The 143,358-nt window shown below is 34.3% G+C and overlaps 2 protein-coding genes across 2 annotated transcripts; one reads left to right on the top strand and one right to left on the bottom strand.

The window, feature by feature from the left end:
• The first annotated feature begins 55,442 nt into the window (after nucleotides 1-55,442).
• Nucleotides 55,443-107,155, top strand: Cndp2 (Cytosolic non-specific dipeptidase 2). The gene is made up of 12 exons (XM_076495580.1): nucleotides 55,443-55,733; nucleotides 58,355-58,478; nucleotides 71,757-71,927; nucleotides 72,560-72,715; nucleotides 81,348-81,502; nucleotides 82,699-82,773; nucleotides 91,332-91,476; nucleotides 97,453-97,555; nucleotides 97,679-97,850; nucleotides 99,887-99,972; nucleotides 105,678-105,844; nucleotides 106,923-107,155. The coding sequence occupies exons 1-12, from the start codon at nucleotides 55,699-55,701 to the stop codon at nucleotides 106,968-106,970; spliced, it is 1,437 nt and encodes a 478-aa protein (XP_076351695.1). The 5' UTR covers nucleotides 55,443-55,698; the 3' UTR covers nucleotides 106,971-107,155.
• Nucleotides 107,156-113,970: 6,815 nt separating this feature from the next.
• On the bottom strand, nucleotides 113,971-116,338 carry LOC143246134 (uncharacterized). Its single transcript, XM_076492347.1, has 3 exons — nucleotides 116,033-116,338; nucleotides 115,124-115,189; nucleotides 113,971-114,042 (listed from the first exon to the last, which is right to left on the bottom strand). The coding sequence occupies exons 1-3, from the start codon at nucleotides 116,232-116,234 to the stop codon at nucleotides 113,972-113,974; spliced, it is 339 nt and encodes a 112-aa protein (XP_076348462.1). The 5' UTR covers nucleotides 116,235-116,338; the 3' UTR covers nucleotide 113,971.
• Nucleotides 116,339-143,358: the final 27,020 nt, after the last annotated feature.

Raw genomic sequence — 143,358 nt, 5'->3', positions numbered from 1 at the left:
AGAACCCAACCACATTTACTTTAGCACACAACTGATTTTAAGTATTGCAGAGTAGAATATCTATTTTTGCTTATGTAATGAATTTGAAATACACGTAGTGTTAGGCAGCAAAGCATATCAGGTAATGTAATGCTGAAAAGGAAGACATAGCTTCACCATGTATTGTACATTTGAAATACACTAATGTTAAACATGTTGTCAGTTACTGCATAACTTCTGTTCACACATTAAAATGGAATTTTTGTACATGTGTGCCCCAAACGTTTGATCTTGATTTCCTCAAAATTACTGTAGTAACCAACCTTTTGGTACAACATACAGAATATAATTAAGCTTTCCAAATATTTTGGACATTAAAACTTTGTAAACTGAGCTTAACATTTCTAATGTAAAACTATATGAATACTTTATTCATGTAGAAAAATTATGTGGAATAGTGATGCATTATTTGGTTAAAACTACATATGAAAAACCAATTTTACAAAATGAATTAACATTATTTTTTTGTTATCCAATATGTATATTTAAAATGAGAAATATCAATAGGAGATGTAGTTTTGTAGGCTTTGTATGCAGAATAATTGTTTATGTTTGTGGTTACTTAGATAAGTACATTTGGAATGCTGTAGATAAGAAAACTGCACATTCTATTAATATTATGTACCATTACAATAGTAAATTATTTTTTAAATTGATTATATGCTTTATAAAAGAAATTTGCTTAATGTGTGGTGTGTTTTTATATTGTTTGTGTTCCTGTTTTGTCTATTTTGTTTTAATAGATTTTCAGAAGTGTTTCAACATATATTATGCAATTTGTTTCATTTATTTTAAAAATTAGTATGCAACCAAATTCCATTCTTAAAGAAATTTTAAATCTAATTTTATGCATATAATTTAAGTGAATGTATTGTTTGTTTAAATTGAGTGGTTTGAAGGTACCTAAGTTTGCCAAGCACATTGCACCAACATTTGTTGCATTCTATAATCATGATTTTATTCTAAAGATGGCTGATGTGAGTATTAAAATAAAGTACAGAGCAATGTTTCTACCTTCTGAGGTCATCTTTGTTAATCTGAAGATGACCTAAGAAGATTGAAACATTGTTCTGTAATCTATTTTAATTAGTTTCAGTATTTGCACTAGCTATCTGTAGAATATGTTTTTACTTCAAGTGGGTTTCTTGTCGTCTTGAAAAATCATTATTGCACAACTGCACATAGTGTTAAACATTTCTTGTTTGCTTTTAATGTTTATGCCCTTCACATAGAAATTATTTTACTAATAAACTTTGTTCATGAACCTGGTTTGAATCCATCTAATATGATAAAATATTCCCTGTAATTTAAGCTGTAGGAGCATTATAAAAATGCTTTCCTGGTTGGTGTGGTGCTACTGACCTTGTTTTCCCTGGTCCATAGTTCAAAATGAGGGGTGTTAGCAGATAGTCTTAGTAGCCTTACCATAAATACTAATAAATATCTGTTATCATTCATAATTCCATTAGAAACGTGTTATCGTTATTATAATAACTGTTTTTGAGCACATTAACATTACAAGTATTTAAAAGTATCACTTTAGCACAATCTTTGTACACAAAAATAAAACATCCCGTGAATTAATAGTGTAATAATACCTTAACTGAAAAAACGTCTGTTTGAACATGAATCTTGTTTTATTTTCACACCATTAAGAAAGTTTTTTTTTTTTTTAAGTATTAGTGAACATTCAAGGTTATTTTTTACATTTTGACTTCCGTTTGGCTTTATCTATTGTTTTGGAATTTCGCACAAAGCTACTCGAGGGCTATCCGTGCTAGCCGTCCCTAATTTAGCAGTGTAAGACTAGAGGGAAGGCAGCTAGTCATCACCACCCACCGCCAACTCTTGGGCTACTCTTTTACCAACGAATAGTGGGATTGACCGTCACATTATACGCCCCCACGGCTGGGAGAGCGAGCATGTTTAGCGCGACGCGGGCGCGAACCCGCGACCCTCGGACTACGAGTCGCACGCCTTACGAGCTTGGCCATGCCAGGTCTGCTTTATCTATTGATGCAGGTTTCTATTTAACAGTCTTCTTAGACAGTTAGTGAATGTGAGCATGTTAGTTTTGTAAAATGTAGTTTGTTATCATGTATTCATATATTAAAAGAAATGTGTAGTTACAAAATTGGTGCTTTCATCAAGACTTGATTTTACTGTAGAAATGTTTTATCTCTAGCATACAACACTGCTGTGTAGTTCGTAGGTTCCGTCATGGTTCAGAGAATCCCCAGTGAAAATACTCTCCCCGGTTATCTCTCTCTGCTTCTGCAACTACAGAAATACGTATCTCTCACTAATACTAAAGAAAATAACAGATACCTTATATCTATAACAACACATTATGGTTAATAATTACAGTTAACTTCATATGCTAAAATCTTAATATTCAGACCAAATATTTTATTCACGTTACCAAAACGTTGTGTTCTGTATAATTGAACTATTTGGATTATACAGAGTGTTCGGAAAGTCACTGTGCACTGTATCGAGATCGTCCGCGCACGCTGAATGACTTGAAAGCAGCGATAACAGCATTCATTCAGTCTTATTTCAAGCCAGCAACTGATAGCGGTGTTTAGAAACAAAACAAGAAGGATCCAAGCCTGTATTGATGCCAACAGGGGTCATTTTCAACATTGTTCATAATTGTCATTCATATTTACCTCCTGTATTCTATATTGAAAAATGACTGTCAATAAATATATAGGTGCACAGTGACTTTCCGAACACCCTGTACAACACTCGTGAATGACTGTATGTAAGTTTCATATACACTTGCAAGACCATTCATTTATTTAAGGAAATTTTACCGAATAACTTGGCACTACTTTACGCGGATTAACACCTTATCGCATATAAAGGCTTGTTTAGAATATAAAAATTGGTAGTTGTAAAAAACTTAATGGATGGTAGTTGGGAGTTATACTAGTTAATTTAGATACTTGTTTGGGACGCTTTATGCTAATATAATTTGTCTACCGGCCAATTAATTAGTGCCTTAGGAACTTCAGGAGGTACGTTTATTTAACTTGCTTACCCTTAACTGGTAGTAGCTTATTATTTTTCTCCTCTTTCTATTTTTTTATTTATTTTTATTTGTCTTTACTTTGAAAAGCAGTCACTTTACCACAACTGTCTGCAGGCAGTAAAGGGTGATACAGATGTGGGACCTTGTTGGCTTAACCACCAACATCTCGCTCTCGTAATTTCAAGTTATATTTCTTTGATTATTTAATTATTCGTTAGACTGGCAAACGGAGGTTAAGATTGATAGACGGTGTATCCCCAACATGAGTCCTCTTCTGCAGTCACCTCCAAAACCTAGGGTACATTTTTATATCCCACAATACAGCTTGTAGTTTATGAATCCTTTCGATTAGTGCAGCGTTTTTTTATTTTTGTTTGAATTTTTTTTGTTTATAAGAAATTATCATTAGTCAGAGGTTTGGATTTGCTGTTTTTCAGCCCAGTTCTTTTGAATGTTCATTGTTAATATTCTATATATAACACTATTGTAAATTGCGGCGTACTCTTAGGCTGCCACCAGTTCGCATGCAAATTACTTTGGTAGTTGTCTAGGTTTAAAGTTATGTCTCAACTACTGTTGTCTGTAACGTGCTCCCTCCCACAAGCTGTCAAATTCAGAGTTTTATATTCGGACATCATAAAGTAAGTAATCAGGGAAAGAATTCAGCTGAACTGCAATACATTTATACGGAGTGGCAATTATATGACTGTTTTTGATGGAGTTACGTAAGCAATGAAATGTACTAAAAAGTTCTCCACATGTGCATATGCATCTTCAAAAGTACCTAAAATTGAGAATGGAATTTAGTGCTAGCAAAGAGGCTTTTTGTTTTGGAAAAGTACTTGAAAATATTACAATAGAATGTATGGTATATCTAATTTTAAAGCTTAGCATGGGCCGGTGGTTAGAGGCGATTGACTTGCATTTTGAGGGTTGTGGGTTTAAACCCCTATCCCACCGAACATGATTGCCCTTTCAGCTGTGGAATATTATAATGCGATGGTAAATCCCATTATTCATTGGCAGAATAGTTGGTTATGGCAAGCTGCCTTGCCTCTACTCTTTCACTGCTAAATTATGAACAGCTATTGCAGGTAGTTCTCCTGTAACTTTGCGTTAAATTAAAAAAACAACAAAAAACTTTAATTCATGTTGTAGAGCTGAATGGAGTAAGTAAAGTTTTTCTTTTCTATTTTTGTCTACATTCATGTGTTGAAAAAATGAATGGGAATTTTATAAAATTTCAGTGGAATCTGATTTTGATGTCGATTTTAGCTTCCAAAAATGCTTTAAAACATTCTGGGAATACCTAGAAAGTGCTTGAAATTGATCTGAGCAATTCATTATGAACCATTGATCTAGCAAGGACTATGTTGTTTGTTACATAGAATTTCTGCCACTCTGCTAAATCAAAAAATTCTCTCAAATTGAACCCGATATGGCCAGGTGGTTAGGGCACTCGACTCGTAATCTAAGAGTCGTGGATTTAAATCCCCTCATAACAAATATGTTCGCCCTTTTAGTCGGGAGAGCGTTATAATATGACAGTCAATTCCACTATTCATTAGTAAAAGAGAAGCTCAAGAGTTCAGTGGATGGTGATGACTAGATGCTTTTCTTCTAGCCTTACACTGCTTAATTAGGGACGGTTAGTGTAGATAACCCTCGTGTAGCTTTGTTGAAATTTAATAAAAAGACAAACAAACAATCTCCCAAATTCTAACACATCACCTACTTGAAGTACATATTCAGTAACCTGGAAAGCAGGTAATGCACAACTCTTTCAGCCACGAGTTTATTGACCAAGCAACTGTCTTAACTGTATGATGAGGTTTAATTTCAGCCATATTGATTGGTCAGTCTCAGCAGCATCTTGGACAACAATCAAATCTTATTCTGGTGTTTCCTCACCTGGTTCATTATGAACAGCCATTAAAATGTGTCCAGCTCTTTCCTCCTCATCCAAATGTTTGTTAAAGTCACGTACAGGTTTTGTAATGTCTGTACTTTCTTAAATGATCAATGAATGACCTAGTTCCACCATGGCTATACTCTTAAAAGTCATTGAAGAAATCTGCCTCCCCTTACAAGGACAAGGACTTTGACAGTGTTATAATAATTGCTCCAATGGCATATTGGCCAAAATCATACTGAGATATCCTACAAGTTTGAGATACAGTGGGGAAGCCATCTTCAGATGTGTAGTAATCTTTGGTACACGATAAAGAAGGAATTACTCTCACCATCTCATTAGTCCTGCTCGATCCTGGTGCTTGCCTGCTGGTAAGACAACTCCTATTGGCAGATGGTGTCTTCCAACTGTACCTCCAGTCTATCTAAACGGTTCTGTTTTGGCTTTGACAAGGGCTAGAATGAGGTTGTTGTAGGTGTACAAAGTTTGGAATTTCTACATAGCTGCCCTCTTCAGTGTCAAAATCTCAATCATCATAAAACTAGGATGACTTTCAGTTTCTTGTGCTTCCTTCATTCTGATTTCGATCTTTGGCAGAGAGGAGAACTCAATCAACTGATCCCGGAACACCAGTCTTCAGTCGCAATAAGAAAGAAGTCAAGTACAGCCATTTCCTTCAGGAACAACTCTCTCTCTCCTGTACATAAGTGAAAGTTGCGGGTTCGAATTTCCGTCACACCAAACATGCTCGCCCTTTTAGCCGTGGGGGCATTATAATGTGACGGTCAATCCACTATTCATTAGCAAAAGAGTAGCTCAAGAGTTGACAGTGGGTGGCGATGACTAGATGCCTTCCCTCTAGTCTTATACTGGTAAATTAGGGATGGCTAGCGTGGATAGCCTTCCTGTAGCTTTAATCGAAATTTAAAAAACAAACGTGCGTAAGCGTTTTGAGTTTTAGAAAATATCATTTCCTCAAATCAAAGCTTTTTAAATGTAAATATACAAGAACTTAAATAAGCATAACACACGTCAGGTAGACAAAATTCTACAATAAATTATGCTGTGGTAACAGTACTAAACTTATATCCTATCTATCTACTATGGTATTTTCAGATAAAACAGATCCTACCATAGAGTAACAAGTTAGGTCCAGACTACAAAATATAAATTCACTGCCCACTAAATACACACCGATCGTAAATGTGAAATTACAATAAGCAATCTTTACTTAGAACAAATACAGTTAAAATGATTAACATATGTGCCACAATGGCCAGTCACCGTAGCTGGAAAGTTAGGTATGAATTGGATTGTAAATTAATTTGATAATATATTTCAGATTTAATACATCGATATCATGTTCCATACTGAATAAATCCCCCATTACCTTCTTAAATTGTTAACGACAGATTTATCTAGAGTGGCTAGTACTACCCACGTGACTAATTATTCTCAATTAAATAGAAAATGGTGTGCGTCTGTTTTCCTGTAGTGAAGTAATTCTTGATGACGACAAACTCACTTAAAATAAAAATGTTTTGTGGCTCATCCGATAAAATTAACGAAGAAATCAACAAAATAAAATAGCACTTCATTAGCATCAACAAATTTCCTCGAAAAACCATGGAAAAAATTATGCGCACACACCTAGACCAACAACAATAAATCCCAAGATACTACAAAATCTTACACTGCTGCATACCATATATTCCCAGCGTCAGCGAAAAATAACTAACATTTGAAAAAACTTATGACAAAACACAACATTCCAGTAAACATCAATTTTATTCAAGAACAAGGTACAAGACTAAAGTCCATTCTATGTAACAACTACACTGACAAACACAACACCAACATAATTTATAAAATACAATGCAACAACTGCCACGACTTCTATATTAGAGAAACAAGTAGAAAAATGGAAACTAGATTGCAAAAACACACCTTTACACATTTTTGAAAACTGCAAATCAAATAAACACAACATAATCATAGAAAACACCCAGATATTAAGTAGGGAAACAAACATAAAGAAACGCAAAATCAAAACCCTACTTATACAGCAACTAAAACCAAAATTAAACCAATATAAAGGAACACCTTTATAGTTTTGCTAATTAAGAATCCCCATGGCCAAGTGGTTCAGGCGTTCGACTCGTAATCCGAGGGTCGTGGGTTCGAATCCCCATCATACCAAACATACTCGCTCTTTCAGCCTTGGGGCGTTATAATTATACGGTCAATCCCACTATTCATTGGTAAAAGAGTACCTCAAGAGTTGGTGGTGACTGGTAATGACTAGCTGCCTTCCCTCTAGTTTTACACTGCTAAATTGGGAACGGCTATCACAGATAGCCCTCGTGTAGCTTTGCGCGAAATTCAAAACAAACTAATTAATAACCTAATATCCACTTACAACGCCCCCTACAATCCCATACCAGTTTATACTCTCGTCCCTAAGATATGTGTCCATTAACAGTCGCATTCAAACTCTCTCTTTCCTAACCTGAAGATAACCTAGGAAGGTCGAAACGTTGTTCTCTGCTTATCAATAAAAGTGATAATACCCATACCGGCAGTTCTGAAATACATTGTGTGTATTTTCATACAACGAAGTCACATGAATCTATCTACTGAGTCCACCGATGGGAATCAAAACCCTGATTTTAGCGTTGTAAATCCGTAAACTTACCACTGTACCAGCGTGGGTCTAAATAGAAAAGAGATCATTTGACTACCAGAAGAGAAAATTCCTAGCTTCACTTTACATCTATGAATGACCTTGAAACAATTTTTTTTTCTTCCGTGAGAAGACAAAAGATTCCAGGGTGAATGGTATAGAAGTACAGGTAGGTAGAACAAAATAAACTTAACAGCATTGTAAACTAAATGTAGCATGGAAACTATGCATCTGCAAAAAATAAATTTTCAAAGTACCTTATGCTATTACAAGGAAATAGAAAATACATTATTTATTTACATACAATGCAGCTTGTGTAATGAAACTAAGTAAATTGATTGTATTGAATATTTATTTGAACCGTTCCAAGAAATTGGAAATCTTTGTTTCTACATAATTTTTTTATTTACAAATACAATGCATCTCTGATCATACTGACAGTGATTTCATAAAAAATGTACAAGGAAAATTGGTTACTACCCTGAAAATTTTTGATGTAAAACAATTATGAAATGATCTTTGGAACACACACCTGAACTCACTCATTAGGTGGAAGACAATTTTGAAGCATAATATTTATTTATTTTACTACAAAGGTTTTGTTAATACTACTTAATTTATTAAAATTTGTGTTAATGTTAATAATATATAAATACAAATAATTTTTAGAAGCATGCTTTGCCTTTCATCGCAGATCCGATATGACCAGGTGGTTTGTGTGTTTTCTTTTAGCAAAGCCACAAAGGCTATCTGCTCAGCCCACCGAGGGGAATCGAACCCCTGATTTTAGCGTTGTAAATCCGGAGACATACCGCTGTACTAGCGGGGGGCGCCAGGTGGTTAGGGAGCTTGATTTGCAATTTGAATCCCCGTACCACTAAATATGTTTGCTTTCTCAGCCGTGGAGGCTTTATAGTGTGATGGTGAATTCCATTATTCGTTGGTAACAAAATAGTCTAAGAGTTAGCAGTTGATGTCGATGACAGCTGTCTTTCTTCTAGTCCTTTACTGCTAAATTAGGGACGGCAAGTGCAAATATCACTCGTGTCGCTGAACGCGATATTCAAAAGAAACCTTTCCACATTATAAAGCAGTTCAATTACTGAACTGAAATTTTTAGAGTTAAAAAGTATTTTTCACTGAAATTCATAATTTCTACAAGGGACAAACTTCAATGAATTAAAGCATGTTTGCAAGGCTCAGCAAGGGAAGAAAGGGAGATAGAAAGAATAGATAGAGAGTGAGAAACTCTTTCTCACATACATACTTTAGTACTATCTTAGACCTAATTAAAAACGCATATTTAGTGGCATCAATTTGTAAATGAAGGTTGTATTGCATCATGTATCGCAGTGCCCAAGAACTGGTTGACCTATGTAAGTTGTAAAACAAGTTGATTTTGACACCAGAATTGACTTTTCAGCTGCGACGAAAGTTTTGTTAAGTGATTTTTTTCCTTGCACAGTTTTGGGATTTTGAATTAAGTTACTGGTGAAAAGTTGCTTCACATATTCATTACTGTACAAAATGTCCAAAGAGGTGACAGAAAATTTAATAATGGTAAAATAATTTGAAGATTCACAATATCAGAAAATCTCGTAAGTTCAAGAATACTTAAAATAAAAGGATAAAAACCCTGTAACCTCTGCGCTTTCGAAAGGTAGACCTACTTCTCTAGGACCAAATTGGGAATAGTGATGTAACTGAATTAATGACCTTCATGATGTTTTGTCAATATTTTCAATGCACTGTTATAACTGTGTCTCATTTCTGGTGCAACACAATCGGAAACGAGCACGTTATATAAAAAAGTGCGAGAGATGGTTTTAGAACTTTCAATAGATTGATCAGATATATCCAATCAACTAAGACGTATCTTTAGCTATGTTTTTAAAGTCAGGCAAGTCCCCTGTGGTTTTCTCACAAGTCTTGCCAGTAATCCTCGACAATTTATCAATTTTTCCACCCCAAATCATAGCTTTTATCGATGTATTTAAGCCCGGAACATCTTTCAACACAATTAAAACTGGGGTATTACGAAGAGGTGACATCTTTCTGTTGCCTTCACCCATAATCAGCTTTAACTATCTATGTAGCCTTGTTCCACCAGTTACGTGCACCACGTCTCGTAGCTCCATAATACCTTTCTCGAAATTCTTAAAATGAGTTTACTTTACAATCGCTACTGAAGAAATCCGTAACTCAAATGAAACAAAATACAAACCAAGCTCCAGGCCGTCTATAGAATTCGCGCAAAAATCACATGTTTCCTGACGTAGTTCGTCAAAACCATCACATCTCAAAACACCGCGGACGTCAACCAACACAACGGAGTGTCACACTACTTCTTTTACTTTACAGTAGAAAAAATACTTAGTAAACGACTCTTCCCTTGTCCCAGACCTTTACGACCTTCACAACCAGTAATCAGCCATAGAAATCAACCTCAGTTTATTCTTTCTCTTCAAGTAGCCAAACAATTTCCAACTATCAAGTCGATCTCAACCCCCGACCAGTACACACAGATAAAAACTCCAAAAATCCAAGACTCATCGACTTTAACCACTGTCTCCACCTACGCCACCCAGTTCACAAAGACAAAACCCTACAAGAGGAAACAAGAACCCAGACTCTCTCACCAGTGCCTCTTGAAGATCAACCGCCTCTCGATCCAGCCGACATTGTAAATTACAACCTTTTCTGTCCTACAAGCTAGACCCTCTTACCACACTCTTTTCGTCAAACTTACGCCTTCAACATTGACACTATTTTTCTAATCTATCATTGCATTACAAACTGTGATACTTCACTATAGAAATTCATATCACACGGTATAACATCACTTTTGTTAGTTTTACTTACTTTAAATTTCTCTGACGTAATTTTTTTCTGTGTTTGCACATATTTATAATGTGCGACAGAAAAATCTAGGAATATCTAACCCTCTTATAACAACCATACCACACATAACGAGAACTTGGAAGTTTTGAGTATGATTACAATATTACAGAAGCCTAGTACAACAATTAAACTATACACACAACCTACAACTTATACATTTACGTAACGAAACTTGACATGACTGCCACATTTAAAATAATTAACTATGAACACTCTTTGTTGTGGAAACTAAATAATTATTAAATAAAAAATCATTAAATAGATAGCGTTATTTGAAAAGGGAGAAAATCGTTAGAAAGTAAAGCTCTTATTGTGGATATTTCAATATACTTAGTGTTAGTATTTTCATCTTTAGAAATTAGAGTTAAATAACAAAAATAATTAGATTTAGTGAGATAGGGGACTAAAAGAGCAGGTTTAAGTTTTTAATTTAGATTTTAGTAGTGTAAAGTTAAATCAGGTTTTACGCGTAATGGTTCTTTAGGCTTAGTTATATTTCAACTTACAGTAAGAATGTAAGACAAATTAATTTTTTATTTAATAAATACAATCGAAAAAATTAGTCAATTGTCAAACTTAGGCTTAACAGTGTTAACAACAATATATTTCTATTTAATCATGTTACAAGTGTTTATTTTAATCCTACGAATAATACACAACACTACAATGGTTAAGACTAGCTTAGGGGTTAAACGTTCCAAGTTTATTAGGTGCGATACTTGCAAATAATTGATTTTATTTGGGAAATCTGGATTACTATACACTTTTAAGTAAGCTAGTAGAACGGCAGTCAGTTCCGTCGATGATGTTTTGATAGGACGTTTATAATGGGGAAATCGTTGCATGATTTGTCATTTTTATCTCGATATATTTCTTTTGTTGTTGAAACTATCAAAACTAAACATTACATCTAAAATCTATCGAAAAATTTCTCTCTCCTGATACCAAATTCAATTTGTTTTAATTGCATACAATTTCTATCGACGTTGGAACAAGCATGAACGCGTTAATGTGTTTCTCGCTCAGATGCGCCGTAACACCATTTTTGTTGTTTTTTTTTAGGCTGATACAGTGCGCAAGAAATTCTTGCATCTCGCAAGATTTTATCTTATCTACTTGAAATAAACTCTGCCAGATAGAGAATTTTCTCAGCTTCGAAATGCCGTGTGCAAAATCTGAATCCATTCACTGGAACCTCCCGTGTCTAGCCGTTAAAAAGTTTGAGAAAATTTATGACGTTTCCATATGACACTGAAAAATTTTGCCAACGGATTCTTGTTGATTGGATGATTTTCTTGAATTTCCAATATTTTTTTTATATTAGTGGATCAACTATGAGAGAGCGAAAGCGCTTAGTGAAAATAGTGCAAAATGTACTTCCTTACTGATTATATCCATGAATAAATATGTGGAATTGGAATAATATTTTGTTTGTCTTTTTTCAAACAGAAATAGAACAAGCTATGAAACTGGTGATAGAATGGTAAATCCTACATATATGGGCCCGGCATGGCCAAGTGTGTTAAGGCGTTCGACTCGTAATCCGAGGGTCACGGGTTCGAATCCCGGTCGCACCAAACATGTTCGCCCTTTCAGCCGTGGGGGCGTTATAATTAAACAGTCAATCCCACTATTCGTTGGTTATAGAGTAGCCCAAGAGTTGGCGATGGGTGGTGATAACAAGTTGTCTTCCCTCTTGTCTTACACTGCTAAATTAGGGACGGCTAGCACAGATAGCCCTCGAGTAGCTTTGTGCGAAAATTCAAAACAAACAAACAAACCTACATATATGATATCAACAATGCTCGTTCACTGAAGTTGTCTAACAAACTTGAAGGTGACCCTCATGACCGCAGCCTCTGAAAACATGTTGTTGTTACTAAAAAACAATTTCATCATAAATAAATGTAAAACATCATTTAATATGGTTATAAAGTGAAATCTGATGTTTTACTCTCTTTTTTTTTTTCACAATTATCACACCGGTGCCACCTGGAAAAACATTAAGTCCAAATTGGCAAATTGAGGTCTCGGCTGACTTTACACATCGATTAAATAATAAATTACTGTTATTTGATCATTATTTCACAGAAAACTAAAAGTTAGAGTGTGAAAAGCCAAAAAAGTAGTTTAAATATATTTAACGATAAAAAAATGATCAGAAACATGTAGAGTCGTTCAATGGGGTGAAAAAGGTCTCCATTATAATCCTCTAAAAGAAAAAAAAATTGACATTCAAATGCTCATAACTTTTGGTATACCCAACATATTTTGAAAAATTAACTACCATCTTTTTCCTCTCACTGAGCTCTATCTAGATAGAAATCAGTTATGAATGAGAAAGTTTGATAAGTAGTGTGACTGTCTTACTAGTAGTGAGGATGTGCAATTTATATGCAGACTTTGTAGGCTGTTCTAACTAAAGCAAATAAATAAAAAGAAGTATCAACTGTGGGACATTACAGTAGGACTTCAAGATGAAGTTTTTACATGCAAGGAAGGCAACAGCCAAGATTAACAATTACATTCTGGAAGTTAGAAAGGATATTATATGTATTAAAAGTAATTAACTTAATTGTAAATACTGTTCTACTGAGCAACAGTTTTAGCCATTGGCTTGTGTAGACCAGGAATTATTGGAGTTATAGAAAGCAAAAGGAATAAAGAAAGTTATGGATTATGAACTTAAAGGGGATATAAGGTTATAGCTGATTCCTTGAGATGACATGTGGGAAGAATAGTTGGTGGGGTAAATAGGAAGAAAATGTTAGTTATTGCTACTCTGAGACACAGGTGGAAGACATCTGACAGAGGAAGAGATATAATGTGGACTGGCAACAATACAGGTTGTGTTGTGCACGTAAGGGCTAACAATATGCGGAAAAGTAAGTCCGAGGAGCTAATTAATAAGTACATGGAAATTATAAAAGCATTTAAGATAAAGGCTCTAAATTAATTGTGTCAAGGATACTGTCCAGAATTAGTTGTGAAGATGATATTTTGAGTAGGACATTAGAGCTAAATGCTCAGGCAGAAATTAATATGTAAGGATGATCAAGTTTTAGCTGTTCAGACTTGTGAGAGGAGGGAACTTTTGGAATGGATGTTTTACACTTAAATAGAAAAGGCTCTGGCATGTTTGCAATGGCTATTAACTCAGATATAATGGAAGTTTTTAAACTAGGACTAAATAGTGGTGAGGACAAAGATAAATGAAACAAAATTGAAATGTATAGGAAAGTTTAGCGTAGAAAATCAGTATAAAAGTAATTATAAGAATAGGCTTGATTTTTACTGTTGTAATTCTAGAAGTATAAGAAACAGAACAGATGACTTTAGGGCACTGACAGGAATAAAATATTTTGATGTAATGGGACTAACAAAAACATGGTTAAAGGTAGATGATTTTGTTCACAGAAATTTGTTTGAGATGCCTGATTATAGGTTATTTAGTAGGGATACAGTAGTAAAAAAAGGGGAAAGAGTGGCTTTATATGTAAAGTATGAATTACATCCTGTTAAAGGTTAAAATTATATGGATAAAATCAAGGAGATTGAATTCATTTGGATTTCTATCAGTAGATATCAAGGAAAAAGTTCTTAGAAGAAATATGTCACAGAGCATCATATAAAACTGATGACATTAGTGAGAAAATGTACAGTGAGATTGAAATTTCAGCAGTTAATCAAGTCATAGTTATGAGTAATTTCAATTTCAGACATATTGATTGGAAAATGCTTAAGTAATTGAGGAGAAAGGTTTCTCTAAACTGTTTAAGATAGATTTTTTCACTAATTTGCCAAGGAAACTACTAGAAATAATGTGCTATATTAGGTTTGGTGTTTTGCTGCTTATGGAAACAGGAAAAATGATATTTTGATTACAACTTTCAAAAAAGCAAATTTTGAAGGTATGCATTATGAATTATCTGTCATGAATTAGGCAGCTTAGTTTTTTGGAGCAAATGTGGAAAATATTTAATAAAAAATGTTCAATTTATAGAACAAATATATTCCTTACAGAAAGAAAAATGTAGCTGCAAATGAAAAACCAGCTTAACTTACAAAAGAGATAAAATTTGAAAAAAAGCTTTAGAAATTTAAGAAATTTAAATATCCTTGTATTATGAAAGCTCAAAAAAGTTGGTCAAACAGGAAATTAGGACATCCAAAAGGATGTATGAAAACAATGTTGCAGAAAAAATAAAAATTAACAATGAGGATTTAAAAAAAATACATTAGGGGTAAACAAAATGTTAGGATAGTGATAGGACCATTGAGGGATGATAAAGGAAGGCTTATATCTGTTGATTATGAAAAGGCTAGGTTATTAAATTTAATTTTTTCTTCAGTTTTTATTAGCGAAGACTTAAGCAGTATTTCTCATCTTGAGGAACTGATAGATGTAAATAGAGTTGAACATGACAACTATATAAATTCTGAGCTTATTAACATAAAATTGGGAATATTAAAGTATCCTAGTCCAGATAATATTTCCTTGAGGGTTTTAAAGGAGATCAGGAATTGGATATGTGAGCCATTTGCCACAACTTTTTTATAAATCCTTTAATAGTGGGCAATAACCAATAGATTGGAAATTAGCTAATGTCATTACTGTCTTCAAGGGAGGTGATAGAGAGGCTACTGAGTGAAGAATTGCAACATCACTTGGGAGTTAAAGACATTTTCATTCTTGCTCAGACAGTGTTCTAAATATTGAATTTCAAAGAAGATAAAATAAAGGAGCAAAGTTTATGACAATAGCTACCAAAACTGCCTTTAAGCTACAACATTCTTTACAAGTAGGCATTGAGCTTGGACAACCAAGCCACACAAGTATCCCAGCATTGCATAACAGCAGAATATATATTCACTAAATGAACAGGCCCTAGTCATTCCATGAGGTTTGTACCTTAGTGAATGCCAATGCTGGAGTTTTCTCCCGAAGGGAATGCAAAAGCCCATGCTTTGAATGTGAACAGCAGTGTCACCTTAAGGTGAAATACCAATATCTTGCCCTTCAGTAAAATAGGCAAAGCAACCAGATTTTCTAAACTGTACCACAGATGCAGAAGGACTGCCACATGAGATTTTGTCCATTTTCATGAATGTCCTCATCAGGATACCATAAGGAAGTGAAAGTCATTTCTGCAGTATAGACTATAAGTTTACTGATATTGAATTCCATTTGTGACAGGTTGCAATACCTAATATCCCAGGAGCTCCAGGAAGACCACAAACAAGTGTGGGTGATTCCTACTATGCAGCAAGGTTAGAGAAGCAGCTAAGATACACACAGCTTATAGCACTTGTATAAGCACTTAGTGTACTGTATTGTAGTTATTGACCAAGGAGACTTGATTCTTGACTTGTGCTGCAGCTAGCTGTACCTATAATTTTGAAACAGTCAATTCTTTATGCTTTGCATAATAGAAGGACTGATAAAGGCCTCCCAAGATGTAATGTAAACTTATGCTAACATATTGTGATAGTTTTTACTTGCTGCATTCAAATAGAGACATCAGCTTTTGGTGTTTGCAATGTATTGACATGAATAGATGAAAAACTTGCAGATAAAAGGTAAACTATGGTAAAGTATTGTTGGTTCTCCTGAAAATATTTCTGAAGCAATTGATGAGGTAATCAAAATGTGCTGGTCATTACTGTTTACCACAAAATGTTGGTCAAAGCTTTCCCATTTATTGATACTCTCTCACAGTTTGTAGCTGATGGGTTGGCAAAGTATGGATAGCCAGATTTGTTGTATCAAAAATGTCACAGTGACCAAAGAACTGATTTCAACAATCAGCTGGTTTCTGAATTGAGTAACATCACAAATGTGATGAAGAGTAATTTATCTTAGGACTCCTATCCAGTAACTTGGTACAAATTATCAAGCAATTATATGCAACATTTTCCTGCTCATAATGACTGTCAAACACTTGAAATATGTCATTTATCTTATTGTGTATCTCAATAAGAGCTCAACTACAATAGCTTATGTTTGATAGAGAAATACTCCTCCACTTAGGTGTGATGTTTGAGTTTCCACAAACTCCACGAAATATGAGGAATGGCTGCTCCCTCCATCCAAAGCACACTAGTATATACAACAGAATTTAGAAAAGACTATGTTATGGTAGAAGCAAACTTATGACAGAACAGCTAAAGAACGTTAGTTCCAGCGTGAAGACTGGATTTGACTTTGGTACATGACAGCAGCATGGAAGCCACTCAACTCTGACCAGAGGAATCCATAATTAATGCTGCAACATTTAGGTCCATTGATATATAGGGTACTGTGGTCACATTGTATATAGAAGTACATGGAATACATTGAAAATCTATGGACATAACTTGTGGTAACAGCTCACATGCATTGGCTTGACCAGAATCAGAGGTAAAAAGTGACAACTCAGAGGATGATGATAATATTACACAGTATTATCAATTTACATTTGAATTTGTTGCCTGACGGGATGCTAGATAGTTTAGTGGAAGGTCTAGTTAGTAATAATGCTCTCCTGATTACTAAGGCTGTGAGGAACTGCCATATCAGCCTTTTAGACAGTTATTGACTGTAAAGCCCTTGATGTTCAAGCAATAAAGTGATGCTCAATGTGCAGTATATGCACCAAATTATGTCATATGGTCGATAAACTGATAACAGAAATGGATTTGCAACCTTTGATTTCTGAGCTAATTCGTTATACACTCCTACAATATGTATGGGCCATGTTTTTCACTGTTTCTCAATTGTCAATAAGCTATAACAGTTGTGAATCAAAATAAACAAAACATTATAAAGCATTCAACATTAAAATGACAGAGAATATATGTTATACATGCACTCTTCACTTTGATTCTACTTTGTTACAGGCTTGTCCTCAAGTTAATAATCAAAATGTAACTTTAAAACCATTAAGTTTATATTTGTAACTAGTTCAAGAAGAATGCTAATTTTCTTTCATCCCTGTAAACCTTTACACATCACCAAAGAAATACAACTCAATAATCAAAATATGTTATTACATAATAACATGTATATTTAAAACTTGTAGATAAGGAACTACCGTATGTACATGAAAAGAAAACCCTCTAACAATTAAAAGCACCTACATTGCAAATATAAAGCCTTCAAAAGAGATTGCATCACACACATACACAAAATACTTTTTGACATAAAAAATTACATATGAAAGCAACTTTAAAGAAGAAAAATAATATTCAAACACTTCTGACTGTTTGATTATTGCATAGACAGAACCTGATTCCATTAGTAAGGAATGAGGGTTGAGACTACACATAAACTGATTCAGGTTAGGTAACACCATCCCTTACCTCAATTTCGACTGTTAGAATCAACTAATGGTCACGTTTAATAATTTTGTTTTTTTGCTGAACAGAAAAAACAAAATATGAGTAAATATTGAATATGCTTAGGGAAGTATTTGCATAAGATTAAGAATATGTGGGAAAATGATGTTCATAGAGATGTAGAGATGTGTCTGGGTATTTCTTAATTGTGAGATTGTTTGATTTTATTGATAAGTTTTCTCTGATATGTCTTCTGTTAATGTCAGGTTAATGTCTTATTATGGTTACAATCTCTTCTTAAAAAACTGATTTATTTCCCACATGTTAATGAGCTTGGATAGGGTTTTTTAGTGATATTTTGATCTAATCTTGAAATTATGACTTGCATCAACTTTGTAAAAAGCAGGATGATAGAGATAGACCAATATTTTATATATATGGGATAGTGCAAGTGATTACATTTCCTTCATTTTGTGACTATTTTTTGTTAATTCATTGAACATCTTTTTTATCTATGATTTTTAATAGTTTGTTTAACTAATGTAGTAGAGAATTGCTTTATGTTAGCAAAGCAGTGAATTTATTGTGAAGCTTCTTCATCAGTGTGTTCTGTGGTATATATGATGAATATTAAGTTTAGGAGGCTTCCTAGAATGGTATCTTCTTGTGGATTATATGATTAGAAAACCAGTTTATATAATTAATTTGCATGCATTTTTTTATGAATTCTAATGGTGAAGTCTTGGGAGTTTGTGTGATTGTAACGTTTAAAATATTTATCATGTTGACATTTTCATTTTCTACTGTGAATTGTATGTCCTTGTGTAGGTTGTTTAAGTGTTGAATAAGTATTTTTTATTCATCTTGACGAGTAAAGCCACAAATTTGTCATCTACATATCTAAGCCAAATTAAGGCTAACATATGGAAGTGATTATCCTATAGGAGAGGTGTAGCAGAGTTAAAAAGGGAATCTGGATTTGGCATATTGTTTGACTAGTTTGAACAGACCAGTATCCCATACTTTATTAGTCTGATTTCTTCATGTTTACATAGAGTTACATAGAGTGTGTTTATAAGCTCTCTCCATATATCACAGATGGTCCTCTTATACACTGGCTTAATATTGAGACCAAAGAGTTGTAGGAGGTTGAGATAACCACTTACTTTATACTGACTGACACAATAAGGGAGAAAGAAATTAATGTACTTATCTAACTGTCCATGAAAAACCAAATAAGGAAATACCAAAGCTGGTTTCCAAATCAATTCAAGTGAGCAAAACAATCATTAAGAAGATGGATAGTAATTTGGTTGAGATGTCAACAAGTGAAAGGAAGTAACTTTCATTGCTCTCTGGGCTATTGGATGCTAATTTATGATAACCACTTTATTACCAACAGCTGAGACAGCCAATGATTGTAAGATCACTGACTGAGAGGAAGTAGCTATCCACTTCATAATCACATATTTAGGATGGTTCCTTGATTATATGATTAATGGGATCTAAGGAACATGATCACCAGTTTTATAAGCTATCAAACAGCATTTCACTAAAGAAGATATCTCTAGAGTATCAGACCTTTGATTTTCTTTATAAACTAGAATGGTTATATAGATGGCAACTCACTGATTGAAAAGACATTGTGACTCTTGCTTTATAAGTCACTGAGTCAACTTTTATGATGCTAATCATTCCCTTAATCTTGCTGAGTGGTGAAAACTCTACATCCAGTTTTCCAAGTTGTGTTCTACAGTATTCTGCCAACACCTCATCTACGAACTGTGCTGTTGTAATGACCAATGAACAAACATCAACCAACTTTGTGAAGTAGTTGATAGTAAAGAGTATGTTATGGTGATCTCTCTCAGTATTTGGAAGTGGATCTGTAATATCCATAGCCATTCTCTCTAGAAGAAACTCAAGAATTATTGGACCTTTTTTTTCCCTTTCATGGCAAACATCTTATAGCAGCAATTAGTGTTGAACACTTCAACTTGAAGAATGGTATCACAAAAGTATTGTTTGTTTGTTTGTTTTGGAATTTCGCACAAAGCTACTCGAGGGCTATCTGTGCTAGCCGTCCCTAATTTAGCAATGTAAGACTAGAGGGAAAGCAGCTAGTCATCATCACCCACCGCCAACTCTTGGGCTACTCTTTTACCAACGAATAGTGGGATTGACTGTCACATTATAACGCCCCCATGGCTGGGAGGGTGAGCATGTTTGGCGTGACTCGGGCGCGAACCCGCGATCCTCAGATTACGAAGTGCACGCCTTAACGCACTAGGCCATGCCGGGCCCATCACAAAAGTAAGAGGTATTTCTGTGGCTTCTAATCTTAAACACAGATACTATATAATGAAAAAAAGAGCTCCTGCAGTTGTAGTCTCAGTGAAATACTATATGTGCTATTTGTATGATAGGAAATACCCACTTAATTAGATCATGCTTGTGTGACATGGCTAGTAAATTCAATATTCAAGAATAGATTATAGCATATTAATACCAATGTTACAAGAATGTAACTTTATTATTGTTTATTGCTTGGCACACAACATGAAAAACATGTAAAATTTTCATGGTGCAGTAAGACTGTGTCCATTCATAGTTTTCTGACACTTGACAGTGTGTGGAAGTTGTAAAACATATTAAAATACAAGCCACAAAATAGCAAGTGCCACTGGTAGACCAGTACTGATGTTTTTAATTCAGGACAAGCAAATGATAAGTCATCATATAATGTATATGCTCCTTACTATTCAGCAAGTTAATGTTCAACCAGCACTAATAGAAGAGTGTAGCATGGATGCACATAACTTGTAGCCCATTTGTGATCACTTACAAATGCAAGAAGGTGTGTTATATCATTGATATAAACCAATGAGACATGGTTCCCACTGCACTGCTACCTTATATTGGAGATCAATTACTCTTCTAAGAGTCAGATCCCATATCTACATCTACTACCTTGTACTCAAAATGTCAGTGGCATCTTCATCAGTCACTGACCAAAAAAATATGCAAGAGAGATGTTTTGACCAACACTGTAAGTCTTTGTGAGATAAGCCAAATGGGCAATGTCTCAAAGGGCAGCAAAGAAATAACTAGACCATTTTCTGAAGCATTTTATGCAAATAACTCCTTGGAATAGCTGGAGTCAGGAACAGGCAGTCCAATGCATTATCCAGCCCTGGTCTCTACCTAGAATTTGAATGATGTACAACATTAATACTGGGTCCCACATAATTATGATAGAATTTCATCAAAATTTCATCTCAATGGGAGAATAAGGTAATACACTAAGCAAAGTACAAAGTTGATAAGAAGACAATCACTGAGAGCATGGCCAGTTATGTGAATGACCTGCACTGTCTATATAGTAAAGTTTACTTTATGGTGGTGTAGGCAACTTGTTAGTATATGGTGGATGATATTGAGGGATTTTCAAAGAGGCCACAAAGGAAACAACTGATAGTTTTGTTTCAGTAAAAAATGAAATGGAAACATCAAGCCAGCTACTAGAAAGTAAGATGAGTATAGTGGCAGCTACTAGGAATACACTTTGAACAGAAAATTCTCATCTGGTATCTACACTGCAGTGAGTTCAAATTGAATCCAAAGATATCCAATCACACCCCATGGAACCACAGTGATTTCTGGTAAATGGGCAGGAATGTCTTGGTCCACTTATTGTTAATCATGCTACAATCTATGATAATGATGCCTTTATTTAAATGTATTCTTGAATGGATGGAACAAAGTGTCTGATTTACTTGTGGTATGTTGAGTCACTGCTTATATTTTGAGAAAAAAAGCAAACTTGAGAAGATTTGGCTAACTGGTTGTTCAGCTATGTAGTAGGAAGTTCCATTAGTAAATAGATTCTGTGGTTAATACTTTGGAGATCTAGGAAAGGCAGTTGTAGGACAAAGATCTAGAATGGACAATTTTTTGCCTTGCAGCAAGGTAAAGCCAAGCCAACAAAAATAAATGAACACAAGAAATATGCACGTAACTTGTGACACATAATAGCAAGTTGGAAATACAGAAAGGTTAGCTGTGCCATTGCTATAAATAATTGACAAACACAGGGACAATGATGACAAACATTCAGATGTTATTATTATTTTCTATTATTCTATTATTATTTCTATTATTTTCTTAATATTGTTTAAGTACAATGTGCAGCTATAATGTACAAAAGTTTAGGCTGTAAGATTATTAGAAGGTGGAAATATCATCTTCTTGGTGTTAATTTTTAAGTTGCACCAAAAACTGCTACTACACTTGTAACTAAAGAAAAAATATCTAAGGGGAGACAATTTAAATGTCATTGGAACTTAATGAGGTTCATTGTCTGAATCACTTTATGTTTCTACAAACCAGTTTGTAATCTTAGCTCTGTTTTCTTTGTACTGTACCCAGGTTCTATCCATGCAACACCCAGAAGGTAGGTAAAAGTTCAAGATCTTGTTGGGGAGTAAGCTGTATCTGTTGTCCAGTAAGAATGACAGAGAGCTATATGGATGAATGTGTTGGTCAAGTGGAGACCAAATGAAACCTGGGATCAGGAAATTCACAGACATTAGGGCAGCCACAGAGTTTTTCCCCCTAGCTATCATACTCTTAAAACTCTTTCACTGCCACACTCAACATTAGTCAATTTTTTTGTAATTGTCGTTATCTACTGTGTTCGACTTTACTCTGCATTGTTAAAAAACGTTTTCATTGGCTCACTGAGTGGCTAAAGTTTCCAGAAACTACTGAATTATGTATCTGAAGTAAGAACTCATTGATTTGTGAAAGATTACTGTAAAGAGCAGTACAAAATGTTGATAAAACTTCAAGTAAAAGATGCTCATATGTTAGGATGTCTGACCTTGAAGATAAAATATTTTTCTCAATCATCCCTTCTGTTGTGGCTATTTATAAGAAATTATAAGCAGTGGATCTGTTTTGTTTTATATTTTACTGCTTTTCTCAGTCACATCTACAGAAAAATAAAAGTATAATACCACAGACACACAAGTCAAATGAAATGGTGACATGTGTACCGAGACGTGGCTAGTTTTGTGTTTTTTCACCTTCTGTTTTCGTATGTTATATTTGGGTTATTGTTTGTTTTAGTTTTATTTGTGTTAGTATTGCATTATTCATGTGTGTTTTGTAATATTTTTATAAGTGTGTTTCTCACTGAAGCTTTTCTGAGCTGTAATTTTTTTGGCTTCAAACAACTTGCTGTAAAAAAAAACCTCCTTTGTGTATGAGTACATGTTTTGAAATTTATCATACCAAGGAAAAGTTCAGAAAGGAATACCACTGTAGCAATGCCACTGTTCATAGATTACATGTAACCTGTAAGAGTATTTGGACATGTATGTATTCCCTTGTGATTTTGTAATAATATAAACAGATCTGAAGCTGAGATTTACTTTGGGTATAAATAGCCAACAAAAGTTTATCAAATATGCCATTTTTAGATCCAAAAATGGAGTTCACAATTATATTCTCCTTACTTCTTCCTTGATCCTATCCTGACATCTAGTGATATTTTTCATGAGATGAATGTACAATCCGAGACAAACACAGAGACAATGATGACAAACATTCAGATGTAATTCAACTATTTTGCAACTATAAATTCAGTATGTGTTCTATTACCTTTTTGAAAAGCTGGGAAAACAATTGGCTGATCGGAGCAGTCTAAAGGCAATAATTTGACCTTTTAGGTCAAATTGCATAAGACTTCGACGTGTATAACATGATTCATAATGTTGTTATGTATACACTATACTACTAGTACAGTAATGTGGCACCGTGGTCATACAAAAATATACTATAAAGAACCGATAAATTAACAAAATCAATTTAGGATTGTCTATAAAAAGTTCATGTGAGCAAGGTTAGTACAGAGTACTAGGCTTAATGTTAGTGTCCTCTGTTGCAATGTATTAGCATTAGGCCTAACGGTAGTGTTGTTATATGGAACTGAGTGACAATAACGTTAGGCCTAAATACTGTAACTAGTTTAGTGTCAGTACATTGGAAACGGTGCTGTAGCCTGGAGTAATGAAGTGGATTATTCCCAATTTAAGGCCATCATTTTGAATTTGCCTTTGCATTCAGGCATGATAAAGTTTTAGACATATGCCTGTATTTGTTGATGTATGATCTGTGGGTTCATCTAAAGTCTCCAGGTCAAAACTGAGCTCAAAGTTGAGGTTTACAACTCATTCTTCAGATATTTGATTAGGATTAAGGTACTTTCAGCATAGGCCTAACCCAGTATTTAGTAATTTAATGTGCAGTACAGTTTACAATTGATTATATGTTATGTATGTGTACCAGTACAAAATGATCACTGTGTATATAGGCTACTACAGTATGTGTTGTTGATCACAAATGTTTTGGTTTTTGGCTCACAATGGATTTGCATATTACCATTGCTTTTTGCATACAGCTGCCCCCCAGTGGCTCAGTGGTATGTCTGCAGATTTACAATGCTAAAAACTGGGTTTCAATACCCATGATGGGCAGAGCACAGATAGCCCATTGTGTAGCTTTGTGCTTAATTCAAAACAACAACAACATACAGCTACCATATCAAAAACTTTAATGATGCTTTTGCAATGAATAAAAACTAATTATCCTAAAATGGATTGAAGCCAGTCTTGAATGGTTTTCAACCAATCAGAATGCAGCAAATCAATAAAGGTATTTATGAATTTGTGTTTATGTGCTGATGGACCTAGGTCCTAGGATAACTTTCTGACAATCTTTGTCTAAATGTAGACCAAGAGTTTATATGTTTGACTGTCATGCCAAAGTTTTTCTTTATGAATTTTAGTGTTTTTCTAATCATTATAACTATATATGATCCATATTCTTTTGTGTGTGTTTTTTTAAATTATTTTTGTTTCTGTATTTTTCAGACTGCAAGATGAAATATGTTCAATTAAGTGGTGCACGAAAGAGAACACTAGCATAAATGAACCAACAAAAGGCTTTGGATTTAGTTGCCATGACTGGAAAGCTGACTAATGTTTTCACTGAACTTACATGACATGATCTTCCAAATCAAAATCCATCTCTGCGATCGGAAGTCACATGTACTGCATTTGACTTTGACAAGATTGAAGTTGAACCAAGCTCCATACCTACAAGTACCACTTTGTCCACTTCAAGGTCAGAACATCATGATGACATTGAGGTGGCCTGTGACAGCTCAACTGTTACAAGTCTCACAACTGATCTCACTTTGTCTGTAAATTCTCCTGATGTCTCTAGTGTTAATGTTGACACAAATTGCTCTACAAGATACTCTGAAGTTGAAATAATTGCTGAAAATGAAAATCTACTGGACTATGGTAAAATGCTTCAGTCTACAAAAGATGAAGAAACTAGAGTAAAAGATCCAGGGTTGTGGCTAAATTTATCTGCTGATTATGTGGCTTATTGGATTGTTTGTAGATCCACTGACTATTAACACCAAAATGGCTCATTTGGCAAATCTTGCCAGACTTTCAGTAGTGGCAAACCAACGAGATACTGTTTGCAAAAACTTTTCTTTGGTGTAAAAGCCAATGATGAGCAATATAAGAGAGAGTGCTTATTGTATTCACCATCAACAGGCTCAGTTTACTGCTTTGTTTGTAAACCTTTTGTCCCTAAATTTTCTTCACATTTTGTTGGAAGAGAAAGGTTTAGTGACTGGTGAAATGCTATTGTAATTGATCATCATGAAAGAAGCACTACTCACCGAGATTATCACCTTGTTAAGCAGACAAGGTTTAGGCTTGTGACAAGAGTTGGAAAAAACAAATTAAACAAGTGTACAATTACTTGGAACATGTCTTGCAGCATGTAATAGCTGTTATTTGTACATTAGCTGAACATGGCCTGGCTTTTTGAGGAACACATGAAAAATTTGGTTCAGTGCAGAATGGGAATGTTTTAGGGCTGCTTGAGCTTGTAAGTCAATTTGATCCGTTTTTAACAAGGCACATTTCAAAATATGGAAATTCTGGAAAAGGAAATCCTTCTTGTCCAAAACCACCTGTGAAGAACTCATTGAACCAATGGCTCAGAAGGTCCATGCATTCATTGTTGATGAAGTAAAGTGTTTTGGTTATTTTAGCTTGTCAGTTGACTCAATGCCAGATCTGCCACATATAGATCAGTTAAGTGTTGTACTTCAATAGTTAAAAGATGGGCAGTCCATTGAACACTTTTTTACCCTTTGTGGAACTAAAAAGCCATACTGATGAGGAAATGGTAAACCAGTTATTGCAGTACTTATGTGAAGTTTGCAAACGTAGTTTTTCAAAATTTATGGGTAAGTCTTATGACAATGCTGCTAACATGTCTGGGCATTATAAGGGGATGCAGTAAAAGATATTAGAAGATAATACATTTGCCATATATGTGCCATGTGCAGCCCATTCACTAAATCTGATAGTGCTGTTGACTGCTGTCAAGTGGCAGTTCATTTTTTCTCTATAATGTATTTGCTCTGTACATTTTTTTCAGTTTCAACCAGCTGGTGGAAAATTCTTAAATCTTGTCATGGAAATGAAAGTGTGTTAAAATTCCTCTCTAATACCAGATGGGAGGCACATGCTACGGCAACAGCAGCAATTTTGAAGTCTTTCTTTAAGAATTTAAAAGCTTTAGAATGTCTAGTTGAAAACCAGTCACAAAAGGGAGACACTAGAAGAGAAGCAGACAATATTGCAAATACGATGCAAGAGCTAGAATTTTTTTTTATGTTGATCATGTGGGATGAAATTTTGCAAAAGTTTCATAAAGCAAGTTAAGTTCTGCAAAATGAGGATGTGAACTTAAAAACACGTGCAGATCTGTACAGGTCATTAGATGACCAACTACATGCTTTAAGGGATGATATTGAAATATTTGAAACAGTTGCAAAGGAAATACTACCAAATGTTCATTACAATGCAACTCAAACTCACAAACATGTCAAAAAGAAGGTACTCAATGACTGAGATACAAAAGTAGATCTGAATGTCAGAGATAAATTTCATATCACCACCTTCTACAGAATTGTTGACAAACTATAAACCCAGATGAGAAGAAGAGGAGAGATGTACAAAGAAATAGCAAACAGATTTTCTTTCCTAAGTGATGTCACTTTATCTACTGAAACTGAAAGGTACTCTCAGTGTTCTCAAAAGCTAATTGATGCTTAACCAGAAGACTTGGACATAAATTCCTCTGCTGAGCTTCAGCAGTTTCACTTATATGTTTGCCATAAGTTCAATGCAACAAAAACTGTAACAGCCAGATTCAGTCATGCTGAACTTTATATGGAGAGTGTGCATTTCCAAACGTAGACATTGCATTGTGTATATTTTAAATATTAATTGCACAGCTGAGCATTCATTTTTTCAACTCAAGCATATTAAAAATCCTAACAGAACGACTGTGCAACAAGACAGGCTGGATGCCTTGTCTCTGCTAAGCATAAAAGCAGATTTGTTATGCCAGATTAGTTTAGAGGACATGATTAAAGACTTTGCAATAAAAAAATCTAGAAGAAAATTTTTTAAAATTTAAATAAATATTAATGTACAAGTAAATAATGTGCTAACAGGGTTTTAAGTTCAAAGTGAGAAATTGTTGACGTCAAAGTGAGGATTTTTTGAATAAAAGGGTTTTAAGTGAATTTTTCATTTTTGTTAACATCAGAGTGTGAATTTTTAATATCAAAGTGAAAATTGCTAACTCAGAGTGAAAACAAATATACAGTAAAAATAATTCTTTTTAAATATCAACAATTAAAGAAGTGATTTCCTTCATCATTTCTAAATAAAAGACCTCAGTCATTGCTTGATTTTGATCCATGCCCAATCTGTTGAATAAATAAAATAAGGTTTTTATTTAATATAGTTGTGGAGTCTGATCTGGAAGAAAACTGAAGAAGGGTTATAAATTTTTAAACTTTTATTTCACTTTCAGCACTTTTTAAGTCAGTTAACCAATGAGGGTGCCAAGGGGATACCATTGTTGGGCTGTCCTTAGGGCATCAGTTGCCCTTAATCCAGTCATGCTTTAAGGATATATCTCATGTAGAGAGTATATAATATAAGTATGTGTAAAGACCATAAAATTCGCACTTTACCAATACATAAAGATATGACTATCTCTACAGAATTTTAAAGTAGGTTATGGTTACAACAAAGTGGTTGTTACCCTTTTCAATATATTGGCTAGCTGAGCTTATATAAACTGGATATTACATTTTTAACCACAGTTTCCCAATTAATTTTTGATCATTTTTCTCGTTTTGTCCTCAACCAGTCAGTATCTTGTTCCTCAATTCTGATTTTTTTCTTTAAACTTTATGATAGAGTACTTATTTGATAGCAATCTGTATGCTCAGGAGTCCTGTGGCAAAGAGGTATACTATTCTGCTTATCCTTGGATGCCTGTAGTGAGCCTAATATCCTCTATGGTAGAGCTTATGGACAATGATGCATTGAACATAGGATAACTAACCATGTCCATTGTGAGGTTGCCCCAGAAGTCTTCTGGGGCCAAGCAGTCTCATTAGTAGCAGTAAGTCCTATGGAGGTCATGCTTCCACTGGATATTATAGCCACAAATGAAATAATGGTAACCACCAACTTGTGATTCCAAAGAAATTAAGCTATTGAGTGGTCTAATAGATGATTGTGCTACTCTTGCTGATGTTAGTGCTGGCATAGAAAAAGTAGGACCTATTTGTAAGATGTCCCATTTAAGGTGCAGCATCATTACATATCTATGTTGCCAGATGTTCTCATACATTCAGTGCCTAAAATTCTTCCTGGAGCATAGATTTTCTCAAGCTTCAAGGAGAATTTGGTAGGTTGGGGAGAAACAGATACTGAAATGATCTCACTTATTGATGAAGTTCAAATATCCAGTCACATGTTACCATTATGGTCACCACCAGCATGGTGATGTAGACTAGCCAGCCAGTTCATGAACTATCATTACTATTGGCTTGCCAGCTTTTGTGGTGTATGAAGAGTCATAGACATCAATGACAGATATGACCATTGTACAAACCATGAAAATAAAGCACCATCAGAAAAATGCCTCATAATCAACCCCAGTAAGAGCCAAGGATGTGATACCCAACAAAAGAATGTAAGGTGTTAACAACCCACCCCATGCTAGAACAAATTCTAGTGCTAGGAAATGGCAGCCAATTGAACTGAAGCTTGTGCCCTATATAACAAACAAGAGGACTGTATATAGAAGAGTAACACATTTTTGTAATGTCTCAAGGAAGTAGTGAGCTATTTGTGATCCAAACTGACTAACACAAAAAGGGTCCTGACAAAACTGAAGACCACATAATTGGAGCTCTATACAAACCCTCTAAGGTGTAAAAAACTTATCCTACACTAGAGCAGATCCTAGTATATAAATGACTTGATTGAGGTATGGGCTCCCTATAACAGAGTAGGTAATCACAATGGATAAATCCAGTGTTTTCTGTTAAGTAAGAAACGTTTGGTTTAAACAGTAAAACACAGGATCTTAAGTTAGTTAGTTAATGTAAAGGCATTTTGGGGGAAGAACATTGGTTAATCAGTTTTGAAGTCCAGTTAAAGTCAGCTGTCCAATATTTTTATGTTTGTGAATAAACAAAACTTGCTTTCATTTTGTATCACACTGCACAACATATGTAGTCTGCTTTTGTAGTTTAACTTATTTAAATTTGGTGTTATTTTATGATTTATTCAGTCAATCGTTATGAAATGCACCTACCTAATACTCTTAGTGTAAAATAGTTTAACTTTACACTAACACAGTTATTACCTTACTTCATAAAATTAGTTCCATCCAGCTTCCATAGTATTTTACACCATATATTATGGTCACTGTAACCATTGCATTTATTATTTTTTACTGTATTCTTCAAAAATTCTATACCTTTGTTTTCTAATTGTTCCTATGTTACTATATATAGATCTCATATTAATTGTTAATTTAAAAAGTGTCTTAACTCAAAATACCTGATACACATGAATGTTGGATAAATTGTCCTGGTAGCTCCACTATCTACTAGAAACACAGTTTTATAAACAAGTGTAATTACATGCCGATGCAATATGATAACAGATCAATGGTTGAATTAAGCACTCACTGTACCTGAGAAGAAAATACATTCCTGTAGTTGTCTTTAACCAACAAGCTTGTTTCTGGTTTGCAAAGAAATGGTGGCTCAAAATTCCACCAAGTCAATAAATTATTACCATAGTTTTTAAAGATCTATTTATCACCTCTGCATTTTTCTACTTATTTATTCATTGTACTTACGATTGCAAGCTAATGATCATAAAATCAACTCGGGCGTTATTATCTCAGACAAGTCAAAGCTTTTGAGCCTGTTGCTTACAAAACTTTCTTCACTTGCTGCAGCATTGAATAAAACAATATTTACATTTTCTATACTTGTTTAGCATAATTAGAATATTCCTGCAGCGAGAAGCCTGGTAATCCACAAGAGAATCTCTAGCTGTGTTGGTGATACAGTTATCACAGCTGAGCTTGATAAACACTATTACTCCATGAATAACCATGTTGGCTGCTTCACAACACCTTCCAGTATTTGTAACAGTAGAAACTGTTTAGAGAACAATAAGCTGCACTAACTACTACTGGTTGATTATTATTTAGTTAAAACATCCAGTTCAACATAATCATGTTGAAATATTTCACTACAGAAATAATTGTTTTGAAGTTAAGCACAAAGCTTCACAGTGAACTATCTGTGCTCTACCCAATATGGGTACAGAAACCTAATTTCTAGTGTTGTAAGTCTGCTGACATGCCACTTTGCCAAATTACTCCTTATATTTTCTCAATAGCTTTTGTAAATATTTGTTGATGAGGGCTATCTCTCATTACAAAGGCAATGCCATTAGAAAGGCTTTCACATGCAATCTCTTCAGGTTATCCATGAATATGACTAATATATAGATCTTGCTTTTAAGTCTTGAACTCGTAGGGTCAATTTTGTAGTAGAATTTAAGAATAACCATAGATAAGTCATTGAGCTTTTTTTTTATTCTTGTTGTCAAAACAAAATTAAACATTACACTAATTGCCCCTAATCAGTGATAACCTACTTCAAATATTTAAACATCTGTTCATTCCTACTTTGCCATTCTCTTAAACAATGTTTAGTTTGCTGCTTCATCTCATTGTGGTTACAACACCATCAGTGCTCAATGCGAACCCTCATATTCTTCAAAAGGTCTGTATTCATATATATCGTGATGAATGTAGTATTCTAGGTTGAAGTTATCTTCAAAATTTCACAAGAAGTATGAGCAAGCATTGTTTCTGTTGTCTTTTGCACTAACTCAGTTGTCAAATGCAGCATCAAAATGTTGTTCAGTGTTCCTTGCTGTCTCATAATTTCCAGAATTATAGGGAGATGCTGTCTGCTTCATACAGCAGTATCACTGCTCTGTCTGACTGATTAAATTTCTCATATGCATTTCATTTCTCTCTTTAATCAGAGACAACCATAATCAGTACCTCATGATGTCTCACCTAGTCTGTGTCAGTCACAAAATGTTTAAGAATCCAAAAAAATAGCTAGTATCAAAATGCTAGTGGAGGAGAATATCTAGTGGTTCAGTAGTCCAACCCAACACACCATTTTGTCTTTGAATTCCTGTAGACGGGCAGCCCCCAGGGTCAAATGGTTGGCCCTCTTAAGCAAGAATCAACTGAGTACCAGTGTTGGATATCCTCAATGGCAGTTGTGGACATAGTGTTTGGGTATTGTGCTCACGAAATCCTGATGTTGCTGCAGTGTTGTTTGGTATTGTAGTACATCCCCTTGTAGGGCTTTATGGTGTGTGGAGTCAACAGGTACTGAAAAGTATTTATTATGGATATTCAAATCCTTAAAAATAACAAAACTGAAAACATATTATTGGGAAACGATCATGCATGGATGACTCTGTTGCACAGTCATTATCACAGTCAGACTCAACAACTCAATTTCTCATATATTATTCATTATTTTAGAAATCCTTAGAGTAGATGTCTCCCTTTATCATTCAAAAATAGAGGGGCTTACTGGCGCCCCATGTCAGCTAGGACGTTGTTCTCTAAAGACTTTGGTGGAAACACCTATGCCATAACACCACAAACTCTTTGAAATTAAAGACCATTGTGGATACACCCATTGAGGTTACTCTCCATGCTACTCTGAATTCCTCAAGAGGAGTTATTGTTGGAAGAGATTTAAAGAACCTTCCCCATTTTGATATCCTCGCTGGTTTTTCCATCCAAGGCACCGTATATCCACTCATAAGAATGGAATAATGCACCTTATATCCACTCATAAGGATGGAATAATGCTTATTTTGAGGTTTACATCACCATTTCCACCTGTCACTAACAAGGCAGGTTACTTGAACTGTAAGAGCCATATATTCCAAACCCTCTTCGATGTTTCCAGTGTTAGCAGTTTGTTCGTTCAAACACAGCTTTTTGTGGCAGGAGAGACGCCTACAAACTAACTCAAAACTCACTGTATTTAACTGTAGTGGTTCAGTTCACACCCCTCTTACCCTATTTCTTGCTTTAAGTGGATGGAAGAGAAAGAGGTCCAATATTTAAAAATGGTGAACAATATTTCCTACCCAGAGGCTTGGAAGTTACTATCCTTCACTCCAACATAAACATGCTGCTGCACTACATTTCACTGCTACAGTGGGAATGCAGACAGATCCTTCCATGCTTCTGACAGAGTCATTCTACAACCATGTGAAGAATCTTCTGCCCTCCTTGGTTAAAAGAGTTGATGAGTCAATGTCTACTCCCATCTCTATTCCCACCACTCCTTCCAGTGACTCTCTTACTTTGGGTCCAACTTTTGGCGTTTTCTCAGGTTTATTTTCTTTTTTGGCCTTGAGATGCAGAACAATTATTTATCCGTGCCCTCATCCACTGGAATCTATTACCACCAACAGAGACCTGCCCACACGACCTAGAGCAGAATCAGTGGAAGTTGACAGACTGCCATCTACTAAAAGAAAACGACATGGTCAAAAACGGAATAGTTATCTCTTCAATTATCCTCCATCTAAGTAAAAATGGTTACTTTGATATAGTGGAACTGTCAAGCTTTCTGTAACGTATATGACATTAAGATTTTGAGTGATTGTTATCATCCTGTGTGTCTTTCATTAAAGGAAACTTTTGAAACCTGCCAATACAGTCATATTTGAGCAGTTGTCTTTGTACAGAAATGACGGATTGTGTGATGGATGACTGTATGGAGGGGTGGCACTACTGGCCAACCATCACGTGTCACTTTGCCCCTTAACACACCTGTGAAAACCATAGCCATCTATGTTTCCTTGGTTTGCACCATCACTGTTTCTTTATTCTTTCTACCTGTATCCTGAAGAGACCTATGATAAATCAGACTTTGATACTTTCACTGAACAGTTGCCATCTCTCTTTTCAAACCTGGGGGTTTCAGTGGACATAATCCCCAATGGATTGATGCTGATATTGGTGATAGGAGTTGTTCTGTAGAGTGTATGCTTTTGTATCACAACCCTTCTCTCTTCAGTACTGGTTCTCTTACTTATTTTTACGCACCTAATCAGGTTTTGCTGCTGTTAATATCTATATGCTCCCATTCACTCTTCTATCACTTCTCTTGGGGAGCTGACAATGACCCGTGGGATTGATAATTTTCTCAGCATTCTAAGGGAGACTGGCCATGGTCAATGCTACCTGACCTGTGTCAGTGGGCTGCATTTTTCAATCTTGCTCTCCAATGGCCAGAAAATTGCTGACATTCAGTGCATTGCCAATACTCTCAGTGAAAGCTTTTCTCGTATATCCAGCATTTCTGTTTTATTTCCCACTTTCTTGGCCATCAAGTCTTGGGCAGAGCAATCACCCCTTTTCACTGGTGGACCTCACACTTGTTCTTCACTGGTCTTTAAGACCTGATAATATTCATTATGTGATGCTGTGTCATCTTTCTCCTGTTTCTGATGCTTTGAGCTGGGTTATTGCACTCTCTTTATCTAAGCTGTGATTGAATCACAAGATTCCTTTAAACTACAGTCCAATTGCTTTGATGATTTGCCTCTGTAAGGTCATAGAGAGGATGGTTAAATTTATAGACAATACCTGGGATCATTGGAAATGCCTCATAACCATTTGCATTCGTTATAGTTTACATTCTAGTAACTTCTAATATATAAAGTGTATCTTTGCAAAATTTGGTAAACATTTAGTAAACATTACAAGGCTTTGACATACGAAAACTTAGATTTTTCAATGAAGTATTTTTATTAATATTTGTTTATGAAATTGTCGATTCGTTTTAACTAGTATCAGTGCAAAGTGATTTTCATTCTGAGATTAAAAATACGTTTCTTTGGCTTAAAAATTTTATATTTCACTTGTATAACCTCTAAAACATCTTAAATGAATTTATAGCTTTTTGTCAGTAAACTTTATATTTTTTCTGTTATTAACTTTATGACTTGATTCTTTGGCCTGTAGCCAACCCGTCAAATATAATAAAGATAATTGTAAAATCAGAAATGAAATCAGCAGCTGTGTCCTTTTTCCTTCATTACTAATAAAGAGGTTTCAAAGTACGTACCCTTAGAGTTTTAACTGTTAAACATATCCCAAAAATTGTCTGTGTTTATTTTACTTTCAACGTTTGAAGGTAAACATACCGTACATAAAGCTGAAATTACTGACCGTCTGAGCCCGTCTTTGAGCAGCACGGCGTAATGCGTACGACGCCCTAGAGAGCAAGAAACCACGTGCAAAATAGAGAAGTGTCATTTATGCGTGCTCTTTCTCCAAAAACACAGTATTAAACTGAGCGGCTTATGTTCCTACAACACTTACAAAAGAAATTGCCAAGGGTAATTAAATTGCAATTAGAATGTGTGAAAACATTTATTATACAGTTCAAAGTTACGCGAGTCCATTAAACATTTTAGCTTTTGAGCCTTGTCGATCAATTTGCATCGAAGGGGTCTCATTAATACTGCTCATCTATTTAATGTCTGTCGTATTTCGCAGCGCATGTGTATAAAATTTACTACTCTCTTGTTTTAAAGTTGCAAAGTTTCGAATGTGGTATGAGTTGGTTTTAAATTTACCTCTGTTTAGACAATAAGAACAACACAAATTTAGTAGGCAAAACTATGTATTGGCCTACAAAAGTATATTATATCGGCTGTTGTACGTCATGTGTATAAATATACATATACGTATTACTGTTTACTCATAAATGTTTAAATTTTAGTCATATTTCTTAAAACATAAAAAGTAAATGAGTAATACATTGAAAAACACTGATTTCGAGTATGTACACGTGTTACAAAATTTTGCACTCCTGCATAAATACTATTACTAAGCCTTGTCCAGACTTGCGGGTGTGGTGTATAGATGTAATAATTTTTGTAGGCTTTAAACATTAACTTCCGAAAAATAAAAATAAAACATTATAGTTTTAATATCCTCAGTCCCTGTAATATTGTAGGGTCTACTTAGTAGTAGGTGGTACTTGTTGAGAACTTTCAAATGATTGGTTTGAAGGACGGGGCCATTCTAGTAGATTTGCTAAACATATTTATATCTCAGCAAATCATAGAGGTGGGATTTTATTTGATATTTAGCTTATCTATATTTCATATTCTAGTTTCTAATTCGTTAGACACTTGCACACGTTGTATCGTGGTCGTAATAAACTAGAAACTTAGCAATAAGACAACTAGGCGTGTTATGTGACACACAATAATCGATACTTGACATTTTTCTCTACATTTCCTTTTAAATTAAAAAATGAAACATATATAATTTAAATAATAAACTACATTTTGATGTTAATCTCATTGACGTAAGTAGTAAAATTCCAAAGATTTACTTTAACCTCCAAGGGTGAGCAGAGGCAAAAAGAGTGTTAATACTCGTCTTGTTTGGTTTCTCGAATAAAACAACCACCTACCATTCACCCAGTGTGGGTTTCAACGACAGTGCTCAACCTTGGACCACCTGATTCGACTAGCAAGGTTGATTAGAGAAGCTTCTCTAAAGTGACATCATCTTGTATCAGTATCCTTCAACCTTTAAAAGCCTTAGACTACTACTTAGAGGTGCAGCATTTTGTAAAACCTCCACTCATTTGGGTTGCATGGCCATTTAACCACTTTTATCAAAATATTGAAAGGTATGGCGATTTCAAGTCTATGCATGCTCGACACTTTTCCATTCATTTCAACAGGAACATGGAATCCCTCAGGGCTACGTTTTGAATGTCACATTTTTGAATGTAAAAATTATTGCCATCACTGGACAACTTCCTCTTATCATTGCAAATGGGCTCAATATTGTTGACTTTCACATCTCGTATCAGTCATTAAGCAGGAAGTTCATTGAGTGGTTGGTTTTGATTGCCATAATTTATTTGTTGATGTGAACTACCTCAAATGGTTTTACGTTTTATTTCTCTAAAACCATTTGCATTCAATTTTGCCGCCAATGGGATAGTCAACCTCATTTCAAGCTATCTGTCATCTGTGTTGTTGTTTCTGTGTTCCCTGATGGAAAGTTCTTGTGACTTATCTTTGACCATAAGGTGACCTTCATTCCGCACATCAATTAGATATGTGTCCTCTGTGTTCTCTCCTCCACCTCTTGGGGAGCAGATTGATGTTCTATACTAAACATTTATTGTGCCGTCATTCAATCCAAACTGGAATATGGGTTTCTGGTCTATGATTTGTCAGAACCTCAGCCTTGAATACATTGGATACCATTTACCATCTGGGCCTTGGCTCTGCACTGGGCTTTCAGCACTTCTTCAGTCCAAAGTTTGTATACCAAATTTCATTAACCTCCTCTACACATTCAACACTTGCAACTTTCTTCACTCTATGCTTCAAAACTGTGATCTTTACCACACTATCCCACCTGGGGTTGTATCTTCCTTCCTCCATGAGCTATGCTTTTTCAAAATAGGTGGTGTGCCATTGTTTCTTTTTGCCTTTGTGTCCAAGCATAGCTGCTTGAATTGGGTTGGCCTTTGAATGACATTGCTCTATCCACTGGTCAGTTCATTCCACCATAGCTTATTACCATCGCTACCTGCGACCTTTCTTTAAGTCAGCTGAGGAAGGCAGATACTCATGATTGGAAGTACAATCTTTTGTTTGTCGAACATCTTTTGAACCACCCATCCATTCCCATTTATACAGATAGTTCTAAATCATATGACTCTGTTGGCTCTGCCATTGTTTTTGTGGTTTGGTGGTTGCATGCAGGATCCCCTCTACAATTTCTGTTTGCACTGCTGGATTGTATGCCATGTCTCTTGCCCTAGATTACGTAAAAGGTATGTATCACACCAATTGTATTATTTATACCAACCCTGTACTGGCTCTGGAATCACTTCACGTTAGTTCTCACCCTCTTCTCCTCAATATTCAAAACTGCCTGGTCCATTTTTCTGGATACCAGGCCAAGTTGATATTCTTGGAATGAGGCTGCTTACACAAAGGCATATGATAGGTTTCTATCTACTTTACAGATATATAGAAATTTTAAAACAATCACTTAATCAGTTTATATGCAGCTTAAACAAAAACATATGTTCCAGAAAGTTATTGAGATTTCTCTATCCTAATTGTTTAGTTTATTCATTTTTTATAGTAGATAATGTCTATTAAACCTGAGAGGAAGTTGCCTCAACACACATATTTGGGTTAAAAGGACCAGTAACTTGTATATCCTTTTCTAGCCACGTTGATGTTTGAATGTTACAGTTAACCAATACTTAGTAAAGATTCGACACAAATATTTCCATCACATTGGTTTAGACCCAATCAGTTGGTTAGCAAGCTGCACCAGACAGAAATGTGACACAACTATATTGGTCTCTAGTAAGTATGCAGTGTTATGCAGGTCTATGCATAGGTTATAGGCTACAAAAAGATCCATCCATGGAATACATACTGTAACTTTCACCCTTGCAGTGTATGCCATCACAAGGGTACATCTCACTGCATAGTCTACTCATGGAATACATATTGCAACTATGTCTGATGTATCTGCGTGGACATTATCCAGAACAGGAAAAGTAAATCATCTGCTTCACTTGTGGAGTATTTGTACAGCAAAGATAGAAAAGCCATCAGCTGAAACTGATGGCTCAGCAGATGTCATCCAACCCAAAATATAAGCAATTTAATATTGATGATATTGACCATTGAATCAAGAAGTCCTAAAGTACCAGCAACAAATGATGGATGCCATGACAAGTGTTCCAATTGTTCATTGCCTTGAATGAGCACAGCAGATAGTTTACCATAGAATCAAGTAGTCAGCCTCGTAGCCAGAGATGGGACAAGCCTGGTATGTATTGATAAGATTATAATAGTAAGAGATTGAGTTCATGTAAGACACAAGAGTCATAAAGAACTTAATGGTCTTTGCAACACTTCAATCCTTTTAAGTGAGACTATCATTATTTTCCTTAAGTATCAAATTGGTTCTGTCAGATAAACTAGAAACTAGATAAAAAGTGAGTCTCTGACGAAGTTCAGGAGGTATCACTCACAAAATGAAAATAATCATTTATGATCACAGATCTGAATTTGGCGTCCTCAGAATGGATGCACTACTGGGAGCAAATCATCACTGTTGTGAGAGAATATTTTATTAAATGGCCAGAATCATATACTGCACCTAATCAAGAAACAACTAGCAAGAAAAGTATTTAATTAATTTGGTTCAATAATGGGAACGGCTATGGAATTGCAACCAGATAAACGACAGCTATGTTATTGATTGGCTCCATCTAGGTACAAAACTACTCAAAGAGTTATCTGTTCTCCGCTTACCACCGGGACCGAAATCCCATTTTTCAGTGTTTTAAGACCGCTGACATACCACTGAGTGATCAGGGACAGACTTTGAGTTACTCTCACTTGTGGTAATGTGTCATATTCCTGGAATCAAACAGATGAGAATAAGAGTTTTATCTATCTTCCAAAGGTATGGTGAAAAGATATAACTGTAGACTTTAAGAAGAAGATCAGAAACCTAGTGTTCAAGACCTTTCATTGCTACTTATGATTCACCAAAAAGCAGTTCGTGAAGCTGTATGCAACACACTATTGCCACTGATATTTGGGAGAGAACTTAAAATACCTTCAGACCTTCTGTACTCGCATCCAGAGAACAGTCACTTGCAGAATCTTACCTAGAATATACGGAGAAATTAATAAAGTTGTTATACATAACTTTACTCAGGAAAGAGTTAAATCAGCCTGTGATAAAATGAAAAGTCATTGTAATAATAATGCTGATAAGAGTGTATTTCATTGAGATGACATAATATGGCTGTACAATTGACATGGCAAAAACAACAATTTCCGTAATTAAGTATATTTTGTGGAGAGACATGCATTCTACTGAAAATAATTTATAATGGTTGTTTGTTTTTGAATTTCGCACAAAACTACTCAAGGGCTATCTGTGCTAGTCGTCCCTAATTTAGCAGTGTAAGATTAGAGGGAAAACAGTTAGTCATCACCACCCACCGCCAACTCTTGGGCTACTCTTTTACCAACGAATAGTGGGATTGACCGAAACATTATAATGCCCTCACGGCTGAAAGGGCAAGCATGTTTGGTGCGATGGGGATGCGAACCCGCGACCCTCAGATTACGAGTCGCACGCCTTAACACGCTTGGTCATGCCGGGCCATAATTTATATTATAGTTCACAGTATGTTAGGTGGTCAAAAACAAAAGCTATCAATTATGATTATCTTTGGAAGAATGTCAGTGATAAAACAACCAGCAAGATAATTTTGGAGAATTTGCCTACAGGGAGTAAACTATATGAAAGCTCATGGTTCCTGTCAAGGTCACTTCTAGATGATCATCATTGATGAGAACATTAGTGAATTTGTTCGATCACTTATCTAGAAATAATAATTTTAGTGATTTGACAAAAGACAAGGGACAAAAGGTCGTTTCAACTGTATACCATAACTATAAGAGAAGAAAACCAGCAAAAACTTTATGAATGGACAGTTTAGTTATTTAAATTACAACTGTTCAATGGGTTTCACAGTCTGCTAGGAGGGCAGTGCTGTAACCTATAATTTGAACATTTGCTTGCTAGAAGGAGCTCATGATTAAGATGACATTAAGAATGTAATGCAGACAACTGTCTAATTGGAAATATGGTTGGCAGAAGAGCTAAGAATTTGAAAAAGGAGGTTTGAAATTTAAGGTAAGTTGAATTCTTATTGGTTAAACTTGTAATAGTCTGGTTATGCAATCTTCTGTCCTAACATTCCTTTGGGAACAAAGAGTGAAAACTATAGCTATGATCAAGTAGCAGTTCTACACGTTTACAGCTACCAACATCTATATAACGAGTAGAAGATGTTCCCCTTTAAACTGTGAATATCCTGGCCCTCCAAGTTTTAGTACGTCTCATATTTGACCTATATCTAGCTGTGATATCCACTATTATCAGTGTTATGACAACAGTTCATAACTAATCTAGAGCCCAGCTGCATTCCTTTCGTTGCAACCTGGTTATTATCGAAATACAACTTTGGGTCCAGCAGGAAAGAATGTAAATTCCAACCCCTACACTAGTATTCAAAATAGATTAGCCACCATACTGGCACTAACCTCAACTTTTTAACCATAGAAATTCATTGGTGTCATCATTTTTTCAGTTTCTTTTCGAATGCATGTTTAGCAAAGCTGAAAGCAACTATAAAGCAATACTTCATAAGTGTTACTTTTGCGTCTAGCTGTACATTTCAGTGTACACTTTCATACATTTCAATTACACTTTGTACTAAAATAATGCTAACAAATATTGGGAAAACTTTGTGCTTCTCAAAGGATTTCAATCTGCATGTTTGAAAATATTAAATTACTGAATATACCAAATTTACTTTTAGTATAATATCAGTTACTATTTATGAATTTTAATTCCTACAGATAATTTCGCCATCTGACAAATATTTCAGTCAATTCCAGTCATAATTTTAGTTCCTATGCCAGTGAATTGGCATGCTGAACTCCGTTTTCTTACAAGTATGTAATATAATCTTATATCTTCTAGAAAAATCCATTATCAGCCGAATATTTCAATATCAAAACTCAAATATTCTACATTCTACTAGGTAAAGTTGTCTTCAAATAATGTTTTACAAGTCAGTAACCACAGTTAACTTCATATCCAAAAGTACTAACATCCATGTAAAAATCCTTTATTTTATTTTGTATGTTGCTTTATAGTTGTATTTTTAGTAACTGGTTAATTTGTTTTATATAACACTCGTGAATGGCTTTTGTAAAGTTCTTTACACGTGTGCAAAATCACACATTTACATTCATACTCATATATTTCCATTCAGGTATATCTCTAATGCACTTTTATCATGGAAATTTACAGAAGTATCACTTCTAGCTAGAGTGCCATAACCTGCTATTATCTAAGGACAGGTAGTTCCTCATGTTTTCGTTGTATCAAAAAATAAATAATCACTAGTGGAACTCAGCTGACCCAAGCTAAACCAGCCTAGGATAAATACAATAATCTACAGTAAGATACATTTTATATCCTAGATTGGCACTAACAATATACAAGCCAATCCACACAACTTTTGAAATATGAAATCTATTTCACTCAAATCCACTACAATCCCATTTACTGTCCTGAAAAATAACACAACTCCTTCACCCTAAATGAGGATTCTAATGACCATCCATAGTATTCCTATTACTCAGTTAAATGTGGTGAGTAACTTTTGCAAAAGATTGGATGACATTTTCACCATATAAGATTGCGCAATAGATATAAAACTAAGAGTCACAATACCCTTTTGATCTTTTCAATCTCGTGATCAGCATACTGCCCTAACTTTGTAGTAATTATACAGCAATCACACGATGCAGTGAATAGATTGTTCAACTAATGGCATTTAATAGCCCAGAAAACAATCAATGCCATTTCATATTAGTTATTAGTATAACGTTCAGTGACTCTCCTGAATGTAAATTAATCAAGTGGGAGTCACACAATATAGTGTATAAACTGTATCGCCTAATTCCAACCACAGTGATCTAGAAGTTATTTTCAGCATCTCATCTAACCATTAGAGTTGTCTGATTCATCTTGTACAGGTGTCTCCTCACCTGACTCGCTTACAACATAGTCAGATAATTTCTTTCAGCAGCTTTATAGTTATTAGCTGAACTGAGAGGATATAAAATAGTAAATTAATTGTCCTCCATCTCATCATTCTCATCCTCTAATACCTTATAAGAGGATTGCAGAAGAAGTTTATCATTTACAGTTTGTTAATGATTTCCACGCACTTAATGCACCATTTGACTTCTGTATATAGTATGCAAATGGACCAGTTTAAACAGAGTGAATCAACTTCTATACCACTGACACATGTTGAAGCCTTCTCCAGACACCATCTTAAACATTCATTGTTTTGTTGTAACATTTCTTTTATCACGTAGCTGCCTTTTTTAGCTGTTGGCATGCAATTCGCGAGAATCAATCAATGCTGATCTAAGCTACTTCACTTATGTATTGTAGACACGTCCAAACTGCTCTAGTGGAAGACCATACATCATGTTCACAGGGGATAATATTTCACAAAATATGACATGTTTGTCGATCAACTCTTCGATTTACACTCTATTGGAAAGTACTTCATCATGCTACACAGCAAGTGTTAATCTCAGTCAATTTAACCAGCATTCACTTAATAAGTTGAATTACCTACTCCGCCAAATCATCAAACTTGAGTGATAAGGCGAAGTTCACATCTTCACCACAACCAACACTTTGCACACCTCATAGAATAGTTGGCTGTTGAAATTAGTTTTATTATTCGTGTAAATAAGTCTCAGCTCACTCAGTGAATTAACTGATAACGAACAGTATTTACCTTGTTCAAGTATCTAGGGTTATTATCTGCTGAAGTTTACCTTGATTAGGTTGGCTTCTCTTCTTGGTGGAATGCTCTATGCAGTGCTGACGCCAACACTTAACATCTTAACTTGAGTGTGGCTAGTGAAATTACTGTAAAACATTAGCAGCAATGCATTGAACACCTTGGTGGCATCCATTTATTGTATTATGCAAAGTCTAAAAAATTTTGAGCTCTTGAGATCACTGGTTACAACACAGATTAAGAATTACATTCTGGTATTTGATAACAATAGTACAGTATGTCTTCATACATTTGAACTTAGTTGTGCAAGGACTGCAGGATATATGCATCAATGCTACATTCTTCAGTCTACAGTATGTCTACAAGTTTGCTAACTGAACACAAATACTTACATAAAAGTAAATATATATTCCTGATAAGGATGACACACGGCAGATTTCAAGTGCAACTCGCTTACAGGTGGCATAAGTAATTTTAAAACACATGAATCATATCAAATGTACTAAACAGTGATAATTATTATAGTGCTTTTATAAGATATGTTTTAATATTTTGATTCAGATGTTTGTTTGTCTAAGAGCGCAATACGCAATATTTATAAATCTCAAAATTTAGTGTGGTATGCAAAAAACGAGTATGATAGAAATGTAACAATCAATAAAGTAATGCGTCAATTATCTCAGTAACAATTAGATATATAGTAACAGTTATTGCATTTGTAATTCAGTTACAATTAAACAGTTAGTGATAGAAGATCTGTGAATGAAATTTTGCATAAGATTTAATGTGTTAGGTACATGTAAGTTTTTTTAAATATTTGCTAAATATTATTTGGATTTAGGCCGACAGATAAATGCAGCCTATGACATGTTATTCAATTATTGGAGAAATAAATTAATCCATTCTCGTTACCTGGACTGGATTTGCATTATCTTTACCAAATAATCTAAACAAACTCCAGAAATGATAAAAGACGTTACGACACTGTTGTCAGACAAGAGATTAGTTTGATGAAAATAAAGCAGCTCTTTGACAAAACTTCAAAATGACAATGAATAGAAAAAGAGGGAGATCACACATTTCTTTGAAGTGATAAAAGTATAGAAAAAATACCAAGAAGATTGTTTTTTTTTTTGGAATTTCGCACAAAGCTACTTGAGGGCTATCTGTGCTAGCCGCCCCTAATTTAGCAGTGTAAGACTAGAGGGAAGGCAGCTAGTCATCACCACCCACCGCCAACTCTTGTGCTACTCTTTTACCAACGAAAAGTGGGATTGACTGTAACATTATAACGCCCCCACGGCTGGGAGGGCGAGCATGTGTAGCGCGACGCGGGCGCGCACCCGCGACCCTCGGATTACGAGACGCGCGCTTTACGCGCTTGGCCATGCCGGGCCATACCAAGAAGAACAGATAGAGAAGATCAAGATATAAAAGCGGAAATTTAATAGAAGAAATAAAAGCAAAAAACAATATTTAACGACAAATTAAGACAAAAATAAATGTGATTGAGGTATTGGAGATATGCAGAAGAACTATGATGATAAGATTGTGAAATACAGGAAAACACCATTAAAGTACTGAAAAGTTGTAATAACAAAATTTAAAAGGTATAGAAATAAACGAAAATACGAATAAGATACAAAAGACTTTAGTAAACAACAGAAAAGCTATACTAAAAAAAATATAGATTAATAGAAATATTATAATAGTAAGTTCAACGAACTATAAAAAGTATCAATGAAAAAAAAAACCTTTGGAAACTGAAGTGGTAAATGCAAGGGTTAAATCAACCACATTTCATTTTGCATCTTGTCAATAATTAAAATCTAAAGCACCATTTACTATAAAATATGGAAAGCAAAAGCATGTTTGGACTAGCCCCGTTATCACTACTTTTATGCCATATATGACTGAAAAACTTTCCTAAAATACATTGCACATGACAAAATTTAGTTCCAGATTTTAGCTGACAATTTCATGACATTTTTTAATTGAAAAATAAATAGAATATGATGTAAAAATATCATAGAAGGTATATCAAGCTCTGTTCAAAATGACTTCCTGAGTAAACACTAAGTTATTGTTCTTGCTTCCCATTAAAAGAACTAGTTTTAACAACATTAAGAAACTTCAAGCTGAAAGCTCTAACAAATATTAAGCATTAGTAGTTACCTTATCCAATAGGCTCATAGTAACATTTCAATAGGAAGTATTCAGATAAAAGTTCAAAGAGGAAAGAAGAAACGTCAGTTGAACCAGTGAAAGATTTATTGTTCTTGTTCTTGCTTCCCATTAAAAGAACTAGTTTTAACAACATTAAGAAACTTCAAGCTGAAAGCTCTAACAAATATTAAGCATTAGTAGTTACCTTATTCAATTGGCTCATAGTAACATTTCAATAGGAAGTATTCAGATAAAAGTTCAAAGAGGAAAGAAGAAACGTCAGTTGAACCAATGAAAGATTTGGAAATGTTTGCTCAATTCAGTTATTTTACCCAGATATTCTTTGTGAAATGATGGATTCGCGTGTGTGTAATCAACTTATATATATATATATAGCTGCCATAACAGACGAGGTAGCAAAGTAGATGTACATCTTTCATCTACTTTGTACGTTTCTGATAGATGATATTTAATGAAGCTATCCAGTTAGTGATAGAACTTTATTATCTTAAAACTGAAAATAACCAACAAAAGGCTCAATATAAAACCTATGGAATAGTCAACTCAAATAGTGTGATATGCTATAATAACTCAGAAAATATTAGTCAGGCCACTAGTTAACAGAATGAAAGAAATAAACCAAAACAAATAGCTATTTTAAAATATTTAATTGCTGCTTATAAATTATTTAACGTTAATACATGAAGTTACAGGCAACACAGCTTCATCGCTATTGACTGAAAGAAAATTTAAAGTGACACTGGGCCTTCTATCTTAATACTCTGAGGTTAGTCACTCAGCAGAGTTTCATACAAAATACACAGAGAGACAAGCGAACACCATTGATGTTATACACAACTTTATCTGTGAAAAATTTAATTAGATAATAATGAAATGAAAAGCTGCTGTGTCGCTAATGTTAGCAACACTGGATTTCGTCGATGTGATATTGTATGACTATACAATTCCTATCACAAGAAATGACTAGAAATTGTTGGAAAAGCTCAAATGTTGTGTTTATACTTGGAAGTATGCTGATGAGAGAAAAGAAAACTGGATAATTCCAGGGGATAATTTACCAGTAGAAAGTCAACCTGCTGAAAAGCCCAGGGTTCTTGTCAAGGCCACTCAGAGGGTTACCAAGAATAGAGCCACCAGCTCGACCACATATCTCGGGAAAAACTCCATCAGGAATAAAACACCACAGGACGATAATGGACAAAAGGTTATCTCATCAGGTTTCCATAACATTTGGAGAAGAAAAACCACTAAGATATGGTGAAGGGACAGTTTAGTGTAGCTGTATTTATTTGTGTGCTGTACTTGTTCAAGGAACTTCATAATGCATGAAAGGCGGAATGTTATAAGATATATTTCTGTACTTTAATTTAAATGTTTGTTCGCTAAAGAGATCATGAGGTAATGCCTATAAATTTTATTAACATTATGATCAAGAAATTTCATATTTTTGTAGAAAAATAATGGGATATAAATATAAGAATCAGTAAGTTAGAATACTAGCCGTTAGAGAATGAGAAATATTACAATTGTGATTCAAATATAATTATATCAATGGGTTTATTACTGAAATTCTACAAAAAAGTTCATAAGCAGGTAAGGTGTATATCAGAGTTCAGTAGCTTTGGTAAGCGTTTTGTTTAAAAATATGCCTACAGCTAAACATAGCCTGTAACGTATGTCATCAAAGAAATCAATTCAAGTGTCATAATTACTTGGATTGGACCAAATATTGCAAAAAAAATCCGCCCTATCAATATAACATGTTGTAACAACACTGCGCTTCATTGACTCTTTTCATCAACATTTTGTCTTGACTTTTAATATTTTGTTCAAATACTTTTCTCATTCAAATATCTATACACTAAACAGGAATGCTATACTGTTCTAATCAATTAAAACATAATCGAAGATTTTCCTTTTGCCCCGGTAGGTTAAAGTGCATATATCACGACGTTTTGGAGCGTTATTTTTAAAATGTTATTAAATAAATAACATAATGCTATTAAATAACATTTTAACTACTTACGTCAAAGAGTTTGACAACAAAATACAGTTTATAATTTAAATTTTAATATTATATGTGTTTTAATTTAAAATAAAATGCAAAGAAAAAATGATAAGTGTCTCTTTTCGGGTGTCATATAACATGTCCAGTTATCTTATTGCTCAGTATCTATTTTATTAAGCCCACCATACGATATGTACAAGTAGCTAACGAATTAGAAACTCGAATTTGAGATATAGACAAGCTAAGTACAAAAAAGAATCGCTCACCTCTATAACTTGCTGATATATCAGTATATTTTAGCAAACCTACTAAAGTGGCTTCGTTTTTCAAATCAGTCATTTGAAAATTCATGACTAGTACCACCTATTACTAAATAGCTCAAGTTTATAACCACTAAAAAGAGGATTTTCTCTTCTAAGTAATTTTGACAGTTCTTTATAAGTGGCTTGAATGTGAAGTTAAGATTTTTTTTACTTTTTTAATTCACAACTGAGCATTCGAGCTAGTATGTCATATGATTTTTTTCCGTCTGCTGCGAAGTTTTTTCAGCCAGCAAAATCTAGACCAGTCTCCCAACCTGTCTTGTAATCCTCGACGGATTACTCCTCATCTTTTCTCCGCTACACATAGTCTCCATGGTCGCCAAATCCAAGCCAGGCGTAAATAGCGACCCTACTAAAATTAGAATCCTTCGTCGAGGCGGAATATTTCTCCAGCCCTCTACCCAAGTTGATCTAATCCGTCTATATGAATCCTGGAACGCCAACATTAAAGTCACGTGTTCCCCCAATAAAAGCTCCACAAACCTCAGTTTTCCTTATGGGAGTCGACCCTTCCATCCAACCAGAAGAAATACAGCAAACCCTTCAGTGATGGGCGTCGACCCTTCCATCCAACCACCTTCTTCGGTCATCGAAATACAGCAAACCCTTGAAAACCACATCAAAATCAAACTGCTCGCAGTCCATAAAATCTACTCAAGAACAACAGGTAGAACCATCCACTTCATCAAAGTTGTAACTTCTTCAAACACCATTGCTGACTATATTATTTCTAACGGTTGTTCTTTTCACTTATTTTATTTTAGAACAGAATGCCTTTACCACCGATCAATCAATACTTCATCGTCAATACCGAGTAAAACTTTCCACCGTATATCCCAAGCCAGTGTTTGTCCTGCCTACGACCGTCACTGAATAACCTTTTAACTAACAAGCCACCCTAATCTCATCCAACAAGAGCACGCAGACAAAAGCAACCACGAAAACTGCACAGGAGACCCAAACCTTCAAATCACAAAGTGCGACGCCTCTACTTCCACTGACAGCCTCCACCTACTATGCCAAGAAACACAAACAAGAATCGCCAAGAAAAACTGAATGATCCAGACAGACGAAGACTTTATAAGACTAACTCGATTCGTCACTAAACTGCCACCACCCGAAACCCAACCATCCAAGTCCGTCACCTATGTACATGTCAATTCTACTTCTATCCAGCTTCTTTTAGATCAGGGCAATTTTATTCGGTGCTCTCGCCGTGAAAGTGTATTTTCTCGGGGTACTCCCCCCCCGCCCCAGCAAAATTTCTAAGAGAGGATCTACAGATTCCAGCCCTGAAAATAACCATACTAAATTAATTTAAATTTAAACAATATAAGCTTAAACGCTAATTTGTAATACATTTATCTCTAAATTTATCTCCTGACCTTCCCAACCGTCTTCGGAGGTTTCACTGACTTTCTTCTTTTTGTTAATAAGCCTTAATCAGTGAAAATTGTATCATCATTGAATCATGAGAGATCAGCTAAACTCAAAAGTCACGCGTCCTATAATCTTTAGTCACGTGTAAGGTGAAGAGAAACTGACGTTTCTAAGGCTCCTCGTTATTTTTCATTCCTCTTCGAGGAACGAGAGCATAATTTAACATAAATTACTGCCATGCTTATTGGTAGTAAAAAGTTTTGCCAAAAGCATAGAAGTGTAATCGATAAGTGGGTGCTCTGAATAGGAATGGGATTTTTTAAACCCACGTATACCTTATTTAAACACCCTCCTAAATTACAGGGATTTTGATGATGCTAATACAGTAATTTTACACATATATTTTTTCAAAGGTAAATGTTTGAAGCCTACAAAAATTATTATATCTACACTCTACACCCACAAGACTAAACGAAGCTGACAGAGGCTTAGCAAGTTCGATGCACGACCGAACACGGCTACGTACTCGAAATCAATATTTTCTAGTGTACATATTTCCTATTTATTTTATATGTTTTTAAGGAGGCACAGCATGGCCAGATGGTTAAGGCACTCGACTCGTTGTGGGTTCGGATTCTCGTCACACTAAACGTGCTCGATCTTTCAGCCGTGACGACATTATAAGTGATGGTCAATCCCACTATTCATTGGTAAAAGAGTAGCCCAACAGTTGGCTTACCTTGCTAAACTAGGGACGGCTAGTGCAGATAACTCTCATGTAGCTTTGTGCGAAATTCAAAACATACTACACTACGTTTTAAGAAATATGACTAAAATTTAAACATTTATAAGTATTGTTTGTTTTGAATTTTGCGCAAAGCTACTAGCGGTCTATCTGCGCTAGCCATCTCCAATTTAGTAGCTAGACATCACCACCCACTGCCAACTCTTAGGCTACTTTTTTTACCAATGAATAGTGAGATTGACCATGACATAATAATGCCCCCACGGCTGAAAGGGGGAGCATGTTTGGTGTGACGGGGATTCGAACACACGACCCTCGGATTACGAGTAAATTGCCTTAACCACCTGGCCAAAACTGACCTCATTTATGAGTAAATAGTAATATTATATATGTATGTAATGCATGGTAGCTGAAATGTCACTGTAATTTTCAAAATACTTGTATTACACTTACATTAGTAGTTTGTAGGCCAATACATAGTTAGGCTAACTGCACTTGTGTTATTTTTATTGTCTAAACTGAAAGATATTTCAAACCACATTCGAAGCTTGATAACTTTAAAACAAGAGAGTAGTAAATTTTATAAGTATGTGCCTAAATAACACCTTCATTCACATATCGTATGAAATTCCACAGAAATAAAATAGATAAGCAGTAATTTTGAAACACCTGCAGTGTAAATAGATCGGGCGAGACTAAGAAACTACAATGTTTATTGAATCAGCGCAACTCTGAACCATACAATAAATTGTTTCACACATTCTAATTACAATTTTATTATCCTGTGAAATTTGTTTTTAAGTGCTATAGGAAACATAAGTCGTTTAGTTTAATATTGTGTTCTTGGGGAAAGGTCTTGTTTAAATGACACTTTCTTGTTTTGCACGTGCGTTGAAGCTCTTGAGAGTTTCGTATTACAGTTAACGAGCGAAAAGTTGGTTTCAACTTTATATGTTCAAAGTAAAATAAACACAAAATATATGGGATATGTTTAACAGTTGAAAGTCTAAGAGTACGTACTTTGAAACCTCGTGATTATTAATGAATTAAAAAGAACACAGCCACTCATTTTATTTGTGATTTTACAAATCTTCTTTTTATTATATTTGATGAATTATTTACAGGCTGGAGAATCAAGCAATAAAGGTAATAACAGACAAAATATAAAGCTTCACTGAGAAAATGTTATATGTATATGTAAGAAGTTTTAGAGGTTCCGTGAATGATATTTGAGATAAAGAAAAGCATCAGGTCATCCCTTAAGTAATGTCCGATTTTAGATAGAGAAAAAGAGAAAGAATTTCAAATGCTTTAATGTTATTTAATCAATAATGTATGTTCCATTATTATTAATTACTTCCTGTCAACAATTCACAAGCTTCTCAATGCCACTTATATAAAATTATTGAGGTTTGGAGGAAAAAAATGTAAAGAGGGTAGTTTTGACATCTTCATGTATTCTAAGCTCTTTTTCATCAAGATAGTTCTGCAAACTTCGGAATAGATGAGAATCAGATGGAACAAGGTCTGGAGAATAGGGAGGATGTGGAAGGTTTTCCCTGTCTTGCTTGCTCTTCAATCTTTGCAGATGTAATCATTCCGTATAGGGTTGTGCATTATCCTGGTGTAACACAACATCTTTAGAATTGATCAAAGCAGGTCTCTTTTCTTTCAATGCAACATTCAAACACTCTAATTGTTGACAATAGAAGTCTGATGTAATCGTTACATTGAATGGCAGCAACTCAAAAAGTGGTTCACACCAATAATATCCCACCAAACACTTAACGAGACTTTCCTAGGGTGGAGGTCCCTTTTGAAATGTGCTTTAGCCAGTTTACCTGCCATTGTTTGTGAAGCTTAACATGTTTATATATCCATTTTTTATTTCCAGTCACTAACTTGTCTTAAAAAGGTGAGTCACGTTCACGAGAGTGCAAATGTCCACTCTTGCTCTAAGCTTAGCTTCTGCCAAATCATGGTGGATCCGTTTTCCATGTTTTGACACCTTTCCCAGCTGTAGCAGATTACGGTGAACTGTTGAATGGGTTGAATTAAGCTTCTGTGCTAGTTCTTAAATTGTTACAGCACAATCTTCATTAAGTGCAGCCAGCAGCAAGTCATCATTTAACTCAACAGGACGACCTGAATGTGGTGCATCACTTAAGCTGTAGTCATCTGAGCTCAGCTTCTGAAACCACCTTCGACATTTCTTTCATTGAGAGACTTCGTACCATAAACACCTTGAATGTTTCGTGTAATTTCTGCTGCACTATTGCCTTTTTTAAATTCTAAAGCATTATATGTTTAATGTCCTCCTCAGTCACTTCCGTCTTCATAAGGATTTATTTGATTAATGATCTGAAAAAGTGGAGTTTGGGTTAGTTTATTTTATTTGTCTGAACATTTTTATACACGTCCTACTACATATTTTAGTCATTAAAGCCTTCTACAAAGAAATGATGATGCACTTGCTGTATAAAATTTCGGACATTACTCATGGGATGACACGATATTATTAATCTTAAAATGAAAATTGCTTTGCACTCACATTAGTTTCAAAATGAACAATCGATATTGCCACGGACAAATATTAGTAAAAATACTCATTTCAAAATCTGATTTTTCGCGTGCAAAAGCCTTGCAATGTTTACTAAAAGTCTGTCAAATTTTGTGAAGATACACTTAATATATTAAAAGTTAATAGTATGTAAACTATAACGAGTACAAATTATGAAATAATGGAAGTTTTCGATATTCTGTCTCAAGGCACAACTACTGTTATCAAATGATATCAAAGGCTCCCTTACTATTCGTTCATTTTGCATGCTCTTCTTAGAAATGGAAAGGCAAATGTAATAAATTAGAAAGCATTAACTCAAGCAATCTGAATAATTCACTCGTTATATTCAGTCGGGGTGAGATAGTTAGGCGCTCGATTCGTAATGTAAGGGTTGCTGGTTCTAATTTTCATTGCTATGGTTACCAGATGATTTCATTCGGATTTTACCAAATAATTTCCTGAAATTTACCGAAATTATTGGATTTTACCAAGTTAAATAAAAAACATATAACTAACCTTATTTTAATAAAAAGGTTTTTCTTCTTCGTTGGTATACAATTTAGTTACCTTCATTTTTTTGTACAATTTTTCAGATGGTTGCCATTCTTTATATGTCGTGTTTTATAAAATATTTTTGCCATATAATAAGGCATTTAATGTTTCCGTACTTAACCATGCTGCAGCTGAAGAACGAGGCGATGATGGTAAGTTTATCATTAATTTGGAGATTATTGGGCAACGAAATTTATCTCCACTTTTCTCTTGAGAAATATAATACTAGTATTTCTCGTTATGAAATTTCATTCTCTTACAAAGTTAACTCTCGACATTCTCTATTGATGTCTTCATAATCTTTTTCGTCGATAATATTAGGAAATTTCATGGCCAATGGGATAACTGAATGTGGCTGTCCTTAAGACACATTTTCTGGATCTAAAGCTTCAAATAATTGTAAGTACGTGAACATACCAGATGATACAAACCGTTTGTACATTTTCTTACTTAGTTTGACATAAAAATTCAATGTCTTAAGCTGAAATTCTTCGACTTCTTTCGTTTGAAAGAATATTCTAGAAAGATACTTTCAGATCTTGCTCCACGGTGTATTTCACTTAAGAGAAGGTAAACTGAAGGATCATTGATGTTAACCTTCGATATATCTGCATCTCTTAGTACTTCTCCTTTAATAAACTTACCAAGGATACCTTTCATACTACTGTTGATGGAGGCACATAGCCTATGAATTCATAGTTCTGAAACTCTCAGCTTGAAACTCTAAATTTATTTTATTTACATATGGCAGAATAAAAGTTAGAAATGCAAAGTACATTTCTTCAATTGAATTCTGTAAACCTTCTGGTATTGTAGATACCGAAGTCATCCCATCTTTTGCCACTGAAGTAAAAAATAAGACAAGTGCTGGCCATTGATTCAGTAGTTCTACAACTTGCAGAAGTGATAACCATCGAGTACAGCTATGATGTAAAAAACTTTTTAGGATCAGTCTGGGTAATATCCTAAAATTCTGCATATTCAGATAATCCCTTTGGGCTGTTTGACAAATATGATTAAATATTTCTAGTCAGCTCCTCTAAGGAAGTTGGAAATTCAGAAAATGCATAGGATGCACATTAATGCATTGAAAGCATTCACAACCTTGTACAAAGAGATATGGCACTTTCTGCTTTAGAAGGCTTTGAACACCACTTTTTGACCCCATCATTACATTTGCATGGCCTATCAGATTTTTAAATGGGATTCCATGTTTTTCAAAAAATGTTACTACAAAATTTAAATACCTTGGGCAGTACAGCAATTGATTTTCAAAAGTTAAAAACTTGTCAACTTTTTTTTTAATATGGCTATCATAAAATCTAGCTATTAGAACAAGTTGCTTTTTGTACGTTCGCCAACAATTAATGAAAAATTAATATTCTTTAATTGTGCTATAAAAATTTCTAAGTATTCCTCATCAATGACATTATGAAAAATAACCGTTTCTTTTGTTGTTGCACATTTAATCCCCTTAACAATTTTAGAATCAGGGTATGCGTTAGATATAAAACTTGAAGATGATCTAGTATTGAAATGGGGAGATTGTGTTTTGCCACAAACGCACACATTTTCAGTTCAGTGGAAACCACTTGAAACATGCTATCAGCTATACGAAGAAGTAGAAGGCCAAAAGAAATCATTTACTTTAGAAGTCTGGGCACTTGCTTTAATATTTTTTAAATGTTTTTCACTGTCAAAATGTTTCTCAAGTATGGTAACACTCCCAGATAAGTCACAACTGTATACTTTACAAAATGACTTATTTAATTTCAGTTTTTCGAACATCGCCTAAAACAACTAAACTTAGGATCATTAAGCCATTTTTGTGTCATCTGACTTTCTGTTCGTAACTAGGCCTATACAGACTTACTTGCGTGGTCTTTCTACTGAATCACTATCCTTATCGCTCCTTTTCTCAACTTTTATGATCTATGGATTAAGTTAAATATAAATGAAATAAAATTATAAAAATATAAGTAAAACACAGATTTAAAATCAAACAATGCATTATACTGTGAACGAATACTGACACACATCACAACTCACGAAATCATAACAATAGTTACATTATATGAAAACAATAATGAAAAAGCCACTGGTGCATCATCATTGTCTGAAATTATCTTGCGCCTGCGCAATGAGCTGTTATGAAGCATATTCAAAAATTTAGACATAAAACACGTTCTTATAAAGCATTATCACAAGGTCAGTTTTGACGTATAGGAGGCAATAAATTTGAAAATCTTTTATTGGCCATGCAACAGGTAAATTAGTAAAATTTACCAAATTCAGCAACCTTGCTTGTCACACCAAACATGCTCGCCCTTTTAGTTGGGAGACGTTATAAGTTTGGTCAATCCCATTATTCGTTGGTTAAAGAGTAGCTCAAGACTTGCGGGGGGTGGTGTGGCTAGCTGTCTTCCTTCTGGTCTTACATTGTTAAGCTAGGGATGGATAGCGCAGATTGTCATCGTGTAGCTTTGCACGAAATTAAAAAACAAAATACTCATTTCTTCCGATCATTACAATAAACCGATTAAAGTGAGACAGAAGGTTCTGAATTATTTGAGTAGTTAAACAATAATTATTAGAGATTTTGTTTCATACATTTATAATTATAACCAGTCTCGGCTCTGGCTTTTCTTACCTATAGGGACAAATGAGACAAATTGGGACCAAATCTGAAATACATCTAGAATTAAACTGTGGGAAGTAATGTCATTTCAGAAACATCTCTGGCTCCCTCGCCAGGGCCTGTCCTGATTGTGACAAAACATGAAATAGCATATTAAGCTAATAAGTTAATGTGAATTGAAATAACTATTTCCTCATCTATTAGTTTAGTAAACGGTCGATAGATGGGAACACTTAACGAGTTTAAAATCCATTTCATGCTATTATGACACCGCTAGATACTTAATCAACTACTGTATTGCCGGAAGGTAGGGGAGGTGTTATTTAAGGTGCTTTCCTGATTTAGTGCTGTTACAAATAAGTATTAGTTTTGGGTTAATTATGGAAAGCACAGTAGATTTGAGTACGATATTCAGGTGAGTTTTGTTGATAATTTACTTTTTTAATAGCAATTTAATTTTAATAAGTTGCAATAATTAGTTTCACATTTCTATTATTAATGTTAATTATTATATTTCTATGACTTTTAATCCGAGACAAATTCTTAATATTAAATATCAACTTAAAAGTGAAGCTGAAAGATAACTTCGTGACTGTAAAACTATTGCAGTATAGGTGGTACTGACTTTCACTTCATTTTTTTAAACATATTTTATAATTACACACGTATGAAATAGAAATTTTCAAAAAATGAAATTAATAAAGGCTTTAGAAACAATTATTTTATAATCAGTATATTTAGTTAGTTCTAACAAGGCGAACATAGGCACGTTGTATTCATGTTATTTATTAGTGAAGGTTATATAATTATTAAATAATTACAGCCTGTTGAAACTTGGATATAAAAACTGTCTCTTCTTTACTCTCTTCATTGTCATTGCAATGTTCATGGACAAATAACTTAGTTTCCGGTGCCAAATTAGTTTATACGTAGATACCCAAAAAAAAAACAAAAACGTATTTAGATATTTTCTTTCATATTGAAACTAGATAAAGTTTCTTAAGTTTAAAGAGGAAAATCCTTAATTCATGGTGATAGAAAATTCCAAACGTACGTATGGATTATATCACACTTTTCAATATTAAAACAAAGGCTGTACATAGTGTATCTCATACAGGTGTTCTTCGCAGTGAAACTTGAGACAGATTTAAACTCCGTCATAGTTGCAGAGTTCACGACACTTAAGACAAAGTTTCAAAAACCAGCTACTCTATTAGAAAAGTATTAAGTATTTCCTGTGGTTTTGCAGAGTGCACTTACTAGATTGTAACAAGTCTTTTAATAGCCTTATAAATCTTAGTTATGCCCCACTCTCCCCTAAACTTTTCTCTCCAGTAAAAAACATTTAATATATTTTCAATTTATCATAATGTGATAATTCAAACTAAACTAGAACACTTCTGGTAGCTTTTATCTTAGTCCCTTTTAACAGCTTTACATTCTTTATTAAATTAGTGGCCAAAACTGAATATGATATCCCAAGTGAGGTGTAACTAATCATATCTGATAGTGAACTGGTGACTTTTTCAACTCTTATTTAGTATTTTTTTTAGCCATACAACCTAAAAATTTGTTTGTCTTGTTACTAGTTGATATACTTTTCTATAAAGCTTAAGAAATTTTATAACATCTATGTACAGACTTTTTTCATCATCAACTTAATTTAATTTCCCCAGCATAAGAGTAATTAATGCTGTTAAATTAATATAAATGACCTAAATTTTTAAGACTAAAGAAACTTAGCCTATTTCACCAAATATTATAATTTAAATCTCTCTAGTACATCGTCTTTGGTTCAGTTTGAAATTCCCATTGATGGATACTTAATAAAATAAGTAAATATGCTATCAGTTAATAAGAAATGTCAAAAGATGTAGTACAGATCCCTGAAGATACCACTAGTAGCATTAATCTACTGACTTTAGTTAATAAATAAGCTTTGTGCTTTTTACCACCTAGTCAACTCTGAATCCAATTAACTACATTGTTTCCTGCACCAGTGAAAGCTTTGGGAAGTCTAAGTATACCAAATTTATTGAATTTCCATATCTAGATAGAATGTACTATTTTCAAAGAATATTAGGAAATTGTAAGACATAACCTATCCATTCTGAATTCATATTGATTTTCTGTTATATGAAACTGCTAAATGCTCTTGTAGAGTGTGTAGTAATTTCTCAACTAATGAAGTAATTAAAGTAAAACTAACTGGTTGATAATTACTTGGTTATCTACCTTTTCATTTAAACAAATTGGTGAATTTTCAATCTTCCAGCACCTTAACACTAGTAATGGATTAATTCAAAATTTGGTTAATAGTCCTGCTATGTTGTTTCCTTCAGTTTTATAATCATGAATTTTTTTCATTTCTGGCTTCACCCTTTCACTTCAGCTGGGACGTATATTTCATAACATACTGGGAAATATACTTCATAGCTGAAAGGAATGTAAAGAGCAAATGGGCTCCAGAGCAAACATCATTGCTGGACCTCCTTTCTTTTTTTTAAATAACTTATTAAAAAGGTCCTAAATTTAAAATGGTAACAAGCTTATAATCAAGGCAAAGTCATACCAGTAGGCATTTTAAGCTTGTAGTGTAAGCATAAAAAGTTAAAGTAACAACAAATATCTATTAAATCTATAAAGTGACAAAAAGTACATATATATTAATTATTACTCAAATTATTATTTCAATCATTCTCAATGTAACATATGTCTATAGGCAAATAAAAACTACAAACTATGCTTTTAATGGTTAAATGAAGATGCTAAAGGTGCTTTGTGGGCTTTATGACATAACTAGGTTTCATTTGCTTGGGCTTCTGAGGAGTTGCTCCTTTGCCCCCTATGATGTTGTCTAGCAACATAATAATAATCAACCAAAATCCTATCAACTCCCATTTTAAGATTGTTTCTCTTAATATTATTATATTAGTAATGAGACTATAAGGGATAAATAAATTATTTTTAAATGAAAAAAAATCTGTTACTACATTTTTTGTATTTAATATTTTGCTAATAAATGTGTTTTCTCAGTTATATTGATGAGCACCAGCAACAATATATAGATGCACTGAAGAAAGCTGTGGCAATTAGAAGTGTGTCAGCATGGCCGGAAACCAGAGAAGAAATAATAAAAATGGTGAAATGGGTAGCCGAGGTATAGTTTTTTCAGTTATTCTGCCTTTCAGTTTTAGTTTTAAGTTTTATATTTAACATTTTAATTTTCAAGTAACTATGCTCCTCTAAGTGATTTTAGTGTCAATGTACCTGTATTATAGTAGTATATTTTCTTTTGTAAAAATCCAAGATTTAGGCTAAAAGTGAAATATGCTGTTAATGGTACATGTATAGTAATTTAAGTGTTTATTTTTATTCCTAATGCATTAAAAAAATTCATGAATTAAGACATTTTCTGATCTTCCCACTTCTCCAATAACAGGATTGTATGGAAAATATGATCACAACTAGCACATACAAAAACCAGTGTGTGTGTGTGTCACATCACCCTTGATTTCTTAAAATAGGAAAAGTTATCAAAACCTAAATGCATTTATCCAGAAAGAAAGTTTGATTGCTGTCTGCCAAATATGATTTTAGTGATGGGCTCAAACAGCCATGAAGCCTTAAGTGTAGTGAGTGTTGATATAATAACCTAAAGTAAAGATGTATTGTGGAATCTCCTAGCCTAGAGCAAAGTATATAAAATTTATCATGAAATTAAAAATATCCATTCAATTTTAAACTTAAATTGTATCTAAATTAAACCATTTTTTTATATTGTCAATGTTCTTAATAAAAAAAACACAACAAATCTCTTTAATCAATGGAGAGACTAAGAAATCAACAAATTTTTCCAGTTTTGTGGGTCTTTACATTTTTTTATACTTTCATTACATAGACTAACAACAATATAAGGTTATATTTTTGTTTTACTCAAGGTGGATTCCTGTACCTGATGAAGGAACATTCCAGTGAAAATTCTGTACTTTCAATTTACCTCCTTTGGGATCTGAATATCCACTCGCATGTTTGTTGTGCATAGTGACCCGTGAAGGAGAGGAGAGGATCCTGGTGGTTTAGAGGTCCAACCCCCAGTATGCCACTTTGGCCTTGAATTTCTGTGGATGGGCAGCCTTGAGGTAGCTTCCCAGGGTCAGTTAGTTGATTCTTTTGGGCTAGGGTCAACTGAGTATCAGTGTTTGGATATTCGTAACATATGTGGATATTGCGTTTTTTGTCAGTGTTTGGGTATCTAGTGTTCATGAAACCATGGCATTGCCCTTTATAGGGCTCAATGGTCAGTGGGCACTGACATTTTCTCTATTTATTATGGACACCTCAATTCATTGAAAAAAAATCAAACAAAAAGGCAACGGATAATTGAAAAACAACCACCCATGGATGACTGTTGCACAGTTGCCATCACAGTTGGATTCCACACCTTGATTTCTCATTTATTATCTGAGAAATCCTTAGGACAGATATTTTTCATTCAGAATGGATTAGAGGGACTTGCTGGTTCCCCAAAGTCAGTCAGGAAATTGCACTCTGTAACATTGTGGTGGCAACATCTACACTAAAACACACCCAACTCCTGAATTTGAAGGCCATTGGGAATATACCCAATGAGGTTACTCTCCATGCTACTTTGAATTCCTCAAGAAAAGTTATTGTTGAGAGAAATTTAAAGAATATTCCTGGGTTGGAAATCCTTGTTGGTTTCTCCAGCTGAGGTGTTTCTGTGGTGTGCTGTATCTCCACCCTTAAAGATTGAATAATACTGCCTACATATGTTTTTAATTTGAGATTTAAATTGCCACTTCCACTATCAATGCAGGTTATTTGAACTGCAAGGTAAGGCTATATATTTCCAACTATTCCCGATGTTTCCAGTGTCACTGATTCAGCTATTTGAAGGTGTTGTGATTCTTTGTGTTCATTGTGGTGGCAGACCATGACACACATGACTGAAATGGAAGCTCACTGTGCTAACTGTAGTGGACGAAAAAGAGGTCCAATGTTTAAAAACTGTGAAAAATATTTCCTACCCCAAGGCTCAGAAGCTACTGTCCCCCACTCCATCTTGGATATATGATGCTACACCACATTCCACTGATACAATGGGAGTGCATACATATCTTTCTATGGCTCTGACAGAGTTGTTCCCTAACCATGTGAAATCTTTTGCTCTCCATGGCTAAGAGTGGATGAGTCGACATCTACTTCTTTGTTTGTACCATTCCTTCCATTGGCTCCATGAATCCACTTTCTCTAGTTCCAACTTCTATCACTAGCTTGGGTCTATTTTCTTATTTAGCCCCAAGATGCAGAACAATTATTTGTTAAAGGCCTAAGTTGCTGAAATATACGTCCACTAGACCTTCCCACTTAACTCAGAAGGATCCATGGAGGTCAGCAGATCTTCTACTAAAGAAAGATGGAGTGGTTGAAAACAGAAGGGCTCTGCCCAATTTTCCACTACCGAAATAAAAATAGCCACTTTGATACAGTGGAAATGTCGAGGTTTCTATTCTAATGTGGATGACATAAAGGTTTTAATTGATTCTTATCATCCAGTGTGTCTTTCCATACAGGAAACATTTTTGAAACCTGCTGGATACAGTCACCTTTGAGCTGCTTTCCTTGTTACAGAATGACAAGCTGTGTGATGGGAGAGGTGGCACTGCTGTTTGACCAGCATGTGTCTTCTCTGTTTCTGCCACTCTATACACCTTTTGGAAACTATAGCCATGCATGCTTCCTTGTTTCGTATCATCACTGTTTGTTCTCAATACCTGACTTTTGAAGAGACCTAAGATCAATCAGATCTTGATCCTCTCATTGAATAGCTGCTATCTTCTTTTTTAATCATGGGAAATTTTAATGGACATAATCTTCTCTGAAAGGGGTCATTTCACAGAGAATATGCTCTCAGCTCACAACCTTTCTCTATTCTATACTGGTTCGTATACTTATTTCATGCACCTGGTCAGTCTTTCACTCCTATTGGTCTCGATCTGCTTCCCTTCACTTTTTATGGATGGTAGTGATAATTTTTCTATCATTTTAAGGGAGACTTGTGGTCATTGGCACTGACTCTTGTTCCTTGGTGTATCAGCCCAACTGGTTCTCTTTCACTGCACTCTCAAAACTTAATCCTTCTGTTATCTCTATGCCATTAATAGAAGAATGTGTTCAAGCAGTAGTTCAATCTATTCCTGAAACCTCAACACTTTTTCCATGGTGTCCTTGCTTATGGTGAAGTCCTGTCTGCCAAATGGCATGGAAGGCAAAAAATGGGTCTGGAACACCTTTTGTTGGTGTCCTACACTTTCAAACTGTATTATTTTCCAGTGGACCTGTGCCCATGTTGGTCAGGTAAGATGTCAAAGCCAGAAGGAATCTTGGGTTAAGTTCACAATTATAACACCTCTTCTACCACCACTTTGAAAATATGGGACAATATTCAGTAGGTCAGTGAGACGTATAATTTTTTCCCTTTTGATTTTGCTCTCTTATGGCCAGGAAGTTGCTAGAAAGAGCTTTTTTTCTTGCATCTAGCTATTCTCTCTTCCCCCCCCTCCATATTCTTGGCCATTAAGTCATGGGAAGAGCAATTGCCCTCTTCCTTTCAGACTGATCATATCTATGACTAATTGCCCTTACACTGGTTGAAATCAAGCTTCCTTTTCATCAGTCTCGCAGTACATCAGTCAGACCTGATCATATTCACTACAAGATGCTGTTCCATCTCTCTCCTACCTTTCATGCTATTCTTCTGTTTCTTTTTAACAATATCTTGCAGGAGAATGTTATTTCTGATGCCTGGCACTGGGCTATTGTCCTCTTTTTATGTAAGCCCAGGAATGATCTCAAGATTCTTTCTATCTAATCACTTTGAGGAGCTGTCTCTGTAAGGTTTTGGAGAGGATGATCAATGCTCATCTTGTTTGGTGCCTCAAATCAACCAACCTACTCTAACCCACTAAACATGGATTTTGAGGACAGTGTTCCACCTCAGACCACCTGATTTGACTAAAAATATTGATCAGAGAAGCCTTTCTTAAGTGACGTTTGTTTCTGTATTCTTTGACCTTGAGGAGGTTTAGAATGCTACCTGGAGGTACAGACATCTTGCAAGACCTTGACTTGTATTAATTGTGTGGCTATTTACCCACTTTTATCCAAAAAAATTTTAATGGATCAGTGATTTCAAGCCTGTGTGGGATCGACGCTATCCCATTCTTTTCACAGGAACATGGAGTTCCTCAGGGCTGTCTTGAGTGTCACACTGAAAGGTGTGAAGATTAATGCCATTGCTGGACAACTTCCTCCTACTGTTGCAAACAGGGTCTGTCTACAACTTCCACATCTCTTGTCAATCATTGAGCATGAGGTTTATTTGGTAGCAACTTCAGACTGCCCTAGATGGTTTGCTGAAGTAAATCACAGCAAACGTTTTTCACCTTTTTCTCTAAAATCGTTTGCATGTACTTTTGCAACCAATGAAATATTCACTCATATCCTGAGCTCTGTCTCAGTGATGCTTTTTTCCTGTGGTCCCTAAGGCAAAGTTCTTGAGACTTATTTTTTTACTGTAAGCTGACCTTCATTCCACAAATCAAGTGTACAAGGGCACTGAATATTTCTCCTTGTCCTCTTTTCTACCTCTTGGGGATCTGAGCAGTGTCCTATGCTAAAGATCTATTGTGCTCTTATTTGATCCATACTGGACTATGGGTTTCTGGTTTATAGTTCTGTCAGGGCCTTGGCTTTGAAGATGTTGGACCCCATCATCTGGAGCTTCAGCTCTGCACTGGGGCTTTTTGCACTCCTCCAGTCCAGAGTTTGTAGACCTCATGAACTTCCTCTTCACCTTCTCCACTTGCAACTTTCTTCACAGTATGTTTCAAAGCAGGTGGGATGTGTTGTCCTTCCTCAGTGGGCTCTGCTTCTTTTGAATACACTCTGCCATTATTTCAGTGACTTTTCTTTAAATCATCTGAGGAAAGTGGATACCCCTGATTGGAATATTATCTTCTACTTGTTGAACATCTTTTGGACCACTCTTCCCATTCATAGATATTTCTAAATCAGATGATTCTGGGTTCTGCCATGGTTTTTTATGGTTTGGTGGTTGCACACAGGATCCCCTCTACACTATCTGTGTTCACTACTGAGTTGTATTTCTATTTCTCTTACCATAGAACATGTACAAGCTATGCAGTATCATCATTTGTGCTATTTTTACTGACTCTCTTAGCTCTCTACTGGCTCTAGAATCGGTTCATGTTTGTCTCGCCCTGCTCTCGTGAATATTCAAAATCGACTGGCCTGTTTTTCTTTATCTTCTGTTTTATCCAGTTTCTCTGGATACCAGGCCATATTGGTATTCACAGAATGAGCTCACTGACACCACAGCTAAGTCCATCTGCTGCTGCTATTGCTGCTGTGCCTGTCTCATATATGAAATATGGTTCTATATTCGAGGCTCGGCATCATGCCAGTTGGCAGTCAACTTGGAGTGAACAACATGATAACAAGCTTTTTCAGTCCAAACCTTTTGTTGTTCTTTGGACATCTTGTATTCATAAGGATTGGAAGGAGGAAGCTGTTCTGGCTAGGCTATACATTGGTCACTGTTGTTTATTATTGTTTTCTTTTATCTGGGACTGATGCACCAATGTCTGGCCTTTGCAACACTCAAGTCAAACTAGCCCATGTTTTACTGTTGTGCCAGGGTTATGATTCTGAATGATGGTACCATTTTACACATGTTTTTTTTCCATGGGTTTACCACTTATGTTGGACAGTGTCATTGGAGATTGTGACACTACCCACCTTACTTGTGTTTTAAGGATCTCTGGCATTTTTAATGCTATTTCATCCTCTTGTATAAAATTTGGCCATTGTTTTGTTTTAACTTGATTTCTTACTACATATTATAATAATTTTACTTTTATCTGTTACAAATAGTTTGTCACAGATAGCTTAGTTGTTTGGCACTTATAAACACCAAACAATCAACCAACTTTTGTTGCTAAGTGACATGATATAAAAGCCATTGTTGAAACAGAGCATTACCAAAACAGACTGGCTTTTCTGTATATATATTAGAAGTTGTTAATCTGATTTTACCAACATTCTAAGGTCTACATGTAATGTACAGTCCGTAAGGAAAAGGGTGTGCTACACTATGTGCAGACCATCGCTTTTTAACCTTTCATTTAGTGTATCATGTTATTTAAATAAATGAAAAACATAGATTGTTTTAACTGATGTTATTCTTTGATGAATAACATTTTGTGTTAAAAGAAAATGGAAAAGTACAGAGTTATTCATGAATGTAAGCATACTTACTAATCACAAGATTATTTATTATGAATAAAGTGTTCTGGGTGGTATCTGTTTTCCATTATTGAGAAATTTAATAAATTCGACTGGTTCCTATTGTTGCCCAATTCTGACTGCTGAAACAGTTATAAGTAACTGTTAGAGACAGCCTATCATATGTTTTGTAATTTGACCAACATGCAGTATTTTTATGTATAGTGTGCGAGTGTAAAGCTGCTTGTAACCTGTGTTGATTTTTCCAACAAGTCTTGAGTAGTTAACATTCTAAGTTCTTATCTTAAATGTAATTGCAGTGATATTTCAGCAGTGTTTCAGAACTCTATACATATGTCCTTGTCTACTGAGGCTTACATGCTTGTCAGAATAATTTTAAGGCCTAAGGAACTTTTTTTCATTTTTTATTGCTCCAAGCCATGCATGGAATTCTTCTTTGTAGAGAATAATCCTTAAAGCACATGGTGGTTGCATCAGTAAAGTAAGTTCCACAGTATAAGAGTCTTAACATCTTGTGTAATAGGGTTCGTATTTAGTATCACCAGCATTAGTTAATTTAAGTATTGCAAAATTTGGTTTAGGAAGGTGAAATAAAAAACACTGTACATATAAAACTAAGGTAATAAAGGTTGATTGTAATATCAGACAGTGCAGTTAGGATAACAGTGTGTGTAGTGCAATAAGAGTAGTGTATTTGTTAAACATTCCCCTAAGTAGTTAAACAGTTGATAAATGGAATGGCAAAGTATGTATGCAGTTTTGTTTGGCCAAAAATAACTTAATGTACAAATTTTAGTGAACAGAGTTGTATTGCTTCTCTGGTGATTTTCAACCTGTGGTTCATGAAAATATTGAAGGTGGTACACTGAGCAATTATTAGAAATAAGGATAACCTAAAAATATTGTTTTAAGCATTACATATTTCAATTACAAAAACAATAAAAATATATTAATAAATGACCTGGAGTTAAGTTTGTAGCCACTAATTAGTTAAGTATTTTGTTTAGTAGTACATAAAAAGTTTTGATATACAAGTTGATAGAATTGGAAAATGACTATTATGGAATAAGAAAAAAAACAAACGATATAACGTCTACTTTAAAGGCAGATGCTAATAAGTGGAATTAATTAAAAATAGAAGTAATTTTGAACACCCTTCTGGTCCACATTGCCCTCCTAAATTGTGTAATACATATTTTACTGGTATGGTGTGCTGATGCATGTTTTTTCAAAGTCACTTTTAAACCAAACTTGTACAAACATTTTTCAGTGTTTCTACATAAAATAGATACCAAGACAAGGAATGCGAAATATGTGCAACAAATATAAGTAATGCCATTAAAAGTATTGTTTTCATAAATGTGTTATTTAGATAGTATCTAAAGGCATTTTGTTTTATTGGTAGCCCACACATTGGTGCCTGAGACAGGCTTGTAATAATATTTTGGTGAACCATCATTGTAAATCATTAACTAACAGATTTTATTTCAGTATTATTCCAAAGCATAAGGATTGTGTATTGTAAATCTTTCTACTCTTTATAAATACTCACAATTTATAAAGAAGAGGCATTAAAATATATAGTATTAATGTGTTTCTCAGAATTTTGTTTGGTTGATTAAAAAAAAAAATTAAGTGGAAAGAATTGGCACTGAAGTTACATGAAATAGTTTCAAGACACTCAAGTCAAAGAACTTTTAACCAGTTAGTGATCTGGAAAAACCTGTTAGGTCCTACATGACTTGAAATGGTAACTTGTCTGAAAGTGAGATAAGGAGATAAGCTTGTTTGGACTTTGATGCAGTATGTTTTTGAAGATATACTTGAATTGCACTGTTCAAAGTGCATGCAATATTACAGAATAGGACATGAATAAAATGCAAAGACTGATTAATGTAGTTTTAAGATGGCAGGATCAAAAGTTATCTTCCTAAGTGATTATAGTTGCAGAAAACAATAAAATTGAGTATTGTATGAGAATCTTTGTAAAGATAAAAATAAGATTCAAGGTTAATAGCTGCTTACAATGTATTGAACAAAGTTCAGACTGATAAATGTGTTTACAAGAGGTGGCATCAAGTTTTTATCGGAAAACAAAGGAGTTGGTTTTCATATATATTTTTTAAAGATTAAGGTGAAGCGATATATTAAAGAAATTGAAGATCTGGTAAACTAATAAATTGATTTACTCTCCCACAGTTGTTAGAATAATGATTACCTGTAGTTTTTACATGATTTGTTATAAAGTAAAAATCTACATGAGTAAGAATGCATATAGAATTGAGGGTTAGCTGTTCTAAATCATTAGATGCTTTAATTATAAAATTCTATTGCCCACATTTTTATAAGTGTCTAACACCCTTTAGTTCTGTTGCTTTAAAAAGAATTATGATAGGTTAGTATTTAAAGCATTTCAAGAAGTAATTTTTTAGGGTTAAATTTTTCTTTGATTTTATAAATTTAAGTAAATTATAAAAGAAATTCTAACAGTATATTTTTAGTAGTTGACTAAAGGAGTATTGGATCCTATTATATTAAACTGTCTAGTTAGTGGAAGTAAAGTTTGTTTGTGTGATTACTTAATGATTTCATAAATTATCAGATTTTTTTATATTTTTATTTGCTTGCAGTTACAAGCAAATACCATACTACTATTGATCTCTCAGTTTGCTCCCCTTCACCATTTTTCCACTTTTCATGGAGGGTTGACAATAATCCATGATGCAGTGATCATTTTCCTATAATTTTGAGAGATATTGGTCGTGGTTGATGCCACCTGACCCGTGTGCCCCCGTGGATGCTGGATCAAGCAAACTGGCCCTCTTTCACTGCTCTCACAGAACTTGATCCTGCCATCATCTGTAAGCTATCAGTAGACAACTGTGTAGTAGCAGTAACTGACTGTTATATAGGCAGCTGCTCAATGTATTCCTGAAACCTTGACACATTTTCCACGATATCCTCATCCGTTGTGGAATCCTGCCTGCCACATGGCACCAAAGGCTCAAAAATGGGCCTGTGATATATTTCATAGGTAATCCACACTCTTGTGCCACATGTACCACATTACTTTCCAGCAGGCCTGTGCACACATTCAGTGGGTAAGATGTCAAAGCCAGAAGAAATCTTGGATTAAGTTCACAACTATGTCAATATTCTGTGACATTGAGAAGGCTTATGATGCAACATGGAGGCATTTTGTGAGATGAGACCTCCATACATATGGGTTACATGGCCATTTGCCCATTTTCATTGAAAAGGTTTTAATGAACAGGAGTTTCCAAGTTCATGTAGGTTCAACACTTTCCTGTTTTTTCTACAGGAACTTGTAGACCCTTAGGGCTGTGTTTTGAGTGTCAGCTATAGGTCAAATGTACAAGAGCACTGACAGCCTCCATGACCTCTCTTCCACTATTTTGGGGAGTGGATCGATGTTCTATGCTAAAGATATATTGTGTTCTTTTTCAATTTAAACACGACTATGTATCACTGGTCTATGGCTTTGCCAGGACCTCGACCTTAAAAATGCTGAACCCCATTCATTATCAAGGACTTCAGCTCTGTACTGGGGCTTTCTGCACTTCCCCAGTTCAGAGCTTATACACAGTCTGATGAACCTTCTTTGCACCTTCAACATTTGCAACTGTATTTACTATATGTTTTGAAAACTTCATTCCTTACCAAAGCATCCTGCCTGGGGGTTGTGTTTTCCTTTTTCGATGGGCCATACTTTTTCAGAACAGACAATCTACTATTGCTCCTTTTGGCATTCGTATCCAGGCACAGTTGGATGAATTGGGTCTGTCTTTGGATAACATTGTTGTATCCACCGGTCAGTCCATCCCACCATGGCTTATTACAGTCCCCAAATGTGATCTATCTTTAAATTATCTGAGAAAAACACACTCCCTATTGGAAATACTGTCTTTTATTTGCTGAACATCTTTCGAAACATCCTTCCATTCCTCTTTATACAGATGGTTTGAAATCAGGTGACTGTGGGCTCTGCCATGGTTTGTTGTGGCTCGGTGGTTGGGCACAGAATCCTCTCTACAACTTCTGTGTTCATTGCTGAACTGTACGTCATGTCTCTTGCCCTGGATCACATAGAAGCTAAGCAGTACTCAAATTGCACTATTTATACTGACTCACCAACACTACAGCTAAATCTATCAGCTCTGGCACTATCACTGCTGTGACTGTTCCATACATGCACTATGGTCCTGTATTCAAGGCTCTACTCTGTGCCAGTTGGCAGTTGACTTGGAGTGAGCAATGTGAAAATAAGCTTTTCCAAATAAAATTTTCTTTTGGACATTGGCTGTCTTGCTTCCATAAGGATTGGAAAAAGGAAGTTGTTCTAACTAGACTATGCAATGATCACAGTTTTTTAACTCATCGTTTTCTTTTATCTGAGACTAATGCACCAATGTGTTGTCTGTGTAACACTCAGGCCACAAATAAGCCATATTTTACTGTCTTGCCGTCATTATGACTCAACAACGGCACCATTTTAAACATGTTTTGTCTCAAGGTTTATCTGTAATGTTAGACAGTGTTATTGGCAATGGTGACACTGTCCACCTTAAATGCTTTCAGTTTTTTAAAAGGCCATTAATCTTTTTAATGCTATTTAAATTTTTTTGATTTATACATTAGACCTTTTTTAATGTGATTTTCTTTTAAGAATCAAAGTACATCTAGTTCAATTTGAAATTAGAAAATGGCTGTAACATCAAATAAATCAAAACCAGGACTGGAAAGGCCAACTTCAGATGATTAACATTGATTGTTTAACTTACATGTTAGTTTTCCTTGCGAGTTATGATAATTACAATAATGCTACAAAAAGTCCTTTACAACTTGTATTACTGTAGTTTTTCTCTTACTGCTGTAGACTAGATGTAAACATTGGTTTTAATGCTATTTATTTTTTAATTCAAAAATTAAATTTTGTTTAATTTTACCTTAATTACCTTTTATAAATTTTACTAATTTTACTTTAATTTTAACTTTTTACCAGATTTTTGGTACAGATAGACTAGTTGCTTTGCCATAAAACACCAAACCAAACAACTGTCACTTATAAATTTGTGTATATGGATTATTCATAGATTTTGTAATGAACTTGTACCTCTGATTGCACCTGCTTTTCAAACACGTAATTTTTTGTGAGCTATATACCGTATATAGCATACATTCAACTGCATACAATATCCTGTATGGCAAATCAGCAGTCAGTGGGTTAAAACACTAGCATCATTTTTAATGTATTAGTTTGAACAACAACTTTTTTAGAAACTGGTATTAATTCTGCCATTATTTTTTCCAATAGTAGAATTATTCTCTTCTAAGTAAACTTTATCATGCCAAGTTCTTAAATGAATTCATTTTTAACTTAAAATAATTATTAATAATTTTTAGTAAAATTTATTTTTATTTCATTGTATTTATTTAGTATATGTTTGTATTTTATTACAGAATAGTACAATAATTTTATCTAAACTTTGTGTATTAAATTCATTAACTATTAATTTTTGTACCAGTATTTCAATATTATCATAAAATATTATTTATTACAAATATTATAATATCTGAATAACTGTAAAGTACTAATGTTTATAACAGATGGGTATGGCACATTACTATTTAAGAAAGTGATACCATTAATTGGAAAGTCATCTTTTCTTTTGTCAAAAATATATTAATAATCCTTCTTAGTTACTTTAATTTCTAAATTTAAATAATGTGTGTATGTATCAGAAACTGAAGTATTTTCAATTTCTAATTGTGCTGAATAAACAGTGTTGATAACATTATTTCAAGATTATTTATGCTAATTAAATCATCTACATATCTCTAAGTTAAAGTCAAAATATCTGGATTTGCATAGTTTTCAATAAATAAAGTAAAGACTATAAAAACAGTATGAAAAATTAACTTGCAAAATTATGTGTTTCACAACTTATTGATGACTTCATTGCAAACAGAAACAATGAATAACTGTATTGAACAATCAAGCCAAATCTGAACTATTTCATGTTTCAAACACTCAAATGAACTGAGTTTTTAAGAATATATTTGGTTCTATGAGGACTTAGAGTTCCCCATCCATCTAACATACATACAAGCCAATGTGTGCCATGCCATGTTTAATTTGTCAAAATAGGAGGGCTCATAAAAGCCAAAACGCATTTACTCGGGTGGAATAGTTTGATTACTGTTTTCCCATTATAATTTTAGTAAGGAGGGCTGTGAGAGTGAATGGTGGTACTGTTTTGGTATAATGAGCCTGAAGTGTGGGATCACCTAGCCTAGAACGAAGTGCATAAAAGTACGTGAAAGTAAAAATATTGATTCAATTTTGAACTTAAATCATATTTTATTTTATATCACTAATGCTTTTGATAAAAACAAATCTCTCTATTAAATGGAGAGTAATTAAGAAATCAACAAACTTTCCACATTTGTTTGTCTGTACATTTTGTTTCACACTTTCAATACATAGACTAACAACATTAGATTTGATGAGCAATATGGCATAAAAGCCATTGTTGGAACCTAGTATAACCTCAGTTCTGTGGCTTTTCTATATATTAGAAGGTAATTTAATTGATTTTTGTTAGCAATTATTTTGTGAATACTCCCCAAATTCATTTCATGAGTAATCTTAATTTTGATTGGCTCACAAAGGAATTCAGCAATGTTTGACTGCCTTGGCTGTATATTTTGCCTCTGCTGGTTTCAGAAAGCTTGATTTCAGAAAAGTTATTTATTTTAGGTAGCTATTTGATGTGAGGGTGGTTATACTTGCTGTGTTATATTTGATAGGCTATATGCTAGTGTTACCAGAAAAGGAAAACTAACTTGATGGTGAGTAGTGACTTGGTGACTTACAGATAATGACTGTTAAATTTGTTAAAATGTTTCATTATTGTGACATCCATATATATCTGTTCTCATTACTTAAATCTCCAAATTGCTAACAGCAGTCTTAATTAGATTTGTGTTTTGTCATTAGATTAAAAAAAAAGCATATCATAGGTTTTGTTTAGCATCAAATAAGAAAACTTCTTTCTATGTATAGTTGTTGGAAGCTGAAGGAGCTACTTGTGAGTTGGCCGATGTTGGAACTCAAACCTTTCCTGATGGAAAAGCTATTCCTTGTCCTCCAGTGATTCTTGGCCAGCTTGGAAATGACCCACAGAAGAAAACAATTTGCATTTATGGCCACTTGGATGTTCAACCAGCTGCTAAGGTAGCAAGAGCATTTTTAATGAAATAGGAGTAAAGTTGACAATTAGTTAACAAAAGGAGATACAACATTTGTACTTTTTACAAACTTGTTACAGTATTCAGTTTTATCTTCACCCATTAGGTAATTAAATACTGTGTTCACCTTGATATTCTTCAGCTACTTTTTAATGAAACTAATGTATGTATCCATACTTTATTAATTTTAAGAGGAACAGTACTTCTGATGGCCAAATTCTGATCAGAAAAAAATAGAAATATGAGTTATGGTACTTGTTGCCATAAGATTGACTGTTTTTACAAAAATCAGGGTGTGAAGTTGCTTGCAACTTTGCAAAATAATTTTTGAGACAAGGTTTGAGGTCTGAGCAGTTGAGATCAAGACCTAATAATTTGATCTTGAGGTCAGTCTTGAGATCCCATCTTTGCTACATTTTATGATTTTGCAGCATATGATCTGAACAATTACTAATGAAGTTCTGCTTTGAAAATATCTACAGGCAAGCTAAAAGATATATTAAAGGATAAATAAGATTCGCTTCCATTCTTAGTTTCTTATATAAAGTTTTAATAATACAGAAAAATTAAAAGGATTTTTAACGTGGTATGGTATGTATGTTTGTTTTTAACTTGTAGGAAGATGGATGGGACACAGAGCCATTTGAGCTTACAGAGAAAGATGGGAAGTTATATGGCCGGGGAGCAACTGATGACAAAGGCCCAGTATTGGCCTGGATTCATGCCATACAAGCATATCATAAAACAGGTTGTCAACTGCCTGTAAATTTAAAGGTACATTTATTTTCACTTTCATGATATAATAACTTATAAAATGTGCAAGTTCATCAGCAATTTAAGTAACTAATATTTGTGCAGACCTTTGTCTATATTTGTGCTATTTGTCAAAAGACATGAATCTAAGCATTTGATTTTTGTTGTTAGCAGATTTGTTGAGATTTGCTTTAAATGTTTTATGTACACTGAAATAACATATAAATCAAGAAATATAATGGGATTAAACCTATCACCTTGGGCATTCTTTATTGCACGTGTTGAGGTTAAAGTTATTTACATTCAAAATTTAAACTACTTATGTTGTATCAATTAGTACATCATAAAATCATTGCTAATAATAATTTTAATATTATATAAGTTTTAAGTTCTTAATTTTATAAGGCAATGTTAAAAAAGAATCTTAAATTTCCCCTAGTATGAGAAATATGACATTTTCTACAGGCATTCTTTCTTCTTTGTTTTATTCACCACCTCTCCAGTAAGTATGGAGCTTAGCATAAATTACTCAGTGATATATTACTCACTTTCATTGCCAGTCCTCATTGTCATCCTTAAATCGTGATAGATAATATCTGTAGCTATAGCACTTAAACACAGAGTATATTTCATTTATCAGACAAAATCCACACTCTGATGTCAAACTTGCCAGCAACTAAGGAGAATCAGTTAAGTGTTGGATATTGAGTGCTTGTACCCACAACATTTCAACTCTTACTGCTTTCAGTTGTCTGCAGTCAGCTGTAATTGAGAATAATCATCCTCAAATTATATATGTATCAAAAGCACTCCTAGGTTCCAAATATTGTCTGTCTATTCATATTTTTGTTCTTCCATAATTTAGTATCACTTACGATGGCTCTTAGTGCTTGATGTAGAGGAAGCAGTTGATGTTGCACACTTAAATATTAACTTGTAACCTTGTGGTGTATGTAGTCATGACTTAATTGTTAAGTATCAGGAATGATTAATCGAATGTAAAATACGTAGCTAATAGTATGTCAAGTAAATATTTATTTGTTGGCCAATTATGAGGACTCTTCACACAGTTTAACTATCTTTCTCGTGCATCAGCCTGGGAGACTTGCATGCCACTAGCCTTGAGGCAACTTCCACTTAATCACTATGCACAATAACTTCCCATGTTTACTTGTGGTAATTTCATTTGATTCTTCAGTACTTTACAGCACATGTTTAGCTTCTTCAAACTGCTGAGATTTGCACAGGTTAATGAAACATAAGAATTGTTAAACTTTGGACATTCTTTTTTTTAAACTTTATCATGATTTCACATGTTAATATGATTTCAACTTTTTTATAGTGAGTGAAGAAAATCCAAAACTCAGAACCTCTAATTTTCCAATGATAGTATGATTGGGGAATCTCGGTTATTTGTCTCTTAAAATGGAAGTGATAATTTGTGATATCTATAATGGTAAAACCAGTTCTGTAGTACTGCTCCTTCTGTTTGATTTCATTTAAGCCTGCTAATTGTTTATGAATTAGATTGGTTAATGTGTATATATCATGATGTTTTACATTTGTTACATTGAAAATTTAATTAAACTTTTGTCAATAAAATACAGGGACATAGATTTTTTACACACATTTGCAGCTGGATACTGGACATACAAGCAAAATTTTCATGAGGAGAAACACTTCACTAAACATCTGCTGGCTTGTTTCATGCATTTTACAGTAAGCATCCTTCGTACCTTTCAGAGATACTGCTTTTGTTGTTGGCAACTGAAACTCGCTGTTGTGCAGAAATTTCTAGATAGAAGTTTATAACCGAGTTGTCAGTCTTGCCAGATGTGATCATGTTCTCAAGTGCCAGATATTGCCTCAAGTTGTTGTCTGCATTGAATCTGGTGGTCAGATGTTCTATGCTATGATTGTGTCCACAAATTCAAAATATTGGCTTCTGTAGTAATCTCTAGCTGTTGTAGAATGGTGTGCTGAACCATCACCTGTGATCCTTCTGGGGAGTCTGCAAATGCATCATAGTTCAATAGGCATCAAATCTAGGGAAGTTACCTTTTCTCAGCTTCATCAAATATCTTGTAATTTTCCTCTGTTCGCAATACCTGCAATTGCTCAACTGTCATTGCAGATGCTTCAATCATGCCAGATACTGTTGCTGATTTTGCTTGGAATGTATGGTTTAATTCCTGTAATGCAGCTAATGGATGCTGAGCAATCAACAATCCTAAAACTGTCTTTTCTTTGTCAAATCTGTCCAGTAGACCTCATGCTTTCACTGCTACATCTGATTTTGCATTTGCTAATTCAGACAAAGAATCAACAATGTTATTGCAGTGATCATTAGCACATGTAATTGCAGATAGGTGGCACAACCAGCATGTTGGACACAGTGGGCAGATGTATTTAACTGGATCATTGTGGCTGTTTGACGATACAATATTTTCAAAGATTGTCTTGTATTTGCCTCATCTCTAAAGCAAGACACCAAGTTCATGTACCCACTGGATAGAATTTCGAACACATTTACAAGCTTGAACTGTGTGTTGCATTATTAAACTAGTTTTGTGTGCTCCGCAGTGAAAAAACAAAGCTGACGGTTGCTTCTCTTATTTTTGCCTGGCATCCATGGTATGCACCACTCATGTTAGCAGCTCCATCATACGTTTGTGCTCTTAATCCTGACAATGGTATATTGAGTCTAGTCAGTACATCAAGTATAGTTGAGGATATTGTTTCACCAGTTGTATTGGAAACACTGTACAAACCAAGAAATGTCTTATGGACGTCAAGGTTCTCATCTACGTATCATACACATATTGCTTCCTGTTTGGCACCTGTAAAATCTTGAGTGCCATTAATGCAAAGATTTTACTTTCCTGCACTTTTTGTGTATTGTTCTCCAGTATGTGATGGCTGAACATCTTCATTATTTCATTCTGAACCTGGGGTGATGTGAATGGCTTTCCACACTGTATCTGTGGAGTGTCAGATTTTTCATTACTGCACAATCTTGTTTCACAACTATCTGGTGGTTCATGATGTGCAATAGTTGCAAAAGCATTTTCAGACTCGTCCTCTGATGAACATGGTATTTCCTCTGTATGACAAGTTTTTATTCCTTTGCTTGAGGTTGTTGGATTATCTGCATCTGCATTGTTACTTGTAGTACTAGTAACTGGCTTGCAGAACTGTCTAATATCAGAAAGTTTCAGATGCTTGCTTGTCATAATTGGAATCTGTTTCCCAGATGACTCAACAGGCTAAAATACAGTCTTCATTGAAAAACTGTAACGTACAATGAACGAAGATAGAACAGAATGGAAGTAGGACTGAACTATACAATCTATTTAAGTCAAACGCTCGAACCTCACAGTGACTACCAAGTCGACTGAGAGCCTGGGCATTGCTGGGACAATGTGTGCTAGTTACAACACAAGTATTGCAAGTTTCTGGAAAAGTACTTAAACAATCACAAATATATTATATTCCTGTTAAAGCTCATCAAAAGGCAAACACGTTGTGATATAATGTCTATAAGCACGTCTATTAAATAAAAACATCTAAACAAAAACTAGCAATACAATTCGAATAGAGGCTTTAGGCCGTTGAAATCGCTCCTTTTGTGTTCTAATTATACAAGAAAATACAATACTTTTACTATCTATGATAAGAGAACATATTGTTCTTTTACCATAAAGCACCAGCACTTTATTAGAGGGCAGTGATAATTTGAAATTTCATGGATTAATGAGGGCCACAAATGCAGGTCTAATGAGCCCTGTTGTAAACTCGAGGCTCAGACTAAAGGGAGCAGAGGGGGGTGATGTAGGGCGCATCTGGATCTGAGTGGCTCGAACCTGTCATTAACTGTACACTAAATGTACATTATGGTCAGTGGTTTTCGCAGCTAAGGAGAGTAAGGCGTTCAACAATAAAACTGGCTAGACGTGCATAAGAACAAATGGCGTAGGAAAACTGCACAATATGCACATAAGATTGATGCAGCTACAAGCTACAAATGGCCTGCCAGATCTAGATCACAGGAGTTTACACATGGGAGTAAAATTCGAATTTCATGCTGTGTTCAATCTGTTGTGATGAAAATTTTACTTAATCTTACACTACGTACAAGACGTAGTTAGATTCTGTGACGGTGCTTGCAAACCTTGCATGTATACATAGGCCTACTGACTTATACTTACAAACTGTCGCTTAGGTCGAAAAACTTAGAAGTACTCCTGTATTAAAGATGTACATTTCGGCTACTGAAAAAGTCTACATCTAGGCCTAATTATGTAATTTGATTGGTAAGAATACAAGAATCACAAGAACAAACACACAATTTGTAGGCCTGTGATGCAATAAAACAATTCAACAGACCAAACTGTAGGGGGCAATTATTGTATGCACCATCCCCCACCTTAAATGAAGGGGGGATGTATACCCTCCATCCCCCCAGGATCTATGCCCCTGATAAAATAGCATCAGAATGTAGTTTATAATTTAAGTTTTCATATTAATTTTATATTAGTTGTATTAGTTCCTTAACTGTTTCTCTGAGGATTCTTTTTTTGTGCATTTCATGAGGTTTTAATGAATTACATTCAAAATTTAAGCTACTTTATTATCCATGGTATATGAATAAACTTGATATCAAAATGTAACTAATAATTCAAATTTTAATATAGTTAGATGCTAATCTTTTTTGACATTTAATACTTTATTATTTTTAACTAATAGAAAGCCAAAGTTTTAATCTATAAAATAACATTATATTGTGCTTTTTTCTGCACAGAAATTGTTCTTTCACTTGCAGTTCAAACTTTATCCTCATAGAAAACACATCAGTAAGCTTAGCTTAATTTGTAACTACTTTTTATGTACTATCATACTGTGTTTGTAGATGCATTATCCAATTAAATAAAAAAAATATTGCAGTAGTACTTGTGGTATAAAAGTAAAATCAAGTTTACTTAGCAACTGAGAGTAAAAATATGGGGGTCACAGGTACATGCTAAATTTCTTGTTTTTCGTGTGCACTCTTTATTATTATTATTATTATTATTAAAGAAACTAAAATGTAGCAGTTAATTGGTTAGATTAGATAAAATAAAAGCTTATTCAGATTGTCCAAAAACTGACATTCTGTTTTGATGATTTATGTATTATCATTGCATATTTGATATGAATTTTTGTTTTGTCAGTGATCTTTAGAGAAAAGAAAAAAATAGGGCAAACCAGTTACATGTTTGAATACAGGGTTTAATGAGCTTTGATACATTAAACTGTGGGAATATTTTAATGTTTCCTCACTATGGTGTGTTGTTTCTCAGGACTGTAAACTGTAAGTCATAAAACCATAAAGTCAAAACATATGTGAAGGTAAATAGTTAAAATTGTAAATGTACAAAAAATAAAAAATAGCAAAATGAAATCTTCAAAGAAGGAAAAGGTATTCATTTTATATAATTTTCAAAATTGTTATTCATTAATGATTTATTTGTAGTTTGTAGGTAGAGAAAATCACAACCAAAATATATTTTAATGAAAATCATATTAGGATATTTCAAAAACAAGTGAAATATGAAACTGCAAGATGAAAGATTTTATTCTTACCATGAAAATCATTTTGCACTCACACTAGTTAGTCTGATTCTGATTGATACATAACATTCACAAACAAATCTTTAGTAAAAATAAGTGTAAAATGATTCTAATTTTTCATGCACTTCAAACTTGAAATTTGTAATGTTTATTCAAAGATAACCAAATTTTGGGAAGACATTTTGTACATTCAAAATTATAATATTTTTAAGGTAACATGGTGGTTATGGAATTGGTTAGAACAGCTTAGATCAAATCTAGAGACTTGAATTCATGTTAACAAGTAGAACTTAATGAGCTTATTTGTGTGTATGTATTTTTAGGTATATAGACTTAAACATGCTCACATTTGCATGAAAAACTAGATCATCTTCTAGAGCTGGTCAATATCATTGACTGTCTGTGAGCAGCAATTGCATCAATGAATATCTCAAAACTAATTGAAAATACTGTTGATTAGTTAGTCTTACAAAAATAATGAACTAATTAAAATTAGTGTTTCCAGTTATTACCTCTTGATTACTCAAACAGCTGATTTAACTCCAACTTTGTCTGAGAATTTTCAAATTTCATTTTTGTAATCTTCAAAACCTCCAAAATAAGTATCAAAATTTTAACTGTAACATTACTTTCTGTCTGTTATTGTCTTTTCCCTGATGCTGTATGGACTCTGTTGATTTGACTATCTTGTAACAACCATAAAATACAAAATAAATGTAAATTACATTTTTTTTCTGGGATGACTGTAAATTGTAAAATAAATACAGTTGCTGACCTTAAATAAAGGCTTGCAACAGAATGCATCTTTTTTCCCACTTCGTTTGTTGTTTTATTGCCCTTTTTACCGTAAAAAAACTAATAACCCTGCCATATAAGTAATGAATCCTTTGGTAAATTCATAGCTTTAGTTATCATATTGAATGATGTAATGCATGAGCTGCTTGTGAGCATACCTCATGAAGAATTGTTTTACTGATTGAAGTTAAGGTGTTTGATTATTCCAAGGGATGCTTTGTAGTTTGAGAGTCTTGGGTTTGAATTATATTGCCAATAAATTTACTCTTCCTGTCTGTTATTGCAAAACTGCAAGGATTACCTGCTGCTGTTACTAGTTTTGAACTGTTGACTAGATGGAAGACAGAGGCAACTGGCTGGTAGCACTCATCTCTAACTCTGGCTGTTAGACAAGATGTGAACTTCAGGTTTTTTATAGTGTTTTTTGTTCTTTTTTTGTATAAGCTGTAAATATGTAATTGTATTATTTAATAGTCTATAAGCAGATGCAGATTTAGCAGAGTAATCCATGTAGGTGCTGCAACCTCATCCTTTAGAAATTAATAACTATTAGTTAATGTTATATAAGCATATGTGGGTTAAGGGAAAAGGTACAAGGGGATTATAAATTTCATTTTTTCCACGTTTTTCAGAAATTACCTGAATTTAATACAAGTAGTTGCAAATCTAGTGGGGTGAAACTTCTCCATTGTTTTAGAGATCTTAACAAATATTGTATATCAGTGTTTTAATTTGATTGGTCTGGTTAAGAACACTTTGTTTCAGTATTTAAGTCAACACAGTTGTTGGAGTGTACAGTAATATGATTACAGCCTCAACCAGCAACTAATTATTTCTAAACAAATATGACAATATAAACATGTTGCCATGGTAAATTTTTATGCCTTTGTTTTTTTTTGTCAGACACAGTGTATGTGTGTGTGCACCCTAGGCACTATATTTGTCTTCATCAAAATTATATTTTCTTAAAATACCTGCAGCTCTTATAGCATATACTTGTTAAAAAAATAAATGCATTTTTTAGTGATTGGAAACTAATATATGCAAGAAATGTTTTCTTATTGTAATATTCAAAATAAAGAAAAATCCAAGCACTATGTGTGAATGATGACTTACCAAATTAAAACAGACATCCTATTTATTAACAATTAAATATTAATTTAAGTGGAAACTTCATAATTTTTTTCCTATATGTATATATAATAACTTTTATTTTAATGCTTTTATTTTCATATCCATCACATTACTGAAACTACAGAAATTATGAAATTGATGGATTATAATGTAATTGAACTACTTTTAAGGATTTTGTAGGCTTTTCAATTAATTTCATTACTGAAGGTACAAGTAGTTTGTAGTTTTAATTAACAAAAAAGGTAATATAAATCTGTCTGTAGTGCAATATCACAACATATTAAGAGAGTAAATATATAGGATTAAGAATTTTTAATAATTTCTATAAATGCTCCTTTAGTTATGCCCTTTGAAAGTGCATAAGTGTTACCTTATCTCGAGATAAGGTGGATACGACCACAGTTTAGAACTGGATTGAATGGGTAACAAAAAAAATGTATTAAGTTTACAGTAACAAATGTAAGATATTTGGAGATGGCATATGACATAAGGCTCACGAAAGTTATCTTGTTCATGTTATATTCTTTAAAATTACAATATTTAATTTTAAAGTATATATATAAATAAATTAATAATAAAAAAATAATTTTGCTTTATCAATTTCGGTTTTTACACATTTGAAAAATAAACAATAACAATTAATCTGCCAAGTAAAAAATGTCTATAAATTTTTGAGAATTTTAGAAATGTTTTAACAAATAGCACCCTACAAAAGAGGCATATCATATGAAATCAAGGGTATTTAAAAATTACTTTAAAAAAGACTAAATCAATGTAAAAGAAAATAGTAAAATAAATACCATGTCAGAATAATGCAGTGCTTAAAATTCAGTTGGAAGCATGTGCCTATTTGTTTTTTGGTTTTATGGATTATATTGCCTACAGTATATTAATCAATCAATGAGCTCATTGATTAATTGGTTAGCAAATACCACTAATTGCCCAGCTCTGCCACTTACACTTCTTAGATTTGTAATATTAACAAGTACACAGTTTCAAATAGAATGGGACAAAATGTGTGAGTCTGGGATGAAAATAACTGGTAACTAATAAGTAATCAGACCAAGATCATCATATTTGTTACTCAACGTGACAATGAATATTTTTTTCATAGTTTTGTTTTGAAGGGATGGAAGAATCTGGTTCAGAAGGTCTAGATGACTTGGTGTTTTCCAGAAAAGACACTTTCTTCAAAGATGTAGACTATGTTTGTATATCGGACAATTACTGGCTGGGCAAGAAAAAACCATGTATTACATATGGTCTCAGGTAATAGATTTTTTCATTATTCATTTCTAAACTATATTTTATTTCATAAAGTATTTTTTAAAGGTTTAGCTATTGATTAAAAGTGAAAATCAGAGTTGGAAAGGAATAGTTTATTGTTTGAAAAGTTCCTAGATAGCTATTAATAGTCAAATTAGTTTGAGTTGAAACATTTTCCTTTATTTGACATTTCTAAATATTAGTAAACACCTGAAAAAACTGCTAACCAGATAGTTTGTGTATTCTATAAATTTAGTGTGTAGTAATTTTAGTATAGGTATATCATAAATACTAACAAACCAGATATTGTGCACTGTTAGATCACTTCATCATGATGAGTGTTTAATGAGATGACTTTTTTGCATAGTTCATGCACAACACAGCAATATTCAAAAAATATTTATACTTAGCATATTTGGTAAATTATTTTTTTCTATCAGGAATTTCTTATCAGATGTGATAGTTTTAAATTTGGTTTGCCATATTTTATTAAAATCTCCAATATTGGCAAAGGTATATACTTCTGTTTTTATCCTTACATTCAAGTACATTCTTGTAAAACATTTGTCAATATAAAAGCTTTGTGTTCAAATGCAACTTACAATAAACACAGCTGATAATGACTTGACACTGGTAATAACATAGTTTTGGATTGGATTATCCATTTGTTTTAGTTTTGAAAAGTTTCCATTTTACATGTATATATATGTATAAGTAGCATGTAAATCGTAATAGTGATTAAACAGTTAAAAAGTTAGAAATGCCATTGAAACATATTTGGTTTATAGTAAAGTTTCAAGGAAGTTTCTGCAACTCACATTTAAGTAACAAAAGGTAATTGTTGTGCCAAACTATTTTGCATAAACTAGGCAATCATTGATTTTAATTTTAAAAAAATATGTATGAAGATAAAACAGGACCAGAAGTAAAAGGCAAAAATAATTTGTGCCATTGTTTTTATTGAAATTAAACTGATATTTTTTTTATTTTTGCTTGCTAACCCTTTTTTAAAAATAATCCTGTTAAACTAAAAAACAAAGGATTTTTTGGCTCAACACTTTCATACTTTTATGTGTAAACAGTATAAATTGATTTAAATATTTGGAAAATTAATGTTACTTTTGTTGCATACATAACAGTAAATCATCTAAGAATTCTTTAAGTATGTTTTGATAATAAAAGGAGGTTTTGTTTTGCAGAGGTATCTGTTACTTCTTTATTACAGTAGAGTGTTCAAATAAAGACCTTCATTCTGGTGTATTTGGTGGCACAGTGTAAGTATGTTATGTTTTTACTGAATAACATTATTGTGTATATTGGATGGAATGATGTAACTACATTGTTGGCTAGAATAATGTAATATGATGTATTTGGTGTAAAAGTGTAACTTTGTGTATTTGCAACAATGTATGCACAATTTGTTTTTATGGAATAGTGTAATCTGCTTACATTACTTTATCAAATTGCATGATGAGCTGGCTACTTGCGAGTTGCGAGCATACATTGTGTAAAATTTGTTATTTTTTGTTTATCTAATCTTTCCTTATCTAACCTAAAGAAGTTAATTTTTACATTATAGTTACCTTTATAATACCAGAGAATACAATTAAACAAGAAATGTAGTACTTACCTTGACCTTCTATTTTGCTGTCGACCAGAGATGAAACTTAACCCTACTTTTTCATACTAATGGTATTACTGTACTTCTTTTGTATTTAACTAATTAATGTCCCAAATAATACAGAATAATATCAGGTCATCTCATAAATAATGTCCAAAAATTTAATACAGAAGGTGCATCATCATTTCTATCATTGTAGAAGGCTTTAATAATAAAATATGTAGTAGGACATGTATAAAAAATTTTCGGACAAATTAAAGAGACTAATCCAACTCCACATTTTCGAATCATTAATGAACTAAACTCTTATGAAGATGGTTGTGTCTGAGGAGCACATTAGCTATATAATGCTTTGAGTTAAAAAAGGCAACAATGCCAGCAGAAACTACACAAAACATTCTAGGTGTTTATGTTGCGGAGTCTCTCAATGAAAGAAAAGGTCAAAGATGGTTTGAGAAGCTCAGATTAGGTGACTAAAACTTAAGTGATGCACCACATTCAAGTCATCCTGTTCAGTTTAATGGTGATTTGCTGCTTGCTGCACTTGATGAAGATTGTGCTGTAACAGTTGAACCCATTCAAGAGTTTACCATCATCTGCAACAGCTTGGAAAGGTGTCAAAATTTGGAAAATGAGTCCCCCCATGATTTGAAAGAAGCCAACCTCAAAGCAAGTGTGGACAGGTTAGTGACTGCAGATGAAAAATGGATATTTTATAAAAATTTTAATTGCCACAAACGATGGCTCAGTGCAGGTAAACTGGCTAAAGCACAGTCCAAAATGGACCTCTGCCCTAGGAAAGTCTTGTTAAGCATTTGTTGGAATATTGTTGGTTTGATCCACTTTGAGTTGCTACTACTCAAAGTAATTATTACATCAGACTTCTTTTGTCAACAGTTAGTGCTTGAATGTTGCACTGAAAGAAAATAGGCCTGCTTTGATCAGTTCCAAAGGTGTGGTGTTAATCCAGGATAATGCACAGCCCCATATGGCAAGGATCACATCCACAAAGACTGAAGAGCTAGACTGGAGAAACCTTCCACATCCTCCTTATTCTCCAGACCTTGCCTCATCTGATTATCAACTATTCTGAAGTTTGTAGAACTATCTTGATAGAAAAGAGCTGGGCCTGGCATGGCCTAGCGTTAAAGCGTGCGCTTCGTAATCTGTGGGTCGCGGGTTTGCGCCCGAGTCGCGCCAAAACATGCTCGCCCTTCCAGCCGTGGGGGCGTTATAATGTGATAGTCAATCCCACTTTTTGTTGGTAAAAGAGTAGCCAAAGAGTTGGCGGTGGGTGGTGATGACTAGCTGCCTTCCCTCTAGTCTTACACTGCTAAATTAGGGACGGCTAGCACAGAAATTCCGAAACAAACAAAAAAGAAAAGAGCTTGGAATGCACAAAGATGTCAAAACTATTCTCTCTACATTTTTTCTCCAAACTCCAATAATTTTATATAAGTGTGGCATTCAGAAGCTCTTGAATTGTTGGCAGAAAGTAATTAATAACATTGAAACATACATTATTGATTAAATAACATTAAAAGCATTTGGAATCCTGAATGTAAAATTGGACATTACTTAAGGGATGATATGAGGAATGGGAAAAGGCAGATAATGCTTTATAACTATCAGTTTTTTCTGGCTTTATAACTATGTATTAAAAGTGGTTAAAAATTCTGATAATCTCATTGATGTGTTTCTTGTTAGAAGGAAATTTCAACTGGAAGTGAAATAGACAATTCTCTATGCAGAAAACATGTCATTTGATAGATTAAAACTTTGGTTTTCTACTGGTTGTAAGTAATATAGTAGTAAATGGTAGAGAGAGCTATTGTTTGTTTCTAAAAGAGAGAATGCAACAAATGTTGTCATCTCCTACATATAGGTAGGATGTTTTATGGTAGGCATGTATGACTTGATATATTTCAGTAATAAACAAACAGCACATTATCTACTTTTTAAAATAATATACTAAAACGAGCCAAACCTGTATATACAGATGTTCCTTACACTGTTAGTTATAACAGTTAAGTCAAGAGCTTTAAATAACAATTTTTTCACAAAAGTCCACACAGACTGGTTCAGTTACTTTATAACAGATGAATTATTCTTCTATACTGTATTATTACAATACAGTCTATGATAATTTCCCTTTAAAATTCACTACTGTGTGCTCTTTATGACAACTCAAAATCATGTAGTTAGATTTATTTGTCACACTAAATTTTCAAGACATTTATACTCTGACACATATTTAGAAAATTCCACACACTACTAAGTATTATGATACAATAATACTCCATTGAAAAAAACTTAAACTCACAAGATTCTGATGACATGATGCAATAGTATAACAGTTACTAGTTTATAATTATTGGATTACATAGTGTTTTGTAAACAAACTTTCAACAAACTATAGTTTCAAAAATAACGAAATTAATAATCATACTATATAAACTAAATCTAACTTATAACATTTGCATTAAAATACTTTAGTGGAGGGTAATGTCTGTATATTCTTGTAGAAATACTGTTCCATTTCCAACATGTGATGCATCAGTCTGAATGACATGAAGTCTGGTACTCTAAGGTTTGGTAAACTTTCTAACATCTGTATATTCTTGTAGAAGTACTGTTCCATTTCCAACATGTGATGCATCAGTCTGAATGACATGAAGTCTGGCACTCTCAGGGTTGGCAAACTTCTAACATGTTTTTCAACTTCTAGAATGCTATCTGTTGTGATTACTTCAACTTCACCTTGTTGAGGTTAAAAATTTTTGGTCAGATTTGTCAGTGGTGCAGAGACTTAGCATAGTTTGAGGTGTAGTATCACATTAATTCTGGAAAGAATCTGACTTACTGCTTGGCCATGGGAGGGGGGGTGCATTTAGTATGCTGATTAGCTTCTTCTCTTTCATAGCTATTTGTCAGTTACCTGCTTTATCTGAAACAACTCCTGCTGCACTTGCTTGCCTCAACAGCTCTTATTTTCTTCAGCTAGTCTTCCAATCAGTGGAGTTATCAGAGCTGGTTGGCTTCTCTTCCATGGCTACCTGTTGGTTTTTCACTTTGTCTTCAACAAAGTGCAGCACAGAATAACCAATGTAATGCTTAGATTGTCTGTTGATGAGACCTGCTGGCCCCTCCTTGCCTGAACATCTCAGTTTTTTCAGGTTGTCATTCAATGTTGTTGTTTGGAAAAGAATGTTGTTCACATAACAGTTGATGTTGGTGGTTTTGTGCAACATTTTCCTCATCATACATTTGAATGTCACTGCTGAATCAACTAAACCAAAACAGCATTCATTTGAATTGGTAGAACCTGCCTTGTATCACAAAGACTGTCTGCTCTTTAGATTCTGTCCTTAGGTTGCTCATAAGTGCGGAGTCAAATTTTATCACAAGGCTCATCTTTGGAAAATCTATTCAGAAGAGGTTTGAGCTGTTCTTTGTTATGATTACCACTTGTGAATAGTAAGTTGAATTCAAAGGCTTAATGATTCTAGCTTTTAATATTATCTCAACTTCTTGCTTAATCAGGTCTTTCATCACAAAGGGCACTTGGTAAAGCTTAACTTGATCTCTGATTGTGGCCTTAAACTTGTGTACACAGTTTCTCTTGCCTGATCTATCTATGAAGATGTGTGTATACTGGCACAGTAGATCTTTTAGTTCTTTCATTTGCTTGCTAGTCAGTTCTTCACTGATGTCAAGACCTTTGGATGCCTCATTTTCTGAAACTCATTAGTCTCAGGTCCAATAGGTCTTCATCTTCTATAAGAAAATCAATATTTTCTGGTTCTGTGATTATTATAGCCATACCTGCAATGTCCATCTGTTCTTTAATAGCTGTACCCATTAGGTCTTCATTCCTCTTCAACTGTCTTTGTTATAGTGAATATGATGAGTTGTCATTTTGTACCTTCTGGCAACAATATCCATGGTGCCACTAATGCTTTTATGTTTTTCTATAACATCTCTTCTTCATTTTGTCTGTTGATTTCTTATCACTTTTGGAGGCATCCATTATCCATTCAGACACCCATGGTTCTGACTTTGACTAGTTATTCTTTTATTTGCTAGTTATACTCCCAGCAGGGGCTTCTTTTTGCTATTCTTCCAATTTAATTTTCTCATCTTTATCTTTTAGTATTCTCTCTTTCAGGAACACCACTATGTCAGTGGAACATGTGATCATAAACTGTTCCCATATCAGTAGGTCTGGCAGTTCTTCAAAGCTATTTTTGTACTTGACCAAGTCAGTTAACCTTGTAAAATACTGTTGTAGGCATGTCACAAACTGAAATACAGTTTTTCCAGTGTCAGGTTTGATGTCTCAGAACTTCTGTTAACTTTAAGTTCATAGCATTTCAACTTTCCTTTTAACTTATCATAGTCCATGGCATCTTGTGACATTATGCTACATTTGTAGGCCTTTTGCTGTGAGAAGTGGCTGATGAGACAGAATGCTCAGTCAACTTTGTTCAGATTCTGACTTTTGGTAAATCTTTTATACCTCTCTGGGAAAGCACCCATATTGCTTTTGTGCTAATTAGATTTGAGTAGCTTGGATTAGCTGAACCTAACATCATTGTTAATTTTGGGTTCTCCTTTTCATTGGATGAGTTTTGTGATGTTAATGTGTGCTGTTATTCTTTCTCTTCTCTTATTGGTGTTTAAAAACTCTTGTTAGATCCCCATCTTTAAGCTCTAGTCACTCATCTCGCTCTAACCACTTATCATAGTCAGTCAGCATGGTTAATATTATGTGGTTGTTAGCTGCATTATACTTTTGCCACCACTACAGATGTGCATACACACATTTATTTGCAGCTGTTGTTTACATCTACTTCTATTGCTGTTTATCACTGTAGATCCTGTTTGGCTCACCATTGCCAGGTTTTTGTGTGGGCAGGATTCTTTTCTTGTTAGTAATATGTTTCAACAATAAACAAACAGTACACATTGCACTTGTTTTAAAATAATATATTAAAGCAACTCCAAACATGTATAAATATTTGTTACACTGTTGGTTATAATAGGTGCATCTGGAGGTTCAATCATTCTTTTTCCATCAAATTCCACACAGGCTGGTTTGGTTCCATTAGAATGTAATTTGACAAGACAAATTATTGTTTTATACTTGACAAAATCTGTGATAATTTTACTTTAAAATCACCACTTAGTGTTAGTTACCACAGTTATATAGAGTGCTTTAAATACATTTTTTCATCAAATTTCCACACAAGGTGGTTGTTACTTTAGAACACAAATGGATAAGACAAATTATTTTTCTTTACTCTGTTACTACAATACAACCTGATAACATATTGTCCCTAATTACATCTGCAAGGGGGTGCTAATTATAGTATTTGTGCAGCTCTGGTTTGTTTTTCACATGTGATTTGTTGATTTCAATGCTTGTAAGTATGTACGCATATGTTTTTTGTTTTGTTTTCAAATCAGAATTGTAATAAAGTGGAATATGTGTTGGATTACTATTGCTGTAATCCAAAGTAAGCTTCATAAAATTTCACAGTGTGGTGAGGATAATAAGAGATAGTATTAATTAGAGAAATATTCCTAACAAATGGATGTGGAAAGACTGTTCTGATTTTTCTATTTGATGATTCTGTAATGATATAAGATTGAAGACTATTAAAATTATTACAGTCAAATTATAATATGTTCATATTACAAAGTATTTTTTCTATATAATTTTTTTTCATATATCTAATGTAATTTAATAAGTGTTTCTACATTTTATTTACTCTTATAATGATAAATGCAAATTTAATATATTTGAATCTTGTACTTTTTTTGCTTTCAAAGTCTCAGTGAAAATCAACCCTGTTTTTTGTAGTGATATTGCTGATAGTTTACTTAATTTTTATTTACTTTAAACTTGCAGTTTAAAATGCTCAGTATTAATACACAACAAAAGACAATGTCATCAGAGTATTGTCATGTAACTGGATTTCTGTGTAAGCTATATGCATATTAAAATATTTACCTTACCTAGTTATATCAGTCTTAAGTGCAGCAAACAATGGAGTTGATGTAGAATATTTGAAAACCAGTTGTGAAGAATAAGCTTACCTCATAAGGAAAGCAGTAAATAAAAATATTTTCGTTTCATTGGTTATATAAGTAATGCAGCAGCAAGTGTCAGAGTGAGTTCATAATGTTATAAGAAAATATTGTAAAAATCTTCAATCTCTCCTAGTGTGAGAATTGACATTTACTATTTAAGGTTTTTCTTTTCCCTTTTTGTTTACAACCCTTTTGTGAAGTGTGCAATTTAATGTAACTTGCTTATTATAATGAAGATACTACTCAGACTAAGCATAATTTTTATACCTTTTAATCTTATTTGTTTACAGAGCCACAAACAAGAAAATCACTCGCTTGTCATGCCCATTTGTCACATCTTCTCTTTTACAAATTGCCAATACTTCTCTCTTGACATCTTATACACTATTATTTCTAACCAATAAAGACCAAAGTTTTAATCCATAAAATGATGTATTACATTATTCATTGTATAGGGCATTGTCTATTTAGTCATTCAGTTTTAAATTTACTCTTGTGGGAATTACATTAACAAGCTTAACTGAATTTTTAAAGGCTCTTATCACATGGTTAGAAAGCCAGAAATGTTATGATGGATGTTGGACATTATTTGATTTTTGGATGTTGTCATTGTATGTTCTTAGGTGCAATATTTAATTAAAATATTTAGTAACATCATAGTGTAAAAAAAACAAACTTAAAATTCATCAGCAAACAACAACAAAAGATTGAAGTAAGTAACTGAAATGTAAAAACAAAATTCTTGTTAAAATAAGATAGTGAAAAATAATGATGTTAATAATAAAAACTAAGGGGTATGTTCATGAGCAGCTTGTGCATTACATAATTCAATATGGTAATCAGGTGCATCTTTGCATAATGATTTGAAACTTCTATGATAGGATTATTAGTTAGACATGGTTGAAAGGGCAATAAACAAAAGTATGTATAGATGTATAACTTTACGCTATTTGGGATAAATAGTTGTGGTTTTGTTGCAATTTGTAGTCATTTCGAAAAGAAAAAGGATGACTCAGATTTATTTCCTTATTTTTTCTGGTGGTTACAAGGTTGGTCAATTTGTCTGATTCCATATGTAGTTTACATAAGGAAAATATAACAGTTTTTCTTTATAGAAAAATTTGAAAGTTATTTAGAAGGCTTTACACAAATTTCGAAATTTTTAGATGAAAAGTATTTTCAATCTTAACACAAAAATCAATTTGTATTTGGAGCACTTAACTCTCTGACTCCAATATATTTATGGGCAAAATTCTAGTAAAAATACCAATTAAAATTTGGATTTTTTGCATACAAAAGACTTGTGATGTTTACTGAAAGCTTGCCACATTTCTTGAACATACATTAAGAATGTTTAGAGTTATATAACTTCATGGTCACAAGTTCCTTTTGTGGTGGTTACAAGTTCATGTGAAGTACATGGATCCATAGCAATAGGGTAAAATATAGCATGTGTTAAGAAGGGACATGGCATGCAAGTTTTAGTTTATGGGATATAGAACATTAAGGTAAGAAAACTACATTAAGGATTTTCATTTTAGCTTGAAGATATCTAATGTACAGGTGTGTAAGTACTCAAATCTAGAAAACAGAACAGAGGTGGAAAGGAATTGTATGATATGCATTTTGGCACAAAGAAATATGTGATATATAAAAGTGAAGATTGAGAATTAAAATATTTTCTTTTGAAATTAAGCTTGTATAGTATTAAAAGTTGAATTGTAACCTATATTTTCATGCCAAGTATATTGTCATGCATTGATAATGTTTCAATTAAACTGATTACTATGTTTTATAGGCTAATGGTTGCAGTTGGTTTGGTAGGGTAATATCAAAGCAAGTCTCGAAGAAAAGATAACTTAAGAATGCTATTTTGAGTGTGACTACCATGTTCTTAAAGGCTTCCTTTTTTTACTAAAAACGTAATTGTTCACTGCTACACACCAATTGACATTTTATGCTATGGATACTTTTGTTTATTGAAATTTTACATTGGCCAAGTGTACTGTTTGGAAGTGTATAGCTTAATCTGAAGGCTTGAGTTTGTCAGAAAACTTATCAAGTGTGGTTTTTCTTACTTTAAAAGATGTGTTAAAACTTGTTAACTTCCCTTAGTTATGAAGGTATGGCTGACTTAATTGCTCTGATGAACAGTCTGGTTGATGTAAATGGGAATATTTTAGTCCCAGGAATTATGGATGATGTCTTACCTTTGTCTGAGGAGGAGGAAAACTTGTATGAAAAGATTGACTTTGACGTGGTAAGTTAGAACGTTGTCACCTTAATTTTTGTTAGTGTTACAGAACAAAGTTTAATATTTAAGTATAATTTTTGTTTAGTATTTTAACACCTATTACATGAATTTTGTTTGGTATTTTAACAGCTATTACAAGAATCAAACAGAAAGTGTTTGGTGATTTGGCTGCCTGCATTATTTTACAGTATTTATTATGATTCTGAATTAACCAAATGATTCTTTATATATGTAAAAATGGCTGATATGGGTAGAGAAAGTTCTACGTAGAGGAGCGAACAATGTTTCATCCTTTCTTGGTCATCTACAAGTGGATTTTCTCATCACAAATGATTCTTTATTATGTATAAAACTAAAAGAGGCAATGAACACCATCATGGTTGCAGTAGGTGACAAACTGTGTAAAGAAAAAATCTACTTACTACCCACAGTGAGACAAAAGGCACTGAAGTGACTGCACCTCTGCTTAAAAAATATTTTAACTTTGTTATAAGAAAATATACTCTTCAAAACAAGAAACGCAAAAGGGATATTTTTTTTATTTTAAAGAGAAATATATGTAATAACGTTACAAGCTCAGAGTATGTGATGTTACACGTGTTAAGACACTGATTGTCAGACCAAAATGACAATAAAAAATATGCACTTTGAAAACGGAGGAAAACATTGGATTTTTCGCCAAAACGCATGCGTGTCCAATAAATTTGTTTGAGAGATCTGCATGTTCTGCAAGTGCAACATGTGCAAAGTCCCTATAAAAGTGATGGGTTCTCGGTTTCCATAGCTCAGTGTTAAGCCACCGACACGCAATACAGTTACGCCAAGACTGACTGAAGCACAACGCAACAACGCCATTGGTTGCTTGAAAGCATGTGAATCTCGATCAGATGTTGCCAGAGCTGTGAATGTCCACCCAAGCACCATCTCAAGGCTATGGAATCGTCACCAACAACATAGATCAACTCATGACCGTCCCCGAGCTGGCAGACCTCGTGTACAGGATGTTGACAGATTTGGTGGTGGCAGCATCATGATGTGGGCTGCCATCGCCAACAATGCCAGAACAGACCTTTTGCACATTTGAGGGAATCTTACGGCTCAACAATACGTCAACGAGATTCTTAGGCCCCATGTGCAACCCATCATGGTGAACTTCAACGACGTTTTTTCAACATGATAACGCCCGTCCTCACACGGCCCGACTCACCACTGTCTTCTTGAGACACCACAACATCAACATTCTTCCCTGGCCCTCCAGATCACCAGATTCAAACCCCATCGAACATCTTTGGAACGAGTTGGACAAACGTCTGCGACGGCGACAACCTCAACCACAGACTCTACCTCAGCTTGCAGCAGCTTTGCAGGCTGAGTGGACAGCTATTCCACAGGATGTGATTCATCATCTCATTGTTTCCATGGGCAGGAGATGCCAAGCAGTTATTGATGCTCACGGGGAGCATACTCGTTATTGACGTTGAGTGACGTTAAACTTCACCTGGTGAGTGTGGACTTCGCCTTTGCAGACTTTGGACGTTCAGCAGTGAATGTGCAAAGTTTCACACATGTCATACAGAACTACCCGGAATAAACTTGTTAACAATTTGTCTCATATTTTGCATTTCTTTTTTTTTGAAGAGTTTATTTTTACTGTTTTTATCAGCAGTGATGATGATGACTTTAAAAAAGTTGCATGCAATTGTAAAGTAAGTTTAGTGTGTTTAGATGTGGATGTTATTATCATGGCATTACTTTCTGTATGAAACTGAGAAAAGAGAGGCCATCTTAGGTAACTAAGGGAGTCGTTGTTAAAGAAAGAAGCTTCTAAGCTCTAGAGTAATTTCTAACTACTTTAGCATCAATATGGCTAAGAACTTTAGTAATCCTCAGGACATAAAAGATTGTTTATACCACACCCCACACTTTCAAATCAAATCAACCCTAGAGTGTGGTATTCAGTAATCCTAGATTGCATGCATCAGTAATGAATCCCATTATGCATATTTAAGGAAGATTAACTTCCAACTTGTACTAATTTGAACAAACTTTGTATCATCTGTCTAATCAGGTATAAACCATATCCTCAAGAAAAGTCAGCACAGAAACTTGGTCAAGTTAGAATAAGACTTAAAAAATGATCAATGGGCATTTAACCTTAACATAAGGACATGAAAACAAGCAATGTCTTTCAATAAATATATTTAACTATGGAAGAGCAAAAACATGATTATTTTCAAAAGCCACATCTCCTCTTCTGTACCCTGAGGACTTTGTAGGCCTTAGCTTTAAAAAATTGCTCTTAAAGGCTGAGTTTAAGTAACAAAATAGTTTACCAGTAATTTCCATTATTCACTTCATAAAGTGACATGTATTATGCTATGATACTTGCATACGGAAAAACAAAGGAAACTTCATTAAACTTTTATCCTCAATAGGTAACAAAATGAAAGGAAATAAAATAAAAAACAACATAACATGAAACTAAGCATAATTGAACACAAAGATAAGAAAGGGATAAGTCATTCAAAATAAAATTAACAAAAGAAAGTAACTTAGCATACAAACTGAAAGTGATTAACTTCACAACAGATGCTGCTAGAGAACAAGCACAATGTACTGCATGAAAACTATCAGTTCCTTAAATAAACTTGCATTCAGAGAGGAAACCGTAAAGTTTAATTCTAACCTATATTTCAGTCTGTATGTGTTCTAAGAAAACTATAAATTATTGTTAATAAAACCATAATGAATCCTTTCCCATTTCTCTTTGAATGGCCCATGAACAAATGAATATGTAGGGTTTGTATAAATTAAATGGGCAAAACTGTAGGTCCAATTAGAATTGGTAAATGATAATTAGCTAGGTGGTAGGGTAATGTAAGCTCTCTACATAGCTGTATATGGAAATCACTACTGTTATTTTAATATAAAATTCAAAGTACATTTAAAGCAAAAATTCACATTATTTAGTACTTTTTTTGGAAAACGTACTGTGAGTAATGTTACGATACATGCACACAAAAATCATTAAAAAAACAGTGAGAGAGAGATGGCTTCTTGTAACGTAATATAATTAGTCTTTTCAGTATGTATAGTTTCTGGAACATTTAGAATATATCTGAACATTCTTCCCTAACGTTTAACTTTTAGGTATTATGTCTAGTAACTATTGAAATGCGCGTGTAATTTGGGAGGAGGAAAACTTCTAGATCAAAATGGCTAAACGGTGAAGACAAGCTGAAATAAACAAGTTGTGAAATAAGTGACATGACTTTTTAAAAAATTAAATAAATTATAGCCTGAAACAAGATTCTCTGCAAAGGCATTAAATATCAAACAGATGGTAAAAATGTAGAAAACAATATAAATACTAAAATACAATATAAACTGAAATTAGTTCTAAATAAGGGAAGTAAAACAGCTAAGTTTATGAAAGAAAATGTCAAAGGTAATATTAAAAAAAATGAGAGTAAAAAACACTTTGAAATAAAAATATTGATTGCTGTTTTTCAGCAAATATTAAGTCAGAAGAATGTGACATTGTTGTGTGTGTGTGTACAGAACTGAATTTTTGACTTCATGTGGGTTATTGTCACAGCTGTTCCAATTTTCTGGTGTGGCACTTCTGTTTTCCTGAACAGATATGAACACCTAAATTAAAAACTGTGGTTTTGTATTTATTTTAGATTAAGGTTAAGAACTTAAAAAATGTAAAATTATTATTGTTTTGCTTGCTGAAGGGACAATGAATATGGTAAGCAGGAGGACCAGCACTAAACATGTTCCTCTGCCAGACATTAACTTTTACTAGTTTGACAACTGTGACAAGTGCATAGATAGTTTTTAAAATGATTTTAATAATGAACTGCTTTTCATAGCTACTATGTTAAAACTGATTACTTAAGGACCTAGAGACACTTGGAAAATCTAAAATGAGGAAATGGAGTTAGTGTTCTTAGAAGTTGCATTTTTGTCAATAACTGGGATTTTAATCCCACTATTTATGGAATATTTTAAAACCAATTTCAAAATAATAATATAAGCAAACAGTAGTGATATCTACTCAGAACATTTTGCATTTATAAAAACAGCTAGTTTGAATAAAGAGGTCAACCATAGAAAGATGTGGTAATGAAAAGCAAAATAGTCATGTTATTTAAAAGGGGAGAAGCTTCTCTAAACATGAACAAGTATGTTAATTAAGAAAGTAAAGGGTAAAACTTTACCTCACTTTTTAAGATTCATTCATATACGTTTAAGTTACTGTAAGAGAGAAGACCAAGTATTTCTTTTTTTATATATATACTGCCAAATGTTCCTTGCTTCTCCATTTGATATTGTGCTTAAGTCTTATCCATCTGATAACATAGTTGTAGGACTGTTGTCTACACAGGATGGTTCAAGTTACATTTTAAATAAGATAAATTATTATCTACTTGGTTATCACAATAAAATTGAGAAATTCAGTTACATTATGCTGTTTGTTGCCACAATTGTATACAGAGTTTTATTCTCTCTTGCATCAAAAGTCTACATAGTGGTTGTTACTTTCAAATCCAATCAACAAACATTATTCTCCACTATGTTATCACAATAAAGTCTGCAATTATTACACTAATTATGACTACTCATGAACACCCAGTCTATTTATTTTTACTTGTTGTTTTTTTTTATCTTCCTGTCACATTTTGTAAATTTATTTAAATAGCCCAGCTGAGGTCTGAAATTTTCAACACATTGATAGGTAAATAATGAAACAATACTTGAGTAAAGCAATGAGAAAAATTCAAATAATAAGACATCAATTTACCACAATTGAACTATACAACAAATAATCAACTTTAATAAACTTTGCACTCTATAAACTAAATAATACCTTAATCTTGAACAGTTATGTATATCTAACAATAAGCCCTTCAAAAAAATGTTTTCAATATATTTTTACACTATATACAAACCTTTTCACTTCATATACAAAATCTGCTGATGCCTGGTAGGCTTTGACTTTATCGCATTACATGCTTAACTTATTGCCTAATCTATCTTTGAAGATATCTGCATGCTGGCACAGTATATCATGTAGTTCTTTCATTTACTTGTCAGTCAGTTCTTCACTGATCTTCATATCTTTGAACATGTCATCTCCACCCAGCAGTCCCATGTTTAATAGGTCTCCATCTTCTATGACAAAATTGGTGTTTTTTTTTTGTTTTTTTGGTTCTCTGAAATACAAGTACTAATAGTTCAATCAAGTTCACAGTTACTCTGCTAAATGGATCTTCTGTGAAAGATATCTCATCCATTTGGTTTGTGAGGTCTAACAGATTCTGGTGTGTGCTTCTCACCTCCAACTCTTCTCCTCCTGTCTACAGTTCTTTCAATTTCTTCTTCAGCCTGCTCTTTAAGACTCCATTGATTCTCCATGAAGTCCATCATATCTGGAGTTGTATAGTACACCTCTTGCTTATGTGAAGCTTACTCTGCAGAACACTATTTTGAGGACTTCTGCTACTCTCCATTCTATGTTTGGTAGTATTATGGATTCTGGATAACATGTCACGTAGTCATCTACTATCAGCATGTACCATTTGCCCTTATCATATGCAGGTGCTAATAGTCCAGTCAAATCCAGAGCTACTCTGCTGAATGGTTCTTGCAGTGCCCATCTGTGCTTCAACAGCTGCACCCATTAGGTCTTCATTCCTTTCTAATTGTCTCAACAGTTCAGCATGGTAGATCTTGTACCATTTGCTCTTGTTAGACACAGGTGCTAATGGTCCAGTCAAGCCCATAGTAACTGCTAACTGGTTCTTCCATGAAATGCCTCTTATCCAGTGGCATCTTGGCTACCTTTTCTCTAAATTGTTTACCACTATATTATTTTTTATATTTATTGCAGGAGGTAAATGAAGATTTCGTTCTATTAATTAAAACGAAATTTTATTATTGTGGTTTTTGAGTTAATTATTTTGAACCTTACAGGAAGATTATAAATGTGACATTGGCTGTCAAAATATTATACAGAAGAGTAATAGAATTCAAGCCCTTATGCACAGATGGCGTTTTCCTTCACTGTCTCTTCATGGTAAGTCTCACAATTCTTCCCATGATTTTGTAGTTATCATAATGAAAAAAAGTATATAACTGTCTGTCCATTTTGTTAATAGTGTAAAAAGTACAAATAGTGACAAAAGTATTGCCATATTAGGTATTGAAGGTGCATTCAGTGGACCTGGAGCTAAGACAGTGATACCACGAAAAGTAGTGGGAAAGTTTTCTATTCGGATTGTACCTAACCAGATTCCAGAGAAAGTGGAAAAATGTGTAGTTGATTATTTGAATAAGAAGTTTGAAGAACGTGGAAGTCCAAACAAAATGAAGTAAGTTTGTTTCTTTTCTTGCCCTTTATTTGCTTTATAATTCCATATAATGGTGTACAAATTATTGCATTCAATTATTGTCATTTAGAATAATAGAAGAAAAATGTTCTTAAAAGTATAAGTAGTTAATTCAAACTGAAAGTCTAACTTGGAACCGCAGCTTTGAGTAACATCTATAAATAAAATAAAACTTTTTAAAAAATATTTACTTTTTCCTTAGCGTATTGTTTTCCATTCATTAAATTTACTTGAGGTGTGGAACTAAACAACTATGAATTCCCTAAATATGAGCTTACTTGCCACAATTGCATATTAAATATTGTACATAGTTCCCCTATGATGAACCAACTTACTTCAATGAATATGAAATAAGAACTTAACAGCTTCATGATTATACTAAATAATCTTAAAATTAATTACTGTCCTATCACACATGTATTTTATTGGTTTTACGAAAATCAAATTCCATACTTCAACAACCATACTCTCTCTCTCTCTCTCTCTCTTTTTAGACTTTTAGTAAATATTATTTTATTTTTTTTACATAAAAAGCCAAATTTTTAATGATGTATTTTTACTAAAGATTTGAGTTTATTTCGTTACTTGTCTGAGTGCAAAGTGATTTCATGTTATGGTTAAAAAAACTATTCTCTGTCCTCAAAACCTCAAATATTGTGTAATTTTTAAAGCCTTCTAAATACACTTCAAATGTTTATTTTTTACTAAGAATTATATTTTGTTTTTTTTTTATACCCAATGTGAGGTAGGGGCTGTTAATTTGACTGACCTTATAACCATCATGAAAGGTGGAAATCCTTTGGGCTTCTCATTCCTTTGGAACAAGCACATATGAGGCCCTTTTAGTGGTCACTGTGCAGCTAATGGATTATGCATTCTGATCTTTTGGATCATTCTGTTTCGTTACTCAAGCAATATCGCAGTATCTTCAATTGTGAATGGTGGTTGGATCAGAACAACACTACTATTGGAGTACCCTTTCCACCACCCCATCCCAAGATCTGTATGGATGGAGAGCTTATCTTTTAAGGTCAGCAGTTTCAAGGTACTTGGAGGGAAGATGAGTCTGCTCTCCATATCACCATTCTCAAATTTATGCAGTACACCTTGCAAGGTGTGTCAAGGTCTGTCTCTTTTGAAGGAAAAATGTCATAACACATTCTGACAATTCCACAGTTGTACCTCAGATTAATCTTCAAGGAAGCACACATTCTCTAGACCTTTGTTTTCTTGCCTTGGGTGTTCTCTACTGGGCTCATTGGCATCATAACAGTTTTTTAGTGTGTTGTGTTCTGTTGGGATTGGCTTGTGGATATTGTTGATCAGAGTTGTTTGCAGTTCATATGCTTGTTTTTTTTTCGTTATGTATTATTATTATTATTATTATTATTGTTTATTGTGGAGTTAGAGAACCCATTGTGTATTATTTTACTGCTTGTATCAAAATTAAGTATCTCTCTGAACTAATTCTATTATATTGAAATGCTAATTTTAGATATATATGTACTTTACATTTTCAAAGAGAATACACTAAAATGTTTTTTTCATGTTTCAACATCTTAAATTATATTGTTGAAGGCTGGTTTTAGATGTTTAATATAATTTTCTTGAGTGAAAAAAATGATTTGACTATATATATAAAAAAAAAACCACAACAACATTAAGACATTGGAGTTATTGTTCATAATAAAATATTTTATGTTACAAAATCTTTAAACTATTTAATGTGAAGGTGTTAGATTGGTTTCTCAAGAGCAAACAAACTATTTTTATTTGGACCTAGCTTTTGTATATTTAACAACTTTGATACCAAAGTAATTTATTGTTATGACTATTGACAAGATCATGTCTTAAAGTGCCATTTCACAGTTTAATGAATTATTTTGCTCAGTGCATTGTTACTTAATGAAGGCTCCAGTAAGAAGGATGAAAGCTTGCAATAAAAGTGCTTTAATATGAGAAAAAATCCATTTATAATTCTACATAGTTAATCAATTATTGTGCTTTTTTTAATTTAGTGCCTGTATGTTTCATGGTGGTAAACCTTGGATGAGCAATCCCTCCCACCCTCACTATCAAGCAGCACAGAATGCCATGAAAACAGGTATGTAGTGGATTGCATGTTAACCATAAAGCAAGTATTTTCTTTGGCTATATTTTGCTATAACAAATGATAAGTTCAATATTTTAGTTCAAAACATGTTTAGTCCAAAATCTAGAGACTGGTCCTTGACTTCCTCTGGGAATAAGAAAGGTAGATTACTGGTTTGCCACTTCATGTGAATGATAGTTCATTCAAATAAAGATAACAATAATGAATATAAACAGTTGAGTTATTTGCCCTTTCATTATAGGGTGGGTGGAATCCACTCAGCTCATAACTGTCAAGGTATCCTAAGAGTAATTATACTATGATTTCATAATAGTATATGCGTATACTTACAAAATTTTGCAGGTTATTAGTAAACATTACAAGGCTTTTGTACACAAAATATCAGGTTTTAAAATTAAGTAGTAATATATTTTAAAGATTTTCTCATAATCGTTTTCTTTTAGAATTTTGATTATGTAGTGGAATTTGAGAAGCCATTGTTTATTTTATATTGTGTATTATTTTACTGCTTATATCAAAATTATAAAGTATCTCTGAACTAATTCTAGTTGCAGAGTAATTTGTAATTTAAGATTAAAAAAATTTTCTCATACACAAAAATGTTTTTAAACTTACGTGTGAAATCTTTATGACCTCCAGATATTTATAAAATGTTTTTTTCTAATTTTTTAAGACACACACACTGTTTGATTCAGTTCATTAGTGATATCATACTTGAAAAGATAGGTTTTCATTTTATATTCTGGCTTTTAAATATTGATAATTTGATGTCTTAATTTGTACAAAACTATACATTTTGTATTTTGACACTGCAAACGCCTAATTTTAAACAATACTCCATTCAACATACTGTGTGAAGTACAAAAATCAATGTTTAGGTATGTTTTTAAATATTTACTTTGGAATGAAGAAATTAAATAATGTATAATATGAAAATTTGAATTATGGTCTACAGTCTGATACCAAACTTGGTGTAAGTTGATAAAATAGTAGCTCAATAAAATTTTAAAATGTGAATTAATGAACATGATGACATGGCCTTTGACCCATGACTTGTAACAATAGGATTAATTTATACCTGGAAAATGACGATAAAATTTGAACATAATTACAATTCGCTTGCTTAATCTCGTTCACACCTAAAAAGTTATTTATAAAAGTTGGTGACATGTATAATGCCTAGACTACAACTGTGTCTGTTATATCTCAGCTAGCCTGAGTGGCCTTGGTATTAAAAAAAAAGTACTTATTGGCACTGTATCAAGACCTCCAATAGTTGTATGTACAGATACATATTTTATTCTGATCATTTGCACAAGCTGGGAACAACTTAATACAGGGGAAACTAGGAGACTATTAGTTGACCTTACACATTAATATATACATATATTGGTTTTCATGACCACATTCTCAAACATTTGAGTATTGAAGCACACTAATGGTAATGTAATAAAGTTTGAAACAATGATTTGCAAGTATAATAAAGTGGTTTATTTTGAGGGGAACCTACAACATGTTTTGACAGAACATTGTTACATAAGGAAGACAGACAGACAGACCAATGTTTTATAGATGCACGTATTTTACCATAAAAAATAAATCACTTTATTACATTTATAAATGTGTGTGCCAATTTATTATCATATTTCTAACTCCTAGTGGTAATGAAGTCCATGATGAATTAACAAAAACAAAAGTTTCTTCAATGTAAAACATTAATACTATCAAACCTAATGACATCAGTTTTTGTTTCATGCCAGTTTGCTGTATATTATTTAGTTTCTAAAGTGCAAAGTTGCAGACATTTAAGCAATATTATGTTTATACATACTGTATAAAATCAAAATCACAATAGTGATGAACTGGCATTTTGTAAACATGAATGATCATCACTATTATCAGTAAGCTTGTTACAATAAGTATATTTTACTGTAAATTCAATTATTTTTTTCCTTTTACTTTGCTGTTCTTTTGTTTTTTCATTGTTACAAATCTCTTCTCCACCTAACAATTTATTATTACATAAGTAATTTTAATATAAAATCATGCACTATGTGTCATTTCAAGTTTGTGGAAAACTTAACAGGGATTGTATAAGACTTTGAAAACTTAGAAAAATTTTGATAAAACAAAATGATAATTAAAAAAACTATAGCCTCAATCTTGAACAATCTTTATCTCTTTCCTGTATTTAGTAATTTTAACTGAAGAAAGGTGCTTACAGCTTGAAATTTTATATGTACAAAAGTAGTAACATAGAAGAATAAATGTTTTATTTATCATGAATTTTTGTATCACATAACTTGTTTGTATAAATAAACTTGTAGCTCAATGGTGGTAACTTTTTTCATTATTACAGACATTTTTAATGAGGATTTTGTCATTTGTCTTTGATATAGAGATTTATTCAGGAAAAGAAAAATAAGTTATATAGAATAGAAATTGTTAAAAACTATGAATGTTATTTGCTTTTCTTGGAGCAAAATGTAAATAAGTTTTCTTCTTTTCCATACAAACTAGAATTGAAATTTTTTTCTACTATTACTATAAAATTTTGAGGTAGCAAGGGAATAAGTTCTGTAATTCAAAACGTGATTTGCTTTTAGTAAGCAAATCTCATGTCTTCCATTATTTTAAACATATGATAATATTACTTTTTAAGTAGCAAGAGAGATTCTGTTCTAATTTTTAAATATTACAAGTGTTAAAGCAATGTAAGCTTGCATTTTGTAATTTGAAACAAAGCTGCCACTTTAACAATTACTTGCCTTGTTTTTGAATTGCTACAAAAAATAATGCTTAAATAATAATTGCTGTATGAAACACATTGGCTCTTTCATTCTACATAATATATACTTACCTCAGGGAAATAATGAAAGTGAATTAGATTGTCTACACACCAGGTACACTTTCTCAAGCTCATCAGTGTTTGATTGGAACCATAAGTACTTTTGCTATATTTCTGGCATTGTATAATTGTCATTTATTTATAAACTTTTGTATCTAATAAGAATGTAGCTGAATTGAAGTAATTTAATATTTACTTTTATAAACCACATTTTATTGCATCTTTTTTATTTCATGGAAAATAAGATCTTTCATCAACATGTTTTGAATAAAAATTGTTTACAAATAAATGAAATTGATGTATCTTTAATCAGTATAAAAGCTTATTTTAAAAATTTATTGCCTCCACTCATATAATGCATAACATGATTGAAAGATAAATGAAATGTTCATGAACTAGCTGGTGTTTCAAGTTTATATTTTTCAAAATTATGAAGTTTGAACACAATGAATGATTAAGTTACTTGAAAGATGAACAAGAGAGCTGTGAAAGTTAGTGTGTTTACTCAACAACTAAGACTCAACAGGAAGGTAAAATGAGCTTAATATTTAAGGGCATTGCAAAGTGGTGATTTTAAAATGGTCAATGATGCTGTTATTTTCAAGTGTTTATTATCTATTTGTATGAAAATAAGTATCTTTGTTGTAATTTGTGATAACAGCTGACTATGGTATATGTAATTAAGTAAAGTCAAAGTAATTATGCTTAACATATGATTAGATCCTTGACTACTTACTAAAAACATAACTTTGATCAGAGCAAGTTATATAATTACAGCAGAACTAAAAAATCAACCTGCGATCAGTATAGCTAATTAATTAAACTTTTCTTAAAGATTACAATATTCATAATTTGAATATTCTTGCTTTTAAGAAGTGATATCTGATTTAAAACTTTCGAGTTATATTTTTTTAAATAACAATAAATTTATACTTTTTTATTTTAATTTTAAAATAAAATTTTCTCCTTTGTGGCTTCATTAGGGTTAATATAACCAACTATTTGATAATTTGTGTGTCTAATGATGTATAAATTATAATTGTTTATCATTGTTCTGATATTCTAGTGCAATTATTGCACTAACTACACAGCTATACGTACATATGAGAAATATAACTATTTTATGAGATGTAAAAATAGAAAACTATAATGTTAATTTTGATAGGCCATATATTTTGTTAAACTTTTGGTATAATGGTGAGTAAAACGATATATGCAGCCTAGGTATCTAAGGAGTGAATATTTGCTCTAAAATTATTATCAGTACTATAACTAGCTACCAGTTTTGCCACCAATTCTGATTTCATTCTTTTAAGTCATGCATGCAATCCTTTTTTAGCCACACTTTTTTTTTTAAACCTAAGGTGTTTTTGATTAGATATCATGACTTTTTATCAATATACACCAAGAAACCACAGCAAGTCAAAAAGTGACAATCAGTAGCAACCCACATTACATTTAGGATCTCAACCCTATTATTTGAAACAGACCTTTACAGAACCTACCTGATTCTTTAAAATATAGGGCAGTCGTTTTTCTTTTCTAAAACTGTTAGCTTTCTTTATAGTAAAGCCATGGAATTTAATATTAATAGTTTATCACCTCCATCCAATTGGTACAGCCATATCAAGCCTCATTATTTATGCCAATTTCCTAAGCTAATATTATGTGATACTAATTGCTCTTTAATTAGGAAAATTTGATAATTTAGTAAACTTCTGCTGAAAAGTTGGCAATGAATAATCAATAACATCTACCAGTATGACACTTGAAAATTTGAGTTAGGAACTGCTAATTTAGTTTGTTTGGCCTACTCAATACTTGTATCTGCACATCCTTTCACCTCATCCTCTTACTGCTTTAAATCAGATGTCTTTTAATCCAAAGAACAAAAACTAAAAATGGTCTGCTTTTAGGTGAAACTGTTGGAAAAATGTTACTGACAGCTCATGTGACTTTTTGCATAGGTGTGCACAAAATTTGTATGAAATTTGAGCAGTTTGTGTTAAATAACTTTGTACATGTTGCTTATATTTACACTAAATGAGAATTCTAATTTGAAACAGATCTGTCAGTGTACTAAATTTGAAAAAAAAATCAAAAGTTAAGTGTATTTTTTATTAAAGTTTTCATACTTTTGATGTGAAGAAAAAAAAGAGAAAGAAACTTTATCAAAATTAGTTGCTGTATCTGAAGTAGTTCTTAGTGGATTACTTTAATTCTTCCTGTGAAGTGAGAGTCCAGTATTGCTTATTCACTGAAAATATGTGATAGTTAGCAATTATACACTTTCTGTACCTTAGACTGGTAATTCGAAGTTATCACTCCAGTTAATAATGCAGTGTGTCTTGCAGCAAGTTGTTTTGCTGAATGACACACTACCGTGTGTGTCGATCTTTACAAAAAATATTCCAGTGTAACACAAGATTACAGTAACAGTAGTACCATTTTGAAAGTTGAAATCATTGTTCACTAATAATTTTTTTTTAGTCTTTCCATTGTTTTTTTTCACACATTATGGTATGATACTTGGGTTAATGACACTTAGGTTAATTTGGTTTTCACTCCACAACATTGCTATTGCCCATGTACAATATATTTATTGGTTTTGAACTTTTATAAAAATTAAGATGATGCAGTTTCTAGTAAGTGTCTATTATTATTATTATAATATTACTAATTCATTAATAGTTGAAAAATTTAGTTTTCTTTAGATTACATAAAAATGATAATGCCAAAATTCTGTGGAATTAGAAAGTAACTCTTTTTTTCCCATTGCTTTGAATAATATATATAGATACAAAATTAGGAATTATGTGGCTTTTTATTAATATTTTATTTCTTATAGTTTTTGGAGTTGACCCTGACATGACTAGAGAGGGAGGCAGTATCCCAGTGACCTTGACCTTTCAGGAGGCTACTGGGAAGAATGTTCTTCTTCTTCCTATAGGAAGTTGTGATGATGGAGCACATTCACAAAATGAGAAAATTGATACATACAACTACATCAAAGGAGTAAGTTTAATCAGTCATAGCATTTTTTTACTGTTACACTTGTCATAAGACATTAGCATTAGGACTATTATGTTTTAAAATATTACATTCTTAATTTAGTACCTTAGGGATTTTTAAAAATCAGAAGAGTGTAGGATAATAGTATTCCAGTCACACTATATTAGTCTTATCTATTGCCAATGATGTGTTTTACTCAGTCCAGGGTTCTTCAAGCTGGCTGGGATACAACAGTACTTGTTATGATATTTATGCCTTTTACAAAGCAGTGAACAATGATTAATAACAATTATATTCTCCATAAGACACTAGTATTAGCCCTATTACAATTTTAAACACTGCATTCTTAAGCTAGTCCTTTAGGGATTTTCAAGATTTAGAAATGTGTAATAATATTCCAGTTACAATATGTCATAACCATTTAAAACACAAAATAAATCTAATAGTCTTAATACTGTCTCATGGCAAGTGTAACTGAAATCATTCTTTGTTGCTTGGAAAAAGTTGTACAAATCATAATTTATCTTGTATTTTTAAATTAAACAAAGATATGAATACACACTTAAAGTTAATTAAGCCATATCTGCTAGACTTGAGGCCTATTTGGACTTTACTATCCAGAAGGTGTTTTGTACACTTAAATGTTTAATATGCATGACTTATGACATAACAATGACTGATGCTGTTAATATTAAGCTATTTGGTGTAATCAAGCTATGATGTTTGTCTTTTCTTAATATTTAGCAACACTAAGAATACATCTTAATGGGATTCTGTTAATTTCTGTAATTAACAGAGCATTACTTTTATAAAACAGATAACTTTGTGAAACTGCTGATATGTTATTTTGTAAGAATATAAACTGTGTAAGTTTTTACCTTGTAAAGGAAGCCTGCTTTTTAAAACGTTAAAAACATTAATTCATGATGATGAGAAACCCACTTGAAATGTATTCTCAAGACAACTGGTATGGGTATTAGCACTTACCTGTACCAGCTGTTTTGAGAATACATAAAAACATTAATGGTTTAGCAGTTGTTATAATGTATAAAAGTAATTTCTGAAGTAATTTTTTTTTTAGACCAAAGTGATGGCATCTTATATGTATGAAGTATCAAAACTAAACTGAACCATTTCCAGTTCTTCAGTATGATCCTGTCTTGATATTAAAGTTATGAATGAAGACTTACCCCCACTGTGTCTTATCAAATTCTGATATAATAAAAGATGTTTCTGGTTGATTATTTCTTATATGCATTGTTCTTTGCCTTTGTAACAGGAATGAATTTCATAATAAAATATATCTGAAAATGCTTTGAGGCTTAACTCGCATACAATCTAGAAATTTTCAGTTTGTCGTTAGTTTCATTGGTTTGGTCTGATCGTACCTGAAGATTGCACTTCTACCTGGTATCATTACAAGAAATAACACACACACACACACACACACACACACACACACACCTGTCTTTTTATTTACAAGGCTAGTAAACAATGAAATAGAAAGATACAGTGGAACCCCTCTAAAGCAGCCACCTTCAGGGCTGAGACAAACTGGCCTGATTAGAGGGGTTTCACTATAAATAATTAGGGATTACGTAAATAAAAAAAAGGGACTGTGATTGAATAACTGCATTGAAGGGGTGGTTACTTAGAGGGGTTCCACTGTAGTTAAAAATTTAAAACAGGTTTCTATTGATGACAGTAGAAAAACGGAAGGCTATGATTTAGTTATAAAACTTAATATGACAACATAATTTGAATTCAGATATTTCTAAATATTTCTTGTATATCACCTGTGAAGGATGTACTATGGTATATTTATTTTAATATCGATGATTGTTTCAGTTAAATTTATATTTAAAAATACATGTAACTTGTACTGTTAAATGTATTGCAAAATTCCTGCCTATTTACTGAAATTAAAAGATTCTCAAGTGTAAGAATCAACACAATATGCATGTGTACGAAAGCAAAACACTAAGCGTATATCAGTATCATTGTTTTATCTTAATTTTTTTAAGAATCTCATCTGATGCATACACACAAACACTTAAGATCTTTTTTTATGTCTACATGAAAGTTTATAAGGTGTATTACGTTACGTATCATAATATGAAATAGGCTGAAACTGAGTTAAGTTGTAATTTAATTGTAGAAGTTGAATAAATGTAGGTAAGTATCCAGTTTGATATTTAACAACAAGGTTGCGACATAGTTTTCTTTCTTTTGTTGAACTCCGATTAACATGCAGACCTTAAAATCTTTTGTTCATATCTGAAATTATTTACAAATAAATAGGTATGAAATATATCAAACCTTACAGCATAAAATCAAAATAGCATACACAAATGAATAAAAAACTGAAGTGCTTAAAGAATTGAGAAAAACACAATGAAGTGTTTTAAACTTCATCTCAAACTTTTTATGCCTGAGGGGAGCAGAATGGAAACTGAAATGTTTGTATAGCCTAATGGCGGTAACGTCACTTTACTAAGGCTAGCTTTGATTTTTGAACACTTATGATTTTATTTTTTAAACTGTTTTTGCTTTTAGTTTTATTATGATATCCTAATTGTCAACCAATCAACTATATGTATTTTCAAATAATATTAGGGGCCAGGTGGTTAGGGCGTTCAACTCGTAATCTAAGGATCGCGGGCTTGAAACCCCGTCACACCAAATGTGATCGCCCTTTCCACCGTGGGGTCATTATGTTACAATTAATCCAACTATTCATTCGTAAAAGAGTATCTCAAGAGTTGGCGGTGGGTGGTGATGACTAGCTGCCTTCCCTCTAATCTTGCACTGCTAAATTAGGGATGGTTAGCGCAGATAGCCCTTGTGTTGCTTTACGCAAAATTCAAATTAAAAACAAACTAAAAATAATAATATATTTAATACAGCATAATACGTTATAACGCCCACACGACTGAAAGGGCGAGCATGTTTGGCGCGACGGGGATGCGAACCCGCGACCCTCAGATTACGAGTCGCACGCCTTAACACACTTGGCCAGGCCGGGCCTTTTATTATGTAAGGTTTCAGATTTACATTTCTCAATTTCTTCTCTTTATACGTATTTTATTTTCGGGGCCTGGCATAGCCAGGTGTGTTAAGGCGATCGACTCGTAATGTGAGGGTCGCGGGTTCGAATCCCGGTGATGACTAGTCTTACACTACAAAATTAGAGACAGCTAGCACAAATGGCCCTTGTGTAGCTTTGCGCGAAATTCAAAAACAAACATCGCTTAAATCTCAATTCACGTCTTAAAGTCTACATTCTGAATGACCTCCAATGCTTTTTTGTGTCTGGTTTCTCCAAATGTTTATTATTTGGTATTTCGAATCACCTTTTCATACACTTTTTTTCATACATGTAGCCCCACATGCATGATCTGTTAAATTTCTTTAGTATAACTTTCTAGATAGATCTCATACAGCGCTCCCTTCTATTACTCCATTCTATAAGTACCTTCCCCTTTGTCTGCTGTTTGATTTTCTCCCAGGTATTGTTCAAAACACTTTATAATGAAGGTCTTTCTTTTATGCTTCCTTCGGTTCTCACAAATCTACATTCGGAACGGTACTCTTTGACATTCGTGAGGTTTTGATATCTTACCTGCTCACGTTTTCTTGAGCTCCAGTGGTGACCATTAACGCTTCATCAGTCTTCCTTCTGTCTGGAACCTTCATATACTTTCTGGTATATTTTGAATAACCTGGTTATATATAGGTGTTTTCATACATGTAATCTTCAGGTCTCAAACACGTAATTTGCCTGTCATTTGATCGTAAGATACTAAACTGGTTCTCACTGATGCACTACTGCAACCAATGTCATGTAAGCCCTTTATTATTTATGTTCCTAACATATTCTTCACTTACTGGCATGTTGTGATTTGTTGGCACCTATAAATATTTGTAACATGCTTCAATCACTAGTGTCACTGTTGATTCATTTGCTAACTTGACCCGACTATTAGTCGCGCACTAATCAATCATGAAAGTGTCACTTCTTTCTTATGGTGAATCTGACGTGTTTTTTTTGATTCTTTTTAGTTTGACAACAGCACCTTTGTTGACAGTCAATCTTTTCTAGTTTCTCACCAGCACTATCTTTGGAAGTTGCTCCAGCTGCTTTATATTGAGATTTCTGCTGTTGCTTATTTGCAATGTTTCATATTTTATAACAAATGTAACATATCTTCTCCCATTTGTCTGTTAAACCCCCTGTCACCTTTGGTAGACTCCTGTTTCTAGTCAGCTATCACCTTGTTTTAAAATAATATATTAAAAATAAGACAGACGTGTGTACAAAAATGCTTTACACTATGAAATATAACATTTGTATCTAAAACTCTAAATAATTATCTTTTCTTCTCAAAGATTCTCTTGGGCTGATTCAATTACTTTAGAATATAATTGACTACATGAAATATTTTTCTCTCGTCTTATAATAGTATTAACTGTGAATAATTCACTTATAGTACCCCATGGATTACCACAGATGTATCCAAACTTTAAATAATTGTCTCCTTTTCGTCAAAATTTTCACAGATGGGTTTAGTTAATAAGAACCCCCTTTAACTAGACAAATTATTGTATTTATCTCTATTCAACTCTGAACCTTACTTCAGCATATCTCCTGATATTGTTAATTACTCTCACACTAGCTAACTTGCGTTTTCTTTAGTTAACTAACTTTCTGATAGAACTGCATTTTTGCTCAACCTAACTTGCGCTCGCTCGGTAGCCTCTATACTCGTATTTATAAACTGTTCACTGAGGCCTTAAACTTTCTGTAAACTACGCGGTGACGTTGTAGCGTAACAATACACATAACAAAAATATAGAAGAATCGAGTAACTTTGCGTCAGTAATTGACTCAAACACACTTATGTACGGGCCTGGCATGGCCAAGCGCGTAAGGCGTGCGACTCGTAATCCGAGGGTCGCGGGTTCGCGCCCGAGTCGCGCTAAACATGCTCGCCCTCTCAGCCGTGGGGGTGTATAATGTGACGGTCAATCCCACTATTCGTTGGTAAAAGAGTAGCCCAAGAGTTTGCGGTGGGTGGTGATGACTAGCTGCCTTCCCTCTAGTCTTACACTGCTAAATTAGGGACGGCTAGCGCAGATAGCCCTCGAGTAGCTTTGTGCGAAATTCCAAAACAAACAAACAAACACTTATGTACGACTCATACCATGTTATGCAACCAAACTTAAATAATACACTTTTAAACACTTGTTATGAAAAACAAAAAAAGCTCACCAAATAGACTGAATAATAACTATTAAAATTTTGTTTATTTAAAAAAATGCTATTAATTTGAAATAATTTCCTGCACATCATACCTGTCTACAATTTATGTAGCTTATGCAAAATATAATTACTTTCTTTGAAACAAACATGAAATTTTAACGCGGTAAAACCAGCCAATTTTATATACTCTGTTAATTTTTATTTTCTATCTTCTGTTTACATATATTTTATTTTAATTTTTTTCATCGATGTCAAATTTGCAGGTTAGGCTTAGGAACTATCTGACTCTGTTGTTGGATTTTGTCGAAATTTATTTCTTAATTCTTTATAATATGGCGGTCTGTTTGCTTTATATTCCTTATATGATATATTTTTTCTTTGTTTCTTCCTGAAAATAACAAGAATTATGATAAGTTGATGTTAGATATCATTAAATAGAAATTACCTGTCGAAAGTTAATACAATGCAACTACTGACAACTGGGTTATAAGAAAATTCAAATTTTCCCGCAATGAAAAAGAACAACAACAATAAAGTGCTATAGTTTTATCTGAAACAAGAGGGACAGTGTGGTATCCTACACGCCTTAAATTACCTATATATGTCAATTATCATTGTAATTACAACATATAAAGGATTAAAGTCCTCAAATCTCACGTCATACGTATGCTAAGTCTCTGTACTAGTAAACTGGATAAGCACAACCCCACTTCAGAAGTGAATGACTCATAAAGACAGACAAGCGATACTACCCTGCAGAATAAACATTTATTAAATGTTTGGAGACGGCGTGAATGGTAATGAAGAAAATATTATTATACACTAGCTGGAGTACAAGTTCTCTGGACAGAAGTTACCCAAATTTATGATTAATGAAAAGTTATCTTAGGACATGAAGAATTGTTTCCCTTATATGTAACCAGATCAATGAACACCATGAAATAAAATACTTAGAAAACCGTCCCTGTAGCAGGCTTGGAGCTGTCATTTAAAACAACCTCAATCCCGTTGGAAGTGTTTTAAAGTGACCAGGATAGAAGAATCTTCAAACCTCTTCCCAAATGTTAAAACAGTAGCAAATGTGTAATTTTTCCATTTTTGTTGTCTGTACATTTCGCTATATACTTTCAGTTCGTAGAATAACAACAATATCAGGTTTTACTTTTGTTGTTAAGAGACATGACACAAAGTGATTGTTGTTATACAGGGAAGGTGTACACCAAACTTGAAGATTCAACCGTAGCTGTGTAAATTGTGCACGTACAGTGGGAACACATGACGCATAAACAGAATCAAGCGAGTATAAAAAAAATTCGTGCATGTTTAGAGACGGCAGCAGTGATAAAAAAGACACCTGTATTATATATACACAACGTTTCGAGAAGGTAGTTATCATCAAGTGTTCATTCAAACCGTCTACAATTTCCATCTAAAAAGTGATACCGTACCATCAAATTGAAACTTATTATAAGGTGGAAGATTAGAGAGTTAAGTTTATAACCTTAATACATTATATTTATAACGGGGGCTAAACTTCATAAATAACACAAACATAAAAATGTATAAAAAGTAAGTTAACATACGTGACTGAAGGTGTATTACATTCTTGTTATGTTTGTTTATTTGAAATTAAGCACAGTGATCTATCTGTGTTTTACCCACCACGTCCCTCGAGATCCGGTTTCTAGCGTTGTAAATCCTCAGACATACCGCTTTACCACTTCGAGGCTCTTCGTATGAAAGAGTAAAATATGATGACATTTTCTGTTATCACACTACTTACTTCAGGCAGGTGAACATTTCACACTTTTTGAGTTTCTTCTTTTTTACATTAGTGAAATTCTTTTCTATCGGTTCCATGTTTAGTGGACTGATCTGGAGGGTTCTGTTTTATAAGTGAATATTTAATGCATTTTTCACCCTCAACGTTCATATGACCTTTTTAATGTTTTAGATCGACAACATTTTCGTTTTCAAATTATGAGACTACGAAAAAAAACCACCAGTAAACAACACAGATGATTTAATTTGACTGTAATTTGTACATCAAATTTATTTCACTTAAAAATGGAATCCAATTATAACATAGAAATAATAATATTTAGCAACCAGAGGCACAGGGACATCTTCAGTCAGTGGAATAGCAACAAGTATACCAATTTATAACACTAAAATAGGCGAGTTTAATTCCTGCGGTGGACGTACCAAACAGCCCCCTGTGGCTTTTTTCTAAAATAAATTTAACAAATATAAACAGGAATAAAATGTTACAACTTAAGAGGGATAATTTATTAATTATTATACTTGCTAATAAATTCAAATTTTAATTAAATATCACATTAAATAAACTGGAAATCATCAATTAGTTAAAGAACTTGTTTGAATGAAGTTGCCTTATATGTTTATCTCAAGTGTTTTCCAATTACTCTAATTGTAATAGTTTAGGTTGTCAATAGTTTACACGTTTCAACTTCAAGTATCTGAACTGACATACATTGCCTTATTATATTTACATATGAACAATAACATACTTAAGGGAATAATTGTTATCAGAAGAACTTGTAATATTGTAAAAAAGTGCTCCACAATTTAAGTTTTAACTGAATCTCCACACGTAAATTACAGTTTATTGTAAACTAATGATGCTAATTTCACCTTATGTATTTCTTTTTACTGCAAGTGTTTGTAACCATTTGATTATTTATTGTTCCAGTTAAAAGCAACGTAATAAATGAAAATTTTCGATTTCTCAGCCACTTTAAATTCATAATTAAGTATATATATACAAATGGTTCAACTAGTACTACCTTAGAAATTATATTAAGATCTATTCAACAAAACATCACAAAATACTGTTTTTTCTTGCCTTAAATTAACAAAGGTGTTATTCCTACTGCAGCAATCACGAGAGGATTTAGGTGTTCTGATATAGATGATACTGAAATTGAAAAAAGAAAGTGACTTAAGTGCAATTTGTTTTTGTTATATGATAGTATTCAAGGAGATTATGATTCATTTATTATACCTACAGTGAAAATAACCATATAAGCACAGCGTCCTGAGTTATTATAATCAAAGTTCTACTCTCTATTCAAACACAGGTAAAGTTCAATACATATACGTATCGAGTAACGAAGTGTAAAGTATCAGTATAGCTTTACTTTTCCAGTAATAACACAAGTAAATACATTTATTTCTCACATTTTAAAATTTATTTCTCTCTTTTTTGTAGTTTGTAATAACCAAATATACTGACTGTGTTTGCGCATTAAAAAAGATTGATCATTTCATATATCACGTGATTGAACACCGTTATTGCAAATATGTTCAGAACAACACAAAAGGCAAGAGTAACTATTTCTCAGACTTTCAAGGATGCATGATTGTCGATACTGATTTGCTAGCAATTTGTAAACTGAATACTGTTTATCTGCTAGACGAAGCAAAGAAATATATAATTAGTGTGTACAAGAACTAAAAACGAAAGAGAATACCTTGAAAAACTATCGGTAACTATTCAAAGGGAAAGTGCATGGACGGTCTTTTTATTGCAGAATAGATTGAAGATTCTGCTCTATTTAACCACATTTTCAAAAATAGTTAAGATTTGAATAATACAATAGTTCCAGGGGAATGAAAATATTTATGGAAGACAATTAATTCTGGTTCAGAAACTTCAGACAACAGAAAAGCTCAAACTGTGAACAGCGAATTATTGAAAATGAATGATGTGGTTTGGTGAATGGTGTTTTACCTAAGTTGCTACGGGTGGTGAATGGTAAAAGATATATTCTTTAGAATAGAACCTAATGTCCACAATGTACTGGAATATTATAAGAGATCGTGTGTTCATGCATTACTGCATTTTTTACCTTCATTAATAAGGGACTGAAGACATTCAATGAGAAGAAAGAACAACACACGAGTCAATTAACATTTTTCCATCACAAAATTTTGTTACCAACCTTTCTACACGTTAAAGGTAAGCTTTACATAATTTTATTTGTTGTATAACTTACTTTTGTTTGGAGAAGGAACGCACGTCTCTTCCTTGGTTCCCCTAAAATGTTCTGGTTGACACGAATCTAAAAAAAGTATCCAGATGTAAATAGTCTTAACTTTGACAATAAAAAATAAAATATTTTTGTCTCGAATTTTGTCTTTTCCATTGATACTTGACAAGTTTAATATTAATTTCCAACAGATGAAGATATCTACCCACATCAAAATTAAAGATATTCTCAGTAACAGATATTAACTAGTTAATAAAATAAGCTGTTCAAAGTTTCTTATTCAAAATGATTAAAATGTACTGTTTTATCACTTTGATGTGAAAAGTAGCCAATGTCGCAGAATACTGGAACTTGACTGTCTGTAGCAAAAGAAACATTTTGCTGTTATAACTAGCATTTTGTAATTTCAATATTTTCACAGACGATTAATGAAAATATTACAGCAACACTTTTGAATTGTTTGTTTAATTATTTGTTCTATGACTTGTAAAGAAAACAACAAAATTTTTCTAATTTCTAATATAAGGTTATCTCGTTTTCTAACTTCATGGAATGTCTAATTTTATTAATTGTGTAATGCTGTTGATTAAATTTCTTCATGTATGGATGTATTTAGTTATTGTATATAATAATAATAAAGTAAGGTCTCCTTCGTTATAATAAATTTATATATGCAGACATGTTTTTTTTAGCATAAGACTTCAGGCTTAGCGCGAAAATGGTAGCGGTGAACTGTATGTAGGTAGTTGAAAAGGCGATTTCATGAATTTTCAAAAATTAATAACCAATCTTTAAATATATATCAAATCTCTAATACTTTGCACAATTTGTAGTAGAAATTGATAGAGTCCAGTTCATAATTCAAAGTTTTTAAGTTTCTAAACACTGCCAAAATTGATTCTTATAGACATTTACCTTCCAAGAAATGAGTGACGATGACTGGTTTCTCAACTTTTATCCCCCACTTTCTTGTCCAGTATTCAATAGTGCACTTATAAACACCGGTATCAGAAACATCAAATTCATAGAATATTAAGTCACCAGTGTCTTTGTTCACCAGAATTTTATCCTCATCAGTTTCTATAACACCGTATGGACCTATAGCTGAAAACATCATAGATAGAACTTTCGATCACATAACTTTCAGAAACACACGGCATCGCCTATAAGGCGCTAAGTTCAACGCTTTTAAGTATAAGTTTTATGCGTGCGGGCATTGTGGTTATTACATCATATAATGCTGTAGAAATGTTTTCAAAAAGAACTTCGTCATCACCTCTAGCTTAATGTTTGCTTGTAGTAGTAATTTAAACATTTTATCTAAAGCAGATAATAAAATTTTTCCTAATTTCTGTGATGCTAACAAACTAATTAAATTCATTGTTAATATTAATATTGTAAGCACAATTTTTTTTTGGTAATGCTTAGACTTCAGAGGCAATAAATATGCTAGACAAATAATATATTTTAAAATTTACTGATCAAACGCCAAAAGTACAGAAACTAGAAGGTGTAAAATTTGTGATAAGGTCACATAAACCACAATTCCATTTGTAAACAGCTTTGACTTGAGTTCGAAATATACAAATTCAGTAGGATGTGGAAGAAAACCTAAAGTTTACGTGATTTTTATTACAAAATAAAGTATTGTTGTTTGACAATAATACTTGCTAGATAATCACAATTACTATTGTGAAAATTGTTTAAACAACTCTTCTGGTAAGTAAATTACATAACTTAAAAACAAGCAAAAACAAAAATATATCTCAGAACGGCTGGTATGGGTATTAACACTTTTACTGATAAGGAGAGAACAACGTTTCGACCTTCCTAGGTCATCTTCAGGTTAAGGAAGATGGAAACGTTTTCTCCTTATCAGTAAAAGTGTTAATACCCATACCAGCCGTTCTGAGATATATTTTTATTTCAAGTGGGTTTCTCGTCATCAAGAGAAACAAAAACAAAAATGGACAACGTCACAAATTATAGTTTATTTATTCTAGACAACAATTTAAGCAAAACTTTTTCGTCTGATACAAGTCTATCATATAAAGTCCCGTACATAATAGTTGTTTAGCTGAACAGTAAAAGACTGGCTTGAATTATGGTGAATAAAATCATTAAACGCGTAATTTTCGCCAATTGTTAAAGTGTTACTGTTGCGACAGTTATGAAACATCAAAGATATGAGATTACATGCTTTATGCCTCTCGAATATGGTTTATTTCCACGCTTGTTTCGAGATCTCGGATTTTCTACGGAATTTAAAAAGTTTCTATGTCTCCATTAAGTTTCCCCAATTTCAGTTAAAATATTAAAAAATAAAAGCATCATAAACAAACTGTTTACATACTGCTTGGAACAGAATTACAAGAAGAAAGTTATTTATTTTTTCCCATGAATATAAAAATCGTAGAGTTAATAATATCACAGGCCTACTTTCAATGTCTTCTAATAAGTATAATTAATTATAATCATACTCCATCAGCTTAGAAAACATGTTTACCATAAGATTTGTTGTCGTAACAAAATGATTATATAAACATTGTTCTTAGGACTTCGGTGCTTGTTGTGTCCCGGTCGACCTAATAAGCTCAGGTTATTGTGTGTGCTTGACAAATAATTGAAGTGGTAAGACGTGGGACTCCGCGTATACACTTCTGAAGTTTTTATAATTTAGTTTCCTTTCCATTGACTCTTTTTGCAAATTATATTATTATAATTATTACATTGAGTTAGATAAGCTACATTATCTGCTGTTAAATCTAATATTAAGATTTGTATTTTGCGCGAACCATTGTCTTCCGCTGTACGGGTGGAAGGTTACATAATGAGGGGTGATGATTTGTGTGATATGAAATAGTGTATGAAGCGTTTTTTTTTGTGTCTTAATAATATCGACTACGGTGATGTATTTCGTCAAATATGTGCAGACATGATGTTGCATCAATCTCGGCAATCGTTCCAAGACCTGGAGGATTAGAAGTTACATTTGTTTTGCAGAGTGATGCTGATTCAACTATGGATGATGGTGTTGTTAGTAACGGTTAGGTTTGCGATGTACTTGGAGTCGCTAACAAAGTTGTAACTGTTTCATTCTTTCAGGTACAATAATACATAACGGATAATCAAATTAAGGACAAATTAATCAAACTAGGTTGCACTCTAAAAGGTTCGATTGTGTGGAAACGTATTAATGGTATCTATAGAGGAATTAGACATGTACGCGTTCAGTCACCAGCAGGTGTATCATCTTTACCGTGTGCTATACGACTTATAGATCCAGTCGGAATGGCTGCATTATATCAAATAAAACACAATGATCAGATAAAAGTGTGTAATAGATGTATGGCCGATGATCATTTGTACAGCAGCTGTCCTAAACGTAAATGTAGGAAATGTGGAGAGATCGGACATATTGCGCGAGATTGCAATAACGATAATAATCAACGTACAAATATTGAAAAAAAGAAACGCTTCCAGAATTCACCGACACTCCCATCGCGTCCGAAGTAGAAGTGGAATCGCCTGTTTTAATTACTCAAGTTCCTAACGTACATTTTACAATTATTTGTTGAGAATACGAGATAAGAAAAACTGTTGGAGATTGTTTCCGCCACTGTTACAGAATCAGAAGTTGTAATTTCTACCGAAAGTGGAAAAGAAGATAATGTTATGGACTACATTGATACAACACGAAAAAGGCTATCGACTGAGGAAAATAACCACAAGAAAATACAAGAGAAAACAGGTTCGTCTCAAGAATAGCTGGAAACATAATCAGAAAGATATTACTAATACAATGTAATTTTCCAGTTAAAATTATGCACTGTTAATGTTAACGGGTTATCTGATATGTTTAAGCTAGAAAAAGTTTTAACTTTCCATAAAAGGAGAAAATATGATATTATTTGCTTACAGGAAACATTTTGGTATGATGCTTTTGTTAATCAAGTTAAGTTACAGTGGGGAGGGGATGTTATCTCTGACCATACTGAATCACAAAGAAAAGGTGTTGCGATTTTTATTCGCAGAGGTTTAGATATTAGTGATATTAATTATCATATTAGTGGAGTAGTTCGTAAGATAGTTTTATCATTTACTTATAATGCTAAACATTTTACGGTTGTTAATATTTACGTACCAAATTCTTCTACAGAATGCTGTTCATTTTTCAATAACTTAAAATTTGATATACCTTCTGATTTTTTTCATTATAGTGGGTGATTTCAATTGTGTTTTAAACGAAAGGTTAGATAAAAACCCATTTTATCACAGATCCCGAACAGTATTACATCAAGTTTTAAATTCATTCGATATAGTTGATTTTTTACCGTTATAGTTTCTCAACTAACCTCGAATTCACTTGGTCTAGAATAATCTGTGGTAATTTGTATCAGTCTCGTATAGATAAAACACTGGTGTCTCAACAAAGTCTATCCCGTTTTACGAAAATTGGCCATGTTCCATTTCCTTAGTGATCATATATAGTTGAATGTACAGTTAATTTTTCTCGTGCTCCGCGAGGGCCTGGTGTGTGGTTGTTTAATAATAAATTACTAGAGAATGTGAACTATACTAAAAATATTGAATTACTGATTGAAATAAGTAAACGCATAAAAACTATTAAAAATGATTTAATCGCTTGGTACCATCAGTTATTTAGTGATATTTATCTTGTTACCCGTAAATATGCAAAACAAGAAGTTCAAAACCGTTTGTATAAGCTTGCACAACTAAAGTCAAAGTTACGTAGGGAAGAACAATTACATCAGCGTGATCCTAAGTACGCCTATTACTTGGAAGAACAAATAAACGATCTACAGCTAGCCAGTATAGAAGGGACCTAGTTCGGGCACGCGTTAAATGGTTTGAAGAGGGAGAAAGGAGTACTCGGTACTTTTTTTCGTACAGAAAATAACAGACTGAGTAAAAAACACATTCAGAAATTGTATGATGAAAATAATGTGCCGTGTACAGCTATAACAGATATTTTAAACTTTGTATATTCATATTACCGGAACTTGTATGAATGCAGCGATATTGACAGAGACTTTATGTTTACATTTGTGTCTAAACTAACTAAAAAGTTGTCTTCCGTCGATCGAGAACTTTGTGAATTTCTCATTTCATGGGAAGAAGTATTAAATACATTGAAAGGAATGAAGAATGGTAAATCTCTCGGTCTCGATGGTTTCACCACAAAATTTTTCCAGGTTTTATGCCTCTTATTGTGGACGTACTCTATTTTGTCGTACAAAATTCTATCACGTGTTCTGGCCTTGCGTTTGTCACGTGTTATTGCTAATGTCGTTTCTATAGATCAAACATGCTGTGTTCCTGGTAGGGATATCATTACCACTCCACTGACGTTACGTTCTATAATGGAGTATTTGGATTCATAGGGGAGGGTGGGATTTGATAGAGTTGATCATTCATACATGTTTGCAGTTCTTTCTCGAATGGGATTCGGTACCAGTTATTGTAATTGGATAAGATTATGTTATACCAACATTACTGGTCTCGTTAAATGTAATGGATATCTGACAAAGGAATTTACTATTTCTAGAGGGATAAGACAGGGATGTCCATTATCTGCATTACTGTATGTTCTCTGTGCGGAACCTTTTAGAGAAACCTTGGTACATAACCCACAAATTCGAGGTATTTCTCTCAAATACAATAATATCTGTTCGACTTCACTGGTATACATGCATGCTGATGATACTCGGATAACAGTGTCTGACGTTGACTCTCTTATTGCCATACAAGAAACGTGTAATGATTATGAACGGGCATCTGATGGGCAACTGAGAAAAAAGTAAAGGAATGTGGTTGGGCTCATTAGCTGATAACCAGTAATTCAAAATGGGTAAATTGACTATTGGAAATGGCCTTTTAAAAATGTTGGGTATTTAGTTCCACACAAATGCGGCAGAAATGCATGATCTGAACTGGAAAGTATTGTGTCAGAAAATAACACCCATGCTGTTTGCTTGGAGATATCGGAGTCTGTCAATGAAAGGCAAAGTTATGGTTGTGAACTCGTTAGCTTCCAGTACTATTTGGTATTATGTGATGGTCTTACCGATGGAAAACATGATTTATATGACAATTAAACATGATATTTTACGGTATATATGGGATGGTGGAGTACATAAAGTGCGTTATGAAATTTTGGTATCTTTGAAAGGCAAAGGTGGTCTCAACTTAACAGACTTAAAGATGCAAAAGGCGGTGTTTAGGTTAAAATGGTTCTTCAGATCAGCAGATTATAACACATTTCCAACTCTGTTTATCCTCTTTGCCCATCTTTTAGGCAAGCATGGTGGTTTAAATCTTGGACACGATGTGTGGTATTGTGACATGACACATGATGAATGTTCCTACATTTTATTGTGAAGTATTAGAGTTTTGTAAAACGCTCGTTAGGTGTCGTCCAATCTTCCCAAATAACACAAAAGTTGTTTTCCGGCAACCACTGTTTCTCAATATTTTTGTCCAATTACAACAGTTACTGTCAAGCCTAACATTTAAGAACCAATTATATTATTTTTTATCACTACTTTGTCTTCACACTAAAGTAATGAAGTTTCTCTTTAACTATATAGAACTTTATAAATTAATATAACTGACAATATACGTGAGATTAATAATAAAATATTACAGGCTGGATTTAAACTAATCGATCTCAGTTCAAGTAAACAAGTTAATTCTTAAAACACTACGAGACAATAAACAATAAAGACAAAAGTTTTATTAAACTAGTTTTTAGATCATATTTACTTAATAAAAATATATTTATCCTATTTTACAATTTATCGTAAGCTAAACTATAACAAACCCTGAAGTACTGTTACACTGTTAAGCCTATTTAAACCTTGTAGTAAAATCTACATCTCTTAAATTTTAAGTTAAAACTGTGACAGTCTTTTATTTACCACTCGTACTATATCTAGTTGTTATTTAACCCAAATTACTACAAATGTTGATACTAATGTTAAATAACTCTCACATATTCAGTTACCAGTTTCACCCTCGTTAATTACCTATACTAACAGAATTTACTGAAATTACATCATCAGCGTTAACATCTAACCAAACGTTAGTTGACAGTATTTGAACATCTGATATACACATAGGGATCCGGCATGGCCTAGCGCGTTAAGGCGTGCGCTTCGTAATCTGAGGGTCGCGGGTTCGCGCCCGAGTCGCGCCAAACATGCTCGCCCTCCCAGCTGTGGGGGCGTTATAATGTGACGGTCAATCCCACTTTTGGTTGGTAAAAGAGTAGCCCAAGAGTTGGCGGTGGGTGGTGATGACTAGCTGCCTTCCCTCTAGTCTTACACTGCTAAATTAGGGACGGCTAGCGCAGATAGCCCTCGAGTAGCTTTGTGCGAAATTCCAAAACAAACAAAACAAGTATCTGAAAGTCACGCAAGGGCGTAGAATTTTTACATCATATGGGGGGGGATGATTTTTGCAACCACTTTTGTGGACTGTTCAATTTGCAAATTGGTAATCTCTGATTACATAAACCTGAAAGCTGTAAACATACAGTCACAGAGTAATCTTGTTGACACGATACTTCAAGGTTTCCATGTAGGTTTGTATAAGTGAGGAGTTGTGAACAGTTTTCAAAATGTTAACAGAATAAAGACAAATGCCACAAATTAACTGCCATATGAATTTATTCCTGCACACTGCACAGTATAAAAGATGGCCATTATACTTGACAAGGCTACTAATAACTTTTATTGCATGAATTACGTTTTCAAATATCAATAAAATTAGTAATTACCTTTGATAAGTTTATATCTACTGAAAAACTGTTCATGTTGTTTGATAAAAATAATTAAAATGTCTTTGCAAACTCTTGAAAATTACACATCAGTACAATGTAGCACATAATTATTCATACTTTTCATTGAACTAAGATTCATTTAGTCCTCTGGTCTACATGTTCACAAACGTAGACCTCCTTTGTGATGATCTGTTTATGAATTCTTTCATAAACTCTTCTATATTTATCTTGTCGACCTCATCTTTGTGAGTGTAACAAACTGCCACAAGGTTAAGGCGGCACTTAGACATAGTTGACCTTAACCACGTCTTCAACCGTCTTAATGCGGAAAAGCTGCGTTCACATTCGCAGCTGGATATTGGACATACAAGCAAAATTTTCATGAGAAGAAACACTTCACTGAACATCTGCTGGCTTGTTTCATGCATTTTACAGTAAGCATCCTTCGCACCCTTCAGAGATACTACTTTTGTTGTTCCTTTGAACATGGACAACTGAAACTCGAGCCGTTGTGCAGAGATTTCTGGATAGAAGATTATAACCGAGTTGTCAGTCTTGCCAGATGTGATCATGTTCTCAAGTGTCAGATATTGCCTCAAGTCATTGTTGTCTGCATTGAATCTAGTGGTGAGATGTTCTATGACTGTGTCCACATATTCAAAATATTGGCTTCTGTAGTAATCTCTAGCTGTTGCAGAATGGTGTGCTGATCACCTGTGATCCTTCTGGGGGGTTTGCGTATGCATGGTAGTTCAATAGGCACCAGATCAAGGGAAGTTACCTTTTTCTCAGCTTCATCAAATATCTTGTAATTTTCCTCTGTTCGCAATACCTGCAATTGCTCAACTGTCATTGCAGATGCTTCAATCATGCCAGATACTGTCGCTGATTTTGCTTGGAATGCATGGTTTAATTCCTCTAATGCAGCTAATGGATGCTGAGCCATCAACAATCCTAAAACTGTCTTTGTCAAATCTGTCCAGCAGACCTCATGCTATCACAGCTACATCTGATTTTGCATTTGCTACTTCAGACAAAGAATCAACAATGTCACTGTAGTGATCATTAGTACATGTAATTGCAGATAGGCGACACAACCAGCGTGTTGAACACAGTGGGCAAATGTATTTAACTGGACCATTGTGGCTGTCTGACGATACAATATTTTCAAAGATTGTCTTGTATTTGCCTTACCTCTGATGGAAGACATCAAGTTCATGTACCCACTGGATAGAATCGCGAACACATTTACAAGCTTGAACTGTATGTTGCATTATTAAACTAGTTTTGTGTGCTCCGCAGTGAAAAAACAAAGCTGACGGTTGCTTCTCTTATTTTTGCCTGGCATCCATGGTATGCACCACTCATGTTAGCAGCTCCATCATACGTTTGTGCTCTTAATCCTGACAATGGTATATTGAATCTAGTCAGTACATCAAGTATAGTCGAGGATATTGTTTCACCAGTTGTATTGGAAATACTGTACCAACCAAGAAATGTCTCATGGACGTCAAGGTTCTCATCTACGTATCGTACATATATTGCTTCCTGTTCGGCACCTGTAAAATCTTGAGTGCCATCAACCATTAATGCAAAGATTTTACTTTTCTGCACCTTCGTGTGCTATGTTCCTCAATATTTGATGGCTGAACATATCCATTATTTCATTCTGAGCGTGGGATGATGTGAATGTGGTTTTCTTTGACAAGCAAGCCGTCAACTCAGGATCTTCCTCTTCCAGGAGCTTCAAGAAGTTCCCGTCCGTATCAGTATCTCCACGTAATGCTAAACTTTGACACGGTAAGAAACGTAAACTTCTGAATACTTTGGCTGGACTTCTTTTGCATTCTTCCTGCTGCTCCTTTTTTTTCATCATGTATCTGTACAGCCACTGGAGTTACATCAAGTGAAACTTCTGGAGATATAGCGAATCTGTGCTGAGAGGAGGATTGGTGTTCATTGAATTTCTGTTTTGCCTTTTTCCAGTTGCAAAAACCGGTGGATATGAAGATATACTCCACTGGCCTCTCCAATTTCCCTGTAAAAAGGCCTCTATTTTCCGCCTTGGCACAATGAAAGCATATGACTTTTTTGAGTCTGATTGTCGAAGTGCAGCCATGGGAACTCATAAAACTACTTGCCCTGGAATTTGATATTTTGAGATTTTGCTTTCTGTCGTGGTATTAGTTGTGCATCTGGATGATATGGCTTTCCACACTGTATCTGTGGAGTGTCAGATTTTTCATTACTGCACAAATTTGTTTCACAACTATATGGTGGTTCATGATGTGCAATAGTTGCACAAGCATTTTCAGACTCGTCCTCTAATGAGCATGGTATTTCCTCTGTATGGGAAGTTTCTATTCCTTTGCTTGAGGTTGTTGGATCATCTGCATCTGCATTGTCACTTGTAGTACTAGTAACTGGTTTGCAGAACTGTCTAATATCGGAAAGTTCCAGATGCTTGCTTGTCATAATTGGAATCTGTTTCCGAGATGACTCAACAGGCTAAAATATAGTCTTTATTGAAAAACTGTAACGTACAACGATCGAAGATAGAACAGAATGGAAGTAGGACTGAACTATACAATCTATTTAAGTCAAACGCGCGAACCTCGCAGTGACTACCAAGTCGACTGACCGCCTGGGCATCGCTGGGACAACAATATGTGCTAGTTACAACACAAGTAATTGCAAGTTTCTCGAAAAATACTTAAACAATCACAAATATATTATATTCCTGTTAAAGCTCATCAAAAGGCAAACACGTTTTGATATAGTCTATAAGCACGTTTATTAAATAAAAACACCTAAACAAAAACTAGCAATACAATTCGAATAGAGGCTTCAGGCCGTTGAAATCACTCCTTTTGTGTTCTAATTAAATACAATACTTTTACTATCTATGATAAGAGAAAATATTGTTCTTTTACCAGAAAGCACCAGCACTTTATCAGAGGGCGGTGATAATCTGAAATTTGATGGATTAATGAGGGCCACAAACACAGGTCTAATGAGGCCTGTTGTAAAATCGAGGCTCAGACTAAAGGGAGCGGAGGGGGTGATGTAGGGCGTGTCTGGATCTGAGCGGCCCGAACCTGTCGTTAACTGTCCACTAAACGTACACTATAGTCGGCGGCTTCGGCAGCTAAGGAGAGTAAGGCGTTCGACAATAAAACTGGCTAGACATGCACAAGAACAAATGGTGTGGGAAAACCACACAATATACACATAAGTTTGATGCAGCTACAAGCTACAAATGGCCTGCCAGATCTAGATCACAGGAGTTTACTCTTGGGAGTAATATTTTAGAATTTCATGCTCTGTTCAATCTGTTGTGATGAAAATTTTACTTAATCTTACACTACGTACAATACGAAGGTAGATTCTGTGATAGTGCTTGCAAGCCTTGCATGTATACCTAGGTCTACTGACTGATACTTACGAACTATCTCTTAGATCGAAAAGCTTAGAAGCACGCCTATATTAAAGATGTACATTTCGGCTACTGAAAAGGCCAACATCTAGGCCTAACTATGTAATTCGATTGGTAAGAACACGAGAATCACAAGAACAAACACACAATTTGTAAGCCTGTGATGCAATAAAACAATTCAACAGACCAAACTGTAGGGGGGGTGATTGTATGCACTATACCTCCTACCTAAAATGAAGGGGGATGTATCCCACCCATCTCCCCAGGATCTACGCCCATGTGAAAGTGTGATACCTGTTCAAGTCAGACACTGAAGACAGTATTACAAAAGTTATATGATGCTATTCCAGAAGAATGGAAAGACTTGGTTGAAAGAGAGATTCCCCCAATTACAGGTATGACAAAATTTATTTTTAAGATGTGTGATTCAGATGGTGAAAATGTTATTCACTTAAATGATCTTCCTGTTAAAAACTGATTAATTTAATATTCCAGAACTTCATCCACGCTACTGAAGAAATTACTGCATGGAAAAATATTTTAATAGATACTAACTGGAAAAAAATACATAAATATACTTATCACCCATTTAAGGCTTTGTCTTTGCTGACGTGGATTATTTATTTTATCACAATGCTTTAATGACGAACAATAAACTTGTTCATATACAAAAACATGATACTGGTTTATGTACATTTTGTGGTAAAGACACTGAGACAGTGAGACATTTATATTGCCTATGTCCAATGGTTCAACCCTTATGCACATTAGTTTTCGACACTATTTCCTTTATCATTCAAAAGTCAGGACCAATGAATTAGAAACGGCGAGTTCTTGTACAGGGCTTCCTTCCTAGAAGGATTAAGAAAAGACGACAGCCTACAGTGTATGTTTTTGATTACATTAGCTAAATATTGTATTATGATTGTTAGGAAAATTTGTTTAGCCAAAAATATTCATTTAAATCTGTTGTCATTTTATAAGGGTCAGTTAAGAAAGAAAATAAGTTTTGATTATTCCAGGTATGTTATTCGTAATGATGTCAATTCTTTCTTTCAATTTTATTCTAAATTTGTTCGTCCTTGTTCATAACGTTACATTATTGTGTGTCCTTTAATATGAGCAATTACAAATAGTATTCGGTTTATTAAATTGTATATAACTGTGTATTTGATTGTTGTACTTGTTTTGTATGTAATATATGTGATTATGAGGCCTCTTCAAGAGGTTTGTAAATTTAAAAAAAAAAAGGTCTTGAGCGAAATAGGTCGTCGGCAACGGATATGGCGAAGTATAGTTGATATGCTATTGTACATTTGTTTTTGAAAATGTCATAAGTGCTTATAAAATACATGAGGTAGATAGAACACAGAGTGCCGGTTTTGTAGCTGTGTGTTTATTGACAGTAAACAAACAAAAACCTTTGCTTTAACATTAAATAAATACAGTAATTTTTCCAAACTTATGTGACTGCGAGTCACGTTATAAGCGTGAACATAGAGTAATAATTACAATAATGGCTACGAATATTTTGTGAAACATAATGGAAAAGGATAGAAATGATTGACAATAATACCTAATGACAAATAATAGATCTAACATTAATGTAAAACACAAAAGGATGGATAAATGTGAGAACATATTAGCTACGTACTTGTACTATATGGTGCACTGTCGCAGCCAGCTTTCAGTCCATCTTCCGTTGAAAGAGTTAGTTGGGTAATACTTGAGTTTCTTTCCATACCATAACCACCGACATCGAAGACTGGAGGTAGAATGCGTCACTATTTATTTATTATAAATAATACTGATAACACACACATATATCATAAGAATATGAAATCAATCATAAATAAATAGGCACATAAATAATTAGCGTATCATGTTACTTACATAAAAATAGTTTTTATGGACCAAGGATAGATTCAAAGAGTTGTTTAAGCTCCCAGTCTGGGTTGTCCATGTTTTTCATCAACTAATGGTAGATGAGATGAGAGATAGGGTGTAGATTTAGTGTACTTAGAATTTTAGAAAATATTTCACAAAGTGACTCATAAAAGACTTGTAAATATATCTTGGTGTAGCGGATAAATTAGCTAACTAGACAGAAGAGTGGTTGTGTGAAAGGTTTGAATTTCGTGCAAAGCTACACGAGGGCTATCTACGTTAGCCTTCCCTAATTTAACAGTGTAAGCTAGTCATCACCACCCACTGCCAACTCTTGGGCTACTCTTTTACTAACGAAAAGTGAGATTGACCGTCATATTATAGCGGCCCCACAGCTGAAAGGGCGAACATGTTTGATGTAACGGGGATTCGAACCCGCGACCCTCGAATTACGAGTCGAGTACCTTAACCACCTGGCCATGCCGGACCCCTATGTGTATATCAGATGTTCAAATACTGTCAACTAACGTTTGGTTAGATGTTAACGCTGATGATGTAATTTCAGTAAATTCTGTTAGTATAGGTAATTAACGAGGGTGAAACTGGTAACTGAATATGTGAGAGTTATTTAACATTAGTATCAAAATTTGTAGTAATTTGGGTTAAATAACAACTAGATATAGTACGAGTGGTAAATAAAAGACTGTCACAGTTTTAACTTAAAATTTAAGAGGTGTAGATTTTACTACAAGGTTTAAATAGGCTTAAAAGTGTAACAGTACTTCAGGCTTTGTTATAGTTTAGCTTACGATAAATTGTAAAATAGGATAAATATATTTTTATTAAGTAAATATGATCTAAAAACTAGTTTAATAAAACTTTTGTCTTTATTGTTTATTGTCTCGTAGTGTTTTAAGAATTAACTTGTTCACTTGAATTGAGATCGATTAGTTTAAATCCAGCCTGTAATATTTTATTATTAATCTCACGTATATTGTCAGTTATATTAATTTATAAAGTTCTATATAGTTAAAGAGAAACTTCATTACTTTAGTGTGAAGACAAAGTAGTGATAAAAAATAATATAATTGGTTCTTAAATGTTAGGCTTGACAGTAACTGTTGACAAAAGGCTATGGTAATTGGTATTGAGCATTATCGGGCTGCAAGTATTAACAAAATGGCTAAGACTTGGATAAAAGCGTTCACAGCTCGTTAAATGTAATTAGCTCAATGACTGGATTTTATTTGGGAACTTTGGACTGGCTTTGCTTAGTCGTAATAGGTAGTATATATATTTTTAATCGTAATTCTAGTGTAAGTGATATTATCATTACCTCTTGAAATTAGCTTTCTTAACGAACTCTGAAAAGTTCAGTAAAAGGTATAACATGAATTAGATGAATATTAGATAACTGTAATATTTTGTACACAATACAATCGGTGGTTTTAGGGAGCTAACCTCTATATCACGGACCCAGTATGGCCAGGTGGTTAAGGCACTCGACTCGTAATATGAGGGTCACGGGTTTGAATCCCCGTCACACCAAACATGTTCGCCCTTTCAGAGGTGGGGGCGTTATAATGGTACGGTCAATTCCACTATTCTTTCGTAAAAGAGTAACCCAAGAGTTGGCGGTGGGTGGTGATGACTAGTAGCCTTACCTCTCGTCTTGCACTGCTAAATTAGGGACGGCTAGTGCGGACAGCCCTCGAGTAGCTTTGCGCGAAATTCAAAACAAACCAAACCCTATATCACGTATGAAATGAAGGACGAAAAAAGTCAATACATATAATATTAAATGTTATTACACAAATTCATAGAATATACTAATTTGCAGTCAGTTAATAAAACGTCACAAAACAAGTAATAGAAAAACATTCTGTAAATGATAGGAATAGCTATGCCAAAGAGAATGCAAACAAAAATATAAGGATGGTACATTTATACATAGATCATTTCTACATCATTTTCAATATTAAAATTTAATGTTACAATGTGAAAAAGTGCATATTTTACTTTATTGTTACTGCAGCTGGAATTTAAATATTCCTGACTGTTAATATGCAATTTGTTTATAATAATATCATCATCATATCAGGGTAGGCATCCATATAGAGTAACAAAGAGCCTAGGACTTACGTACAAAAAGAACCAAGTTGAGTCAAAACATGTTTTGATTATTACAAATTCTCGCTCTGTCAAATTGATGGACCTCGTACTCATTTTATACTCGCGTATTTTACAGTGTAACATTAACTTTTAATAACGAAAGTTATGTAGGAGTGACTTATGTATCATTCCTATATTCTTATTTGTATTATTTTTGGCATTGCCACCCAGATTCTCTCTAAGTTGTTGTGCGGCCGCACAACAACCAATCAAATGCCTTGCACATCCTCAGAAATGGCCTTAAGTATCTTGACAGTTGAGAGGCCTAAAGCCCAATAACTGTTAGTATTGTAAAGCGACTTCATAATTAAATAGGATTGATGGTCTAATAATTGCCTCCCCTAAACAAACTGATAGCGCACATCAGCACATGGGAGAAAAATTCATTCGGCACACGGATTGAAAAAAATTAAAGAAAACATTACTGCCATCCCTACATCATTTATTTTACAAGTTTACAAAAATATTTTTTACTACTTGTTAAATATTGTTTTTACTTCTGAAAGAATTACCAACATTTGTAAATTTAATATATTTTAAGGTTACGATTTCTGTAGCATTGTGATGTTCGTTTAAAACTAGCTTCTTGTACCAAATGAGAATAATTTTTTATTCTACGCAGTGCCTTGTTCTCTTCGTTTCCAGTTATATTGAACCTGTTTTGAGACACTGCTGTATGACAATCAGTTAGCGCACGTTGAACAATTCATGAATTATCTTTACATCTCGAAATTCTGAACTCTTTTATATACATATAGATATATATATATCTCATACCACCCTTATTTAACATTTAATTATATGATAACTGATAAATAAAGAGATTGCGAATTTCTGACTAACACTGTCTTTTTATTTTGGAACTGATTTGAGCATCCTTAAATGATGGGCAAAATAATTCACAAGTCACAAAGGATCATTGAAAAAATATAAATATCGGTATCTTGGTGGATCAACAATAAGTTTACGGACTTTCAACATTAAAATTCGGAATTAGACTCCCCCTCGGTGGACACAATACAGACAACCCATTTTGTAGTTTTGCACCAAAATAAACACAAATAAATATTACCTTTTACTGAGAGAATTTTTAATCCGATTGGGAGGTTTAAACACATTTTGGCTCAATTATTAGATAAAATTTATTTGCAATGTCATTCAATTTCCGTTTTGATAAATTAATTAATTTTCAGAATTGGTCCTAAGTTTTACTATACTTACCAGAAAGTTAATATTTTAAGCATGATGTACACGATATTTGATTAGATTATCTTTATAATGAAGTGGTATAGGCTTATCGAAGTGTGACTTCAGTGTATACTGGTTTATGTCCATAATAAAAGGTAAAATAAATGTGTATTTTCTTTCGGATTAATAGGTAAATATTACGTTATTTTGTTGATCAGTGTAACGGATTTACTCTAATACATTTATTTCAATATCTATGTTTGTTTCATTTTAATGCGTGTCAAATATTGTTAAATGTTTATTGCAAAACTTCTGTCTGTTCTCCAAATTTGTAGAAGATTCTCGACCGTAAGAATCAACAATGTACTAGGTGCTTATACAATTCTAGTGATTGCCAGTATTGTTATCAAATGAACTTTCGAAAATGTCGCTTTTAAGTTTATAAATCGACACACGGTGAGACAATTTAATATTGCATTTTAAAAACGACTGGGATGGGTATTAAATATTTAAATAAAATAAGAAACATAAAAACTTTTCGACTTTCTTAGGTCATCTTCAGGCTAACAGTTTGAAACTGCCTTTGTTAACCTGAAGATGATCCAAGAATGTCGAAGCGTTGTTCTGTACTTTATTTTAATAAGTTTCAATACCCATACCAGCCGTATTTAAAATATATTTTTATTTCAACTTGCTTTCTTGTCATCTGGACAGGTTAATATTATTTGGCCACTACAGTCAGTATACTGTAAGCCTCGGAAGCTATAATTATGACAAACGCTTATTGTCCAGGCATAGCCAGGTGGGTTAAGGCGTGCGACTCGTAATCTGAGGGTCGAGGGTTCGCATTCCCGTCGCACCAAATATGCTCGCCCTTTCAGCCGTGGGTGCGTTATAATGTGTCGGCCAATCCCACTATTCGTTGGTAAAAGAGTAGCCTAAGAGTTGGCGGTGGGTGGTGATGACTAGTTGCCCTACCTCTAGTTTTACAATGCTAAATTAGGGACGGCTAGCGCAGAGTAGCTTTGCGCGAAATTCAAAAAATAAACAAACGCTTATTAACTGGAAAACTATAGATATTTGACCAGGAACGTTTAAACATTTTGAAGATATAGTCGTGATTTTATTTACATATTATTTATTACTTTTGAGCTTTCTTTTGTCTATAGGCTTATTGTGTTTCCTTTTCAGCTTTGACAGAATACATAATATTAAATTTCATCAAGAAATTTTAAAACAAATTGTAAACAAGTATTCACGCTAATTTCTGCTTCATTGTTAGAAACATTATATGGTTTTGACTGTTTAGTAAAATAATTTTCGCAGTAATGTATTTTCTCCTACTGTTACTCTGTGGTAGAAAATCAAATATACTTGCAGTAACTCTCTCAAGCGAGGCTTCAATATAATATTTTTGTAACTGCACATGCTGTTTCTTTCAATTAACTTTTTCACTCCTTGCAGAACTCATGTGATTTCCCAGTTCTTTGCAGATCCCTGGCACCCAGTCTCATTGAAGCGCTCTTTTGGTCGCTCTAGTTTTTTCTGAACACCTCAAAGTATAAACATTGAAAATCTGTGTAGATATTGAAGCACTTTGAAATGGAAACAATGTGGAAGTACTGATTATAGTAATTGTTTATATTCAATGTTATCTTCCATTTCCGACATAAAAGCTCTCATTGTAAGAGTAATGAATTCTACTTTGACTAATATACCTTCGTCCTTGGACTGTATTGAGTAAATGTTTGTCATGAGGGCCTTATTGCCTTATTCTTGGTTCAAGGTGCACATCTTCAGTTATATTCTGCTGTTAACAGTCTTTATATTTTGTGCTCTCCCCTTTTCACGGTGTATACGACCTTCAGTAACACAGGATAATGTATTAGCATTTTTGAGGTTTCTTCTTTGATGATGAAAAATGTTAAAGATGTATTTTTAGGGTTTTTGGAACCATCTTTTTATCTAGCCTTTGGATTGTGAAAATTAACTAGCCATTTCAATTTTTCCCGATATTTTCTAATTGTAAATTTTCCCCATATAAGTAGTGATTGAAATTACTTAAGCTTGAATAATCTTTTTTTTAATTCTTTCAGAGTTATATAATACCTCTTTTCAACTGCATTTACAGTCTTGCTATAGTAGGCAATAATATGTTTTTTTCTTGTTGTACTTATAACAACACTACTTTCGTTACAAAATCACTGACATCTGTATCTAAATTGAGTGAATCTTCAAGAAGTAGTGAGTTCATTCATTCTTCAATTAGTCAAATGCTTATTCACAGTTAGTAATCCAACAAAATTTATTTGGCTTTTGAAGCATTTTGAAAAGAGCATTAGATAACAAAAATAAATATGTAAAAGTATATGTTTTTAAAATGCTCTCGACGAGATCTATACAAACCCTTATTTTAACACTGGCTTTCGTAAATATCTAAATTTTTCATGACTGTAGTTACATATTTTTATAAAACGTGTTGTGCAACTGCTGTAGTTTTTATATCTTCTTATTCTAATTAGCCTACAAAATGATCAAAAAAGTTTCTTTGCAATTATATAGTCATTACAAGATATACCAGAAATGAGATAATTGATGTTATGGAATGGCCAGGTCAAGCACCTGATATCAGTTCAACTGAAAATTTATGGGCTGAGTTAAACCGATTAACAAAAGATCACAAGTTAAAAATGGAAGATGAACTTTTTGAAGTACCCAAAGAAAGATGGTAGTCAATCACTCAGAAATGTCTGCACAAACTCATTGAATGTATGCCATATCGATGTGAAGTACTACTTAAATTCAAGTGAATGCCGACTAAATATTAACTTGTGAAACTAATTTGTATTATTTTAAGTTTGATCATTTTGTAGGCTAGTAAGAGTAAAAATATTTAAGAAACTTTTTTATGAAAAAATGTAACTAAAATCACGAAAAGTTAGGTACTTACAGAAGCCAGTATTAAAGTTAGGATTTGAGATCATATTTGAACATATCTCATCGAGTGCCTTCTAAAAATGTATAGATTTAAATATTTTTATTATGTAATGAAAGATATAACAAATTAAAAACATTTTCAAGGGAGGGCCATCATTTTTTGTCCATCACCTGTATATTTATGTGAAGATTTTATATTAGACTATCCTCAAAATTACTATTCTTGATGTTCTGTGATGTGGATAAACTACCTGAACAACCTAACATCTTGTGATGCTCTATTCAGATTTGACTTGCATTTTATGGCAAATTGTGTTCATGGCACTATTGATTATTTTTCCTCTGATTTCCTGTTTCATTCTCCAAAGTTTCTATATTACTTAGCTTGTTTTTCTTTTTATTTATTTTATTGTACTTAATATATTTTTAATTCTGTTTCGTGATGTCATCTTAAAATTGAAGTTTGAAGTATAGTTAAAGTTCTAGTTTATTTTCACGACATACAATAATCCCACTTACGACAACAGAGCTGTTATGTTATTTTCCATGGAATTGACTATTTAATAATAATTAGTGAAAAAAATAATGATAGCAAACGTTAAGGAAAAAATAACCTAGTTCACAACTATCATTTTTATTTTCAGCAGATATTTTCTTATTAACGTTGCTGTGATAGATAAACGTACAAACAAGCGTTATAAACCTTCAAACTTATTGCTGTGCCAATGGGTTGGTTGGTTGATTTAGTGTTTTATGGCATAAAGCAGCTAGGCTATCTGCGCCAAAGTCCGGTGAAAAGGTAAAACTAAAGTAAATGTAGTAAAATTCATAAAAGGAAATGAAGGCAAAACAAATCAGCATTCAAAAACATAGATAGTATAAAACCAATGTTGACATCCAGTCTACAATGTTAAGAGAAAAACTACAGTAAGAGAAGTTGTAAAGGAGCATAATGTAGCATAATGGTAATTATCATAACCCGCCAGGAAGACTAACAGGTAAATACAAGAACCACCGTCAGTCACCTGAAGTTGGCCTTTCCAGTCCTAGTTCCGGGTTATGTGTCATTACGGCCATTATCAAAAATTAAAGTAATAAAAGTTTTAAAAGACATGCAGTAAATTTCTAATAATAACTCGCCAGAACGACTAACGGATAGTTCAAACAGCAGCGTTAGTCACCTGAAGTTGGCCTTTCCAGTCCTGGTGTCGAGCTATTTAATGTTACGGCCATTTTCTAAGTTCAAATAAAACAAGAGACATTGTGATTCTTAAAAGGGAACCACATTAAAAAAGGTCTAATGAACAAATATAAAACACTTAAATGACATTAAAAAGATTAATGGCCTTTAAAAGACTAAAAACTTTATCAAGGTGGACAGTGTCACCATCACCAATAACACTGCCTAATGTTACGGACAGACCTTGGGACCAAGCAGTGTTAAAATGGTGCCGTCATTGAGAGTCGTAACGATGGCAAATAAGTAAAATGTGGCTTATAGTGATCTGAGTGATACATAGACTACACACCGATGTTTCAGTTTCAGATAAAAGAAAACGATGAGTTAAACTGTGACGAATGCGTAGTCTACTTCCTCCTTCCGATCCTTACGGAAGCAAAACGGCCAAAGTCCAATATAGGGTTTTATTTAGAAAAGCTTGTTTTAGCGTTGCTCACTCCAAGTCGACTGCTAGCTGGCACGGAGCCGAGTCTTGAATACAGGACCATAGTCCATGTATGAAACAGGCACTGCAGTGATAGTGCCAGAGCAAATAGATTTAGCTGCCGTGTCTGCAAGCTCGTTCCCGCGAATACCAACGTGGCCTGGTATCAAGAAAAACTGGATAGAAGCAGATGTTAATGAGAAATGGGCCAGTCGGTTTTGAATATCAACGAGAACAGGGTGTGAACCAATGTGAAGCGATTCCAGAGCTAGTAGAGAACTAAGTAAGTCTGTATAAATAGTGCAGTCGGAGTACTGCTTAGCTTCAATATGATCCAGGGCAAGAGAAATGGCATACAGTTCAGCAGTGAACACAGAAACTGCAGAGGGGATTCTGCGCGCAACCACCAACCCACAACAAACTATGGCAGAGCCCACACAGTCACCTGATTTTGAACCATCCGTATAAATTGGAATGGAAAGATTGTTCGAAAGATGTTCAGTAAATAAAAGATGGTACTTCCAATCGGGAGTATCTGCTTTTCTCAGATGACATAAAGAAAGGTCACATTTGGAGACTGTAATAAGCCATGGTGGGATGGGCTGACCAGTGGATACTGCAATGTTTTCCGAGGACAGACCCGATTCATTCAACTGCGCCTGGATGCAAAGGCCAAAAGGAGCAATGGCGTGTCAATGGGAGAAACTCGTATCTACAACTAATGAGTTCATTTAGGTTTTAGTTGATTTTACTAAATCGTAGCTTCATCTAGCCTCTTCTAATATCTAATTTAATCAAAAACACTTTAGGTGTAAGTGAAAGTGCATCAAAAAAATAAAAAATTGAGCATCAACTTAAAGCAATGAATTTAAAATTGGCGACCCAATTGGTAGCTTCCCTTATAGCATTGATAATAATTTCTTATTAATATTCATTCATTAGTTAGACAGGTTGCAATTTTTGTTCAACTTGAGGCATGATAATGGGTAAAACAAAATACGTGGCCTAACTAACTCATGAATGTATATTTGCTATAAAATTCCTATCCACACTATAAGTGTAGCTACAAGTTTAGAATAAATTTTGATTTCATTACTATAAGTTGCACGCAATCCTTTTTTGGGCCGCACTTTTTCACACTTAAGATGTATTTGATTAGATATCTTGACTATTCCTGAATATACACCAACAAAACACAGCAAGTAAGAAAGTCACACTCGATGTAACCAACATTATCTTTAGGATCCCAACCCTATTATTCGAAACAGACCTAAGACCTAAACTTTCCAAAACTAACCAGATTATTTCAAATATGTGATGGTGGCTCTTCTATAAAATAGTGTCAATATTTTTCTTTATAGTAAGACCATGAAATCTAGATTACCAGTTTTTGTTATCACCTGCATGCACCGGGTACAGCTGTATTAAACATAATTATTTACGCTAATTTCGTAGTTTAATACCACACGATGTTAAACGCTCTTTAATTAGGTGAATTTAATAAAATTTAGCAAATTCGTGCTTGAACATTGGCAATGAACAAAGAATAATAATCGCCCAAACGTATGAATATTTTGAAAACTTGAGCCAGAAACTATTAATCTAGTTTGCTTAGTCAACCAATAGTTATATATCTGTATGTCCTCTCACCGTATAGCTTTGCTGCTCTAAACCAGCTGTCTTTAATGCAATGGGAAAAAAAAACACTTTCCACTTTTACTCTTGTAGTAAAAATTTGAAACCAATAATTCGCGTGACATTTTGCGTAGAGATGGGGAAGAATTTTGGTTTGATTTGTTTTAAATTTCGCGCAAAGTTACACGAGAGTTATCTGCGCTAGCTTTCATTAATTTAGCAGAGTATGCCAAAAGGAAAGCAGCTAGTTATCACCACCCACTGCCAACTCTTGAGCTACTCTTTTTACCAACGAGTAGTGGGATTGACCATAACATTTTAACGCTCGTCCCGCTGAAAATGCAAGCATATTTGGCGCAACGGGGATTCGAAGCCGAGACCCCAACATTAGGAACCGAGTGCGTTCAGTACCTGGACATAAATTGTGAGCTAGTATGAGCAGTTTTTGTTGAATAATTTTATACTTACTTTAGACCAATCAACTAAATTTCCGTATTTTGTGTAAAGAAAAAAAACACGAAAAAAATTCAGTCAAGATTGGAGATGTTATATCTCAGGCATTTCTTAATGGAAAACCTTGCAATTTGATGGGTAAAGTAAAAGTATAGCAAAGAACATCTACGGAAAATATGTGATAATTTGAATTACTACAGTCTGAGCTAACGAAGGTGCCAACCAAGAATCTCGTGAGGTGGCAACATGGATGACCCTTCAAAGACAGACAGTGATAGGTAGTAGACAGGAAAATGGAAAGACATTGGGTCCGGACACATGGAATGCCCAGACCTCACCTGCGAGGCGGCAGCATCAAAAAAAGCCGAGACACTGCCTTAGGCTTGCCACCCCACAGGAAGGCAAAGTCACAGCCCCCGCATACCCGGGTAATTACACATTACCCGGAAACCATGTTAATACAAACACGTCGGTGTCCTGTACACACGGACGGCCGTGTCTGGTGCGCCTCATGCTCCATCTCACGCACCGACCCATACCATCAACACGTTTATGACGACGTCATGGGATAGTTCATACGGAACCAACCGGAGGGTATTCCAGTTTGTTCTGCCTGGCCGGCTTCACGGGCACACGGTGATCATGCAAGGGAAAGTCACCTTGGTCCAGCAAGCGACGGGCGTGAGCGGCCGACGACAGCGTCGCCACATAATGCCCGTTGCCAAAATGTTGTACACAGTCAACCTGGCTACCCCCTACAGCGGCGTTCAAGACGTCAATGACTCTCGAGGGTAGCGTTACCGCGGGTATCACAAGGCGGATGGACCGCGGCCGGACCGAGTCCGGCTGGATGGCCGCAGCCATACTGAACACACAGCACTTAAAAACACACACACACACACTCTCACGAAAACACTGATAAACAGCACGGAAACTACACAGCACACGACCAAGATTCACTGATAAAGCCGAACACGATACAGCACACGGTAAAAAACAACACAAACACCCGGAAGGGCACGGCGAACCACAGTACCAAACAAAAAACACTGAGCTCTATAGAATTTATTTACAACAATAAACTGTACAAAGTGGCGAGACCTGAAATATATACAAGTGAAAAAAACATGAAATGTATAACAAAAACCCTTAAAGAAATACAAACAAAAACATTCAGGAAATACAAAAACATTAAATATATACAAAAAAAAACAACAACAAAAAAACACATAGACAAAAGAAAACATGAAGCAAGAGTGGAGGCAGGGCGGCTCAGAAGCCGATCTCCACCCGACTTTCCACCAATGCACAAAGTGGCAAGATGTCTGGCCGCCAGAGATGCCCCGGAACCCACTCGCTGATAATCCTCCTCAAGGCAGAGTAACAGCTGATATCTGGCTCTTCCCAGCATCGAAAAGTACGACACCAGCACCTACTGGAAAACCAATTTGTTTCGAGCAAGCCAGATGACGCACCTAAAGATGGTGATGGGAAACTGAAAGGAAAAGGCCAGGAACAGGGACGGTACGTGGTACAGGATGGTCTCTGCCGAGAGCAGCAGGGCCTGGAAAAGGCGAGCAACCCTTTCCCAGATCTCTGCCGACGTTGGACAGAGAACCAACCTGTGTAAGACAGACTCCACCTGGGTGTGACACACTGGACACAACTCAGATACACCAGAGTTCCACAGGTATGAACGCTCCCTCACCGGCACGATCTTATGCACAATGCGCCAGTTAAAAGCCTGAAGACAGCTACCAACGTGGTGCAGCGCTATGCAGCCCCAAATAACGTGTCACGGCAGAGCAGGGTGGTATTGCTCGATCCTGTGGGTACATTCGGGACCAGCAGGCAGTAGAGGGAACTAGAGTCCGTCAGTACTTCGGCAGACACGGTACGACACCACCATATCGCTGCAGCAGCGTCAACGTGCCAAGAAGGAGGGTCAAAACACATAGGTGTCTGCAGGGTCAAAGGAACACCAAAGAGTCTGTGCCCCTTGCCAACCAGGAATCTCGTGAGGTGGCAATAGGGGTGACCCTCCAAAGACAGACAGCAAAAGGGAGTAGACAGTAAAAGGGAAAGACACTGGGTCCAGACACATGGAATGCCCAGACTTCCCCTGCAAGGCGACAGTGTCAAGGAAAGCTGAGACACCACCTCAGGCTTGCTATCCCACAGGAAGGCAAAGACACGACGCTCAATGGTTCGTGCAGTGCAGTCATTCATAGGAAGAACAGCCCCAGATACCAGAACAAGGGGAGTATCCTCCTCCTCACCACCTCTGCCCTGCCAAACAGGTTAACAGGGCGGTAGCACTAATCGTGCATAGCTGAAACAACACGCTGAACCATCCCATCCCCAGTGGCTCCAGGGTTAGCGAGAAAATGAACCCTGAAGCAAGTGATTGGGGAGGGGGTTCAATCCAGACCAAATGGGGAGTCGCGCACGAGACTTGGGAATATCCAGCTGGGCAACACTGGCCCAAGAGTAACGATGGACGATGGCTAGCACTGAACCTAATGATGTGAAGTTCTCAAGGAACAGGTTCACGCTCGAACCCCCTGGCATCTGGAGGTCACACACCGAGACCGAGGGGTACAGATGAGAGAGCAGGCACTCGATAACCAACGTGTAGAGCGATGGGGACAACTGGCAGCCCTGACGAACCACCTGTAAGATGGGAAAGGAAGACGTCAGGTATCCGTTGACCAAGAGCCTGCTCGAAGCAGCCGTGTACAAGGCTTGCACTTACTGGACAAAAACTGAAGGAAGGCCCCACCACCCCAGAACGAACCACATAACTTCATGGTGAACTCGATCAAAAGCTTTGCTCTGATTGATGGACACAAAGACAGCAGAGATATCCCAATCCGTGATGTAGTGGAACAGGTCCCTGAGAAGCACCAGATTTTGTTGGTTACTTCTGCCCTGCACAGCTGAGTGTAGTGAACCAAGAAAGGCATAACTGCACCCAAACGGGCACACAGGACCTTAGAAATAATTTTTGCATTCACATTCAGGAGAGAAATGGGTCGCCACAAGGAAATATCTTCAGACTGGCTGGGATCCTTACAGATAAGTGTAATTAGCCCATCCAGCATTCCAGGTGGCAAAGACCCCGCAGTCAGACAGTCGTTAAAAAGTCTGACAAAAGAGGGTTTAACAACATGCCACACGTGGCTGTAAAATTCCACAGACAGCCCATCCAGCCCAGGACACTTAGCCAGCGGCATGGACCGAAAGGCCGACCAACACTCACCCAAGCTGACGGGTTTCACCAGCTGGTCGTGAAAGGAAGGGTCGAGGGAGGGCAAAAACCGAGTAATGTCAACCCACAACCCCTCGTCTACAGGTGAAGCTGAAAATAAATGGCGGTAATAGCCAAGGCACGCGTCTAAAATGTCAGAGATGTCAGATGACAAATGACCATTCTCCAACACCAGACTGGAGATGTGTCTGGTCTTAGCCATCTCCCGTGCCTTGCATAGCAGAACCCTAGTGGCAGTTTTTGGATCGAGTGATTCGATCAGACTAGAGATGCTCACAGCACAGAATAGTTTGGAATAGTCCAAATCTATTTCCCTGTGCAGTGTCTCAATGTTCGAGAGGGCCCAGCAATCCGTCAGCCCACCACGAAGCAAGGCAGCTAAGGTGTCCTGCTTGCCCTTCAAGGCCAGGCGACGGACCCGCAAATGCCGCATGCCAGCGTGCCACAGCAAGGAGGCACAGGCTTTCTTGAGACCCACCTACCAAGACCCGGTGACAGACTCGACAGAACAGAGCTCTGGAACAAGGGCAAGCAAATCGTCTCCAACCTCATCCTTGGCAAGGAGAGATACATTGAGCCTCCACACACTGGGGCCCCGAAAAACGGGGACAAAATCCCGGAATGTGGTAAGAAGCGCATGATGTTCAGACGTATGAAACGAGACATCCCCCAACCTAATGAACAGCAGCACAGCTGAGGCTCTGCTGAAGGCCAGGCGTCACATAGAACCTGTCAAGGTGACAAGAAACGCCCTGACCAGTCCAGGTTGCCACAAAAGCAGACCCATGCAGTGCACACCAGACATCGGAAAAGGCGGAATCTGACAGCACTGCACGCTGAGACCGCGTACACCGATCACCAGAAAGAGGATCACCTGCAATCTTGTCGAGGTGAGGATCCAAGATGCAGTTGAAGTCGCCACCAAGGACGATATCGCCCTGTGTTACCATGAACCTGTCCAAGCCCGAGAAGAAGGTCTCCCACTCCCCAGACCGGCCAGGTGCATAGACATTGACAAGCTGAAACTTACGACCCCTTGTGACAACATCAACATATACCACCCGCCCCTCAGCATCACTATGTGATGCGAGGATGGTCCCAGTAAAACGCTCGTGAAAGAGAATCTCCACCCTACGCGAACGTGCAGTGCCAAACGACCAGAAGGCACTGACAGGGTAACGTGAAGAAAAGGAAAAATGGGTTTCTTGCAAAAATATGGCATCAACCACAAGGCAGTTGAACAGGGAGAACACGTAGAATTGCTTAGCAATGCTATGCATCCCCTGGATGTTTAAAGTGATGCAAGATATACCCATCAACCAATCAATGACGCTGCTGCTTCGACTGAGTAGACAGAGGCAGGGGCGTGCAGCCTCTTGAAGCCACCCGACCCTAGCCGACATCCGACCACTGCCACTGCTCAACAGGGAAATCCAGATCCAAATCCAGCAACAAAACGGGGCTGCAAGGCCCCCGCACCTCCCCACCATCCTCACTCAGTCCAGAGAGACATGATAGACTGGGGAAGTCCAGGAAACTGGCAAACGAGCCGGGTGACGGCAGCTCGTCCAGTGTTGGGGTCGGCGCCTGCATGGTCTTCAGGGAGGGGGCTGGAACATCCACCAACCTCAGTGCCTGCGCCGAGGGTCCCACAGAACCCCAACCACTGCAGCACTAGCAGGGGAAGCCAGGTACCCCACAGAGTCCCCATCAACCTCTGCTGACCCATTCCAAACAGGGGGCAGGACTCTCCTCAGAGGGACCCACCCCAACACTTACATCCTTGTGCAAATT

Source organism: Tachypleus tridentatus, chromosome 3 (genome assembly GCF_004210375.1).
Source record: "Tachypleus tridentatus isolate NWPU-2018 chromosome 3, ASM421037v1, whole genome shotgun sequence".
NCBI classification, from domain to species: domain Eukaryota; kingdom Metazoa; phylum Arthropoda; class Merostomata; order Xiphosura; family Limulidae; genus Tachypleus; species Tachypleus tridentatus.
This window is presented reverse-complemented; position numbering and strand designations above follow the sequence as displayed.

Coding starts and splice junctions, on each gene's coding strand:
- Cndp2 (XM_076495580.1), top strand. CDS start 55,699: ATGGAAAGCACAGTAGATTTGAGTACGATATTCAG. Junction 99,973..105,677: donor ACAGAATGCCATGAAAACAG/GTATGTAGTGGA, acceptor TATTTCTTATAG/TTTTTGGAGTTGACCCTGAC. Junction 105,845..106,922: donor CATACAACTACATCAAAGGA/GTAAGTTTAATC, acceptor TTTTTTTTTTAG/ACCAAAGTGATGGCATCTTA.
- LOC143246134 (XM_076492347.1), bottom strand. CDS start 116,234: ATGATGTTTTCAGCTATAGGTCCATACGGTGTTATAGAAACTGATGAG. Junction 115,190..116,032: donor CGTCACTCATTTCTTGGAAG/GTAAATGTCTAT, acceptor TACTTTTTTTAG/ATTCGTGTCAACCAGAACAT. Junction 114,043..115,123: donor CGTTCCTTCTCCAAACAAAA/GTAAGTTATACA, acceptor TTTCAATTTCAG/TATCATCTATATCAGAACAC.